This window comes from Cricetulus griseus, chromosome 7 (genome assembly GCF_003668045.3).
Source record: "Cricetulus griseus strain 17A/GY chromosome 7, alternate assembly CriGri-PICRH-1.0, whole genome shotgun sequence".
NCBI lineage: Eukaryota > Metazoa > Chordata > Mammalia > Rodentia > Cricetidae > Cricetulus > Cricetulus griseus.
This window is the reverse complement of record NC_048600.1, coordinates 21,184,699-21,299,480: the sequence shown is the minus strand read 5'-3', so window position 1 is coordinate 21,299,480 and position 114,782 is coordinate 21,184,699. Positions and strand designations below refer to the sequence as shown.

At 38.5% G+C, this 114,782-nt stretch overlaps 2 protein-coding genes across 5 annotated transcripts; one reads left to right on the top strand and one right to left on the bottom strand.

The window, feature by feature from the left end:
* Positions 1–6,903: 6,903 nt before the first annotated feature.
* Positions 6,904–61,448, bottom strand: Smc6 (structural maintenance of chromosomes 6). The gene is made up of 27 exons (XM_035447649.1): positions 61,272–61,448; positions 55,835–55,974; positions 53,726–53,843; positions 51,550–51,655; positions 47,042–47,178; positions 46,389–46,450; positions 44,155–44,235; positions 43,322–43,423; positions 41,040–41,159; positions 40,847–40,945; positions 36,900–37,046; positions 36,410–36,498; positions 36,075–36,239; positions 35,460–35,644; positions 35,040–35,116; positions 34,000–34,149; positions 33,587–33,747; positions 31,166–31,301; positions 29,693–29,773; positions 28,562–28,732; positions 27,164–27,301; positions 23,954–24,099; positions 21,984–22,109; positions 17,509–17,614; positions 10,363–10,515; positions 8,244–8,341; positions 6,904–7,407 (listed from the first exon to the last, which is right to left on the bottom strand). The coding sequence occupies exons 2-27, from the start codon at positions 55,967–55,969 to the stop codon at positions 7,293–7,295; spliced, it is 3,204 nt and encodes a 1,067-aa protein (XP_035303540.1). The 5' UTR covers positions 55,970–55,974; positions 61,272–61,448; the 3' UTR covers positions 6,904–7,292.
* A 295-nt stretch (positions 61,449–61,743) lies between these two features.
* Positions 61,744–89,919, top strand: Gen1 (GEN1 Holliday junction 5' flap endonuclease). Of its 4 annotated transcripts, none has more exons than XM_027424640.2 (14): positions 61,745–61,823; positions 66,336–66,560; positions 67,622–67,808; positions 71,428–71,604; positions 74,514–74,624; positions 75,373–75,446; positions 77,973–78,061; positions 79,181–79,331; positions 80,245–80,281; positions 80,371–80,451; positions 81,236–81,366; positions 83,220–83,281; positions 86,224–86,367; positions 86,964–89,919. In XM_027424640.2, exons 2-14 carry the CDS (start codon positions 66,400–66,402, stop codon positions 88,187–88,189), a joined length of 2,631 nt encoding a protein of 876 aa, XP_027280441.1. In that variant the 5' UTR covers positions 61,745–61,823; positions 66,336–66,399; the 3' UTR covers positions 88,190–89,919. The 4 variants fall into 4 exon arrangements, with proteins under 4 accessions (XP_027280442.1, XP_027280441.1, XP_027280440.1 ...); XM_027424639.2 differs by having other exon boundaries at positions 61,745–61,984; XM_027424641.2 differs by lacking the exon at positions 66,336–66,560 and having other exon boundaries at positions 61,744–61,984.
* Positions 89,920–114,782: the final 24,863 nt, after the last annotated feature.

The following is a 114,782-nucleotide window of genomic DNA, read 5'->3' as shown; positions in this document are numbered from 1 at the left end:
GTTTCCTCTCACTTAGTAAGGATAGCATGGGTGAACTGGGACGCCACCTGGTTACACTAGGCTCTGGCAAACCATTCCAAACAAATCTTCGTTGACTGCCTATTACACACCCAACATCATGCTTATGTATGAGTGTGTGTGTGAAAACAGCCCATACATGCTCATGAATGTCAAACTCCAAGATACAGAAGCAAAACACAGCAAGGTAAGTGCAAGGGAGAGGGGCGGGATATGGCGGTGGCACTTTCCACAAGGGAGGTAACTTTTGAAGTAAGAGCACCCAGAAGGACCACAGTCCCAGGAAATGAGGGAAAGATATCAGTAACTCATGGAAATTGGACCCTTCACCAGGCCGACTAGTTCTTTTTGTAAGTAAAATGTAGAAGCTGGGTGAACAAATAAAAATCTTATTTGCTTGTTTAGTCCTCATTGCTGTGATTAGTGTAGACTGGCATAGTTGACCCTGTAGAAAAGCCATGTGTGCCCTCTGGGTTAGCATTTCTATTCCAGGTCATATTGTAATATTGTCCTTTCCACCCCAACTTATCCCACCCCACCAGAAGACAAAAGGCAAAAAAATAATAAATAAAACACTCATATTAGGACCTATGAGGACATGTCCCAGGACATCTGTGATGGCTGTATGTGGCATAGGTAGTGGAGTGATAGATAGTGAGTCAATCTACTGGCTTATCATTAGAGGATCAGGTAGGTAGACTATGGAAGATGCCTCAGGTTGAGAGGAGACTGGGTATGCACAGCATGGACATCTTAAATGCTGAGTGGCAGAAAAAGAATAAATACTACTACACAGTATAGTATATATACAATGGAAGGGAACCTACAAAAGGACCAGAGTCACATTAGGTGAATAGTGGGTGGTAGTGGAGGTGGTTTTGTTGCTATTACTATTATTCCATAATAACTCAACCCTCGAATCTAGTAACTTGAAACAGAAGCATTTTATCACCTCATGTGTTGAGTGTTCAGCTGGCTGACACTGGCCTGGAGTCTATGATATACTTGCACTTATTTAATAGATGGGATGGAAATGGGCCCCTGGGCCAGGGATGGCTGAACCTAAAGACTTTTCTTCATAGACTGGTTTGTGTTTCTTTATAACATGGTAGCCTGGCAGCAGCTAACATTATTTACAAGGTGATCTCAGCTCCAGCACAACTGACATCTTTTCCATGTCACTTCTACTGGAGTTACTGATTCCAAGAGAGCCACATCCTCTCTTCCTTTAGGTGAAGTAAAGTTTTTGGAGAACATACAGTACAGGGGCTTTTGTCATCATCTTTAGAATATGACATGCCAGTCTTAACCTGTGGCCACAGCTCACATCCCAGATCCCATGTGAAATCTCTCCCAAGATTCTGTAAGAGCTTCATGTCATAATGATTTTCAGATTAGCTTGAGGCCTGGTGTCTCATGACCTAAAGGTCCCTTGGGTGCAGCACACTGAGTACTTACTGTCTTAGTTAGGGTTTCTATTGCTGTGAAGAGACAACATGACCATGGCACCTCTTATAAAGGAAAACATTTAATTGGGATGGCTTACAGTTAGTCCATTATCATGGTGGGGAGCATAGTGGCTTGGAGTATGTCAGCATGCTGGAGAATGAGCTAAGAATTCTACATTTTTTTTTTAAAATTTGGACTTATTTTATGTGTATTGGCATTTTACCTGCCTATATGTCTATGTACCACATGTGTGAGTTATGGACAGTTGTGAGCCACTATGTGGATACTGGGAATTGAACCTGATTTCTCTGGAAGAGCAGTCAGTGCTGTTAACCACTTAGCCACCTCTCCAGCCCCTAGAATTCCACATCTTGATCCAAAGGCAGCAACAGGAAGTGAACTGAAATACTGGGCATGGCTTGAACATATGAGACCTCAAAGTCCACCTCCTGGCACACTTCCTTAAACAAGGCCACACCTTCCAGTGCTGCCACTCCCTGAGTTTATGGTGGCCAATTACATTAAAACTACCACAAGTATCATTCATTTTTTTGTTTTTTTCTTTGTTTTTTTTCTTTTCTTCTGAGACAGGGTTTCTATGTGTGGCCTTGGCCATTTTGAAACTCCCTCTGTAGATCAGGCTGGCCTCAAACTCAGAGATCCACCTGCCTCTGCTTCTCAAGTGCTAGAATTAAGTCTCCTGTACCAACAGGATAATTATCTCCCCTCACACAAAACATGAAATGGTGATCTAGTCTTAGAACCATTGCAATAAACACATCAAGTGGGAAAGAAAAAGCACACAGCTTTTTAAGCCAAGGGTAACTCTAAAGTCCAGCTAGATATATCTTGGCAAGCTTGATAGAGGCTCCAGCCTATTGTCTACATGTAAAATCTTAGTTTTAACAAGACACAATTCTTTTCAAAACTTTTTTTATATTGTCTTTTCTGTGTATGATGTATGTATAGTGTGCCTGGTGCCCACAGAGACCATGTGTTGAGTCGCCTGGAACTGGAGTTACAGGCAATTGTGAGCTGTAATGAGGGTGCCAGGAATTGATCTCCGGCCCTAATTACTGAGCCACCTCTCCTGCCCCAGTGTGTTGATTAACAACTTACAAATCACACTGTCTTGGAAGAGGTTCACTGTGAGACTGGTATGGAATGAAACCGTAATAGTACTAACAGTCCTATCATTCACAGGTAAACACCCAGGAAAGCCTTAGAAGAAAGCTTTCATTTGATGGGGGAATGAATGTATGTGTGTGTGTGTGTGTGTGTGTGTGTGTGTGTGTCTGTCTGTCTGTCTGTCTGTCTGTCTGTCTGTCTGTCTTACTGGTTGATAAATAAAACACTGATTGGCCAATAGGCAGGCAGGAAGCATAGGTGGGGCTACCAGATGAGGAGAATTCTGGGGAGAGGAAGGCAGAGAAGCCACCAGGGAGAGGCCATGTAGCTGCTGAAGGAGTATCATGCCCAATTATGGGTAAGCCACAAATTTGTGGAAATATAGTTTAATAAAAATGAGTTAATAATTAAGAGAGAGCTAGCCAGTAAGAAGCCTAAGCCATTGGCCAAACAGTTTATAAGACTCTGTGTTTATTTGGGACTAAACGGCAGCGGGACCCGGTGGGAAAGAAACTCTGTCTACATTTATTGGGGGGGGGCAGGGTTCAAGACAGGGTTTCTTTGTACAGCTCTGGCTGTCCTGGAACTAGCTCTGTAGACCAGGCTGGCCTCGAACTCACAGGACTTAAAAGCCTGTGCCACCACTGCCAGCCAGAAAGTTTTTTGCCTGCAGAAGCCTTAAACACCCACCTTAAATCTTCCTGACACTGATGCCGTCCGTAGCAAGAGGACTGCATTGTCTGACCTTGGATTTTTTCCTTCTTTTTCCAAGCTGAAAGCAAGGTGCCATTTTATTAATAGCTAACTTTCAGTACAGGGCTTAGGCCTTTATTGGGGGCCCTGAGGCCAGTTTTTGTTCCTTTTGAGGAAGCCTGACAATGTGGGATTGGGTTTTGCACTGAGCCTTTTTCTAAATTTGAAAAGCAGTCAGCATCTGGCATACAGGAATATGATGCAAGTTTGGACTCTTAGATGTCACTGCCTGTCCTTACCTTGTTGCTCTCACATTTTATTACAGGCACTAGGGTGTGGTCCGAAGGTACTTTTCATAGTCTTGACATTCTAGTTTATTGTGTGCCGTTTCCTGTTTCCCAGGTTACCATGCATCACTTTACTTTGCTTCCCAATATGTAAGATGGATCCTAATCTTGGAACCTCTGATTCAGTGTTTCTCACCAAATGCATCCTTAAGACTAGGCTTCCCCAAGGCCATTTAGATTTGTAACATTTTATATCCAGTACTGTATGAATTATATTTACTTTTACTTTATCACATTTACCTTCAAGTATGAAGATTTGTTCCTCAAGCTATAAACAAACCACTCCGTCTTGAAACTGTCTCCTGTCCCTTAATTCCACAACCCATTTGGTTTATTCTGGCTTGGAATCTCTCCTGTTGTTATGAGACACAGTAGGCTTTGAATAGCTGTAGGGTGGAAGGCACAACACCTCCTCCACCACTATCAGGGTTTCTCCACATGAGCAATCTCAGCTTCCTCCCATAGCAACCTTGAGCCAAGAAGCTCACTCCTGTGGAACCTAGGAGATCCATTTAAAAGCCTGTGAATATTCAGAGACCAAGGAGGGAGTTTCACTTTTTTTCATTGTCTATTCAGATCTAGCCTGGGAAACTACATGATTCTACCAGATTCCATTAACTGCAAGTTATAATCCACTCAGAGACAGAAGGGTCTCCACAAAGCAAGGTCTTAGAACATGGGAGGGATTTACTGCCGTGGCCATCTGTTGAAGATACTATCTGCTAGAGCAAATGAAGGGAAATTGAAGAAGCACTGTATATAAGTGCTGAGAGCAAGCCCATGAGCTGCAATTGAGTTTTGGTAAAGCAGTCCCAACCCCCAACCAGGATCATCACTGAATTCTTCCACATCCCTGGTTTACTTCAGAAACGGCCAAGTTGGCAGCTACAAGGATACAACTGCCATCCCCAAACACCTAACTACCTTCCAGTAGGCTCCACCTCCTGATGTTCCACTACTACCCAGTAACACCACAGGCTGGAAACCAAATATTTAACACATGGGACTTCAGGGGACACTGCAGCAATAGCTGTGTAAATGCACTAACAAGTTATGAATTTGACTGGAATACTGCCTTGGAACATTATAAACATGCAATCTTCAGTCCTACATCTAATTTGTATTCAGCAAAAGATATGGTAGGGGGGACAGGGTCTTGTTACATAGCTATTTTTGGAACTCATGATCCTTCTGAACTTCTAGTTAGGCATTCTGGGTCCCTTCCTTTTCATCACAGCACTCCTGGTACAATATATGAGCCAGTGCCCAGTTTCTTACACAGAATTTAAGCATTTCTCTCCGAATACAAATACCCCAAACATCATAAAGGCCAGTCCTCTCATACACAGAAGGGAATGGGAGAAATGAAAACTTGGAAAATATTTAAAATAAGTTGCTTATTAATTTTAGTATCATACTATACTCATACTTTTGCTAAAACTCACTACATTTGTCATTCTGTGAACAATTCTGATCATTTCCTGAGAAACGGAGTGTGTAAATTTTAAAATCCAAAGCTGTCTTGGAACTCCAGATCTATCTGAATGACATGTATAAATAAATCATTGGCCCAAGTTAGTCCATTATTCCTTGCCCGGTTCAAAAAAGCATGACTTTGATACATATAAATTTTAAGTTTTATTTTTGGAAGTTACACATAAAGGAACAATAGCTTTTAAATTTTTCCAACGGATATTATTACTACTTAGAACACTGGATGACTTCCCTTATGATGGAAACTAAAACTTTTGCACTGTCTTCAGCGGGAGAAACTCGGGAACTGAGGGCTGCATTTCCCATAATGCATTATCTTCAGCAGGAGATGCTCAGGATCTGAGGGCTGCATTTCCCACAATGCACTGCCTTCTGCAGGAAATGCTCAATTATCTGAGGGTTGCACTTCTCATTCTGTAGAAGCACATTAACACTACCACAAAACCTCAAAACACTGAAACTATTTAGCTAGTTAAAATTAACATAGTGGTCAATTCCACTTAACTTTTTATTTTATTTTTTGGTTTTTCAAGACAGGGTTTCTTTGTAGCTTTGGAACCTGTGCTGGAACTCATTCTGTAGACTAGGCTGGCCTCAAACTTAAAGATCTGCCTGCCTCTGCCTCCCCAGTGCTGGAGTTAAAGGCATGTGCCACCACTGCCCAACTTTCAATTTTTATTTTATTTTTTAAAAATATGCATGTTAAAATAGTTCTGATACAAATGATTTATACTGCTTATGGTTGGCAGGGAAAGTTTAAAACATTCAGCAGTTTTGTCTTTCTATATTCTTAGACTAGAAATGTTTTGGGATTTTTTGGCAACTACTCTGAGAATATATTCTCTTCCTCACCAAAACAAAAATCAGTTTTTCTCAATAACTATAGAAGCATGCTTGCTTTTAAAAAAAAGCACTTTCTCAAAATACTTTTCAAGTTCATAAATATGTATTCTGACTCTTATTGCTGGTAATATAGGGAGTGCTTCTTGCTGCTATTCAAGGTTTGTTTAAAGGTTACCCCTAACCTTACGGTCGCTAACAGAACATAGGCACTATAGTACGCTCATATTTTCTTAAAAACAAAAAAGTCTTAAGTATCAATTCTTGCAGTAAACAATTGTCTCTAAAATCAGGGTTCATCTCATATCACCTCACCATCAAGTGCAGACTTTGACCCATGCAGCCACTAGTTAACCTGACAAAAGGCACTCACCTCCCGGCCCTCCCAGCCCTGCCCTACCATTAAGCCATATTCCCCAGCCCTCAACTACACTTTTACTTTAAGATAGGCTAAGCGGCCTAGAACTTGTGATCATCTCCCAACCCTCCTTTCTATTGGCTGCACCACCAAAAACCAAGGGCTTGTACATTAGGCTACCATGCTACGGGTCGAAGAGGAAACTCTTATCACACAGTCCTGGCATGTTCTTCCTTAGGTAGAGGACAGTTAAAAGACAAAGGTGAAAATGTTGTCAGGGTTGGCAGCGCTTCAGTGCTGCATCAAATTGACTAATAAAAACCACCTTAAAATTGATGAAATGTAGTGATTAAAAACTGTATCCCAAATCTATAGTTGTACCCTAGGTTTAAAAATCAATGGCAAAGATTTTGCCCAGTATATCAGTCTTAATGTAGGTCTCTAATACTTAAACATCAGTATGTCCAGTCTTGTCCACTGCATCCCCCTATTCCACACTGAGAAATCCCTCTTCCCACAGACATTTGTTAATTTTTAAAACTAGACCATAACAACCTGGAAAAGCAAAACTAAACATCAGGTGCTCAAACTTTTATTTTAATTCTTACAAAATACTATAGAAATGAACCCAAACTGAACAGGTATGTACATGTACATATGTACAAAATTTTACTCCTGAAAAAATTTATAAAAGTAGATGGTAAAAACAAATAAAACACAGAAACTCCAAAGCAAGCAAACTTAAAAAGATTTAAAACCCGGTATTATGAAATTGGTTTTCACAAGGAAAGCAGTAGTAATTTTAACTATTGGCAGCAGCTGGTTTTCTAGGCTTTACACAATCGATGGGTCAGATTAAAGGAGCCTGCCTCTTCCATTTCAGAATGTCTCTAGTCTCGTTCTATTTCATCTGCCAGTCCAAATCCCCTCACAACCTTTCAGCATGAGGGCAAGGCACTACGTTGTCAACTTGTGTTGTCATCCTCCTCTTGAGTCACAGGTCGGAAAGGCAATGTGGTTTGCCCTCTTTCAGGATCAGACATTCGAAGAATTCTAATCAGTTTACTTGAAGGAAGTGAGCTAGAGGAAGCAAAATTAATCACTCAATTTCCCAACAAAGTTTTTACTCATTAAATACTTGCACTCACCCTAGGTTCAATCCCCAACAATATGAGCAATCAACGAATGAAAATTTCCTGCTAGATCCCATATTTTCAATTTGGATGAAAAGAAAAGAAGAAAAATTCCTATCTATGTCAGCGATTTTACACTTTCATTCTTGTCTAGAGTTACCTAGATATTCCAAAATCAAACTGCCACACTTTAGAACTTTAGGACTACTTTAGAACAGAGGATTAATCCTTGATGGCAAAGGATGGGTAGCAGACCAGAGCTTTCTTAATGTTTTAAGTAATGGAAGATAAAGAGGAAGGAATCTTGAATTGTTTCTTTGTCTTACACAGAATTACTAAAATCACTTTGTATTAGTGGTGAAGAAAACCACAAAAGAGCAAAATCAAAACATAAACAAGTAAAAGTTATTTTTGAGTCCATTCATTTTCTTAAAAAGGCAATAGGGCATGAATATAATCAAGCCGGGCCGTGGTGCCACACACCTTTAATCCTAGCACTCAGGAGGCAGAGGCAGGCGAATCTCTGAGGCAAGCATGATGTACACAGAGAAACCCTGTCTTGAAAAAAAAACCCAAAAGTCTATGCATCTAGGAAAGCAGAAGTCATCTTAAGTGTGCTGAGCAAGAAAAGGGACTAATGTCCCCTCACCCTGGTCATTTCTGCATTTAACAACATGCCAGTCCCATGCTGTTTTTACTCAGGACCGCTTTTGGCTGGCTGGGAGACAGTATGTGCGTGTGCATATGCTTGTGTGTGTATTCAAAAAAGTTTTAAGAAATTACCTCATGCTTTGAGGGGTAAGCAAGATAAACTGTCTAAAACGCTGGGAATCTGCCATCTTAAGTATCATGTCCATTGCAATTCTCCTATTGACCATATCCTGAAGAACAAACGATAAAAGTTAGGATTGGTTTTACATCAGCTATTTTTATAAAAGCAACATTCTTTTAACTGAAACAAACTTCTAGAATTTGATCCATTACTTTACATACAATGCCAAGTAGTTCATTTATGGAAAAATAGTATTAGAAACTATAAGAGCAAAGTAACTGAATAATAAATACTCTCTCAGGTCATTTCTATAGTCAGAGTATTTACATTATGGCTTCCTCTCTCAAACACAAGGAACAACTAAAAGAATAAGAAAGTATACCAACAACACAATTACTACAGAATGAATCTGTAAGTACAGTAATAGTTAATTACTCTGGATAAAGATAAAACATGTCTAGTTTCAAATTTATCAAGTTTCTTATACTTTAAAAAGTATGGCAGTCAAAAGGCATCATCATAAAATCATCATCGAAAGATAAGCAGACTTGAATAAATAATGCATGAAAACATTAGACAGGGGCATTGTGCCTGAAAAATTATAAGTTAATACAACTAAAGTTTTTGGCAGATACTATACCATTAAGAGTCTCAATGTTACCTTGCAAAACGAAAACACTTTAGATATAACCACTTAGAGGTTTTAAAAAGGTGACCACAATCAGACCTATTTTTACAAATCACCTGTCCTAAAACATGTGGAGAATGAGCTTCAGAAGCAGCAAGACACAGTCCGAAAGCCTACCAAGAGATTTTCACAGCAGCTGGAGGAAAGGACAAGAGGTAGCAGAGCCACATGCGGAGGAAGAAAAGGGTAGAACCTTCAGAAGAACAAACAAGGCCAGACAGCCTCTAGGTCAAAGGGAAGAGCTAGTCAGATACACATGGGATTTAGAGCTACATGACTAGGGTGGTAATGATAATTTGTCATTAACAAGGTGAAAAATTGAGGAAAGAAAGAAGCTTTGAGAGAAAGACCCACTCAGTCTGAGACATACTGAGCTCAGAATGCTGGCAGTTTACTGGGTGGTGGAATGGGTAGCAGGCGCACAAGTCTATACTGTAAATGAGATATCAGGATGGGAAACATTCATCAGGTAGGTCTATAAGCAAGTAGTGGCCTGGGGGCCTGTAGGGAGGGAGGTCTATTACATCACAACTACACATAAGTAGCCAGAAAAATAACAATACTGTAAAAAACAAACAGAAAACTTCCAACACTCAATGACATCAGAATTGGGAGGCAGAAAGTAAGACTAAAAAGAAGACACGGAAAATGTAAATCCAGATCAATGACATCAGAATTGGGAGGCAAAAAGTCAGACTAAAAAGAGGACACAGAAAATGTAAATCCAGCAAGAGTGTAGAGGCTATAAGGAAACACATCCCAAGGGAGGGAGGACAGGTGCTAAGTACTCCAATAAATACAGCTCAAGCTCATGGATGACATCTAACAGACAAATGCTGCTGTAGAGCCTAAATCCAAATTACGACGCATGAATAGTAAGGATGTCTATTAGACACAGAATCTCATCTGAACCTCACTGTAGCCCAATGAGGTAGCGAATAATAACATCTATTACATGGAGAACTGAGACCCCTAAAGAATATATCTAAGCCATTTGAAAATTGTAGCAGACCAAGGTTTTAATTGTTTTTAACCCTTAAAGACAAATGATCTTGCATCTTTGTTACCTTTTTTGCCTTAATATTACTCTCTTAAAAAGCTTGGCCATAACCAAAGGAACCAGTCTACAAAAGCCCTGTGTTGAGAAGCAAAAGCTTTATGACATCTTTAGGTTGAAGGCAATAAGCTAGGGAAAAGGCTGAAGGAGAAAAGGCTTTCAGGTGAACACTCATGACGTACATGGTAAGAAGACAAAGGCTGGAATATGGCAGGGTCTCTAGAGGACCACATAGTAGCCATGGAGAGAAATGAACTGAAGGGTCTTCCCACCACTAACTTCACAAACTAATGTGGCAAGGCATGACCTTCCCTGTTGTGGGGAAACTCTTCCTTTCAAAACGTTCCAACCAAATAAAATTAGAGAACTTAAAATGCAACAATACCATGTAGACATCAAACTCATCCAGGCATCTGAAAGGTGATTCGGCAATGGACCACAGGGAAAGAATGAAGCACACTGTGGAGAAAGAACGTTCACCGCCGGACAAAGCACGCATGTCATTGAAGGAAGCTTTATTTCCCTCTCCAGGCTGAACCTTTAAGGGTGATCACAAGGAATAGGTTTATAGTTAAAAAAAAAAAAAAAAGAGAGAGAGAGAGAGAGAGAAAGAGAGAAGGGGTAAAGCTAAGATCATTTGGAAGTTTGAAAGAATCTACTCCATTCAAAATATTTTATACTATAACAGTAAGCTATCCAATTTTTGTTTCACTTTAAAGAATTAACTTGAGGGGCTGGAGAGATGGTTCAGAGTCAAGATGCTTTTACAGAGGACCCAGGTTCATGTCCCAGCACCCACAATGCAGCTCATGCCCATCTATGAGTAGTCCAGTTCCAGGTACCTGATGCCTTCTTCTGGCCTCCGTAGGCACCAGACATGCACTTGGTGCACAGACATACATGCAAACCAAAAGTTCATGCACAAAAAATAAATTAAAAAAAAATCAAATTGAGCACCTTTTATCAATGGAACCAAATGTACTAAAATTCCAAAGCTATGACAACAAATCCAATATTTAACTCAAAATTATTTAATAAAATAAACAATTTAAACTAGTTCTTCTAAAACTGTTAACCACATTAAACATTTAAAGTACTGAGATAATTTTTCATTCCTAGAATTATACTGACATCTAGTGGCTACACAGCTTTAGTAATTAAGATTGTCAAAACAAACCCACTTGAAGAGGCTTACCAAAAAATGGGAATGGATTGAAAAACATTTAAAAATTTCTCCGTAGTAACAACAAATCAATTAATGATATAAGAATCATTCCTTTCGCATAATTTTCTGAGACAATAATATAAAGAGGCATTCTATTTTATTTTGACAAAACTACAGACATATCTAACAAAGTGAAAAGACCAGTTTTATATAAGTGTCAGACATAACGCTGCTCTCAAATGAGCATACATTCTGCTTTTGACTTTCTAAAGACAAAGTCTGAATTTAAATGTATATTATGTATCATTTTTGGAAGACACAATGCCCCTCAGGAAAAAATATCTTCTGAGAACACAAGCATTCGTGTTCCTTTTATTTACATCAAACTAATGCCACTTTCTCCCAATAGCAATGCAATAGCTCTGATTCCGTTTCCTTACCAACCAGGTTTCCAATATTGTTCATTTCCATCATCCTCATTAGGGTACTACAGTAGCTAGTGAGGCAAACATTTGTACTTCTCTGATGACTAACAGTTCTGAGCACTGTCCATGTGCTTCATATGCTGTCCATGTGTGCCCTCCATTTGGGTAACCAGATTTTCTCATTTAAGTCTTTGGTGATTTTAAAATGAGCTCAAATCATTTATTATTATTATTATTATTGTTGTTGTTGTTGTTGTTGTTGATGTTATTATTATTCTCAAAAATTTTGTACCAAAATTCTGTACCAAAAATTATCTTTCCCTAGACAATCACCTCCCTTATTGCAGTAACTTTTCAAAATTGCTTTTTGTGTCCTATTTTTTAAATCTTCATGAAAGTACTTTATTTTTTATTGACAGGCAAGGGTGGCACATGTTAATGGAGCATGGTGTGTTTTTATTTCCACACATATGAAGCATACACCGATCAAGTAAGAATAATTAGCATTTCTATCCCCTTAATTGTATCTGGAGCCCTTGAGCATCTCTCTTTGACTCTGTCTTTTCAAGACAGGGTTTCTCTGTGTAGCCCAGAATGTCCTAGAACTCCATCTGTAGACGATGCTGACCTTGAACTCACAGATCCACCTGCCTCTGCCACCGAGTGCTGGGATTAATGGCGTGCAACAACACTGCCCGGAAGCACCTCTCTTCTAGTTTTCCTTGTATATCTAACAGTTCCTGTGAACTGCAGTGGACACACTGCTGGAGCACTGGGACTTACTCCCATCAAATAGTGTTTAAGTACTTGTTATTCAAACTCTCCTTCTCCCCTCCGCAACGTGTAGAGATCATTATTGTGTATTAAGATTAATTTTGAATTTCCCATGAGAATATGTACAATTTGTTATTCTGTGCCTGACTTCTTTTACTTAAGATTACATCCTCTAGATTTATCCATTTTGATGCCAACAACAGAATCCCATTCTTGTTAAAAGGGATATCATTTCATCATGTAACCTACTATATTTTCTTTATCTATTCATCTACTGATAGGTAAAACTGGTTACCTCATCCAGAAGTTTTATTGCTCTACATTTTACATTAAGTTTTATAACTTTTTACACTGAATGTGGAACAAAGGGTCAAAGTCTATTTTGTTGTTTTATCAATCTTAATATAAGTAATTCATGAAATGATCATCTACCCACAGGTTATAGTAGTGTCTGTCTAGAGGAGTGAGCCATGTGCTCGGCCTCCTTTGCATTCTCCACTGTTTTGTTGCCATTGGACATTTGCTTTCTCCTCTCATCTTCTGCTCACAGTTTTATGAGCTCTGTGTCTGAATTCCTAATTGTCTTCTAGCTTCCTGAGATACTCCACTAATGTTGGATCTACCTTTCCTCCTTAAACACCTATAGAACATTTCAAATTCCTTTAAGAAAGTGTTACGATGTCTCCAAGTTTTGCTGTTTTACATTTTTATTGTTGATGAAATTACCTTCTAATTCCCATGTGATGTATTATGATTCCTTAATCATTTAGAAATTTGCTGTGTAATTTTATAAATAGGGGAATCTTTAAGTATTCTTTTATTTGTAAAATTTCACTCAATTTTGAAATATATTCTATGTAACTATAATTCTTTGAAACTTACTGGGATTTTTAACTGAGGACAAGAAAATGGTCTATGCTGATAAATGTTCCATAGGCAGTTCTTAAAAATTATAATCCATCACAGTATTCTATACTTATGCTACTAGGTCAATTTGGTAAATACAATAAGGCCTGTATAACTTTACTTTTAATCTGATTTTCCATTAATTACTGAGAGTTCTAAATTTTCCACCTATATTTAACTCTTATTTTGCCTTTTGGTTCTCTCAATTCCTTCTGTATTTACCGTCTTCTGAATATACAAATTCAAATATTTTTCAAGTTAACTTTCTAATACTATTAAGCACTCCTTTGGTCTCAAGCCTGTGTAAACCTCATTTTGTTGTTAGTAGCAGTGTGTAAGCTTTCTTATCTATCTCATGACATGCCTTTGCTCCATGTTTTTGATTGGGATCCTACTTGTCCTTATGTTAATAATTAAAGTCTCCCTCTAACGACTCAAAGTCTTATACACAAAGGCCTTATGTAATTACCAGTACTAAATTTTATTTCACACTATTTTATGTTTGTTCTCCATGTTCTTTGTTGTTCTCTCTCTTTTGATTATTTTGAGACAGGGTCTCACTCTGTAGCCTAGAGTGGCCTCTTAATTTGTGTTAATCCTCCTCCTTGAGCATTCCAAATGTGATTAAACATACCCAGCTTCTCACTAAGTAGTTTCTTTTTCTGCTTCTTTTATTTGAGCTTTAGTATGCATTTACTTGACAGTCTTTGCAGTGGTTGTTCTACAGACTTCGGTGTAGCTCTGGTGTTTTGGTTTATTATAAATTAAGAGCACTTCCCAAAATGTGAGAGAATCTCAGAACGGGGTTAAATTTGATGCTCTTGACCCAAGGAACTGTGGTTCTGAACTTTTTTCTGCTCTTTGCTCACTCTGTTCTTAGTGGAACTCCAATTAAATTCTCACAAACCCTGCTAAATGTGTCCTTCCTGTCTCTTCAGCTCTGTTCAATGTTTTTGTTTTATTTTTATGTTGCTCACATAAAATATTCTTTCTGACTTACTGAACTCAAATTTATCTTTAGCTAATTTAGCTGGCTATTAAGCCAAGCCAATCAATGAGTTCTTTCTATCAGGTACTACATTTTCAAAGTTTTAGAACCATGTTTTGTATGGATTACAAACTGGATAGTGGTGGCACACACCATTAATCCCAGCACTCAGGAGGCAGAAGCAGGCAGATCTTTGTGAGTTTGAGGCTAGCCTGGTCTACAAAGTGAGTTCCAGGACAGCCAAGGCTACACAGAGTAGCCCTGTCTCAAAAAACTAGGAAAATAAAAAATCTGTATTGAAACTGTACATAGCTATGGCTCTTATTTCATTAAATACATCACTTGTGATAAGACACTAGTCTATCTCCTGTAATTATCATGAGTTTGGTTCTATTCTTGCTTTTCCTTTTAATTACCAAACACATTTCTAAGCCACATTTCTCTGGTAACTTTTATAGCTTTGAGATAAAAAGAGAAAATATAGATAACAGGGCCAACAAGATAGCTTAGCAGGTTAAGGTACTTGGGGCCAAACCTGAGCATCTGAATTTTATTCTTAGGAGTTCACGCAATGGAAAGAATAAACTCCCACAAATTGTCTTTGGGCCTCCATACTCACACAGTGGCACGAAATCTCAAATAACTGTAACAAACCCTTTTTAATTTTAGTATCCAAAAAAACTGCACATATTTAAAACTGTGCAATTTAACTAAGCATTAGCAAATATGTTTATGTATAAAACTGCAATTCAGAATAAAGAACCTACCCATCATTCTGTAAATTCCCTTGTGCTCCTTGTAATCTACACTTGGTTTCCATGTATCTGGATGGCTCTGTATCACAAGGGTTCTCAATCTGTGGGTCACAACTCCTTGGGAGGTCTCAAATGACTCTTTCACAGAAGACTCCCAAGACCATCAGAAAACAGACATTTACATTATGATTCATAACAGTAGCAAAATTACAGTTCTGAAGTAGCAATCAAAGTAATGTTATGGTTGGGATCACCACAACATGAGGAACTGTATTGAAGTATCCAAGCATTAGGAAGGTTGAGAACCACTGACATAACAGAACTTTACTGTCTATAACTTTAACCTTCAGTTGGCAGACTTCAAATAGTGTTCTTCCTTTTCAAAGTTATTATAACTATTTTAGCTCTTTTGCATCTCCATATACATTTTTAGGACCAGCTTATCAATTTCTACAAAAGAGCCTGGGGCTATTTTGATACAAATGGTGTTGAATCTATAGGTCAATTTAAGAACTAAAACTTTGACATGTTGAATTGTGTATGTGTTGTATGTATACATCCCTATATATGCACAAGTGTGTGCATATGTGTGTGTGAGAGAGGAGTTTTCCTCAATCATTGTCACCTTTAATTTTTTGAGACAGGGTCTCTTATTGAACTTGGAGCTCACTGATCCAGCTAGACTTGCTGGCCAGAAACCCTATGAAATGGCTTGTCTTTGCCTATGGAATGGAGTTCTGGGATTAGTGTGTGGTGTTTATTCAATGCTGGAGATACAAACTCAAGTCCTATGCTTGTACAGCAAACACTTTACTAGATGGGACATCTCCCCAGACACTGCTGAGACTTTTGAGCCTTCACAACCATGGATTTCTCATTTAGAGCTTCATTAACTTCTCACTACTTCTTTTGGCTTTTCAGGGTATAGGTCTTAAAAACTTTTATGTCATATCTATGTATTTTAATGCTGTTATAAATGGTATTTTAAAATTTGTTTCTGATCATGTTGCTAATATATAAAAATACAATTCATTTTTGAATGTTGACTTTGTCTGTAACCCTGCTAGATGCATTTAGCTATTTTAGTTGCTTCCTTTATAGATTTCATCAGATTTTCGGCATACATGACCCTGTTAATTACAAATATAAGGGATGTGACTTCCTTTATTGTCCCTTTCTTTTGTTCCTTGATTTTGGCTAGAATTACCGGTACACTAATGAATAAATGGTGAGCATGGACAACCTGCTTAGTTCCTAACTGTATGATGGAGACTCAAATCTTTTTACTTTATGCTTGATGTTTTATGTAAGAACAGATATTCTAGCCAACACAATCACCCACCAAGTTGCAGCAAGTTTCCATTTGACTAGGACATACATGTGCTAAGGCTGACTGACAGTTAATTTAGGAGAAAGCTAGCCTGGGGTGGCTCTACAGCCTTACTAAGACTTAGGCATTGGTGCCTTTGGCTAGCCATACACAACTCCAGCCCTCAAGAATGAACTGAAATACTAGTCATGTACCTAACATTCCACAAGCCTTATTGTCTTATCTCAGAAGCCCTCATCACCACCAAAATTCTGAGATCAGCAAATGCCTCCAGGAAATAAAATATCCAGCAATGTTAGCTTACTTTGGACAGGCTCTCCCACTTCTTGGAATTTCAATTCATCTAGTCGCTGTTGCTTCCACAGCTTTCCAATGTCTTTAAAAATAGAATTTTTGTAATTTCCTTGGATTTCTTGTACTTTTGCAGTAAAAACAATGGGTTATCATTTCATACTACCCCCCAACCACAGGTCTAATCCCTCCCAGTACTTTTAAATCTCTGCCTTTAAATAACTGGATCTCAAAACTAAATGGTGGGTAGAGAGATCGTGAACATAATTTACCAGTGGAAATTTAAACAAAGAAAGGGCAAAACTAACTTCAGTTTTTGTTTAAAATGCAGAGGTTCTAAATGATGAGGGCATTCCAAATATCAAATATTTACTGTGAATATTAGGATAAAATTATGGTAACAAGAGCAGCAGTTACTATTTAAAGTAGTTTTTTTTTTTTTTAAATCTTCCTATATAATTGTCCATATCCCCACACCACACACTCTGTACACATTTTCACAAACACAGGATCTACAATGGTGAATACAGCAGATAAACTATGAAGCAGAAACTTCTTGGTTTCCCACAGTACAACTATAGACAATGGACTTAATGTGTCCTACATGGTGCTGTGCAAAAACTTAAAACAAGAGTGGATAGACAAGATGAATACTTGTGAGACTGAAAATAAAACTGTACTTAGCATCCTAAGAAAACAATGTAACTGGGGAAATAAAAAATCTAAGCTACTAGCTTTATTAAGGGCAACTTAATGTTAAACATACAACCACAAACCATCTTTAACTTAGAAATAAATTCCTGTTTGTTTTCTAAAGCTAACAGGATAAGGTTGATCAAGGTTTCATCAAAAGAAAAGAAACAGCTAATGCTAAAGATGCAGAGTCAAGATACTTACTGATATACTAAGAGTTTCATTCTTGTGGTCGAAATTCATTTTTCCACAATAAGCCCGTTGAGACAATAAGTTGTCAAAGTATAATTTGCAGCGCAATGTCAAACACCTTCAAATAAAATAATTTGGCACATTATAATATAGAACTGTATGTTCAACATGGTATAGGCACAGGCAACTATGCCAATGTTTGGATAACAGCTGTTCATTTTAATAGGTGGATTTAAGACCATTTTCTGTTTTTTTAAGTTCATAATTTTGTTTTATTTTTTTTATTTTTTAAGATTTACTTATTTATTATGTATATAGTGTTCTGCCTGCTGGCCAGAAGAGGGCACCAGACCTCATTACAGATGGTTATGAGCTGCCATGTGGTTGCTGGGAATTGAACTTAGGACCTCTGGAAGAGCAGCTAGTACTCTTAACCTCTGAGCCATCTCCCCAGTCCCAATTTTCCCTGCTTTTAACATTTATTTGTGTTCTAGATTTAAACAAGTTCATTACTTTTATATCAATATTTATAAAATGAATAAATGCATCATTCTACATTTAGTATGCCCCATCATGACTGCCAGTCTATATGAATGTATTAGTTGCCCAAATAATTTATTCAAGGCATGATTACTCTCAAATCTTGTCCTTAAAGAAATTAAGCTTAAAAAATAAAGAAAGAAATTAAGCTTTAGAGACACCAAGGTAAATATTCAATATATTTATCTGCCTGTTTCCCCAATTTCACAATGGAAAAAAGGTTAACGGTAATACTTTACCGCTTGTAAGTACCATGTAAGCAAGCTCCATCATTTCTTCTCTACTGGAAGGAAACTTCTGCTGCCTCAATTCCCTTTTCCCATATGTTTTTTTTGTATGTACATGTGTACATATGCATGTACAAGAGATAACCTCACCTGTTATTCTTTGGTGCTATCCATCTTGGTTTTCTTACGTGCATGCATTTTTTGACTATTATGTTTATGTGTGTTTTGCCTACATGTTTGCCTGTGCATGACATACATGCAATATCCACAGAGGCCAGAAGGCAATGGATCCTGTGACTAGAATTGTAGATGGTTGTAAAACTGCCATGTGGATGTTAGGAATTGAACCACAGAAGATGAACCAGTACTCTCCAGCTCTGTCTAACTTATTTCTTAGACAGTCTCTCATTGCTCTGGGGCTTGCCTATTTAGGTAGCTGTTTTACTAGTGAGCCCTAGAAATCCTCCTATTTCCACTTCCCCAGTAATAAAATTATAACTATGTACTACTACTATGCCTGACTCTTCTGTGACCCGTTTTTTACGTGGGGCACAAAACAGGGGCTCAAATTCATGTGGGCTCTCATGCTTGCATAGCAAGTACTTTAACAGTTGAGTGATCAGGATGAAGTTGTCTCATCAGACTGTCTCAGATTTTTGGCAATGAAAGCCCTTTAAGCTGTCTTCTAAGTCTTTCTGTCATCACTTTGAGAGGGTGGCTAGGGCTGAGGTGTGAGCCATAACAAGAGACTTATCTATGCCTCCCCAACACAGATTTGCTATCAGTTCATTCTTTCCATAAAACCCTGGTTACTTTTAATGAGGGCACCGTATTCAGAGAATAAGGTCCAGGTGGGAGAAAACCGGCAATTTTTCTGATCATCTCTACTCATTAATGAGTTAAAGCCTATTTCCTCAATTTAACTATGACTTTCTTCCATTCACAGAACTTCTATCATCAACTGCCCGAAAATAAGAAGGTTAGAGAGGACAGAGATGATTCTAGTAAGGTAAGACACTATGATGGTTAGTGTTGTCAACATGACAATCTAGAATAGCATGGGAAATGGCCTCAGCATACCTGTAATGGATTATCTTTATTGGGCTAATCAAGGCCAGTCTAAAGCAGGTAGGACCCATTCCTTGGGTACGAATCCTGAACTATGCTAGAAGGGAGCAGAACAGCACACATTCACACTTCACTCTCTGCTTCTTTACAACACAACCAGCTGCTTCAAATTCCTACTGCCTTGACGGACTCTGCCGTGACCTGTGAGCAGGAAAAAAAACCCTTCCTCTCGAAAGTGGCTTTTCTCAGAGTGTCTGTCACAGCAACAGGAAAGTGAACTCAGATCAAGAAAACAGAACTTCCACAGAGCCTATTTAAATGCTACTTTCTATTTAACAACAGAGAAACAAACTACACTACATCTGGAAAACATGTACATAGTAGAAACTTAAACGAATTTATTTTAAATTTAAAATAAATAGAAAAATTTAATACTATTTAATTTTTCTAAATCTCTTCAAAACCCAGATAAAATATATTAAACAAGAGTTTTCAATTTGGATACCAAATTGCAAAAGCAGTTCCAGTCAAAACGATCTCTGAAAAACGGGAAACAATAAGCTGAAGAGCCCTACACTTACATGCAGTCTGGAAAGCCTGGCACTAGCAGGGGGAGAGATACACAGAAGACAAACTGCAGAGCACATACCACAGTTGTGCCAATTACCCTGATCTGATCTTTGCATACTATCTATGCAATGCACTGAGATGTCACACTGTATCCCACAAATTCGCACAATTAAATTGTCTATTATAAACACCTTTAAAAAAAAATTCAACATCTAGTGCTAGGCATTGGTGGCACACGCCTTTAATCCCAGCACTCAGGAGACAAAGGCAGGTGATCTCAATGAGTTTGAGGCCAGCCTGGTCTCTAGAGCCAGTTCCAAAGCAGCCAGAACTGTTACACAGAGAAACCCTGACTCAAAACAACAACAAAAGCCCAAAACAAAGAGAAAAAAGAAAAGTAAACAATTCAACAATCAGAAACATGCATTTCAAAGTTTACTACTGTCCAAGACTATGACAAAACTTTAAAGCCTTATCTACTGGTCAGCAAGACGGGTACAAATGCCTGCCACTAAAGCTAGCTCCTGAGTTCAATTCTGACTAGTGATGAAAGGAATAGACCAATTCTTGCAAATTGTCCTCACCTCTACACGCCAGATCACAGCATATAGTACACACAAATATCCCAAATAATAATAAAATTAAGGTCACCTCTGAATTTCTCCATATATACAATAGCTAGGTATATTTTCATGTATTTTTATTGCCTTAAAGTCACAGAATTTCGGGACTAGGAAGTTCAGTTGTGGAGGTACCCACTAAAGTGTGAAAACCTGAGACTGGATCTCTAAAAACCATATAAAAAGCCCCTATATAGCTTCATGCTCCTGTAACCCCAGCACGGGTGGGGAAGGGGATAGACAGGTGTAGATCCCTTAAAGCTCACTGACCAGGCAGCCTAGCCAAATGGATGAGCTTCAGGTTCAGTGAAAGATGCTGTCTGAAAATTTATAAAAATTGGGGGGTGGGGGGTGGGTGGGTTAGGGAAACATACTTGCTATCAACCTACACACACACACACACTGGTAGAAATTGGGATATAAAGACAAGTAAAAAGCATTACTGAGGGACTGTCTGGAGAAAACAGAGGCAAGCAGAACTACAGCTACTTGGGAATAAGGATGTTAAGAACTATATCCTGTATCATCTGTCTTCCAGCTTTTTTCAGCTTCTTGTGATGTAAGTAGAGGATCTATTCACTCCTGATAGACTGTGCATCTTTGAGTATTATCTTAGTTAGGGTTTCTTTCTGTTGCAGTGAAGAGACACCACAACCACAGCAGCTCTTGTAAGGAAAACATTCAATTGGGATGGCTTACAGTTCAGAGGTTTAGTCCATTATCATCAAGGTGGGAAGCAAGGCAGTATGCAGGCAGACATGGTGCTAGGAAAGGAGCTGAGAGCTCTTACATCTTTGACTCACAGGCAATAGGAGTGGTCTGAGACACGATGTGGCTCAGCATATATGAGACCTCAAAGCCTGCATCAACATACTTCCACAGTGACACACCTCCTCCAACAAAGCCACATCTCCTGATAGTGCCACTCCCTTTGGGGGACACTTCCTTTCAAAGCATCACAGATATGATATTAATAGCTTATTTCCTTAATTACTTATTCAACCAATGTATATCAAGCACCAACTATATTTTAAGCACAGTTATAAATACTGGTAATGCAGTAAATAAAACAAAGGTTTGTAATCATGAAGCTCTACCATTCTAGTAGATTATGGTAAAACAATTGAATCACTGTCTTAAGAGTCTCTTCCAATCTCCCTTAGTGACATAGTAACATACAATGTATAAGAGTAAAATTAGTTGCTTCAGTACCACTTTCTTCCCACTCAAATGACCTACTAGGCATTAACCAGAATCTGAGAGCTATCTAGTAAATGCTACCTAACAGTGGAAAAGCTGGGTCAACCTGCTGTTAAGGTCTTTTCAGATCAGCATTCTGATTCAACTACAGATTCCAAATGTGGATCATGCACCCACAGTATCTCTGGACTGAGGAAAGATCTAATGATTTTATTATTCATACAGAATAACATGAAAACAAAATAGATTAAAATGAACTTACCTTCTAAACTGTTGGTATGTCTTGTACCTATGAGTCATTATTTCTTCTAGTAATTTAATGAACCTTCTTAAAGTCCTTACTTTATTATCCAGATCAAGATAGGTTTCTCTTGCTTCCTGGTACTGCCTATTTTATGAATAAAATATTCATTAAATAAATACAAACATACAAGTAAAGTCTCAAACATATTTTACTGGAGAGAGAAGGGAAAGAAGTAGTGTTGAGAGGGCCCAAGAACAATGAATCCATGAATTTCTAGTCAAAGTATATTCCCACAAGGAATGAACGCTAATGAAGAGAGACAATGCAACTGTGAAGGGGAAAGAACAAAATCCAAGGCTTAGAAAATGAGTGACATGGAAAAGGTATGTGCATAAGTACCCAGGTAGGTTCAGGGGCAGCAGAGCTCAGGAAACACTAGTAAACTGACACTTTCTAAAAATAAAAGAGCCACACCAGAAGATTTTCTTAGTAGCAGATGTCAACAAGGGAACAAAGAGACACAAGGTCAGCATTGGAACCCCTCCATTCTAAACAGGATAGACCAGCAAGGTAAGGAAGGCATGACTACTCAAAAATGCCACAATGGAAGGAAACCAACAGTCTGTTAACTCTCTCACTAAATCTGAAGCTTACCGTATATTTGTCTAGAATGGCTGGCCCATTTCAGACCCACTTGGCCCTGGTGCTGGGTTACAGATAGCCGGTCCCCCACCAAGTTTACAAAAGTACAGGAGATCCAAATTCAGGACACTCTGATTGCACAGCAAGAATGTTACAGTGTCATTCCTCGCCCTCCCCAACTCATTCATACTTACATATATACATACTTGCAGTACTGAGAATCAAACCCTGGGCCTTGGGTATGATAGGCAAGTATTCTATTAAGTGTCATGCACAGTTAAATTATGGAGTTTACAAAATTTTTAAGTGTGATGTACTGCCTCCAGAAACTTCTTAATAGTCTGATTTTCCCCCCAGTGTTTTGCAAATGAAGCTGAGATCACTTGCTTTCTCAAACTTGCTTTTAAAGATTACTTATTTATTGTGTGTATTTGTGCATACACCACGGCACATGTGGAGGCTGGTAGATAATCAATGCTGTCAGTTCCCTCCTTACACAGTATGGGTCCCAGAGATTGAACTCAGGCCACCAGACTTGGCGGCTGGTGCCTTTACTTGCTGAGATACCTTATTGGACCCCTTCTCAGCCTTTTGTAACATAAAGAGGGGTTTTGGAAAAAAGCTGTAATTTTACTATTCTTTAGCCATTTTCCAGAGCTGTGTACTACTGTTAACGTTTCATTAAAAAAAAAAAAAAATACCTACATAAAGGGCTTGGTATGTTTTCTCACTTTAGATTATGTTACAATATAAAAGTGATTCATTTAAAATTGCAATAAATATTCCACAAGCATTTTGATTCATGCTGATAAAGAGTTTTAACAATTATACGCTAGGTTTCCTCTAGATTCTATTTACTACAGATTCTTTCATTTGCTTTTCCCAACAAACCCTAAGTTATCATAATTGTACTCATTATGTAAACGTAGAAGTCTAAAGAAGATTCGATGATTGGCCAGAGTCTTGGTAGTAGATGACAGCAAAACCATAAAGTCCTCTAATATTCTTAAAGCCTTTCTTTTTATCAGTAATATAAGAATAGCCATTTCACTGAGACCACAATGACCTAGGTTCTTAGTGACTAATTATTATGCTGATTGGCAGTTCTTGATCACTTATGAAGCTCAATATTTTCCTGTCCATATGATTTTTTAACATAAACTGCATTTTTATGTTAAATACTGCATTTATGTTAAAATGTCATTCCATAACTTAGTAATAATGCCCATAGTACAATTACATACTGATGGCAACCCTTCATCCAAATTAAATTTACATATAAAATGATTCTGTCTTAATAATGTCCATGGAAAATACACTAATGTAGAAAATTAATGACCACTTACTTCATTATTTCTTCCCGATCTCCATGACTAGCATGCTCTGCCTGTATTTTTTGTCTTAATCGATTAATTTCTTTGTCTAGAATTGATGCAGATTTTTTTACTTCTATCCGTTCTGGGCAGATCTGTCTTGCTTGTGACATTTTCTCCTAGGAAAAGATATTTAGATCTTAAAAACTTCTTGGTTATGATAAGTCATTATACTAATTCTGTCAAAATATGCCAAGTAAAATGATCTTAAATTTAAGACATGCACTTCCTACCAGTGTTTTTTGGGTTTTTTTTTTTTTTTTTTTTTTTTGAGACAGGGTTTCTCTGTAGCTTTAAAGGTTGTCCTGGAACTCTCTGTAGACCAGGCTGACCTTGAACTCAGAGATCCACCTGCCTCTGCCTCCCAAAGTACTGGGATTAAAGGCGTGTGCCACCACTGTCCAGCCAGAGTTTTGTTTTTTTTTTAAAGATCTATTATATTCAATTATATATGTATACGAAAGTATAGATGCCTGTGAAGGCCAGAGATGTTGGATCTCCCTGGGGCTGGAGTTACAAGCAGTTGTGAATACTACACATGGATGTTGAAAAGCACATTCAGGTCCTGCTCTTAGATGCTCAGCCAGCTCTCCAACCCACAATAATGATGTTTTTATCCATATTTTAAAATGAAGAAATACACTTACGTGTCATTAGAAATGTACTGTCTTTAAGACATACTCTGAAGAACAGAGGAATGGAAAACACAAATAGATCATCTTGTTTATAGACAATGAAAAATGCTAAGATTTTCACACAAAATATCTATTTCATACCATAATGTACTGTATTATGTTTGGAACAAATATGGAAACAGATTAAGTGTTCTACTCATTTCCCTTAGGACCTAAAGCAAAGATGGAATCCACCTCTTCAGGCTACAAGAGTGCCTTCAATTTATTCCCTAAAAACACAGTAGTTGCTTAACTGTGAACAGGCACAGCTAGCAGGAGTTAAACCCTGCCAGCACACCCCCCAGTGATGTAGAGACAAAGTCCTGACATTAAGTGGCATGCACTTAAAGAATACTAACGGAGAGAGCCACTTTCTCAACCACTGAGACACAATGGAAGACAATCTGGTCTAGTTGAGTCCTCACATTCTGAGGGACACTAAGTCTCTCCTGTCAACTCACAGAAGCACCTGTTTCTCTCTGTAGGAAACAAAAAATTCAAGACAATTTGTTTTTTTTTCTTTCTAGAGACATGACCCTAAAGAAAAAAGCTCTTAGGAAGGAAGTGTGAAAGACAACACAGCAATGTAGAAGTAGGGATGAAAACAAAAGAGTATGGTGAGTACAGCAGCAGAGACATAAGGGAGCATGGGGATAGAGGGAACTAACCAAAAAGAAACATGTGTGGAAACCTCATATGGAAGCCTATTTTATTACTTTATAGTTAATTTAAAAACTAAAAATCAGATATTGTATGGAAAGCTAATCCAATAGACACTTCATAATATATATACATATATACATACAAATATATGCATATATGAAAAAAAAACTAAATGGAATCACCAAATAACAGAGGAGACAAAGCTCCAATTAGATCCTGCTTGCCACCAAATGAAACCTCCAATTCCAGGAATGGGTCACATCTAATTAAACTGTTGATCGGTCCCTTTGGAAACCTCCAAACCCAGGCTACTGCCAAGGCTACTACTGGCTGCTCTACACAAACTGATGGTAAGAACCTATCGAAGACAACATCTACAGAAAACAAACAACATAAAGAAAGAAAGAAAGAAAGAAAGAAAGAAAGAAAGAAAGAAAGAAAGAAAGAAAGAAAGAGAGAGAGAGAAAGATCACTGAACATGGAGACAACTGGTGTCCATGAAGAATCTTCACCTCAATTAACTAGTGTCCAAGGTACTGGAAGGCACTCTGCACACTACCGGAGAAGAAAGATAAGCACCAATGTAAACACTGCAGACCCTTCAATTTACAATGGTGACCTTCATGCAAGATACATCACTAAAATAGTGGCACAAAAGTGGAAGTTAACTAATCACTATCTGATTAGAATTAAGGCCCACTCCATGAGATGGAATCTACACCCTGCACTGCCCAGTGGCCAAGCACCTGAGACTAGCTAGGACATGGGCCTAGGGGAAACTAGGTCCTTGCTCAGCTATCATCAGAGAAGCTTCCTCCTATAGTAAATGGTAACAAATAGACCCACAACTGGACATTATGCAGAGAGAGGGGCAGGGAAAGACCTTCAAACACTCCATTCTAAATGGGATGTCTTCATCAAACCCCTCCCCTCAGGGTTTAGGAATGCTGCAGAAGAGGAGGCAGAAAAATTCTAAGAGGGGCAGGGAACAGAGAACACCAAAGCAGCAAGGCCTTCCAGATACAACAGGACTGAAACACATAATATGAACTCACAGACTGCAGTAACATGCACAAGCCATGCAAAAGTCTAAGCTAGAAGGGATCCCAGTGCTGAGACATTAGCCCCATCTCTAAACCAAAAGCTATCTCCAAATGATAACCACCCACAAATGAAAATCCCCAATGGACTTTCACTGGCTATACAAACCACACACACATAAGGGCAGGTCTCATGCCCAGCAGCACATGGTCAACATGAACGAACGAAACAGATCTTTTCCATTATGGTTTCTGGTTTTATCCTTATGGGTTTTCTGTGTGTGACAGTATCTATACATATTTCTTGGTTTTTTTTTTTCTTTTCTATTTTTTTTGTTTTTTCCTATTCTAGTTTGCTTGTTTTTGTTTTATTATTAACTTTAGAAGTCTGTTTTTCGACGGGCATTGGTGGCGCACACCTTTAATCCCAGGACTCGGGAGGAAGAGGCAGGTGGATCTCTGTGAGTTCGAGACCGGCCTGCTCTACAAGAGCTAGTTCCAGGACAGCCTCCAAAAGCCACAGAGAAACCCTGTCTCGAAAAACAAAACAAAAATAAAAACAACAAAAAATAAACAAACAAAGTCTGTTAATGATAAAAAGAAAGAAAATGTGTAGATTTTGGTGGGAAGATCTGGGGGACAAGATGGGGGAGAGGAATCCATAATCAGAATATACTGTATAAAAAAATCTATTTTCAGTGAAAAAGTAAAAATAAAAACTTTTTTTAAAAATTGCAAAAAATTTAATGATTAAAGTTGTAGATAAATAATTTGAAAGGAAAGAGCAAGCCAAACCATTGGCTAACCTGTAGCTCCTTTTCCTTCATGTCAAGTTCTCTTCTCTTTTTATTTAAAGTATCCAAATGCTCTTTCTGCTTATCTTCATAATGTTGCTTTCCTCGTTTCTGGCTATCAACTTCAGAGTCAGCAAGATTTAATTCATCCTGTTTCAATAAAGACAACACAATCTATAAAGGAAGGATCATTAACAGTGGGGTGGGTGCTCAAGGGTTTGGGAAAAGGGACAACTTACCTGATAAAGTGCCAACTGCACTTTTTAGAGAAGGAAAAACCCACACGCCAAGACCTCAGTGATCTCATAATCTCCCAACAACACCTCTGACTAACACTGAATACACTCCCAAGTACTTAGGAATTCAATTATTTTGTTCAAAAAATCATCTTGGTTTTACTACTGACAGCTAGTGTGACATTGGGGGGGGGGAGGAAAAACTTCCTGCTAGTACTTGCTTACAAACAGGTTTACCAAAGAACTCAGCTCCTATCTTTCAACAATTTGAAGGTAAGGCAAAGAGCTAAGATAAAAAATTCTTATTGCCCTTTATACTTAAGAACTCCCAAGTTCACAGCTTGCTTGACCTTAGATATTAAGTACAGAGAATTCAAAACAGAATTTAGAACACAAAAGAAAACAACAGAGGCAGAGATGGAAAGCTCAGGGGTACAGTGCTTACATAGCTAGCATATAGGAAAGCCCTGAATTTGTCGCAGCAGCACATACAAAGTAAAACAAGAACAAATAAAATAAGCCCAAAACACAGCTTGCTCTGCCGGGCGGTGGTGGCACATGCCTTTAATCCCAGCACTCAGGAGGCAGAGGCAAGCTGATCTCTGTGAGTTCGAGACCAGCCTGGTCTATAAGAGCTAGTTCAAGGACAACCTCCAAAGCCACAGAGGAACTCTGTCTTGAAAAACCAAAAAAAAAAAAAAAAAAAAACCACACAGCTTGTTCTTCTTTCCTAATTTCAAGTCTCCTGGGTAAATAATTTACTGCTAATTTTTCTTCTTCTGTTTTAGCATGTCACTATTAATATTTTAAGTGGCCCTGTTTTAAAACACACCAAAATCAGCCTCAAATCTAACTGAGATATGCTGATAAACAGGTTTAGTAACATTTTATTTCAAGCTGGCTTTCACAGTGGCTAATCCATTAGTAACTAAAGGAAAGATGGGAAGATTCAGGCAGGGACAGAAACAAACTGCTGCTTCTGATGGGCAAAAAGGTTATGATCCAAGTGTTCATTTTCCTAAAGATAAGAGCAGAATATTTTGTATTAAATGGCCTAATTCAACAATTTATATATTTATATTTACAATTAACTAGTGATGATTTTCAAGGCAAGATTGTACGAGCTTGTTGGGTAATAAGCTATAACATAAAAGAGTAACAACTGTTTAAATACCTTAAGTGGATCTGCCAGCTCTGACAGCTGATTAATTTTCAATTTAATTGTATCATACTTGTTTTCTGCTTCAATTTTTAGACTTTTAAGATTCTCCATGTTTTCTTTTTGTTGCTCCATATTTTTCTCAACCATCTGCATTTTTATTTTATTTTCCTCAGCTTCATCTTCCTGATAACATTTAAAGAACATAGAGTTAAATGCAAGTCATCCAACAAAAATATATAGACATATTATATATAAGCAATTCTGAAGAGGAGAGGACAACAGGAAAAATCAGAGTGAAGATAAAAAAGAAACACACAAACAAAACTGAAATATTTTCATACTTAAATGGGAACTTATAAAGTAGGGCAAAAAGGTTCAAAAAAAGGAATGGTATTAACCAGTCAAGTAAAATAATATTTTGTTTGAAACTATACAAAAGTATAACTTATTCCATCTACTCACTTTCAAAATGTACTTAGTATAAATCAGTATATATTTGTGACAATGTGGTATCTGCTAAGTAAAAAAAAATAATTAAGACATAACCTATGCCTTTATAAAGGTAGTTTATCAATAAAAATTAATAAATAATAAGCAGGAAACAGGACTACTAACAAAACTCAACAATCCTCACTAGCCAAGAGTTCTAGTTGGACTGTTCTGTTTTGTTCACTGCTTACTGCATGTAACATGCTGCCATTCATTACATAGGACATGAGTTAATGAGCTTCTTTGTTGTACTCCAGAAAAAGTTAAATTGGATGTCACAAACAGAGGGCTAGAAAATTTAAATACAGAAAAACATGTTTAAAAAAATGAGATGGAATATGAACCTGGAATAAGGAATCCAAGCTCAACCCTGATTGACTGGAAGGGCAGTCCTGACCTCAGGCCCTGCTTATCAGAGAAGCAGCAGCTCTCGGGCACACTGTTTAGATGCACATGCTTTGCTCACGTTTACCACATGTGGTAGAAGAAAAGTCTCACTCCATGTAGGATCTAATATATTTTATGAGTGGCAATGGTGATCATAAAATAAAGCATAGCTGCAACTAAGGATCTTTTAAAAAGCAAGACTTGCAAACCAATAAGCTGTTATAATTTTATCCTTTAACATTTAATTTGAAAAAAAGTATTTTTTACCAAGGTTGCAATATCTACAGACTGGTGTTCTTCTATATTCTCAAGTTCCCGAATTTCAGAAATATTTTTTCTTATTTTCATCTAAAAAGGAAGTATTTAGAATTTAATAAAAACCAAAGTCCTTGGAAGACTATATTAAACTACAAAGCTCTACTATGCTTATAAAACAGTAGGATGTAATAGCATTAAAGGGGATACATCAGTATTCAATGAACCAAAGGAGGAATTTTTGTGCATGTCACCATGATTACTCTACTAACCTGTGTCCATGCAAAGAAAACATAAGAAATACATTTTAGCATTCTAAATAACCCACTCTTGAGTCAACAAGAGAAAATGCTTCTCTAAAATACCTAAATATTTCAAATTATTTAAAGATTACTATAACAATACAGAGTTTTCCCAAAGACCCAAATAATCCCTGGAAGTCTGGAAGTCCATGTAGTCAAAACTATTTTCAGAAAAGCACTGAAATATTAACCATCATTTTTAATAATGCTTTCTCTCAAATTTACAGGTAGTTTATAAGTGTGCCCACCACAAAACAAAGTTTTATTTTCATTTCTAAAAACTCTATTTCTAGGTAGTGATGGCACATGCCTTTAATCCAAGCACTCAGGTGGCAGAGGCAGGTGGTTATCTACAGAGTTCCCAGACAGCCAGGGCAATACAGAGAAACTGTCTCAAAAAACAAAAAAAGAAAAGAAAAGAAAAAAGAAAAACAAACTTTAAGTACTGATAAGATACAACACACTGGTGTTGTCTAGTTTTATTATGTCAACTAGACACAAGCTAGGATCATCTGGAAGAAATCTTAATTAAGAAAATGCCCCAACTAGACTAGCCTATAATGCAGTTTCTTGATTGGTCACTGATATATATAAAAGGACCCAGCTCACCAAGGGCAGCACTACACTGGGCTGGTGGTCGTGGGTGCCCTAAGAAAGCAGGCTGAGCAAAGTCATGAGGAGAAAGACAGTAAGCAGTATTCCACCAGGGCTTTTGCATCAATCAGCTCCTGCTTCTATGTTCTTGCCTTGTGTTCCTACTCTGACTTCCTTCAACGATGGACTGTGATGTGGAACTTGAAGCTGGAAACAAAACCTTTCCTCCCCAATTTGCTTTTGACCATGATGCTTTATCACAGCAATAGAAACCCTATTTTATATAACACACAAAAGAAAGTTATTCCTAGCCAGGCAGTGGTGGTGCACGCCTTAATCCCAGCACTTGGGAGGCAGATGCAGATGGATCTTTGTGAGTTCGAGGCCAGCCTGGTTTACAGAACGAGTTCCAGGACAGGCTCCAAAGCCTACACAAAGAAACCCTGTCCCCTGTCTTGGGGGAAAAAGTTATTCCTGAATACAAAGGGAGTGAGGCCAAAATCTTTGAGGGCATAAATGACAAAATTATACAATTGACTTTGAAATGGTTAAATTAGGAAAACCAAAGGTTATTAATTATTTTTGTTACCTTTATTTCTTTATAATGTATCTGGCACCTTTTAAGAAGTTCTTCATTTCTTTTAATATCCTTCTCGAGGGCAGACAGATGGTGCTGAAGATTTGTTATGTGGGCCTTTTTATTTTCAATCTCAGTCTCCAAATCACTTGATAGAAAAGAGAAAAAAATAAACTCTTTTATTAGATATCTTGCTCCTTTACAACAAGTTTATTTGAAATAATTTATTTACAAAACTCTATTTCATCAAACCAGTTTTACAATCCTGTCAAATCATTAAGAAGTTACCAAGTTATTACTAAAAACTAGCAGGAATGTGAAAAGATCATCTAAACTTAAATTTTACTTATTTGATTAGCAAATATTACAATATGAATTTTATTCTCCAGGGATTATGCACAGAGGACAGTGGAGGCAGAAACAGGACAAAGATTTTATCCCTCAAAAAGAAGATGGCCAGACTGCATGCAACATTAAATAATAGGACAAAATACCTATGTCCTCACAGCTATAGGAATGCAAATGTGCTTCTGGAAGAACCTTCTTTCCAGCTAGATCAGCTAGGTGAAGCAGGGAGCAGGCATGCACACACAAACACACCCAGTGGTGGCAAAAGACCTAAGAATAGCTTAACAATTCTTGTTTAAGGAAAAAATGCTAAGAATGTGTAGGGAGTGGAGAGAAAAGAGGACAAAGAGACAGAAAACAAGGATGGCAGATGCCAAAACTATCAAGGGTCTCTTTGCAGCAATGTACCAAAAGCTACAATTTCAGTGTTCTGCTTTACTAGTTTACACATGAAAAAGACCATTTGTTACCTAATAAGATATACTAAACATGAGCTAAGCATACAAGTTGCTTATGTGACATGAATATATTCCAGAATAGCAATGAATCTCTAATCCTGCACTGAACTTTGTTGGTTTCCACAAGACTGTTCATGTATAAAATACCCACCCCTCCTTAACACATTTGGCAAGCACTAAGTATTTGCTGTTTGAAGGAACAAATGAAAGCATAAACTCTGAAGTATACTTCAGCAATGTCTATTAAACTGTTTCACCATGCAGTTCAACAACACAGGTACTCACCCTAAGAGCCTGCTCACACATCATGCATTCTTTCCTAATGGGACTCCTTTGGGATGAAAAACTAAACCAAGTGCCACAACATTCATTTGGTCAGGATTTTTCTCCCCAACCTTTTTCTATTGCTAATCAAGAACTTTTATTTAAAATTACCAAAGTCTTGTAGTAATTTCATGCTACTTTAATAATCACATGAAAACTAGTCAACATCTGAAAATGAGAAACTTCAACAACACCTTCATTTCCTTACACGTGCAAGTCACTTAGAATCAATCCATTTACTTTGGCTAAGCTTCTTTCCTTCCTTCCAGTAGTGGTACTAGAGGATGAATATAAGACCTCCCAGGTAGGCAGGACCCTACTAAACCAATGATCCTTCTGCCTCAGTGTCCCAAGCAGCAAAGACAGCACCAGCACTAGATCTTTAAGTTAATTTACTCTAAACATACTCAAGCTGTTAACTCAAGCCCGATCCATCACTTCACCAAAGGAAATTAGTTTAATTAGAAATTCAAGATATCACTGGTACCAGAAACTCTTTTTTGCAAACCAAAAACCTCTCTATGTAATTAAGGATATGACTCTTTTAACTTCTCAATTTTTTGTTTTATTTTATTGGTTGATTGATTGGTTCGTTGGTGATTGATTTTGGATACAGGGTTTCTCTGTTGTAGCCTTGGCTGCCCTGGAACTCATTCTGTAGACCAGGCTGGCCTCTAACTCAGAGTTTCACCTACCTCTGCCTCTGGCCACCAGTTCCTAGATTAACGGCATGTGCTACCACCCCTCAGTGTAACTTTTCAATTTATCTTGTCTACCAGCCCTATTTTCCTAAGCCTATATTTTAATTGTGTCAACTGACCTTCTTTCTTGCTTTTTCAAACAATGTAACTGTATATGTAGCTCAGCATGCTGGAGTCTAGCTAAAGAAAAAAAATCATTGTGTCTCAAGAGTGAGCAGTGATACCACTCTATTTCTTCAACATGGAATGCTGCAACTCTGCAATCCACCCTTTCCCAGGAGCCACACTAGTCTTCTGTGTACTGTTCCAATCTCAGTACACATGCTCCCAAGCAAGCACTAGTTCACACTCTTAGTACAGTGTCCTTACAGCTTGTGGACAGGTAGCACTGTGTACATCAGCTGCTGAGGACATTCTGTGTATTTGGTCCTCAATACTGCGTCAAACTAAATGCTCAATTCCACACCTAGTTAAATAATCTTTTAAGACCAAACACTTAGAAAAATAACAATTCTTTCCTGAAATAACCCCTAAGGGAAGGAAGGCCATGGATTCTAAAGGCAATGGTGGTAATAATATAGTAAAACTAACTCAATTCAAACCTTATTTCAGAATCCACATCTCTGCTTAGAAACTTGGGTCTTGTGCTTTCAGATGAATAGTAACGTCCTGCAAAAACCTGATCACCATCAGCAGTAAAAGCTTCTCTACAATTCTTGGGTGGCTTTTGGGACTGCATGACTGCACGAGCTACAGAATTATTCTAGAATAGAAAAAAGATACATTTTTAAAACAATGTCAAAGTATTTCTGGTATATATATTTTAAAATTTTATCTACTGGTAAGAAAATTCAAGTATTTTTATTTAAACATTGAAATAATTCTCAAAATAACATATTTATGAAATACTTTACAAATAGCCTGAAGTGCCAGGTCCCATCTCTATGTTATCCTATAGATTTTCCAATGAGATAAAGATTTTTGGAACAGCATAGAGTATGAACCCTGGCCTTACTTTGATCAGCAGCACAGTCTCGATGCTCCGCATGTCAATCAGGCTATTTGCAACAACAGCATTGTCTATTTCTAAAGCTGTCAGAACAGTTGGAAACTCTGGATGATAAGCAGCTCTAGGAGACAGAAGGGAAGGGCAACTTAACAAACTTTAAACACAAAAAAACACAAAAAAAACACAAAAAAATATGTAATTTAACAGGTAAGTAAACTTATTTGAAGACTCATTAAAATTTGAACTGTTCTAGGCACATAAAAATACGAGCTAGTTATTAAAAGCCACTGTAAACATACTCTACTTTAAAAATTCTGCTCACTTCTCAGGAGAGCACTAATTCCTAAGGATCTTCAAGGAGATAGCTAGTCAAGCTAGTAAACAGGCAACATCCTAAGGAGTCACATGTCCATCAACTGAACTGTTACACAGTTACAATAACTGTACACAACATCATATATTAAAACACAGAACAATAGCAAGCTGAATAACTATTTAAACAATAACAGCACAAAGACATTCTGTAATGCTTAGTTTAGCAAGCATTATCTGATATTAATTCAGTCCCCAGCAACCTACATAAAGAATTGGAACAGCTGTTAGCCAAATAATTCAAGGAAAACACCTGCATAAGATCACAACACAGCATACCCAATCAAAGGAAGAATTAATACAGTTTCTTAATAGTTGCTCAACAACATTAAATATGGAATAAAATAAATGTTAAGGTATAGGCATACAAGCACAACAGACCTAATACACTGCTCTTTATGCAATTACTAAGGAGGTCTCATTATAAGTTAGCCAAGTTTAAACTCTACTTCTCTGACATATCAAATGCTTTGTTGTTTAGACAGATTCAAACTTGTAATTAAAATCATATTAAAAACTGGCTCTTACAGAACAGCCAATAGTCAGTCACTTTAAAAATACAATTTTATTAAAAGCTGACTTCAATGCTGGCTAAAATCTGAGTAATTAAACAGGTCACCACTGTGCCATGATACCTGATTTTATTAAACTAATTTATTAAGCAAATAATTTACCTTCTCACATTGTTTTCCTCTTAAAGTGAATACTGCAGTTTTTCCTCCTAGAAGAATGTGACTAAAGTTTCTGAAATCTACAGCCTAACAAATGAAAGACACTTTATGAAGACCACAGCTAATTGTTTTTCTCTTCTTGGTTTTAGTTTTCAAAGAAGAAAAGGAAAGGTAGAATTTAAAGTGACTTTCTTATTATGTTTAAAAATGTGAGCCAGGAGTGGTGGCACATACCTATAATCCCAGCACTCAAGAGGCAGAGACGGAAGATCAGGATTACTAGCTCAACACCAGATACATAAGACTGTCTGTCCCACACTAATGCCAAAACCCCTTGATGTAATTAAAGTTTATACATAACTGGATAGCTAAATAGAACACTTCCTAGAACTAAGAATTTGTGTTAATGATATTTTCAAAAACAGTGGCAAATACCTAAAGGGCCAATAGGTTTATGAGTAAATTGTCTCCGTCTATAAGCATCATCTATTGCTTCCAGAAGAGCTGGAACATGAGGACCAAATCTTTTTAGTCGATCAGTTTTACTATCTTTCAGTTCTTTCAATTGTCTCTGATTATAGGTCAGTGTATGCCTCACATCTAAACTCCTAAAATATAAAAGCAAAGAAAGGTATTAACACTAAAAATGTGATTTTTTTAAATTTACAAATAATTGAGTTACCAAAAAAAGCAGTCAGCAGCACTCAAAACTCACGTTATGTGATGCAATACGGATGGAAAATTACCACAGACTGTCAAAATATACAAGTAAAATCTTAGAAAAATAATTTTAATACATTTTTATCAGTTCAGGTTGGTGGCACAGGCCTCTAATCCCAGCATTCAGGAGGCAGTGGATCTCTGAGATGCAGGCCAAGCTGGGCTATGCTGAGCTTCCCAGGCCAATCAGGATTACAACTCTGACTCCAAACAAACCAAGTCAAAAGGCTCTTTACCGCTATCACAAAAAAGCTGTTTTCTCCTCATATTAACAGCAGAACTACATGACACTCAAGTAAGTGAAAGGTGTGAACTTACTTAATTCGGACATGTTCTTGTTTGTCCTTTTCTATAGCTTGCTCAAACTGTGCAGCCTCCTGATTGACGGCACTTTCTTGGTCCTGCAAAGCCTGTACTTTCTCTTTCAACCAACAGATCCTTCTTTGCCTTTCCAAGCGCTCTGGCTCCAAAGACTGATCAGTGCTAAAGAGAGTAATAAATAAAAGGAGAAAAACAGTTAAATAAAACCTGACGTTTAAAAGCTTAAGCCACTGTAGTAAACTTTCATTAACCCAACAGAGACGATGCACCACTTACGGTGCCTCCTCATTACACATCGAAGAAATTATGGAAATGCTGGGTTACTGTAGTACCTTTTCTTTAGCTCTTCGATTCTTTTACAGAGCTGTTCATCATCTTTCTTTAATGCTTTATATTCATTTAGGGAACGGTTATACAAAACCTAACAAAGAATTAAACATATTTTAGTAACATGCAGAAATATATAAACATCCCATCAAAACACACCCATGACCATTTGATACAACATTTTATTTTGTTTTTGTTTTTTGAGACAGGGTTTCTCTGTGTAGCCCTGGCTATCCTGGAACTCTGTAGACCAGGGTGGCCTTGAAATCACAGAGATCTGCCTGCCTCTGCCTCCCAAGTGCTGGGAGTGTGCCAGCCAGCACCACCTAGCTGAAACAACATTTTTTAAATGAGTGAACACAACATATTTTATTTTGATAGAAGTAGAAAAACACTACTTTAAAAAAATATAATTAACAGAAAAGTAAAAGCTAACACTTATATTCTAAGTTAGAATATAAACACTTATATTCTAAGTTAGAAGATTCCTCCCACCTCAGCATCATTAAAAGCTCTTGTCCTTGCAATGACATCTGTTTTCAATGCCATACATTCTGGTGCTCGTGCATTTGTCTCTTCACTGATTTTTTCTAGTTTATCTTGAATATCTTTGTACTTTTTTTCTGCATCATTAAGTCTGACCTTTAAGAAAAAAACATTACTCAAGTTATTTTTTTTCAATAACAAGAAAAACATAAAAAATATGGACCGTCACATTCCAATGAAATTAATTTTACTCACGACATCAGATAAGGGCTAAGTGACGCAACTCAACAGGTAGGGCATCCATGCCAATCCTGACAACGAAAGTTTAACCTGAGAACCAATTTGCTCAAGAGAAATGACTCCCTTAAGCTGTCCTCTGATCTCTTGGCATGACACAAGGCATCAACGGATGCCATAGCTTACATGTGTGTACACATATGTGCATGCATATACACAAAATAGATAAATGAGATGAAACTTTAAAGTTAAAAGATATTAGGCAATCAGTTACATAAAATACTAAAATATAATTTAATCTTGACCCACTTAGTTATCCAATACATGCTATCCTCTGAGTATACAAAGAAATAGTGTCTTTACATGAGAAAGATTTAAGAAAGACACAATGTAACAAAATACACACAAACTGGAGACTAGGTAGAATACACCTATTTATTATAATTATAAAACATAAAAAAAAAAAGAAACCATAGGAAAAGTCAGGATGATCCAAAGAGAAAGAAGCATATGTGTTGGCAACAGAAAGGGTAATTAAAGTGTACCTGGACATAGGCTGAGGGAAAAGTTTTAGGCAAAGACACTAAAGCATGTGTAGTTATCAGTATCTACTTTAGAAACTAAAAATAACAGAAGTTCAACTGACAACATAATGTGAAATGAAATGACAGAAAAACTTTATGTTCCATAATCAACAGCTTATAAATGATTCCTCTAAAGTATATAGATTATGTCCAAATTTGCATCCTTGAACTTGTTGAAGGCAAGGTGTCAGGAAAATTACAGGAAAGGTTTGAGTAATAACAAATATCCAGCCTTAAGGGACCAAAATGAGACAATGACAACAGGAATGAATTAGAAAGGGAAGGAAGGAGGGGAGTGCCATTTAAATCAGAAGCTAGCACATTTCCTCTATAAAAAATCCAACATAGGTCTGTTGCTCTTTTGTTTGTTTGTTTTTCAAGACAGGGTTTCTCTGTGTAGCCCTGGCTGTCCTGGAACTATGTAAACCAGACTGGCCTTGAACTCAAAGATCCACCTGCGTCTGTCTCCCAAGTACTGGAATTAAATGCACGAGCCACCATTGCCTAGCTAAATATGGTTTTAAAGTTAACAAAAATTTAAGGTTAGTATGATATAATATTTCTTCAGAAACCTTCCATTCAAAGGTCAGTCTACAAATAATAATAAAGTCATGTCAAAGTGCTGCATAAAAATGGTAGGAAGGGGACTGGCCAGATGGCTCAGCAGTTGAAGAACACTTGCTGCTCTGACAGAGGGCCCAGGTTCAATTCTCAGCAGCCACACAGCAGCTCAAAACCGTCTGTAACTTCAGTTCAAGGAGACCCAACAACTTCAGGTCTTCATGGACACCAAGGATGCATGTAGGAAAAACATCCATTCAAAGAGATTTAAAGTTAAAAAGATACATGGTAGGAAGGATATAACTACCACTATAGAATAGTCCTTACCCTCCAAAAGTTTCTAATTTCCTACAGAAACACCAAATGCTTACACAGAAGAAAACCCACAGCTTTCTTCACAACTACCAGCTTTTGAAAAAGCAGTGACTATTACTCAACTGGATTTCATTATTAGACTGGGAAAATACCTCTCAAGGAAACTACTTAAGAACTTCCTGTACAACAAGTTGAGAAGTAAGGTTAAAAAGATAAACATATTTGAAGAAAAAAATTTTTACACTATTTTGTCAGAAACAGAATTTGAGGTGAGAGTGGTACCAAGGGTTGAACTTCCATTTATTACCTGAAGAGGGAGTGAGAAACCTTGCCCAGAGATTGCAAAGCAAATACATTATTCCCTGCTACAGAACTCTTAAGGGTAAAGACAGACAACATGTAGTAAGCTGGGGAAGATTGCATCCTAAACTACAACCATGCTTGGGGCAGAAATTCCTAATCAAAGGAGAATAAAATAGTAAGATATAAGTAATTCACAAAGACACACAGGGTAGGATGAGGAAGGCCATCTTATAAAGCACTGCTTCTTAAACTGAACTGTACCCCATGTGACAGCACATAATAGAATGTGGGAGTCTCAAAAACATAACAGTAAATGCTTCCGAATAACCAAAAATGAAAGGAAATTCAAATGCATAATACATTCAGGGTGTTTATTTGGCCATGCTGTATCATGTACCTTTCCACAGTCTTGTTTCTGGATGCAGTATGAGCACTTTGCACTATACACACCATTATGTCACAACAACAACAAACCTGCTTAAAACACACCTCAGCTCAGGTCTGACAGTTTTATGTTATGAACTGCAGTATTTTTATTGAATAGATAAAATTAGAGTAACATATTTTTCTACCATCATTCAGTAGCTTATATCAAATTATTGTATCTCTGGATTATTAGTGTTAGGATTAGGGTTAGGATATTTGCTTTTAAAAACTGCTCTGAGTTTCTGACTCCAGTTTCATTAAAAATGAAAAACCATGAAACACTGCTTCAACCAGGCATGGTGGCACATACCTTTAATCCTAGCACTCGGGAGGTAGAGGAAGGAGGATTTCTGAGTTTGAGGGCAGTCTGAACTACAAGGCGAGTTCCAGGACAGCCAGGGATACACAGAGAAATCCTGTTTCCAAAAGCAAAACATTGCTTTAAAAATTCCTAGTGGTTAGAACAGAATTTCCAACAATTTCTAAAATGAGCCTTTTAAAAAAACCTTCTGCTACTTTGTACTCATATTGTACTCTGTACTATAAAGTGGCATTCTTAGCAATGACTATAAAACTAAGACATCAACTCTGAAAAAAACATTAAAGATGTATGTTGAACAGTATCAAATACTTAGCTAAAGATTTAATTCCTTATGTAAAATGTGCATCCATCTTTAAGGTAAAAATTGTATGTTCACCAAAGAATTGTGTTAAAATAAATGCCTTTGTGAGGCAGAGATGGTGCATGCCTTTAATCCTAGCACTCAGGAGGCAGAGACAGGAGGATCTTTGATTTCAAGGACAGCCTTGTGTAGTTCCAAGATAGCCAGGGCTACAAAGAGAAACCCTGTCTCAAAAATTAAAAAAGAAAATTTCTTTATGATTTATTATCAGTGAATGTTTGATTTACAAACATATTTTATGTACCTTAATACAGGTGATAAAGGGTTGGGAGTGGAAAAGTTTTAAGAAGCTCTACCTATAAAAACCAAGAAGCTACAAGTTCCACTTTGAGCATGACAGTGCAGGAAGCTCTGTGTTGCAGCTGCACAGCCTGTGAATATACCAAAATCCACGGAAATACACTTGAACAAACCTAACAAGTTATCTATTATAAACTCTACCAATAGGAAATCTAGATTCTGGATCATAAATCATAGTATCCTAAAGTTTCTCTTGGCACTATTTTCACTTCTAATTTTTTCAGTTTACTAATATCTAACTTTAATATGAATCTACCTTGACAGTTATTTTGGTACCTCCCTATTTTTCAAGTGTTCGGTTTGAACTCCTTAACAAAGTCCTATTGTCCACACGCATGAGAAGTCAGCAGCCAAGCCTCAGGATTATTACAGACAAATACAGTTCTGTTTTCAAAACAGTTGCAGCTGCTATACAGTCTATGGAAAAGAATAGATCTGGTTCAAGTTTAACAGATGTACTTATATACACAGGTGGCTTGTAGGTCAAAACCAGCACCAGCAATCTCATGACCTAACTAACTATATCCTTGTAAGAGCCTCTAAGTACCTGCTGTTCTTCCATTTTCCTGTCAAGTTTGGCAGCACGTTCTTCACCAATTTTGATATTATCTCGAATAGCATTCAATTGTTTTTCAATTTCATTGACCTGAAATGCAATCATATACAAAATTATTACAAAGAACAGTTTTGTAGTCTGTGAAAGTTACAAATGAATATAGATTAACAAAAGTGAAAATTACCACTGCCCAAGCCATTTCATGTTTCAAATATTCTAAATTAGTCTTCATTGTACTTAAACCAGCAATATTTTGAAAACGTTCCTCTTTCTCCAAACATTGGCGCTTTAGTTCAGTAAGTCGCTTAAAAGAAAAATAGATATTTTTATAAACATCAGAAGGAAATATATTGTGAACATGTTATTTAAAACAAGGCCTAGGGGGCTGGGGAAATGGCTCAGCAGTTAAGAGCACTGGCTATTCCAGAGGACCGGGGCTCAAATTCCAGCACACACATGGCAGCTTACACCTGTCCATAACTCCAAGATCTGACACTCTCACGAAGACATACATGCAGGCAAAAATACGAATGCAAATGAAATAAATGTTTAAATAAATAAATAAATAAATAAATAAATAAATAAAAACAGGCCTAAACTGATACCACACAAAAGCTTGTTAGAAAATGATTTCATTAAAGTAAAAATAAAAGAACTTTAGTCTTTTGGTATACTTGTGTTAACTACAATAATTTTGCTAAGCTCTACACTATTAAAAAATGATCAAATATTACGAGCAAAGGATTACAGGCTCAAGACCACACATGTCCTCAAGCTTCCTTTTCATTTCCCACTTAATGCCCTGTCTAAATATCCCTATCTCTTAATTCCCCCTCTAAAGGCTAAACAAGCCTTCCAAATAAACCACAACAAGTACAAAAAACTATTCAAAATACCAGAAAGAGAAGGAATTTATTCCTCCAATCAAAAAGGTCCTAATTCTAATAAATGAAACAAATACAAAATATCATGTCATTAGAACAGGTTATTAAGTGGCTGCCAGACTTCATGTTCTTCACACCTGGGTGGATGGTCCCCTTCATTCACATTTCCTATATTCAACCAAGCCTCAATACTGTAATCTTGCTTTGATTCCTCATCTAATCCAATTTACCTTCCCTTTGCTGAGATTATTTCAATCTATTACCAAATCCTTCCAAGCTTACTTTCCCTGCCTCCTCGTTCCTTCACTGATACTGCCTGCCTTTGCCTTCAGCGGCTATGCAAGTCAGCAGATGGAGACACTCAACATTTCCAACATTCTTACTTACAAATCTAGAGTAGGTACAAAAGAAAGGAGGTAGCCTGGTTATGTAAGATGTCTTGGACCCTACAGTCTCATTACACCTTTCCCACCCAGTTTCATGAAAACCATCTGTATCTGCTCCATTTCCTAACTCTGCAGACTTGGCTCCTGTTTTTCTCACTACTGAACCTGTCCTTCCACAGACACCTGTGAAGACTCCACAACTTAATAGTGACAAGTTCTGTCAATTTCTACATCTCAGCCAGGACCACTTCCTTCTCAAATTCTCTTGTCTTATATGGCTCCTGTGACCTTTTCTCATAGTTGAGGCTTGCCGGGAAGTGGTAGCACATGCCTTTAATCCCAGTACTGGGGTGGCAGAGGCAGGCAGATCTCTGTTTGAGACCAGCCTGGTCTATAAAAGCTACTTCCAGGACAGGCTCAAAAGCTACACAGAGAAACCCTACCTCAAAAAAACAAAACAAAAAACAAAAACAAAAACATTCATACTTGAGGGTGGGTCTGCTTTTCCTGCTCTCCTAGTGATCTAAATAAAATACATTATATATCTGGACTAAAAACTGTTAGCAAGATCACGTTTTACACCTATGTTTCTAATTCATATAACCAACTTCCTACTTGGTAATCCTGATAACATAAAAACCACTCAAAATTTTATTCAAAACAGAATGAAACAGGGCATGACTGGTAGAAGTTATTTAAAAATTCAAAGCTTCAAACAATATGCCCATTGGCCAAAATGTTAAGATTTGACAGCAGCTGATACGCACTGGCTGCTTAAGGAATGTCACTATCTTGGAATGAGTTATCTACTATAAGCACATACTATGTTTAACATCAGCTTGTCCCTTGTACTCAACAAAATGTTATACATTTTCAAACTACTTATAGTGAGAATCAGAGATGCCTTGTACAACCAAGTTATACAACAGGGGATTTGAAATATAACATAGTTTTATCTTCTAATTTGGTCAAAAAGAAGAAAAAAGACATATGCATATCCATTATCACAAAACAAAATTAAAGCTATTAAATGCCCTAGTTATAAAAATTAAATGTCATAAATTAGTGTGCTAAAAAAATTGGCATTCATTTCAGGAAGATATAAGATTTATTCACAGGAATATAATTTTGAAACTTTTACCTTAAGTAACCTAGGAACTGAGCTCAGCTCAAAAAGATTTATAGTATTTACAAACCTCTTCCCCTTGATTTATCTGTTCCTTTGTTCTTTCTTTTGTTTCCATAATATATGAATAATCTTCCTTCATCTGTTCAAGCTGGGTTGCTTTCATGAAGAACTATATCAACAAGAAGAAACATACACTTAGAACTTTGTAGGCTTTTCTGTGCCCAAAAAAGGGGGTAGAATTTTAGACCCCAAAACTTTTAAACCAGTTATATAGAAAGCATTAAAAACATAAGCATATATACATAAACACGTAGAACAAATCTTATTTCACATTAAAATTACTGAATGTGCTATATCCACATCTACACAGTCAACTGCAAAAACTCCTAATACCCCATGAAGGAAATATCTTCAAGCATGAAAATGATCAACTTGGAAATTTAAAAAATCCCTGCATTTCCACAAATTCTATTTACAAAGCATAATACTTCCAAATTTTCAAGAATAGGAAGTATCAAAATTCATTCAGATGACTATACACTAAGTTTTACTAGTAATCAAATAATTCTTTAGCTTTAAAATTTTAAATGGTTTAAAGTTTGTTAAGTTATTACATTATATGTGGCCAATTGTTCGTTCTACTGTACTTTCTTAAAGGTTATTTGAAAAAATAATCTATTCTTTTAAAATGAAACGTCAAATTTTAGAAAAAAATGAAGATATACCAAAAACATTACACTTGCATCTTACTTGGCCAAGTTTAAATCTATTTTACAATATTACTTTAAATGGGTGATTCTGAAGGGGGGGAAAAAAATCTCAGTATCCATTATCTGGGCAAGTTTCTATGTATCTGAAACCATGATCTTAGTTAGATTTATATTTAATTTATTCTCTTACTTTGTATTTGTCTCCCTCGTTTTTGGACTGTAGAAACTGCTTACTCATCTCTTGTGTTAAAACAGAAACTGGATTGTCCACCTGAAACAAAGTTTTTAAAAAGGGCATTAAGAAATATTTCATTTTAATGCTTTAAACCAAACTATACATTATAAATGACCAGTGGTCAATCAAGAAAGCTAAGCTTTAGTCAAAGTTTATAGCATTAGGAATAAAATACAAAAAGCAATGCTACAATTTTTAATACAAGATAATACTTCAAAATAAACAATACCAAAATGCATTGTAATCATATTCAGCATTCTACTATAGAACATACAAGCTCAAGAAGGCTCTTACATGCCTTTACTGGTGTTTTTCAAGGGCTAGGGAAATGGCTTAGTGGGTAAAACACTTGCTATGCATGCATGAGAACTGAAGTTCAGAACCCCAGAACCCATGTAAAAAGCCAGTCAGGAATGGCAGCTAACTTTAACCCTAGCATTTAGGGGACAGACACTAAGGATCCTCAAAGTGAGCTGGCTAGCCAGACTAGCAGGAATTGGTGAGCTCCAGGTACAGCAAGAGAACCTGATTCAATAAAGTGACCAGGAACTGAGGATACACATTGTCAACTTTGGCCTTCCACACAAACAAGCATTCCCACACATATGTACATGCACACCATAAACACACACATGCAAGCGCATACACACACACACACACACACACACACACACACACACACACACACACACACACAAGCACCAAACAACACATGCAAAGAAAAAAATGTAGGCTTCTCACTTTGATAGATTACCACTTAATGTCACAACCATCAAAGGGAGTATAGCATGTGAGTCAGCTTTTCTGCATTCTTATATGAATTCTGTCCTTATCCCTATTGGTTGCAGCCTTTGGCCAGTCAGTGAACTTTTTCAATACACAAAGAAAGTTTGGCCCAGTTACCTGTGACCAGAACCATGATGGCAAGTACGTACTGTTTCTCTACAGCAGTGCTTAAGATTTCTCATATCTTTCTAACTTTGTGAGGATAATAGAAAAACCAATGGAAAATATCTCATTTAACATTAGGAGCACAAGTCATTTTAAATAAGCCATAGCTTAAACAAAAGTCCAGTTAGCTACCAGAATATGTATGGTGAAAAGGTTTTAAATTCATATTCTGTTTTGAAGATTCAGGGTGCTTATATAATAACAACTATGGTACTATTAACAAAGCAATTTATGACGTTAAAAATAATACTCACAGGTTAATTATACAGGACTAGTATAAGAAAGAAACTGCAACTTTTCATTTTAACATTAAAAATGACAGCTGTTGAATTTGTTGTTTTTTTGTTTTTATGAGACAGGGTTTCTCTGTATTGCTTTGAACCCTGTCCTGGAACTCCCTCTGTAGACCAGACTGGCCTCGAACTCAAAGATCCACCTGCCTCTGCCTCCCGAGTGCTGGGATTAAAGGCATGCACCACCAACGCCGGGCTAATTAAAATAATTTTTAAAAGCAATCCCCTGCCAGGTGGTGGTGGCACACATTTTTAATCCCAACACTCAGGAGGCAGAGGCAGGCCGATCTCTGAGTTTGTGACCAGCCTGGTCTACAAGAGCTAGTTCCAGGACAGCCTCCAAAGCCACAGACAAACCAGGCAGTCCCTTTTATATAAATGCTGGTGCTTTTTACTGCATTAAAAAATGCCTACAGTTCAGTGTGGTGGTACTCATCTTTAACTCCAGCACTTGGGAGGGGAGGCAGACAGGAAGGTATCAGACAGCCTGCTCTACATATCAAGTTTCAGGCCAGCCAGAGCTAGACAGTGAGTCCATATTTCAAAAGAAAGAAGAAAAGGAGGAAGGGAGTAAGAACCATGCTTCGAGATGCTTCCTTAGACCTCAGTTATCTGACTTCTTGGAAAAGACCTGGTGCTATTGCAGAACGCCTGGCCACCAGCCCATGATCAGCAGCACCACCAAAGATCGTGCCGTTCATTAGTCATAAAAAGAACCTGTGAGTCCCTATACTGCACAGAAATTTCATACCATTATTAAATAAATTTTAACAAGATATTCTCCCCTATGTTAACAAAGCCAATGCACTAAAAGTGCAGCACATATATTCTCATCAATTTACCATGAAGCCATCTTATTTACTTATATACATGCCACAAGCAAAAAATCACACCAATAAAATGATAGTTTCATTAATTAATCTGAAAAACAAGTTTAGCAATTACCTGGATGTTAAAATGATCAAGAATTGCAATCAGCTCTTCTTTCCTAGTAGAAACCACGGTGCCTGGTTACAAAAACACAAAGACCAGACTCCTTGTGAAATAGAGGGGAAATGTACAATTGTCTAAAAATACAAATATTGAGCACCTTTTGTCAGACCAACAACAACAACAAAAACACCAGTAAATACATATAGTTTCAGGGGGACATATTAAGTCATTATACAAATAGAGAGTAGGAAAAAGCACACATGCAGTATGTAACAATGCATATGTCTTCCTGTGGGTCCCAGCCAGTATCTTCTTAATAACTGAACCCTCACCTCCCCCTTCATACCCTTTCCAACCTTCTGCTATCTCTAAGCTACAGAAATCAAGGGAAAGAAAGGAAACCTACAGTTGAAAACAAAATGACACAGCCTACTTCTGTTAAACATGGTGTTGACTTTATGTCTTATAGCAACAAAGTGTAATATACACATGTACCTGTGTGTGTGTGTGTGTGTGTGTGTGTGTGTGTGTGTGTGTGTGTCTACTTGTACAACCAAGCAGGTTACAAAAGGAGGTTTCAAGAGACTAGGAAGATATCACAGGGACAATGTAAGAACTTTTAGCTATTTACTAATACTTCATAAGACATAAGAAAACCAACAAACCTTTTTCACTTTTTAGTTTGTAAGATCGACTTCCATCCACACTAATGTGTTGCTGCACAACTATAGAGTCGCCATACACATTTGCCCTGAAGGCATCATCTCCTCTGTTCCGTAACGTTATTGAGATGTCTGCTGAGCTGAAACAATGAGGTTAACCTGAGTTACATGATGGCACAGTGCAACACATTAGATCATAGCAATTTTCAAATCCCCTAAGCAACCTGCTTAACACGTCAGGAGATTAGCTATGCTTAGGTCATTGTCTATCACGTAATGTTAAAGACGCTGTGTCAGACAGAAAATAAAGCTGTGATAAAAGTGAGCAATATTTCCTGATTCATGTGAGCATCTGACAAAATACTAATGTCTTCTCATACAAAACTATTTTAATTAAATGAAATCTTTGATGAACTTCTTATGGATTTGCCAATAAACTTCATCCTTTAACATTTATAGGAAATGCAGGAAAAATATTCAAGATGAACTTCTCTATACACTACAGATGTGACAGGAGATACACATCAGCATTTGCTGTACTTAGCCACCTATCAGTCTATGTCTCCATTCCCCAAAACTGGGCTAAATATACATAAGTCTGCATGGAACAATCAGACTCTTAAAATTCAATATCAGGAAAATAAGCCTACACTTAAGACTCCCTAATGTGGATTACATAGCTTGGTTAGAGACATCTTAGTGACCCCTAAATCAACAGTGGTGAAAAATATAGAAGAAACACCATACCATCTTTGCAACATGTCTGTAAATCTAAAATAAATTTTTCTTAACTCAAATTTCAACATGACCAAACCAAGGAATGATGGTGCATTAGAGCTACAGTTTTGAGGTCTCAACAGTGAAACCAACCTGGTGAGGTAATGAAGCCTGCAGAGGAAAGCAGGAGCTCAAGGGAAATGAACCTAACTGACTGATATAAGAGCCACATACCCCAGTCACTGACTGAATCACACAGATAAAACTCACTTCCTTCACACACATTCCAAATTAAAGTATTAGTCAGTAATGCCTGCACACATGGAGTCTGTGGCCAAGACTAAGATGAGGAAGAAGAATTAGAGCACAAACTCCACAGATCAAAGTCACATACTCAGTCATCACAAAGAGACAGGGAGGGAAGCTAACACACAGTGAAGTAGAACCATCTAGGAAAAGGGACTGGCACATAACATAGGCAGTGGTGTTGCACACCTTTAATACCAGCACTCCAGAGACAGAGGCAGGCATATCTCTGAGTTCAGCTTAAGCCTGGTCTATAGGTAAGAGTTCCAGGACAACTAAGGCTACACAGAGAAACCCTGTCTTAAAAACAAACAAACAAACAAGGACCAGAAAGATAGTGGAGGAGAACCAAAGGAACTACAAAGACACACACACATAAAAAATTAGCCTGAGAAAAAGAAAATTAGGTCTGAAATAACATCTAATACTTTTAAATTACTGGCCCCAACTGTTTTATTTTATTATACTTTGCTATTAACTTCAAGTACTGGTCTACCTGCATGGGTACTGCACCCATCTTTTATAATAAAGGAGTGATTCTCAACTATTCTAATGCTGAGATCCTTTAAAACAGTTCCTCACATTGTGGTGACCTCCAACCATAAAATTACTTTTATTGCTACTCCATATCTGTAATTGCTATTGTCTTGAATTGCAATGTAAACATCTGTGTTTTCCAATGTTCTTAGGTGACCCTTGGGAAAGGGCTGTTCATCCCCCAAAATGGTCTCAACCCACAGGTTAAGAACCAATGTAATAAAAGTTCAATAAAAAATTTTAATGTACCATGATTTTACAGTTTCAGTATCAATTACATTCTAGTCACTTACCTATCACTACAAAAGGAAAAAAAAAAAAAACGTAAAACTAGAAAAAAAAGTAACATTTATGTTTTAACATAGCCATTCTATCTATATAAAAAGTCATAAAATTGTAGCACAAATAACAGAAACCCAGTGACAGATACTGGAGTTCAAGGTGATGATCAGAAAAGCAAAGCATCTAGCCAGTAGCTGTTACCTCTACCAAGGCTGAAATGGAGAGCCTGTCTTCCCTGTGACTAGAAAATGAACCCCACATGTGACCCTTTGCTTCTTTCTTATATACCTCTCTAGTGCTGGTATTAAAGGTATAAGCTCTGTTTCTCTTTTAGACTGAGTCACTCCCATGTAGCCCTGGATGGTCTTGAACTCACAGAAATCCATCTGCCTCTGACTCCTGAGTCCTGGGATTAAAGGTGTGGACCACCACCACCCAACTTCTATGGCTATGGCTAGCTTTGTATACTGATCTCCAGGCAAGGTTTATTAAATCATAAATAATTTATCACCACATAAAACTGTATAGAATTTGTGACTGAATGTTTGGCTGGCTTCCTTAAACTAGTCAAGTGATGTTATTCCACAGGAGATGTTTTGTGTCTCATTAAATCCTTTAACCTCTCCTCCCAATTTGTGAAGTACTGGGAACTCAAGCATAAATTCTGAGACATGTCTTGAATACAGTTTAAAAGCTACTAGCTTACACAACTGATTTTCAAAGGTAATTGCCTTAAGAGGGAACATATATATATATCTTAAAGCACTAAAGAAGAGGTAATAACAGTAAATAATTTGTTTTGGGAGACCAGGTCTTAATACACAGCCCTAGCTGGTTTGGAATCCCTAGAAGTTCAAGCTGACTTGGAAATAGAGCAAACACCAAATCTCTGTCTCCCCAATGCCAGTATTACAGGTATGGACCAAAATGTAGCTTTAGTAACCTTTCTTTAAAAGAGCTAAAAGACTAGCCTCTAAAATTGTGTTGCTAGCCAGAACTGCTAGGAAACATCTTTAATCCTAGCACCTGATCTCTGAGTTTGAAGCTTGCCTGGTGTACACAGCAAGTTCCAGCCAGCCAGGGCTATAGTGAGGCCCTGACTCAAAAACAAACAACCACCTCATTAAGAGTTCTCTTTTTCTCTCCCACCATCCCCACCCTGAAGCATTTAGTATCCACAAAACTCTTTGCTGTTTAATGACTAATTTCTGCAGACTGGGCTGCTCCACTGAGGATCTCGGCCTATCTTACTATGTCTACATCTGAAATCTATACATCTGTCCCTTTGTAGTCTTGTCTGTCTGGTCTTGAAGCTGTCCTAAAGACAACATGTTTAAAGAAGAAGGCTAACAGAAATAGCTGTTGGCACAAAATTCAAAAAGTAAGATATGTAAAAAGAAAACTAAACTAGAACACTGTCTTCACATACTTCTTTTTCAAGCCAAGTATGGAAAATGACTCCTGGTGTGTCTTTTCTTCTCTTGTATCAACTGGGAATCCTGGATCAAGGTTAAGATTCCTAAGTTCCTCAGCAATATATATGTAAGAAACTGGCATTCTTCATTTGTATTGTATTGCTGCTACTCTACTTTTAAGTATTAAAATAATGAGAAAAATGGAGACAACATCAAACAGAAAGAAATTTGTGTCATGTTCTGTCATGTATTACTATCAATTATCAAAGTTTCCATTAGATAAAGGTGACAGGTATACAACTGTAAGAGGATGTAACAAAAGTTGGGCATTATTATGAGAAGCTAAGACACCTCTCGAGGGTATCTTGGGTAGTGTCAAAAAGCAAGAGGAACCAGAAGTGCTGCTCAGTGGCACAGCCCTTGACTAACAGAAGGGAAAGCAAAGGAAGGAAGAGCAGGAAGAAGGACACCACCAGCCTGACTCCCCAGAAAAAGGGCTGGTAGTAGGCAAAAGGCTTCAACAGCAATGATATAAAATTAGACAACTGATTCAGTATATGAAAGCAATGTCTGATCTGACAGAAGTATCAATGCAGCCAGACACAACTGAAGACACTTACAATTCCAGCACAGGGAAGGCAAGAGGTAAAAGGACAGGAAGTTCAAGACCAGCCTTTGCTGCATAACAAGTTAAAGGACAGCCTGTGCTACACAGTCTCCTGTTTCAAAAATAAACAGAAAGAAAGGAATATGAATGTTAAATTGTAAGGCAGTACTATGACTGCTCATCATACAGTAGATTTATGACTGTGATCCTAAAATCACATTCACTGAATAATAGGATACTTTTCTAAAAGTCACAGAAAGCTAAAGAAAGAAATTCTGCACAGAACAAGTTGGAGCATCACTCACTGACTTTGCTCTCATCCCTATCATGTTAACATGATTGCTGATACCAAGTTTAGGCCAAAACCCACAAAGGTATATAATATTTATAAATATTTCTTTAAAAAAATACATAAATTTGCCACTGCCATTTCTTCCATAAAAATAACATAAACTTAAACTAGTGGGCAGTGCATTGTACCAAGTAACACAGGCTATCTGACTAGACAATAACAGTAAGCAGAGGCCATGTTGGCAACAAGGGCAGGACAAAGGACTAAGATAGAAAAGCTCTCCTTGCAGACACCCGCTCTCCAGGGTTCTACAACATGCTTCTTAGGGAATAAAAGGCCAGCAGAGAACACTTACTTCTGTCCAGCTTTCACAAAACCTTTTAAAGAGGATCCTCTATTAGTAGCAACTGCTTTTCCACCAAGGCCAACTATGAGAGCAGTGAGTACAGCACTCTTTCCACCTAAAGAAACAAAATGAAAAATTCATAAAAAGAAAATGCTGACTTTACAACTTAACTCAAAAGGTTAGCTGCATCTGTCTCAATCTGAAGTGTTACAAATTCAATTATAATTTTCTTTAAGTGCTAAGGTGGCAAACAATTAAGAACTACCTCACTATTGCCAGTAGGAAAAATTCGTACATTTCAGTTACCAAATTTGTATCCACAATAAGTACGTAGAAAAATGGTCACTATCTTTGCAACCCAAAACTCGATCTGTCATCTTGGTGCATCAAACTATGGATACATTTACATATGTAATTAATTTACAAAATTTGCTATTACATTCTAATTTAATTATGGCTACTCCTTTCATCATAAATTTTTAGGCACAGAAACTTTAAAATAGCTCTCAAATGTAAGAAACTCCACATGGGAAGGCATGTTGTTCTTTCACTGCACATGTATTCACTGAACACATTACATAGAAAAAAAAAAATAGAAAATCACATTTCTAATTTAATATCTTAAATTTAAACATTGACCCTTAATTTTAATTTCATTTCCTACCCCTTTTATGTTTAATTTTGAAGTGTAATTCTTTTAATTCTAAAAGATATGACACCAAAAACTCCACAGATATAGCAACCATTTTCTAAATTTCATCATCCACCAATCAATTAACAAGTTTGTTATCTTCTACAACATACCACCAAATTAGCCAATAGAAAATAATGATTATCTTAATTTAGTCCCTGGAATGCCTTTCAAGTTCTTACTCTTTTTTTCTCTACTACCAGGTATAATGCTTTAATTAATTATCCTTTATTAAGATTTATTAAAGAAACCATTTAAATTTTAAAAAGACACAACTTGAGAAACCTTAATTCTTTCTTTACTTCTTGTACTTTGCAACCTCCCTGTAATAATGACCCTTTTTCTCCATTCACACTCTCTTGCTAAAATCTCTTCCTTCTTCAATGAATGACAGAGGCAGCAATAATAAAGAAAGGGACTATGGAGCTACAACATACCTAATTTCCTTGCCTAGTAATGTCATTAAGTGGTAGACTATCTCAGTCACCCCTACACCTGCCACAATGTAGCTAGTCTGTCACAATCTTGCCCATGTCAACCCATCACTCAAAAGGTTTTAACTGACTACCCACTGTCCACTGAATAAAACTCTAAAATCTTTATCAAGCCGTTAAGACCCTCAACAATCCTGTGTACAATTCTGTCATATTCTGCCCTTTCCCTCCATGTACCATATGATACAAAATAAAGTTAAGACCTATTCTCCATATACACCTTCTATAGTCTGAACATTTGAGGATGAGCCATCTGTGCCTAGAACATCTCAGCTTCTTGCCAAATGAGTCTTAAGGAATCTTTAAGTTTCATTCAAGTACCAGCAAAAACACAATATCCTCATAAAAACCACTGATGATGACAATGGATTGTCACTTCCATTTTTTGGATTTCTAAGGCACTTCATCTGTGCCTCATCTACTGTTTACACTAGGATGCTGTGGTGTCTTATACTAAGAAGATAGGAGGCTCCTTGGGCACAGTAGTTTGAGTTGAGCCTAAGCAAAACAACTGAGATTCTATCTTAAGAAAACGGAAAGGAAAAAAAGAGGGAGGGAGGGAGGGACTATGAATGTATGGAATGAACAGATGGCATAGTGGTTAAGAGCACTTGCTGCTCCTGGATAGGACTCAGGTTCAGTTCCCAACACCTAGCTCACAACCATCTGTAATTTCAGTTCCAGGGGATTCAAACCCATCATCTGACCTCTGAAGGCAATGCATGCATATAGTCCACATACATGAATGCAAGCAAACATTCATACACATAAAAATAAATAAATCTAAAAGACAACCGAAAAGGGAGGGAAAGTGTATACCTACTACTTAAATAACATATCTAACATTAATTTAGTATTTTCTTAGAGTGTAAACTGAATTAAATACTGGGAAGCTACTAAGTTTAGATCCAAATATTTATGAGCATTAACAGTCACCAATTTCACAAAGTTCATGCAATGTCATCACAAAGTAGTGTATTAAGAAGGCAAAGGTACTTACTTCCATTGTTGCCAACAACGAAGTTGACATTAGAACCAAACTTAAAAGGTCCAAGCATTGAGTGGCACATGAAATTTCTCAGCTGAATACTCTCGATGATTCCAACTTCTGCTGCAGTCTATTAACAACAAAAAGATTGGGAGAGAAATCAATCTCTCTAATGCACTCACTGCTCATACCCAAGCATCTGACAGATCAGCAGTATTTATCAATGAACAGTTATATCATGAGCAACAATAACTTTAATGACCATCATTAAATAAAATGCAAATTTTATTTAGGTTACCACTAATTCTACAAACTACCTGCCCAAGGTTTGACCATGGAATTCATTCTCTGACATGGCATTCCAGTTTCATAACAGAGAATTCAAAGAGCATTGTACAGATGCTTTTATTCTGACATTCTGTTTCAGGCACTAACAAGAGCTGAGTGACTTTTAACAGTGTATAAAGAACATAGGTATTGGTCTTTTTATATAAATTATTGGTCTTTTTATATAAATATAAATATATATAAGAAAATGTAATTAATACAATGCTATACTAAATATGTATCCATATATATAACTCTCAAAATGGAATATCTATGCATTAATCTAATAAAATAATACTACACATTAAAAAAAAAAGAACATAGGATTTGCCCAGCCGTGGTGGTGCATGCCTTTAATCCCAGCACTTGGGAGGCAGAGGAAGGCAGATCTCTGAGTTCGAGGCCAGCCTGTTCTACGTAACAAGTTACAGGACAGCATGGCTACACAGAGAAACTCTGTCTACAGAGTACCCAAGAAAAAGTACCCAAATCTGTAAAGCAGAAAAGGCTCCCATATTATAAATAAATGCCAAGATTAATATTATTAAATTTTTTAATCAGTACTTGACAAATAGTACTCAACTGTACTCTACAGATATTAAATATCAGAATAAACCAACCAGACTTTGTCAGTCCTAACACTTCAGAGACCATTTTAATGTGATCAGCAATTTTAATGGGTTCTTCTGAAACTCCATCTCAATTCTAGCCTATACTTCATTAAAAAGCAGAAAATATTTACATCATTGCATGATGTAAAAATATCAGATTATCAGGTATTTCTGACTGACGAATTTCTAAAAATATTTTTACTTTATGATAAAGAGTCACATGCAATTACTATGAAACGAGACCCTATGTGCTCTCACACAACTTCTGCCAATGGAAACAGCTTAATAAAGCACGGTTATCTCAGGCAAGACACTGACAAACTAGATACACTGTTGTTTCCCTCACAAGCAATCCTTTAATGTGTAGGGATCATAACCACAATCACATGCCTTTCAACGCACACCAACCACTTACCCACTAGTCTCTTCTTTATTTCTGTGAATGTTATTCCAAGAATGCCAAGTAAATGTACTTACGCAAAACATAATCTTTGGGAACTGGCTTTTTCCACTCTGTTTAACTGTCTGCTGTTGACTCTGTCACTGCTAAGCAGTTATTTCATGGAATGGACTACCACAGGATAGTCACCAAATCACATGTGGACTTATTTTCAATTTAACTTTCTGTGAATAAAGCTACTAAAATTATAGCACGTTTTGTACTAAATTAAATCTTCATTTCTTGGGAACAAATGCAAGATTATATTGCAATTTTCTATTGTTTATCACAGAAACAAACTTTCCATAGTGGTGGTAACAAGTTACATCCCAATGTATGAATGATTCAATGCATTCTTGCCACCTGGTGATATCACTATTTTACACTATATAATTATGATGGACAATTATATTTCCTTACTCTTGTAAAGCTCAAAGCTCGTAGTGGGTCAAGTCAGTAATCACGGCCTCTATTCTATTCATAACATTGGCAATTTATGTCTTCTCATTTTCCTACTGGTCTTACTTCAGCTTTGCCAATTTTATTTAAAGATTTAGTTATTTGTCCCATTATTTTCCTTAAAATTCCTAATTAGTAACATAATCTTCAAATTTTGAGCTAATTTTACCCACCTCTTTAAAACTCTTATGCTTTCTCCAGACTACAAATTATGAAATATCATATATAAAATGACCATGAGAAACAAACCAATTGAAAGGCATTATTTTGTAATTCTGTGCTTACCAAAGTAGAGGTACCGTTAGTGAAAGAAATTGTACATTCATCTTCATCTCCGTCTTTATCAAAATCTTCCAGTTCTTGTCTTGGCCTTTTAGCATTTTCAGGAGAGCAGAAATTTTCTTCCTTTCTTTTGGCCATCAGATCTGAACAAATATTTATAGTAACAACATAAGCCAAGGACAGCATATAAAGACTATTCAATAAACACTTTATAAATCACACAAAGCTCCTTCAATTTTAAGGAAAAAGATTTCCCCTTGAATCTCCAAAAAGAAATGCAACCCGCTGATGCTGTTCATCCCTCAAGACCTGAGCTCCACCTCTAATTTCCACAAGGTCAGAAAGTAATGTTACAGTGTCTGAAAAGAAACAACAACACCTGGATCATACACATCGGCTGATTTTACCTTACAGTTATTCGTTGCTATAAATTGATAAGAGCCTAGCTGACTATTTTCTTCCCAACCCCACTAAAGGGAAAAATACTTTATTGGTAAAACACTGTCTTCTAGTTTCCTATTAGTAGAGAGGCCACAGTCCTCCTGAAGTTATTACAACATTGAACTGTTATAACTTATAAAGCAGTATTAATCAAATAAAACTTGATTTATTCCTTCAAAGGGAACACATTTTGAAGCAGCGATATCTCACATGAGCACTTTCCCTGTTCCTTCAATAGTCCATTCCAATTGTCATAAACCAAGTACTTAAAAAATACAATAGACACTGCCCTTGCTAAAATCATGAACTATAAAGAAGAAAGTTAGAGCAGTGGGGACATAAGGACCATAAAATGATGTGTAAACTTGATGTTCCAAAGACCCCGGGAGCTGCAGATATCCCCAGTCCCAGGCTCCAGATCAGAGCACATGAGTAGACAGACCCTTAGGAAGACTTCGGGTGATGCAAAAGCAGTTCTATACAATTTGAGAACTGGTAAATCATTCTTCTAAAACAATTGGACCCTGTATATTAGCATCTAAAGGACATTTAACCTAAACCAATACGTTTCCAGGGAATATTACCATTAATCACAACTGTATCATATTAGCAACTTTCTCTGAAAAAAGATCTTGGTTTATCTCAAATCTCTTATAGTAGTCAAAACTTCAAAACCAAGAATCTTTTTTTCAAATTACTTCATCACAAAATTCAGTGTATGTTAGTTTTAGCTTGTGGCTAATTTAAATTCCCCAAATATCACCAGGTCATTATTTCCCAGCAACACTTTCTGTTTCATCCATTCTATTCCTTTACCAGTTACATAGCAATAACATAAATTACAAAACAAAGAGAGGCATTGTTTTTATTGACTAACAGACAATCTGACAGAAAGTACTCAGGAATAGCCTGGCTGACTTGAGTTCTTCATCACTAGAAAGCAGTTTGGCAAGTAAAACTGGGGTGAGGTAGGTATACTAGGCTAAATGTGGTGAATTTACAATGTACACGAGTACACTACACAAGAGATGCTACTACACTCAAACACCTCATAATGAGGCTGCTTTTTATTTGCTGGGATTAGCAGTCTGCTAGGTTTCCAAGGTAACTTGCATCTGAGAAGGATCCTCCTAACTTTTTAATAGGAATCATTTTGAGATTTAAAGATGAGACTTTCAAAAGCTATGTATGAATGTCCTGAGTATGAGACATAGGCAATAAATAGTAAATCATTATTACTAACAAGATAAAATACACAACATATAAAAAAGGGAAAAGGTTCCTCTGAGTCCTTGGGTATACTGAAAGAGTAATGTAGTTTATTTTACTTACTTATCTACAGTTTTTAAATTTCAGTTGTTTTGTTTTGTTTTGTGTGTGTTTGTTTAAGACAAGTCCTAGCTATACAGCCCAGGCTGTCCTGAAACTTGAGTGCTGGGATTACAGGTGTGTGCCACAGCCCTAGAAAAGTATCACCTTTCTCTTCTAAGAAGTAAACTTTAAAGCAGGGACAGTGAAGAACATCCAAAAAAGTAAGTTAAGAAGAAAAATCAGTAATTAAGCCTTCAATGAAGCATTTAGATACACATGAAATTTTAATGACATCCTACAAGTTTTAGCAGGATCACAAAATTTTGATTCTTGAGTTGTAATTTTATATGTAACTCATACTTCCCATTAATGACAAAGTGGAGATTAACAAGTGTCCAGCATAACAGAATTAGATTTAATTCTGTAACTAAAAAAAGGTTTTTTTTTTTTTGGGGGGGGGTTCGAGACAGGGTTTCTCTGTGTAGCTTTGGAGCCTATCCTGGCACTCACTCTGTAGACCTGGCCGGCCTTGAACTCAAGAGATCCGCTTGCCTCTGCCTCCCGAGTGTTGGGATTAAAGGCATCCGGCACCAACACCCGGCTAGAACTAAATATTTTAAAGTGAATGTAACTACCACTACTCTAAGGCAGAAGTGACAGATTCAGATACTGCTCTAAACTGTGTTTACCACATCCCTAATTGTACGCTTCTGACCTACAAAGCACATTCATTCTATATTAAACAACCTTAATGTACTGAATTAATTTAACAGTGTTTTGAATATATTACAAAATCAAATGAGGTTAACTAGATTAACTAGGTTAACAGTAACACATTTTGAAGTCCAAACACCAAGAAATCCAAGACCAGCAGAAACTGGGCAGCCCTCTACTTTCAGTCTTTCAGGTAATTGATTTGAACACTCAAATTTGAGTTGAAAGCATATTGTAATATGGGATATACTAAGAATAATGCCAAAGTAGATGGCTTCTAATAAACTTCTAAACAAAAACCAGAGCAATATCAGAGATGAAGCAGTGGTGATGATACCACACAGTTAAAAAGACTAGGTCAAAGTCTGAGTGAGTAGAATTAACATTTGTTGAGTAGCCTATGGACTAAACCACATCTTGTGATCTCCTTATGATAATAGATCATGTCCTCATTCTACAACATGGGAAACTGAGACTCAACTGTAAGATTTCCACCCATGTAGCGCCTACTTAGTAACCCGATGCAGACAGAGGCTGGCAAAGCCGACTCACATCCAAGGTTCTCCCACAAAGTCAAACGGCTTATGTCCACAAACAAGTGAGTTTAGCCAACACTTGATTCACACTCTGTGACTGACGATCTATTATCTTCTTGTGTGCCTCTTGAAAAATTAGAAAGAAAGAAGAATTCTATCCTAAAGTGTTACTCTCCATGTTCCTCCTGGCTTGCTTCATAAAGTGTCATTTTCTCACTTAATTCTATCAACCATTATTAACTGACAGTATATTTGTGAAGAGGAAAAGATAATAAATTTGTTTTGTTTGCAAACACTGGAGTTTGAAGGGTTCCGAGGATAGACCCTGGGATACTCGTCAATAGAAATCATTCTAGAAGTGGAGGAAAGAAAATTACATTAAGTGGTTTGAATTTGGTGACCAAGGAAAGCATGAAGAGGGGGAAAGGAGATAACCCACTTAACTCATCATTTAAAGAAACACAGACACAGGCACATGCAGAGTACAATTGACCACACTGAACCCTCAGGTTCCTAGACTTACTGGTGGCATTTAAGTGTATAAACAGGTGGGAAAGGTGGCTCAGAGGTGAAGAGCACTGACTGTTCTTCCTAAGAACTCAAGTCTGACTCCCAGCACCCACATGGAAGCTTACAGCTGTCGGTAACCACAGTCCTAGGGCGCTAACACCTCAGTGGGCACCAAGCATGTTATGTGGTACACAGACATACATACAGGCAAAACACCCATACACATAAATATAATGCATATACTATTCCAATAAACTTTTTAGTTATCTATTATTTCTTGAAAGTAAGTCAACTTTTTTTTTGGGGGGGGGGGGTCCCTATATGTTACAGTAGCAATATACGACTGAACAATACTGCCTACTACATCTTGATTGACTGTCCTAACAATTAAAATGGTAGTCAAGGTTCAGGCAAGTTTTACATAAAATTCTAGTTTTGGCACTTAGTAAAATAAACATTTTTGGCAATAACACTTGCTTTCCACTAACACTCAACATGCTTTTTGTTGAGCTCAATATTGAACGATTTATACTGAATTAATCTCTCAGGAATCCTGTGACTTAGAGGTAAAGAGGTGGAATTACTCTTCAGAAAGTCTTATTACCTGCCTCATGTGGAACAAAAAAAAACGTGTTTTTAAACAATTACAAGAGGTCTCTAAACTTACTACACATACTCAGAAAATAATTTTTGTTTAAGGACAGTCTTCGATCTCACTACATAACCCAAACTTTCCTGTCTCACCCCAGCTCCTTCTAAGAACTGATATTACAGGTCTGAGCCACACCATCCCCAGCTCAGAAAAATCTTTTTTCTTTCAGACCGGGCTCGTGTAACCCAAGCTGCCTTCAAGCTTGCTATGTAGTGGAGGACCTTGATGATGCTAAGGCCTCCACCTCCTGGATTACAGGCCTGCACCACCACCGAGTTTTAATGTGGTGCTGGGGACTGAAGCTGGGGTTTTGTGCTTGCTAGGCATGCAAGCTACCATCAGCACTGCATTCCCCAGCTCCCAGGAAAAAAACTATGAACATAGATTTCAACATTAAGAAAAACATCAGTTTCACAGACTCACTAACTGTATGAGTCTAAGGGGAAGTTCTAACACTTCATCACCCACTCCTCCCTTAAAACAAGCTGCTGGCCACAGCAGATTCTATTATACATGTTCAAAGACTCCAGCCTCCTTCTCAAAGTCAGGGAACATGGGCTTTTCTAACTCTCAACAGACATCTCAGAAGAGCTTGCCTTTAAAATGCAAGGTTGGTCTTCTGTGTACTCATTAACTACAAACTGCAGTTAAGTGCTCACACTTAAGTGCTCACACAACTTGTCTTCGGGCTTTAAATGTCAATTAGCTGCTCTTTCTAGGAATCCAGAGCCTTACCTCAAGCCCTAGCCTCCTAGAGTCCTTTCTCCACCCCCAGATGCTGTTTTCTAGATTTGCCAATCGGGATTTCCCTCCAATTCCACAGTAATGAAGGGCAAGAAATGTCACCCAAACCTTTCAAACACGACGGTTTACTCTCGCCTGATCAACCCGAATGGTGTTTAGGGGAAACTGGATTTAACGGCAAACTCAGATTTCAGCCGCATTTCCAGTCGTGTCCCCTCCACCCCCCACCCCTACACGGTGCCTGCGCATGGAGTACCCAGCTCCGACGCCGGCCTCAGCCCCGGCCCGACCTCTGCGGCTGCCCGCCAACGCCCGGGCCGCCTGGGGACGCGCGAGGGCGGGCCGGCGCCCACGGCCAAGTTTCCCAATACCGAGAGCGGCGTCCCCGCCGAGAGCGCGAAGGTCCCCGCGGCCCGCGCGCAGGCCCGACCCTCGGCACCCGCAGCCCGCAGCTTCCAGGAGGGCCGAGGGCGGCCCGCCAAGGCACGGGGCTGCCGGGCATGGGCAGAGGGAGAACGCGCCCTCACTCTACCTCCAACAAGTCGCGGTCGCCCTGGGGAAGGGAGTCGGCGCGGCTGTCACAACGCGAAGGCCACCCTGAGGGCGTCCGACCTCGGCCACAGCTCGCCCGCCAAGCAGGGCGCACCCGCCCGGAAAGCAGGCGGGAGCCCCGCAGACAGGCGCCCGCCGCGGGACGGTCCGCGCCTGCGCCCCCGCCCCTCCCGCCCCCCGGACTCCGCCCGCGCCTGCGCGCTCCCGGCCTCTCGCGCCGCTTGGGTCGGCGAGAGGGAACCGGAAGTGCGCTCAGCGGGCGGGAGGCGGGGGGCGGAGGAGGAAGCGGAGAGGCACGCGCCCCTCAGCGGCGGATCTAGACGGTGGGGGAGGCGGGCGGGAAGATAGCCGGGAGCCCTGGCAACAGGTCTACGCATGCGTCCGTGGGGCCGATTCCAAGAGGGGAAAGCAAAACCGTGAGGGAGCGAGAGGCGGGGTCTGGGAGAAAAGCGGACCGTTTCCCGGAAGGGGCGGGACTAGTGGCAAGGGCGCTGGATTCGAAATTGCGGCCCAGTGCTTAGTGCTTGAGAAGGTAGTTTGGGAAGGGCTTTTTGTTTTATTTTGTTTTGTATTCGTTTTAACTTTGGTTTGAGGGGATCGGGAACTTGAGGGAGGCGATAGTTATTAGACTCCAGGCCAGACTGGTAGATGACAGACGTGTTCCTTCCACAGCCGCGAGGAGGGGCTGTCTGGGTAAGTTCCGCGGAACAGGCTGGGGCCGGCGGCCCGTGCTTGCACAGGCTTCTAGAACAGAGGCGGGAGGGCGAGCTCGCCCACAGCCGCCCTGCGGGGACCCCACGCCCCATCCCTGAGGACACTCCCGCGCTATCTGGGTGACCTTCCTCGATGCCCACCCACACGCGCCGCTCTGCGTTATGGTGGCAACTGGGGAAACAGTTTTCTTACAGCTGTCACCACTTAGGCGTGCCTCTGGGATGGTGTGTGGTCCTTTCTCCCCTACCCGCTCCACCCTCGGGTGGCCGTCGCTTTAAATAAATAGCAGTTAAAGTTGTTCTTGGGCCTTCTCCATTCGCTTCCTGACTCGATGCTAGCCATTCATTCCGTCTTTACACACCCTCATCCATTTGCCTACCTACCCGAGCAGCCTCACTGTTTGAGCTTTCCCTCCTATGTCGGGGGAAGTAGCATTCACCATTACCCCAGCCTCGGTGTACAACCTTAGGTACGTCTCCGGTACTGAAGTCAGTTCCCTCATTCAAAGCCACCATTCACTTCAAAAAGTAATATATTTTGTCCTTTATCGTGGATTACTGAAAAGTATGACATAGTCAAAGTAGACTAAACATGGGACGGAACCATCCTGGTAACTAACGGCAAACACAGCCTCTGGCAGTACTGTCATCCTATTAAAAGGCTGATTTGCCCCTCCTTAGCTTCACTCTGCCAAGATATTTAACTCCGGAACCTGATCGTTACTTTATCTCCTATTTAGGCACATTCCTAATAAATACTGATAGGTAAATTTAATATGAGCCTCAAAGTTGAAATTAAATTAATATGACAAAATAACTGGAAGAAATTTAAAACAGCATGACTTGGTGAAATTAAGTGGTAAATCCCATACAGTTACAGTCCTACACTATGGAATTTTATAATGTGAAAATATAGTTGACTAATGCGAATTTGGAAATTTAACTATTTCCTGTCCCTTAGTTAAACTTTGACAGAGCAGAAAAATTTACCTTAATAAAATGTGTTTTTGCATAAATCAAGCTATTGACTCCTTTCTTATGTTCTTTACATTTGATTCATTAGTGGAATTAGCAAGGGTCTGTGCTTTTCTCACCTCGTTCAGTTTTATAATTAACCAATAGAAACTTAATAGCTTTTAAGGAAGCTTTAGGAGCATAAATGGATTTATGGGCGCCATATGGTTACTTCAAAGGATCTGTTTTTGTTTTAACTTGAAGTAGGTTCTTTGACCCTTTGTTAATGTGGAAACATACCTTCTATCAAGCCATAATCCGGGTATTCCTGCTACCTAAACTGATCTTGGGAGTCAAAGGATGTTATAATCTCATCATATATCTGATTTAATATGCCTCCTTTCCTAGAAAGGCTCTTAGTCTCTAAGGTTGATCAGTATTATATCCAAAACCCAAGTCCTCAGAGTATGAACTCCAAACTCAGTGCTCTTTTCACCAATCACCAATTGAGATACATTGAAGGTATTCATAAATTATAAAACTATTTGCTGCATATTACAACTTTGTTGACTCCTTTCTTTTACACAACTAATTCTTAAAAATTAGAAATATCTTAGGAGATACATTTATGCTGACTGCATCATCAGAGTGATAGTAGTAGTTATAAGAGGCTTGAATAGAAACTCACCAATTTACATAGTTTTGGGGAATTTAATAGCTGTAGTATTTCTAAGTTTTACTTAATACTAATCTTTCTTCAAGTATGGAATGGAATATGGCCTAATCAAGAACTGTCTACTGTCTGAGTGCAGTTATACATCTTAAGCACTGTTCCATTTGGTCTCCTCTTGGAGTCTCACAAGCTTTTAAAATCTTTAACTATTGCTATGCAATATTACTGCAGAGAAATGACTGGTACTAAGAGCACTTAGAGAGAAATAGCAATAGCAGTGAATGGTGGCTTAATTTAAAGATTTTAGATTAACTGCATTTTTAAAACAGGTTGTATATATTTTTTAATACACTGTAATGGGTGTTCTTCATAGACAACATGGATTTTTTAAACTTAGATTGTAGAATTGGAAAAAGTCCTAAAATAATATTTTTTTAAATGGGCAGACATGAACATGCCTTTAATCCCAGCACTCTGTAGGCAGAGGCAAGCAGATCTCTGAGTTCAAGGCCAGCCTGGTCAACATAGTGAGTTCAAGACAGCTAGAACCATATAGTGAGACCCTGTGTCAAATTGTGTGTGTGTGTATGTGTGTGTGTGTGTGTGTGTGTGTGTGTGTGTGTGTGTTATATAAACATGTAATTATATATATATATATATATGTTACACTTTCAGTACATAATTTTCTAAAAACTTAATGTTTATATATCCTTATAAAATAGCCACCATAAATGGGTAAAAACAGTATTTTAATGATTTTTTAAACATTACTCAGGCTTTTATGGAGAGAAAAATTGTACACAAATGGGAAGAAGTAAAACGAAGCTGGGACTCTTATTACAGACTTAAAACTGTATGTAGCAGAATTAGTGAAGTGTTAGAAATGGGGGATTAAGAATGCATTTTGTAGACAACAGAATGTACTGCCCATTTGGCTGTTGGGAACAAAGCTTAAGCAAGCATACTTGGGAAATACTAAGACAGAAACAGTTTTGTAAGGAAAGGTGATGGGGATTAAAAAGTTAGTTAAAAACCAAACAATTCCAGTACATGGGCAATGAGATGAGAACACACCATTCTATCCATCGAGATCCTGTCTCAAAAACAGAGAAGACGGGATATCCTGAAACCTGCAAGAAGGAAATAAGTAGGCTGAGTTGGAGTTTGTCACTTCAGAGACTATAGTTAATGAAAGGATTAATAAGTTTAGAGGCCAGGCTAGCACATAAAAGTTCTAATTCTTGTGGCTACCTCTAGTTCTTTTAATATTATCCCTTAGTGTAGTTCTAACCTATACCTTTTGTAGTTTTGTTTATTTGTTTTGTTTTATCTAGTAAATGCTTGATGGCTTTTTAGGAAATTGAAGAAGCTCTAATAGAAATTCTATATAAGTTTCTAAGAGGCACTATATTGTTTTGGGGACCTCTTGGATTCTCCTGACCAATAAGGCCTAGCATTAGGATTTTTGTGAGCCTGTTTTATAAAGGGACACTCACCCCAATTTGTGTGACTTCAATTAATACATATATATGTAAACATATGCATTGCATTACATTACATATATAATTTTAAGTAGCCCAAAATGGTTCCTTACCACTATTTAAGACACCTTGGTTGTTTTTTTGTTTTGTTTTTTTAATTCCTCCTTTTATTTTTTTAAATATAATTCATATGTATATTTAAAATCAAACACAATTAATTCCACCTTTTAAAATGAGTCTTTTCATGTATCAAGTGTGAGTCACAAATAAAAGCAAAACTATAGGGAATTTTACTCTCAAATTATTATCTGGCGTTAATGTCTTTTAATGGCTAATACTTTACAAATCTCATTTACCTTCATAATAATGTATTAAGAAATACACATGCTCCTACTCTTTCCAGAATTAGCTACAACTTCTCACATAAACTCAATTTATTGCCACGGTGTTATAGCCAGCAGAATATGTTGAGGTAGAGTAAAATTAGCACTGGCCTACTATTAACTACTTAATGCTTTGTGTTTACTGTTTTTCTTTGTAAAGTAATATAACCAGGTGTATATGTGCACTTCACAAAAATGAGTACATAAAACAACACTCGTGGCAAGCCTGGCCACATTATAAAATCAAGATTCAGAAAACTGAGAAAAATATCTACAACAGCCTTTCAAGCAATGGTTTTCTTTGCATCTGTGTGCAATGTGATAGAGTAGGCTTTTGGAAGAAAAGACTAATTTTTATTGAGAAGGTTTCTACATATAAATAATGGCTTTTGCTTTGGGTTTTTAGGCTGCATTAAGGATAATAATCTGGGTAGAATTTATGTAGTCAGATTTAATATTCATTGTAAACATATCGTTATAAGTTAAAAACAAAGGGAAATAAGAACAAGTGTGGGTGTTTAATAAAGAAAAGCCAACAAAATACACAGACAGGACAGTGGAGTTCAAAATGGTTTGTTCCTATGTCCTGTACCATATAAGGAAGGAAACATTAATTCCTTTGAACAGTACAACCACCGGTGACTTAAAGTATATTGCATTAAATTTCAGTTTCCCCGCAATGAACTTATGTGGCCATACAATTAAAACAATACCTTTTATAATAGTATAACTCCATATTGCTCCAGTATTACCTACTTCATTTCTCCCCTCCTTAATTTTCCATCAGAGTTTTTATGAACTAACCTTGGATTGGGGATTGTTTTTGTTTTGTTTCTTTAGCCATTTGCCTGCTTCTATGTTCCTTGCTTAAGTGTACCTCAGATAACAGCAGATAATCACCAGGATGGGAGTGAATGACTTGTGGCAAATTTTGGAGCCTGTAAAACAACATATCCACCTGCAGAATCTTAGTGGGAAAACTATTGCTGTTGATTTGAGCCTCTGGGTATGTGAGGCACAGACAGTGAAGAAAATGATTGGAACTGTCGTGAAACCCCACCTCAGGTATAGTAAAGGCTCTAAGAATACAGATGGCATGATTGTATAGCCAGTCTTTATTTCAACTTTTTTTTAATTGTCATATATTTGAGATTTTAAAATAAATTTAACATATCTCGATCTGCCGTTTTTATACCAGTGACTTAAATATGTTTCTCCTACTCCTAGCTTCAAGCTCACATATATCTATCTGCACTATCATGTTTCAGTTACTATAAGCCAGAAGCTGAGTGGCCATTATCTTCATCTTTTATTTCTCATCTCCAGCCCATCGGTAATTCTTACCCATTCAGTTTCCAAAATACCTGTCTGTGTTCACAAGTTTCTCTCCATGTCTAGAAACCACCAGACTGTGCTAACTTCATGTCTTACCCATATCTGCTGCTGGAGAGGCATTTGCATTCCCTCCACCTGCTCTTAGCCTCTCTCTCCAAATCAGCTGGCAGTATGTATAGTCAAAAATCACCCTTGCACTCTGGGTGTCGGTGGCACACACCTTTAATCCCAGCATTGGGGAGGCAGAGGCAGGTGGATCTCTGTGAGTTTGAAGCCAGCCTGATCTACAGAGCAAGTGCCAGGATAGGCTCCAAAGCAATACAGAGAAATCCTGTCTCGAAAAACCAAAAAAAAAAAAAAAAAAAAAAGAAGAAGAAGAAGAAAGAAAGAAAAAAGAAATCACCCTTGCTTAAAAATGTCAAGTATTTGCCCATTCTCCTTAAAATAAGATCTTAATAAATAAAATACAGGCCAGTGAGCTGGTTCAGTAGGTAAATGCACTTGCCACCAGACCTGACAGCCTGAGCATGAGCCTTAGAACCCACATGGAAGAGCAGTAGAACCAATTACTGCAAGGTGTGCTTTGACCTCCATACAAGTACAGTGGCATGCATGTGCCCACACAAATACACTGCTCAGACACATATGTATATACACACACTTAAATGTTTAAAAAATGTTATTGCATGTAACATTTTTTGTATTAACCTAGGTTCTTAAACCTTTTCATACTGCTATTTGAACTTGTTATTAACATGACAATTTATACATTACTCATTTGTATATTTCAGGAACCTATTTTTTCGTATTTCGTACTTAATTCAAATGAATGTAAAACTGGTGTTTGTAATGGAAGGAGAGCCACCAAAGCTGAAAGCTGATGTCATAAGCAAGAGGACTCAGACGCGTTATGGGCCTTCTGGAAAACCATGCTCTCAGAAGACAGGGAGATCACATTTTAAGTCAGTCTTACGAGAGGTGAGCATTTGGGTTCAGTAGTAGTTCTTATTTGAATTAAAGAGTCATTTTATAAACTTAAACCATTAACCACAGTGTGAATACAAGAGCAGAGAGTTTGTGTTAGAGCCAGGTTCTAGCTCCAGCATTTAGAAATTGTGAGACACTGGACAGGATTTTTAACTTTCCTGCATTTTAATTCTTAATGAAATGGGGATAGTAATACTCTGCAGTGATTTTTATAAACGCTTGAGAAATGTGTCTACAGTAACTAATCCATGATCAGAACTTAGCTGTCTTTCCTTTTAACTCCAGCAGTTCCAGAGTGCATGAGAGCCATAAGTCATTTGCCTCTTTGATCAAGGTTAAGGGCACTACTGGTTTATGGGTATATACATAAATATTTAGGAGGCAGTGTGATAACATGTCCATTTAACTAAGCAATAGTAGTAGGCTTTATGCCAGTGACCTCTCCAGTTTTAGGCCTCTATGGGGTCTACAGCACCAGAATCTTCTATGGAAGGGGCCTCAGATTCATCAGAAATAGTTGTCCCCTTAGCAGTCACAATACTATTGTACCAGTAAGTACCTCTTGCCTAGCAAGTTGGTATCATATAGTGCAAAGTCTAAGGAAGACTGTAGGTGGATTTTATCCCCCAGCTATATGCATAGCAGCTTCTGGCACATTGAAGGCTACCCAGCAGGATTTAGGGGCTTTCCTTTGTTATAGAAACTTGTTATATAGCCCAGGCTGCTCTGGAACTGGCTATATAACTTAGAGTGGTCCTAAATTCATGATCCTCCCTGACCCTCCTTCATCAAATTAGTTATTTTTACTTTAATTAAAATATAATTACATCACTTTCTCCCTTTTCTTCCTCCAAGTCCTCATTCTCCAACTCCTTCCATATACCTTCCTCAAATTGATAGCCTCTTTTTCATGTGTGTGTGTGTGTAGTTTTAGGGCTACTTTGTATGAGATAGCTAGTTAGACAAATTATCTCTGGAAGAGGCTAGTTCTCCCTCTCTCAGCAGTTATTAATTGCCTGGAATTGTCTAGGTATGGGACCCCATGAGAGTCACCCTCTCTTTAATTAGCATGTCTGTTGATTGTGTCAATGTTACAGTCTTGCTTATGGTGCCATTTCTAGGAGAGACTGTTTCACAGCCAACTTCCTGGTTTATTTTTAAGTTGTTGTAGTATATGAACAGTTTTTATTGGCTTTTCACTTAGTGCATCATAGACATAGTTCCCTGTTGTTGCTTTCTATTCAAAATTATAACAATGTTTATATAGCATGTATGGGGCTATGAATTATTCTTATTGAGTATATATCATTTATATTTTAACATTTCTCCATTATACATGAAATAATGAACTTCTTCTCTGTGTAACTTATTCTTATCATTGGAGATTTTAAGTAAAATTATTCAAAAATAGAATTGACACGCAAGGAGGTAGTAGTGCATGCCTTTAATCTCAGCACTTTGGGGGGCAGAGACAAGTGGATCTCTGTGAGGTCAAGACCAGCCTGATCTACTGAGTGGGTTCCAAGACAGCTCCAAACCTACACAGAGAAATCCTGTCTCGAAAAACAAACAAAACCAAAACAATAGAGCTAACAAATTGAAGTTCTAGAATAATTTTTTTTCTTTTGTTCTTAGAAAGACTTTCCTACCAACACAAGTGTGAGGGCAATTTTGATGTTCACAAAAGAACTCTGGATGTTTGATTTATCTTACACAGAAGCAAAGATGTTCTATAAGTTTAAGGCCAGCCAGGGCTGCATAGTGAGACACTGTCTTTAAAAGACATGAAGATGGGGCATGTAATATGAGGTATTTTAGAAGACATTGCATAAAATAATGATTCTTGAACTGCTATTTTCTAATCTTAGTGTTTTAAATATTTTAATTACTGAGTAGACAAATTTAATGACTTAGTAGTTGAGGTAAACACCTGTACTAGGGTCTAACAATTTCCTATAAAATATTTCCAAAAGTCCTGTAAAATATTTTCCAGAATTAACTGTGAATCATCCTTAGAACATTAAATATGCTGTATGTTTATATGTGTTTTCTTAGGGGAATTGCTCCGTTCCTGATTCTCTAATACATTCATTATGGTCCCCTTAGGCACTTTGTGTCCATTCAGTATTGCTTACCTATCACTCATTTTCATATTTCTGCGCTCTCATTGGGTTAAAAAATACAAATCAATTCTCCTTCATCACCAAACCCATCCTATAGAATAAGTAGAAGAACATTGCAACCAGCCATATCATAACTTGTGTGCGGCTGCTATAAAAGAGGTTGTGAATATAAATGGCATGAAAAGCTGAAATAACTTTGCTCAGTGTGATCAGATAATCCCTAGCTAGGGGAGAGAGAAGACATGCTTGTTGCAAAAATGTTTCTGCAGAGTCACTGCACCAGTCCTGAGACTGTGGGCCTTGGGCCACATCTGGCAGCTTTTTTTGTTATGTGTCATACAAAAGATTAAACAGTCTAAGTGACAGATTAAATCTGTCAGTCTGTTGAAAGTACATTGCATAGCCTCTTTTTTCCATATTCAGTATTCTTCAGTTCCGAAAGGACCGTGAATGGCAAGGAAAGTGAGCTACTATATTCTCTATGGCTGTACTACAGGCTGCTCAGCAACATCAAAGCCAGAACCCAAAGAAAGCTCACAGTGGATTATTTATGTGTCATGAAAGGATAAAATCACCTTGCACAGGTATCTGATTTCCTAGGAGGAACCAACAACTTAGCCTTGTGAGAATCGTCATACTGTTGTATGACACAATTCCTTGGGAAATGCTACCAGGTAGGGAACTGATGATAGACTAAGGATACCACCAGAATCCAACTTGGTGAACCAGTGAATTTTATTGGGGTTACTTACAGGAACTGGGATACGAGGTCACTTAGAGGAGTAACAACAACTGTGTCTCCAAAAGTCAATCCACATAGGCAATAGCTCATAAAAGCTGAAAACCCAGAGTGCGCTGCACAACCTGCTGTAGTTCAGGAGATTGGAGAGTATGTTCCAGATGGCTCAGTTTCTCTGAGTATCTTTGAGGTGGTTCAGCAAAGTCTGCTTCTTCCAGGTAACTTGGCTAGGCAGCCCAGTTCTCTGTCTGTGTGTCTGTGTGTGACTCTCTCTATTAAGTGGCTTGACTAATCTAAGAAGGTTTCTCAATAGTCTTTACAACTTATATATGCTTGGGAAGGGAGAGGCCTAGTGTCAGATCAGGGACTTCCTGAATCCTTAGAGTTGTTTATTCCTGATCGGAGCTTGTTGAGTTTCCCTGTAGGACAGACTGTTTTCACTCCCTCTTAGAACATACTTTGTAAATCCCAACCACAATATTGTAGAATTCTCAGTATTTCAGTGTTGCTTTCTGTAAGACAACACTTTAAAAATTACATAAGCATAACCAAATTGTTATTTTAATTATCTTACCTAGAAGGTTAGCAATCTTTTCTTAATGCCATCAGATTACTCAGTGTCCAAATTTCCAAGTGTCTCTTGAATACCATATTTTTTTTAAATACCCCAAGACAACTACTAATACTTTTAATGTAGAAGTAATTTAAAACCGAAAAACTGAATGTCTTGCACCTACTCTTGTTTCAGTGCCTTGAGATGCTAGAGTGCCTAGGCATCCCCTGGGTCCAGGCTGCTGGGGAAGCCGAAGCCATGTGTGCTTACCTTAATGCCAGTGGCCATGTGGATGGCTGCCTCACCAATGATGGTGATGCCTTCCTTTATGGAGCCCAGATGGTCTATAGGAATTTCACTATGAACACAAAGGTATTTCTTTTCTTTCTCTCTTGGTATTTGTTTATATGTTACATTTTTAAAGAACAAGACTGAGATAATATGTGTAAAATGCTTCTATGATGCCTGGTAAATGGTTATTGCTAAATATAAATGTTTATTGATTAAAAATATCATTGCTATACATTTAAATAAGCTAGAAAACATTTTCAAAGTTTTTGCCATATGTGCACTCGTGTGCACATGTGTTTAGATTTAAGTTTTTTAACGGTTTGTATGTATGAGGTGGGAAGTGTACATTTACGAGTGCAGGCAACTGAGCCATCTGACATGGATGCTTTTCAAGAATATTGTGAGGAACCACAAAGCCATCCCTCCAACCTTGTAAATAAGGATTCTGAGGTGATGGAGGTAATGAAACTGATTATTAAAAAGCAATTCTTAAAGGCATTGTGGCCCAGCAAGATGGCTCAATGAATAAAAGCACTTAACCGGAGTTTGAATCCCAGAGCCCACATGGTAGAAGAAAAGAACTGACTTAGCTGTTCTTTACATTCCACTCATACACCATGGTGATTAATTAATTGATTATTTTTAATTAAAGCATTGCCAAGTAGCTTATTCTCTTCAAAGTGTGTATTTCTTACTAATATAACACGGAATTATGTGTGAAATGCATTGCTTTGTCGCAGAACTTAGTTTCAGTATTTAATCCTCAAAACACCTCCTGTGTACAAGGAAAGGCAGGAAATTTTTTGTTGCAGTATTAATAACTATAAAAAATTAGCAAATCAAATGCTTGTTGGTAGGAATGTTGAAATGTTTCCCAGTTATGATTCCTAGCTAGGGATTCTTGCCAATTAGCATTTTTATTGCAGTAATTCAGGGGAAAAGAGATTAGGCGGTTTCCACCTCAGCATTTGGTGTATTAGGGCCAGCAAGGCTAAGCGTCATGCCATCTCTCAAAACACTAGTAGGTCCCCACAAGAAGTGCTATCAGAGTCAGTGTGATCCAATACTAAGCAGTCATGTATTGGTATGTCTTAGAACAGATGGTGCATGTCTTTTAATCCCTGCATGGTGGATACAGGGCAGGAGCGTTAATAACAAGGTACTGATGGCATATGCTTTTAATCCCGGCAGAGGCCAGGACTCTGTGGTGGATCTCTGTGAGTTCAAGGCCAGTCTGGTCTAAAGAGCAAGTTCCAGGACAGCCAGGGCTGTTACACCGAGAAACCCTGTCTCAAAAAACAAAAACAAACAAAAAGAGCTAATAGTAAATATTAATAATGAATGTCAGAGAAAGGTTTTTGGGAGGGGCAGGGGAATGTGTACCAAGTTAATAGGAATTAGCTTTAGGTAATACAATTATAGCGAATGTTTATTTTCTACATTATATACCATACATTGTACTTTTTAGATACCAAAAGCAATAGAAAAAGAAATTGCCCACTACGAAGGATTTTTCTTATTTAAATGTAATATTTTTAGTAATTAGAGAATTTTATACATGAAGTCAATGTATTTTGATGATATTTACTACTCATTCCTCCCAGATCTAATTCCCACCCCCACTTTCTCTGTCCTAGTTTGCTTTCTTTTGCTATGATAAGCTCCACAAGCAAAAGCAACTTGGGGAGGAAAGGGTTTATTTAACTTATACTTCCAGGTCATTGTTATCATTGAAGGACGTCAATATGGGAATCTGGAGGCAAGAACTGATGCAGAGGTCGTGGAAGAGTGCTATTTCCCTGCTTGCTGTCCAAGGCTTGCTCAGCTTGCTTTTTTATACAACCCAGAAAAACTTAACCAGGGATGGCACTGCCCACATTGGACTGGGCCCTCCAACATCAATCATTAATCAAGAAAGTGCCCCCAGTGACTTGTCTATATGCCAGTCTTATGGAAATATTTTCTCAATTGAGATTCCCTCTTTCAAGATGACTCTAGCTTGTGTCATTGACAAAAAACAAAAACAAAACAACAACAAAAAACCAGCACACCCTCCCAAATTCATGTTCTTTATTTTTTATTATATATTTTTTATAGTCTATGGTTCCAGTTTGTAATGCCCATATACTATTGGGTATGAGGCCAGCGTGGACAACCTGCTAGAGTTAACACCCTTAAAGAAAATTGACTCCTACCCACAAAAGCCAACAACTGTCAATAGTTCCTCAGCTAGGGGTGAGGGTTCCTAAACCCCTTCCTGCTCAGTGCTGAGATGTTGCTGCCTTGATCTTTGGCAGGCACACACAGCTGCTCTGAGTTCATGGATCTCATGATGAGTAGTTCTCTCATGCCCAGAAGTCATTCTTTCACTCTAGCTTTACAATCTTTCTGCCCACTCTTCCACCATATCCCTGAGCCTTGGAGAAGGAAGTATGATATGCATATCTGAACACTGTACATATTCTTATTCCCTGCACATAAAGCCCACTGCTTCTCTAATGAGTTTGACAACTGAAATAATCTATAGGTATATAGATGCAAATTTAGAGGACAGTTTGATACTATATCCATTAAGCAAAATAGTAGTAGTAGGTTCACCCCTGGGGCCTATGAGCTCCCCAGCCATGGGTTCTTGGTCCAAAATACAGTACCAAGCATGTGTTGCCTCTTGTAGAGTGGTTCTTAAATCCAATCATAAAGCAGTTACACTCATACATCTATTCCACTACTGAACCCATGGTCACTATTGTAGCTCACAGGGTTCACAGCTGAGTTAAATTGATGTGCACTTTCTGGTACTTTGAAAGACAGCCAGTAAGGAGGAACTTTTAGTTACACTTGATTCATTTTCTGAAACATCACATTCTATAGATGTTGTTGTGATCAGGGTCATTTTCTTGCTTAAAATTTTAGAAAAAGACTTTAAATGACAGCTTATTCTTTCTATAAAGAACATAAAACACTGAAGATGAAACCTCTTCTCTCTTTAGGATCCACATGTTGACTGTTACACGGCATCATCTATCAAGAGTAAGCTAGGCTTGGATCGGGATGCCCTGGTTGGTCTGGCAGTACTTCTTGGCTGTGATTATCTTCCAAAGGCAAGCTAAGCTCATCACTTCTTTCTCAATATCTTTAGTACTTTACATGGTGTGTGTGTGTGTGTATACATAGTATGGTTATATAATTATGAGTTCATTTAAGTATAAGATATTCACTAACAAAAATAATCAGAAGGACTGATAATATGATTCACAGGTGAAAATACTACTTTGCAAGTGTGACAGCCTGAGTTCCATGCCTGAGATATACATAAAAGTGAAAGGAAAAAAAAACAAGTCCACAAAATTGTCCTCTGACCTTCCACAAGTGCCATGGCACATATGCTCACACATATCATGGGCACACACACAAAATAATAAGTAAATAAATCCAAAAACAACTAACATCTCACATAATGCTAAAAAGCTACCTTATGACAGTAAACACTACAAAGGGAAGTTCAGTAAATGGACCCACAGCTTCAGCCTCAAAAGAGATTGACATGTGTGCTTGACCAACCTATCAGAGAAGTTTAAGGAGTCCTCTTGTTTTATAGCAGTGCTAGTTTCTAGTATGGCTTTACCTGTTTGCTGTCCTCACTGCTGCTAAGCAGTGTCATTACAGAGGTAAGCCACTCATACCTCCCAGCACTGTATTAGATTTTCTTCATAGAGGATGAGAATTAGGAGGACAACCTTTTCTTAAATACCCTATGCAAAAAATGCAGATAGTCACTATTAAACCTCTTTAAATGTGTCCCCATCATTCCAGATTAACATTTAAGTTTGTTTTTCCACTTTATAAAAGGGAGTGCCTGGAGTTGGAAAAGAACAAGCATTAAAACTGCTGCGGATTTTGAAAGGTCAAAGTTTGCTTCAGAGGTAACTCAGTGTTGCTTTTTACTCCACACTGGACACTTTTTCTTGTTGTACTCAGTAGTGAGTTTACAGAAACTATTACTTTTGAACTAGTCTGTGTGTTTCATTTTCAGTGATTAATTCTTACTTATCTTGAAATCTTCCAAAGGGAGGAGTGAATATATGTTTGAAGCATGCTATTAAGTATGTATTTTTGCTTCACTACACTTAGTACAAATATAGTAACCTGTAGCCATGGGCGTTTTTTCCACAGGCTATCTTAGACCATTAGCATCAAGTAAAGATGACCATAACATTAAAATAATTTTGTATTTGATGCTTTGATATTATATTTAGTTTCTATAAATGAAGCATTATATAACATGTTGAAAATACTTAATAGGTAACATTGGATAAAGAACATTTAGTTTTGACCAGCAATGTGATTCAGCACGTTGTAGGACACCCAGCACAAGCATGACCACCTGAGTTCATTTGATTGCTAGAATCCATGATGGAAGGAGAGAACTGGCACCTACAAGTTGTCATCTCACTTGCATTATGTACATTACAGCATAATATATGCCTTGCAGCATGCATGTGTACACCAGAGCACACACACTGTATAGGCATGCATACACACAATACTGCAATAGTAAAACTTAATATCAAAAACTTTGACTTTGTTCTTTGTCTTGCTGCTATACATTTAGTAATGTGTTAATTCTAATTTGAACTGTACAAGTTGAGGATCCAAATAAGATATAGATTATATTGAAATTTATAAACTATTTATTCTCTTAAAAGTTTGTGAATCATATGTACTAGATGAAAGTGATGGTTTATAAAAATTGAGATGAATGACAAGCTATAAAATAAGAAAGAAAAGAGACCTGGGAGGCTGAACATAGTCTTGACCAATCCTCAGTAGGTCTGAGGTAGTATATTTCTCAAAAGAAACTCTAAGGTGTCAGAAGTAAAGAAATGACTGAAAAATCTTTCAAATCACTGTACCCTTTCTTATAGTGCTTCTCTTTTAGCTGTAAAGCTGTTGGTCGACCAAAGTCTTCAGTAAGTTCCTGATTAACCTCTGTGGCTATTGTTCCAAAACAGGGAAGAAATTGGATTTTGTCATGGGAATGAATAAAGGAACTATCTCAGAAATGTCTTTACAGTAAAATAAAGAATTCAACACAAGGGGCTGGAAAGATGGCTCAGGGGTTAAGAGCACTGACTGCTCTTCCGGAGGTCCTAAGTTCAATTCCCAGCAACCACATGGTGGCTCACAACCATCTGTAATGAGATCCGGCGCCCTCTTCTGTTGTGCAGGCAGACATGCAGGTAGAACACTGTATACATAATCAATAAATAAAATCTTAAAAAAAAAAAGAATTCAACACAAGTAAATATGGTACTAATCTAACTCTGAGCTACTCTTACTAAGATAGTGTCAGCAAATATGTACTTTTTGGCAACATTTAAAGAGGGTCTTTACACTTGGAAATGATCAGACTTTTTATAATTATCCATTCTTTTAATTTTAATAATTTATATTATTTTCCCTATTTCTTAATCTTCGAAGCTCTGTCATTTATCCAGAAGCTATTAATACAGATTTTTAGTATGCTTACAGTTATTCTTGACAGTAAATGAGTCAAGATTTCCAGCAGTTAGTTAATTACCTCAGTACTACGCATCACCCTGTGAAATCAATGTCCTATGACTGGCATCTAGGTATCCTTGATAGTATTATGTTAACATGAAACTTTGAGCAAAAACAAATTTTATTACTCAAAATCTTAGCAGTTACATACATGTTTCTTAAAACCTTGCATTATACAATAACTGTTTTGCCATTTGTATACAACAGATTAAGAAAAAGGAAAGTAATTAACATTTTAAATTGTCCAGTTTTTAAAGTTTTATCAAAAAACTTAATGTCTTATTTGGATCTACACATTACTCTTTACCCTTATTTCTGATTAAAAAATATGATCGAGCAAATAATTCTGCTTATTTTGTGCTCTGGCACGCAATTAAAAAGATGGGAAAAGACAAATACAAATTATTCTCCCCATTTTTTGTTACCTAACAAACTCATCGAAAAGAAAAAAAGGCTGAATGACTGTGATTAGATATACATCTGTACAGACATACACATATGCACACTCTGCCCCCCTTTGCAATTCTTCTCTACCTGGGACCACATGTAAAGCTTATAGAAAACAACATTTATTTTTCCAGGCAAGTGGGTTTGTAACCAGCAAAGAAAAAATAATTTGACAGATTAAAGGGAATAGGATAACCTGATATTTGAGGTTTTTTTTTTTTTTTTTTTTTTTTTTGGTTTTCGAGACAGGGTTTCTCTGTGTAGCTTTGGAGCCTATCCTGGCACTTGCTCTGGAGACCAGGCTGGCCTCGAACTCACAGAGATCCTCCTGCCTCTGCCTCCTGAGTGCCGGGATTAAAGGTGTGCGCCACCAACGCCCAGCGAGAATGTATTATTACCTCAATTTTTTCTGCTTTTTTAAAAACCATTTTCTAATAAAGGTTTAACCAGTGGATTGAAGAACCTTGCTCCTCTATTCCACAACCAGCAGCTAAAAATGTGGCTCACTGCTCTGTGTGTTCCCATCCAGGTAAGCAGGCATAGGAAACTCCTCAGAGTACTGGAGTCTGAGTGCTCCTCATACTTTCTTACCCCTTTATCAAGACACTGCTTGGAAATGTCTTAAAGTCAGAAGACATGGTGAGCATGCAATAAATGTTTAATAAATGAGATAATGTGGTAGCAGTGGTAAATATAGAATGAGTGGAATTTTACACTGTTACCAAATTATTTAGATTTTAGAATTATGTTTTGATATATGAATCTATTTTTATGATGAAATAAGTATTAAGGGAAAATGAAACTAAAACCATTTATTTTTATCAATGTTTTATGTTTATATTCTTAATTAAATGTATTTAATTCTATAGTACATTTTTACTGGCTCTATAGATAAGGACTTAATACTAGTTTCCAATACAAGTTCATTGTTGTTGAAAATAGGTTGGCTCTTTACTCGTCTTAGTTGAAAAGATAATATTGAACATGAGTTGAGTGTGATACACACTTGTAATTCAGTACTTTGGAGGTAGAGACAGTAGGATCAAGAGTTCAAGTCCATCTTCAATTATATAAGGAGTTTGAGGCCACTCTGGGCTACATGAAACCCTGACTCAAAAACAAAACAACAAAAACACAACAAAAAGGTATCCCTGAGTGTGATTCCTTTCAAAGGAAATGAGGGCCCCACCCACACCTGTACTGTAGTGATATTCTTCCTTTTCCAAGCATAGTTTAAAACAGCTGAGACATACACACTAGCAAAGGACACGGAAGTAGGTAGGTAGTCTTTTGAAATACTCAGTAAGAAACCATTTCTTGGATTATTATGTTAAGGAAATAATCTTTCTTATTAGTAATTACATTCTACTCATCTACCTTGTAGCTACTACATAAACCACAAAGTTTTCCATTATTGGCTATAAATTAATTAATACTTCCAATAAATGAGTACATTGTGAGCAGTGTCAGTGAGTTGTAATTTGTCTAGGAACCACTCTGGTGTACACTATTCTTTCAACCTAAATATATTGAAACCAACCATGTGAGACAATATTAATTTTGAAATTTGAGATAATGAGAAAAAGGTGCATGTTGAACCTAATTCTTCACAGCAGTAAAAATCACACATATTTGTGTCTCCAAAAAGGTTCGCCTAAGGATCATGAACGTAATGGATGCACATTTTGTAAAAGTGACAGATACTGTGAACCACATGATTATGAATACCTCTGTCCTTGTGAATGGCACCAGACAAAACATAATAGGCAACTAAATGAAATAGAAAACAATATTAAAAAGTAAGTTGTTTTTAGCCACTAAATGTTTTTTATGACCTGTGTGGATAACTGAGGTTGATTTACTTCCCCAATGCTAAACTTCCCCCATGTGTCTAGATTAATCATGCCTCACCACTGTGTTGTTGATTCTGCAAAAACAAACCTCATCCATCTCAGCCAGTCACAGTGGCACACACTTGGGAGGCAGAAAAACTGCCTGGTCTCCATAGCAAGCGTCAGGCCAGCAAGAGTTACATAGTGAAAAAATCATCCATCTAAGAAGCTTTTGGGGGAGGGGGGCGGGCATTGAGACAGGGTTTCTCTGTGGCTTTGGAGTCTGTCCTGGAACTAGCTCTTGTAGACCAGGCTTGTCTCGAACTCACAGAGATCCATCTGCCTCTGCTGGGATTAAAGGCGTGTGCCACCACCGCCCAGAAGTTTAAGAAGTTTAGCAGGCAAAGGTGCTTGAGACCAAGCCTAATGACCTGCGTTTAGTCATCAGAACACACATAGGAGGGAGGGGAGAACCTGCTTCCGCAAGCTATCCTCTGGCATGTGTGCCCACACAAATTCACACATACATAAATGAATATTACAGAAAAAGTAAAAATAAAATTCCATCGAGAGCCGGGCGTTGGTGGCGCACGCCTTTAATCCCAGCACTCCGGAGGCAGAGGCAGGCCGATCTCTGTGAGTTCGAGACCAGCTTGGTCTACAAGAGCTAGTTCCAGGACAGCCTCCAAAGCCACAGAAAAACCCTTTCTCGAAAAAAAAAAAAAAAAAAAAAAAAAAAAAAAATCCATCTGAGAAAGTAGCAGTTTAGTAGTTTTTCAGAGAAAGATACTGTATGTGGATATTTGTTATAAAATGAGATTGAATGAGATTTCAGTCTGTCTAATATCTGATTGTATTGGTAATTATAATTTATCTCTAGGAAAGCTTGCAGTTGCAAGGGATTTCCATTCCATGAGGTAATAATAATCCAATTATATGTATATATATATTTTAATTGTTAAAAGTTTTAGAGTCCTAAATCCTGTTTTTGGTTTTTTATACTTAGGTCATTCAAGAATTCCTTTTGAATAAGGATAAAATGTTGAAACCTATCAGGTACCAAAGACCTGATTTATTATTGTTTCAGGTATCTGAAAGTTAATTCTTACTTACTATGTACAATTCAATATGAGGAAGATCGGAAGGATATTAGCTTTAGTGTATGAGAGGAGACTACAAAACTCAGACAGATAACTATTGACTATCCCCATATTCTTCAGCATTCATTTATAACTTTTACCCCTCAACTATGCAAGATCCGTACTTCCCAGACCATAAGGCAAACACAGGCTGCTTCTCAGAAGATTCTCAGTCACCATGTGTAGACACAATGAATCCAAGAATATGTCTGAGGAAGAAGGGCTCAGGAAAAGGGGTGCATGGTCAAATATACTATATGATCCTGAATATGGAATAGCCATAAAATAGAAATAATATTACCACCTTATCAAGTCACCATGAGGGTTAAATGAGATTATTTTAACCCCTGATGTTGTAGTTAGGGTGAAAGGATGGCTGAGTAAATCTAGTTGCTCTCTACCTTGTTGACAACTATTATATGTAATGTATTAAATGTCTTCCCACTTAATCTACATAACCTGTCAACAGGGTTACATTCTCATTTAAAGATGGAAAAAAATGGCTTAAGAGAGGTCAAGGCTTTTAGCCCACCATCTGGTACGTAAGCTGGCATTCTGAGTAGAGAACCCCTCAACCACATTGTCCTTTGACACTTTATCCTTAGGGAGCTCATTGTTGTTTCAGGGAATAGTCTCATTAATATTACTTTAGTATTACCCTTAAAAGAAAATGTTGTCTGAGAGTATTTCTTGTCTAAAAAGTTTTAATATTTATTTTTACTGTGTTTATAGAGGTTTACTGTTCAAAAAATGGAGTGGCCTAGTCACTATGCATGTGAGAAGTTGTTGGTGCTTTTGACTCGCTATGACATGACAGAAAGAAAACTTGGGAGAAAGAACTCTGGTCAACTACAGCCAATTAGGTAATGTAGTTTAAGGAATTGCATGGTTGGGGCTAGAGAGATGGCTCAGCAGTTAAGAGCAATTGGTGCTCTGCCAGGGGACCTGGGTTCACTTCCCAACACCCATCTGGCAGCTCACAACTATCTATAACTTAAGTTCCAGGGGATCTGATGTCCTCTTCTGACTTCTGTAGGCACAGTGCATCATTATGGTACACAAACATACATGCGGGCAAAGCATTCATACGTGTAAATTAAATAAATCTAAAAAATTATTTTTAAACTATTAGAAAAAATAAGTTTGTGATGAAAACTGTTTCTATTTGAAAATTTGCTGACCAGAAGGGTTAGTATTTCTCCCTTTTATATAATAGCTGTTTTCCAAAGATAGAGGAAAGCCTGGAAATAAAAGTATATTCAGGCCTCACACACATGATAACATAGTAAAATCAGGTATTGACATACTTCTCATGCATGCTACTTAAAAAGTAAAAAATGAACAGATATATATAAAAAGAACCATTAAAAGCAATACTACTAACCTCAAGCACAGAGCATACCCCTTTGATGCCAGCACTGAAGGCAAAAGCAAGCAGATCTCTGTTAGTTAAGGATTACCAGGGCTGCATAATGAGACCTTGTCTCAAAACAAGCAAACACACATACCCACAGAGAACTATAAAAAGTGTACATCAAAAGACAAAGTGAAGCCGGGTGATGGTGGTGCATGCCTTTAATCCCAGCATTCAAGAGGCAGAGGCAGGCGGATCTCTGTGAGTTTGAGGCCAGCCTGGTCTTCAGAGCGAGTGCCAGGATAGGCTCCAAAACTACACAGAGAAACCCTGTCTCAAAAAAACAAAAAAGACAAAGTGAAGCAAGAGGAAGATATGGACAGGAACACTGGTCAACAATTTAATGAACTGGGTGAAATTACTCACCTGCATAATTATATTCACATAATTTTAATGACTAATAAATGATAAACTAAAGCTCTATTGTATTCCAAGTGTTAGTCTTAAATCTTTAAATACAGTGTTTTGAGAGTATTTTTTATATCTGTGGTGTATCGATATGTTTTATTCTACTAGAAACACAATATCTGACATTCAAACAATTACAGTTCAAATAAGAAATAAAACTATCAAACCAAGAGTATATAGGAAGGAGGAAGTGAGTAGAAAAAATTGCCAACAGAAAACATAAAATTTATGAATGAGTCCAACTCTCACTAGTCAGAATGAATGTAAGTGGGTTAAACTCATCTATTAAAGTGCATATTGCATTGAATAACTAAAGATAAAAATTTCATAAGAAAATACAAAGTAAGTATACAGAGTTCAAAAACAAAGATTTAATAGACAAATAACAAAGTAGTGTAACAAAGTAGACTTTACAAGAGAAATCATGGAAAAACCAGTATAATGAAAAAATATGGAGGGGCTGGAGAGATGGCTTAGAGGTTAAGGAGCACTTGTTACTCTTGCTAAGGACCTGAATTCAGTTCCCAGAATTCACATGGTGGTTCATAGCCATCTGACAGTCCAGTTCCAGGGCATCTTAATCCCTCTTCTGACCTCTGTGGGCACCAGGCATGCAGCTACTGCACTTACATTCATGCAGATAAAATACTCACAAATAAAATAAAATAAAATTAGTAAATATAATGAAAATATATGTGTGTGTGTGTATTGAGTAAATCAAACAATTTTCAACTGTCTCACAATGAAATTATTTAACTAAGTCCAAAGAATATCTGGGTAGTAATTCCTTATATCTTTACTTAGAATAAATGTTAATAGAAATTGAAGTGCATAAATTAAAATTTTGTAAATAGCATGTACAGTTAGACTTCAGTATATGAATTTATCTTTCAGAATTGTTAGGCCACGAATCAGAAATAGAGTTCGTTGTCTTGAAATAGAATGGGAAAAGCCTGGTATGTATTCATTCATTCATTATACACAGAATGTTTAATTTACAGCATTTGATCCAATTGTGAAATAGATAGTGAATATTTAGAAAGCTTACATGCTTGTGGAAGTCACGAAAACAATCACATGCACTATGAATTTTATTTTTATTTTACCTGTTGTATTTTAAGTAGATATGACTAATAAAGGTTATAAACTTCAAGTGCTTTTATTTTTAACATCTTTGACATTTATTTAATGTTTGGAAATAATGCCAAAATAGTTGTGAATCATTTCTTTAAAAAAATTGCTTCCCAAGTGCTCTATCTTTGAGGTCTCATGTTTAGCTGTTTCTAAAGCAGTTGAGGTGAGTGAATAGTAACTAAAGAATTTTTCTTCCCTTTCCTTTATTCTATCTAGTTTCCATGTAAATTTGTACTTTTGCTATAACATAAAAATAGTGTAAACTCTGAATAAGCTTCCAGACTAGAGGCCAGAAAAATGGGTGATTTAAAATGGATGTGACTCAAGATTTGTGGGCTTTTATTGCATTTTGTGTGTAGGGACCTGTGTGGGGGTGTGGGTCCACACATAGATGCCTATGCTATGGTGCACATGTGGAGGTCAGAGGACAATTTGCAGGATTCAGTTTTCTCCTATCATTTAAATATCAAACTATAACATGCATTCCAAGCTTAAAAATCCAATCTTTACCATTTCAAGTACTTTAAAAGTTCCCTCTCTTTAAAAATAAATCCAACTTTTCTTTTAAAACTCCAAGTCTCTGGGAAACTACAGAAGCTCTTTAAAAGTCTGAAATGTCAACTGTGGGCTCCTGTAAATCAAAGTAAGTTAAATACTTCCTTATTCTGTCAGGGAAGATTCAGGGACAGTTATGGTTAGAGCAAAGCAAAACCAAAGTCCAGCAGTGCAGAGCTTAGTAACTCACTGTGGGATCCACTCACAATCTTTTGGGCTTCTCCAAAGTGTTCACCACAGCACACAACACACACAGCTTGTCTCCTAGGCTCTAGCTGGCCACACATCACAGCTGCTGCTGTCCTTGGCAATCATCTCCATAGTTCTGTGGTTTCCTGCTACCACTGGGCTGCACCAATAGCCTTTCCTGGACTCCCTTCATGGTATCAAGTCTCAACTTCTCCGAATGATTCACTTCAGTCCTGGGCCTTCAGCTGCTACTGAGGCTACACCTATGGCTTCTTCTGACTTCTCAAAGTGCCACGCCTCAGCATCTCTCCATGACCCCTTCATGATTTCAAAACTACCTGGGGACTCAGCGCGTGGCGCACATGTGTCTGTGTATGTGTGTGTGTATATATGTGTGTGTATTAACCCTAAGGAAACATTTCAATGATTCACTCTTCTTTTTCACCACTAATTTCACCACTAATTTCTCATCCCCTCCTAACCAACATGAATTGTCCCAGTAATGCAAAGGTTTCACTTCAGGGGTACTGGTCTCTTGTTAATCACAGCTGTTTCTTTGGCCCCAGCTCGTCAGAACCACGGATTCTTGATTCAAAATAGCACATGGCCCCCAGAGAATCTTTAAGGAACTCTCAGATATCCCTTTGAAACTTAAGGAGAAACCAGGCTTCCATCCTCTGCGGCAATCTCAACAGTCTTATCTTCCAAGCTCTCATAGAACAGCCCACAGAGCTTAGTCCAGAGTTCCAAAGCCCTTCCACAGTCATCACCACAACAATATGGTCAGATCTATCAAAGCAATACCCCATTTCCTCCTTATATGTCTTTTTTTTTTCTTTTAACTAACATAAATTAATGTTTCCCTATGACATTTTCATACATACTTTGTTTTCTGGTTCACACAGACACACATACAGGGATATTCTCCAACTCCCCATTTATACCCTTCCCCTCCAGTATTACCTTTTGCTTTCATATCACATGTTCAATTGTTCTTCCAACCCCACTTGCTTAAAGCCTTTCCCCCTCTGCCATAGGCCCCTTTACATTACATATTAAGACCACTTAAAGAATCCTTGTAATCCCAGTCAGAAGGCTTACCATCAAGCAAACAAATAACAACAAATGCTGGTGAGAATGTGGGAAAAGACTAAATGTCTATAAGTAAGTAAACAGATAATGAAACATTTAGTACATATACTCTATAGCATTTTACTCAGCCTTAAGAAAAATAAAGTGAAATTTGCAGGAAAATGCAACCCAGGCTTAGAAAGACAAAGAGCACATGTTCTCTCATATGCAAATTTTCTGTATATATTTTATTGTGACTTCCATATAAACACTCTCATTTCATCTGTTTGTGCATCCTCTGATGCTGGGAGTGTCTTAAGAAATTGATAACTAGCCGGGCGGTGGTGGCACACAACTTTAATCCCAGCACTCAGGAGACAGAGGTAGGTGGATCTCTGTAAATTTGAGACCAGCCTTGTCTACAAGAGCTAGTTAGTGCCAGGACAGTCTCCAAAGCCACAGAGAAACCCTGTCTCGAAAAACTCCCAAAAAGAAAAAGAAATTGATAACCAGGGCTAAGAATATGGAGATAGAGCTTGCCTGGTATACAGGAAGCCCTTTGTCTTGTGAAATGGTTTCTTTCCTTCCTTATCTCTAATTTTAACATTTTATCTAAAGTTTTCTGTTCTCTAGACTGATGCTACTATTTCTGAAACAAGAGAAAATAGTCAGTTTTAAGACCACAACAACAAAATACATGAGGGTAAGAGGGAGAAAAGAACCGGCTAGCAAGAGTGATAAGGTGGTAATAGTAAGTGATCAGGATGTATTCTATGCTTGTGTGTGATTATCAGAAATAAATAATAGAGAAATGACAACATTGTAGATCAAGACTTGTGGTGAGTTTTCTGCCCATTTTTGGACAGTGTGGTTTTCCTGGTAATTACTTGAAAAACTGAGTTTTTAAACCTTTAGTTGTCTGCTTTTTCTGTGATTTTTAATCTTCTAGAACATTATGCTATGGAAGACACAGAGGCTGGAGAACTGGATCTCCTTACTGTTGAAGAAGCATCACTATTTGAAGCAGCCTATCCTGAGGTCGTTGCTATCTACCAGAAACAACAGTCAGAAACTCAAGGGAAGAAACAGAAGAGTAAGTGTTGTGCTGGCTGTGCTAGGCACCAGCATTGTGTAAACCAAGAGTAAGAGCAGTGCTGTTGCTTCTGTGTCTCCATAAGCTTTATCTCCCAATGCTGCAGTGCTAGCAACCACACCCTAGGACCTCCCAAATCCTCCCTAGGTGTGCTCCCACTGTATTTTGTACCAAGCCCCACACACTTCCTTTAAAACTGGAATGCTGGGAATCCACCATTATGCTCTGTTTACTAACTTGAGTATGTTAAGTACAGTACAGAGTAGTGTGTAATGCTGTAATGCTAACACTAGCCAGCTTTAGAGCAGCTACTGCAAAGATAGCCTGTGTTATAAGTGCATTTTTCCTTTATTCCTCAGAATTCAGTGAGGAAAGTAACTCATTATTGACATTTCCCAAAGAAAACTAATAGTGTTTCCAGGAATGTCCTGGGTAGTGGGTGGAGTTGGGCTCAAAAAAAAAAAAAAAAAACCTTACAGAAATTACTGGTTTAACTATTTGTTTCGTTTTTATTTTTGCTTGAGGTTTTTTTTGTGTGTTTGTTTTTCCCAAGTTAAGCAAAGGAGTACTTATTATATGTTTTTCTTTCTTTTCAGGTAAGAAAGTTAAGCCTAAAGGAAACAGTTTACTAGAATTGGATAATGTAGTCAGTTCTCAGTCACTTATGACTTTAAAACCAGATCCTGTTTTACCACAGGAATCTACTTTTCCCTCACTGAGTAGTTTAGTTTTCCCTGAAAGTGCTCCCTGTTTGAATTTGCAAGAACATTTACTGCCTTCTCCAAGACATTTGACTGGAAAGCAAACTAAAGATGTCAGTAGTTTTCTAGTTGCAGAATGCAGTCAGCCCAGATCTTCATCCCACAATATTTCTGAGATTGCTAATCTAGAGTTGAGTACCATTGACTGGGAAGGTACTTCTTTTAGTAATTCTCCAGCTGTTCAAAGAAACTCTTTGTCCCAAGTTTTACAATCAGAACTTGAGTCATCATCCATCCTTCCTGGCTTTGAAAATACCCCAGAACAATGCACCACAAACAATGAAGTGCTGGGTAGAGATCTTCAAAAGATTAGTCCTGAAGAACATCTTCTTTCTGGCATCACTGGTTTATATCTTCAAGATTTGCCTCTAAAAGAACGAATACATCTAAAGTCCTCATGCCCTCAGTATAATGTGCAAACAGACACTAACCTGGAAAGTTTGCCCCTAAAAGTGAAAAGCTCTTGTATTACTGACTGTAGCTCTGGTTGCTTATCAAATTTCTCAAAGAAATTTCCAGGAATATATCTGCACAAAGAGTCCAAAAACTTGAAAGTATTAGACAACCAATTCCTGCAAGAAAATTCTACAGTGAATACTTCCATACCCTACTCTTTTAATGACAAAGCAGTAGAGACCTCCAGTCTTCAAGTTGGGCACCCAAATACTGCTGCACCTTATAATCCAAAAGTTGATGAGAAAACTACAAAGAACCTTGTGAAGAAGAGTGTTTGCCTCAAGAGAGATTCTTCCGATGAAGAAAGTTCTCCAGTGTCCTGGAAAACTAAGTATACTGCTCCAAAAATGAAACACAGTTCTCAGAAGCATAGCCTAGCCCAGGTCAGAGATAAACCCAGAAATCCGAAAGTAGATACTAAAGAAACCAAACCATGCACAAAGTCTTATACAACAGCAGAAGATGAAGAAAACTCATTCTCAGATCCAGCGAAAAGAACTCAGAGTTTTCTCCAATATCATAAGAAAGATGAGGACTCTGCTGCCTGCTTGGAAAGTCCTCTTCCTTTATGCCAGAGGTTAAAACTCAGGTTCCAGAACACTTGAAGTGGATTTTATAATACTTAATGTATTTGAATGTTGTCAGCATTAGCAGAAGCCAAGCAATGCTGTCAGGTTTATGTTTGGTAGGAAATTTACATGATTATGTGCCATTTTAAACAAAATGTCCTTTAAAATGTTAGCAGCCATGCCTATGATCACAGCACTTAGGAGGTGGATGGAGTCTAGAAGAACAGGAGTTCAACATCATCCTCTGGTCTATGGAGAGTTTTAGGCCAATCTTAGTTATCTAAGGAAGAAAAAATTAAAACTTTGATTACAAAGTTGCTTTTTTATGACAAAATATGGTGATTTTGATTACAAAATATGATGACAGCTTCAAATAATGTATTTTTAGGACATATTTTACCATTCTTGAAATGTGTTTACTGATTATTGTCTAACTTTAACATATTAGTGTATTCTTTGATAGAGTAAATGCACTATCATTTTTAGTTTTTCTTATGTAAGCCTCTAAAGCATTGTTACAGTCTAGCTTATTCCCAAGAGGGTAACACTTTGTAATTGTATTGCAGTGTCTTCATGGCCTTTCCTAATGGCTATATTTTCTCTTCATGTTGAAGTACCATTAGCATGCTCTTCCACTTTTGGTAATGTTATGTTTGAGAAGTGAAAATGGAAGAAGACAATGATGTGGAGTAAAGTATGTTTGTAAAGTGTGGAGAAGAAAAGTTATTCCTTATAGACATCAGGTCAGGCACTGCAAGTGGAAAATGTTTTTAAAATCATGTATAAAATCACATGAAGCTTATTCAGATCACATAGTTAATAATAGTAACTGTGTGAGTCCCACCTTTGCTTTCTAATTTGGATCTTATATTGTTTATTTTTCTGTCTTGTTTTTAATCTGTAAAACTGTTCCCTTTTGCTTTAAAAATTAGTTTGTATGTTATATTGACTTTAATCTCTACAAATACTAAGTCTTACATAAATTGTTCTCAAAAATTCTAGAAGCAGCTGGACTTTAAAAGAGATGTACAATTTCTTGTAAATGACTGGAGCCTGAAAGTAGATCTTAATGGATCCATAAAAAAGTGCTTTAATCCCAGCACTTGGAAGGCAGAGGTAGGTGCATCACTGAATTCGGGGCTGGCCTGGTAAGCAGAGCTAGTTCCAGAGTAGCCAAATGCTACACAGAAACCCTGTTACCAGGAAAAATAAAAATAAAAAACCAACCTATTAAAAATGGTCAGTTGCTCTTTAGCCAGTATAAAGACAATTCAATGGGAAGAAAGTCTCAATAAATGCAGGAACTTTTGGCTGTTCAAATTAAGAACATGAGTTCATCCAGGTTGTAAAATCCACAATTAGTTTACTCTTGTGTACTAACTATACACTGTATGAACATGAAATTTCACCAAATGAAGATTAAAATTATTCCGTTTACAAAAGCAAGAACACAACAAAGTGAACACAACAAAGATGGCAAAACTTCGAGTTAACAGTGAAAAGAAGTGGATGAAAGGAAAGAAAATAGACATGAAAAGAGACATCTCAGAATCATGGGTCAGAAGAAAGCATGGCCATCTGTTTAAACTGTTCACTTTTGCCAAGTGATGCTGGTATACACCTCTAATCCCAGCACTCCTTCAGCAGGGACAGCGAATCTATGAGTTCCAGGACAGCCAAGCACAGAGAAAACCTAAACAGAGAAACCCTTTCTGAAATAACTAAATACATAAATAAATAAGCTGTTCTGTTTCACTCTAATCCCATCAATTTTATGTTTGCTTGCTTCCCCCTCCCCAGAACATGGCAATCAGATTTCATTATTCATATAGAAATTTAACGAAATAACACATCTTGGGAAAATCGGAGAATTCATCCTTTGTGATATCATGATCTACTACAAAGCTGTATAAATGAAATATGTTGTGCTGATATAAGGGTATATGTGTGGATAAACGTTAAATCAGTTGGATAGAATCAAGAGTCTAGAAATGTGCCCTCACATTTATGGTCAATTGCTCTTTAGACAGATAATTCAGTGGGAAGAAAGTCTCAATAAATGCAGGAACTTTTGGCTGTTCAAATTAAGAATGATGTTTAATCCCTGCCCCCGCCCCTTTCTTAAGTTCACTTAGTAGCAAGAATGTTCATAGTAGATATGTTCGTGAAATGTCCACTGACCTATTGGTAACCAGCAACATTTCAGATCTAGGGCTTGATGCATACATGCATGGATTACCAGTTGCGGGCAGGGGGCAACAGTGATTCTTGTAATCCTCTAGATACTAATATATACAAGTAGACTTGCAATATCCTTGAGTCACTAACCAGATCATTACAAATAGCCATGCGATGGGTGGACCAAAGAGGTAAGAATAGAGTTGTCCCCTTTCTTGGTTCATTCAGTCTGCCCCATTTTTGTTCTCATAACAAACAAGGGTACAGAAACTGGTATTTAGAATAGGTGGACCCTTGAGCAATAGATGTCTACGATAGAGAAGTGGTTGTAAGATATTACATAAGAATGATATTTGCATGTTTGTAATGCAAGGTAACAAGAGAACATGCAGGCTAGATTTTCTTCCCTGTCCATTACTACCTCTGCTCAAAAAAAGACTCTCTATATGTTGTTCTAAGGAAACAAATGATCCCTTTTTTAGCAGAGTGGGTATGAAAGACCCCCAGAGGCTCAGACCCCCCAGGATCTCTGTCCAGGACGGTGACGACCCCAATCACCAGGCGGAGGTGGAAACTTGATGCAAACCGCATGAGGCTTTATTGTAGTTGTTTAACAAGCTAACCCCATGTTAGCTCGGGCCTTTCATCCATCCACCATGGCGGATGGCTAGGAAAGATGGCGAGAAGCCACTGCATAGAGATCTTATAGGGCAGCATAAGGGGAGTGTCTAGGGGTATGCACAGGCTCAGGATTGGTGTGCCTCCAGGCTTGGAGGGTCTGCCCTATGTTGATTGGTCAACTGGTGGTTATGGACAATAGGCCCTACCAGGGTGATCGCTATGCTCTGTGCGTCATTGCTGTGTACTTGTCCGTAAAGCATAGCACCACCAGCTAACTTCTGATTGGTTCCTTGATACGAGGCAGGCATCTGACCTCCTAGTAACCAAGGCAAGGTCAGGCAAGCACATGCTAGGCTGTTATGGCTGCTGAAATGTGGAGCTGGTCCCTTCATGTAGAGTAGGTGATTCTAGAAATTAGGTTTGCAGAGACATTCTAGATGGATACTACAAAGGTCTGGGTCAGAAGTACAATGGGAGCAAACTCAGGATTTCAAGAGAAAAGAAAGTTATGAAAAACTTATAATTAGTTGAAGGACGCAGGTGCTCTAGAGATGGAATCCTATCAACCATTACTCTGCAGGAAGACAACCTGCCTCCACTCAGGACAATTCGCCTCTGTCCCAAGGAGAGAAGACTTGAACACTTGGTGGGTCTTCTAAGTAGTGCTGGCCTTATCTTGCCTGCAAATGCGCCAGATCTGACAGACTCCAGTGAATACAAGTCAACCAAGAAGAGCAAGGCAAGCTCTTGATGGCTTGTGTTAGAACAATTCTTCCGAGTCATGGGAACTTCCATAAGACACACTTGGCCTTAAGATCACTGTGGATTCCTTCCCTCTACTTGTAGGATATCATAGTCTGCTGGGCAGTGAGGCCTGTGTCAAAGGGACCTAAAAGGTAGTTATTACACTGGCAAGTGCATACTGAATAACATGATTGTGCTTGAGGTAGATAACGCAAGAGTGAAGTATCCTGGGACTAGGGCCTTTTGAGGCATGATTGTCCACATACCATATTTTTTAAATGCAAAATGGATCAATGACTTGAGATCTAAAACTGTAGGAGTAAATGGGCTGGAGGCTAGTGAGATGGCTCAGCAGGTAAGAAAGAGCACTTAATAATGCTCTCAGAAAGGACTGGAATCCATGTGTTGTGACTCACAAGCAACCATGACTCCAGACCTAGGGGATGTAAAACCTAACATCCTCAAGTACCTACACACATGTGCATGTACCCATATACACATAATAAAATTCTAAAAAGAAGCTAAAACCTTTGTTTCATTAGGCAAAGGCTTCTTAGGACGTTAAGGTGTTAGACCCCTGAAAACTCAAGTATCCGGAGTCCCAGGCCACGTTCGAGGTCACCCCAATCACCAGGCAGATTCGAGAGCTTGCTGCAAACTGCACGAGGCTTTATTGTAATTTAACGAGCTAACCCCATGTTAGCTCGGGTCTTTCACCCACCCGCCATGGTGGATGGCTAGAAAAGACGGCTCCTAGGGTCTCCCAAGAGATCTTATAGGACAGCGTAAGGGGAGTGTCTAGGGGTACGCACAGGCTCACGATTGGTGTGCCTCCAGGCTTGGAGGGCTTGCCCTGTGTTGATTGGTCAACTGGTTGTTATGGCCCATAGGCCCTCCCAGGGTGGTTGCTATGCTCTCTACATCATTGCTGTGCGCTTGTCCGTAAAGCATACCCAGGGTCATAAAGCATAGCGCCACCAGCTAACTTCCGATTGGTTCCTTGTCACGAGACAGGCATCTGACTTTCTAGTGACTAACTTCTGATTGTTTCCTTGTCACGAGGCAGGCATCTGACTTTCTAGTGTCTGGGACAAGGTCATAGAAGCACGTGTTCGGCGGTTATGGCTGCCAAAAGGGAAGCTGGTCCCTTCAAAGGCATAAGCATAAAATAACTGGATTTTATCTAAACTTGTTTCAAATGACAATAAAAGTAATGAGGCAGTGTAATGAGAGAAAACATTCAAAATCATAGCTGTAAAGGACCTGTACAAAGCTGGGTGGTAGTGGTGCAGCCTTTAATCCCATCACTTAGGAGGCCGAGCAGGCAGATCTCTGAGTTTGAGGCCAACCTGGTCTACAGAACAAGTTACAGGACAGGCTCCAAAGCTACACAGAGAAACCATGTCCCAAAACACGAAAAATAAAAAAAAAAGGAACTGTACAAAGAGCTGTTATGACTCAATAGTAAAATAGTAATTTTAAAAGTAAGCAAAATACCTAAATAGGCATTGTGCCTAAGAAGACATAAAAATGACCAATAAGCATATGAAATTTTTCTCAATCATTACATCTACTGGGAAAATATGAACCAAGCCATAGGCAGTTTCCACTTCACAGTCACTAGGATGGTTAAACTTAAGAAAGTAGTACCCAGACCAGGAGAGATGGCTCAGGAATTAAGAGCACTGACTGTTCTTCCAGAGATTCTGAGTTCAATTCCCAGCAACCACATGGTGGCTCACAACCATCTGTAATGTGATCTGGTGCCCTCTTCTGGAACACACTGTATACATGATAAATAAATAAATCTTTTTTAAAAAGAAAGAGAGAAAGAAAGAAAGTACTAAGAACATGAATTGGAACTTTATAACCCACTATGGTGGAAGTGTAAGGTAAGAAAGCACTTTGGAAAAATCTCATGGTTCTTCAAATGATTACAGTTACTGAGTAATTCTGATCCTAGAAATATATTCAAGGGAAATGAAAACACAGCCACATTAAAAAAAAAAAAAAGAGGAAAGAAATCAGTGTCCAAATGTTCCTAACATTACTATTACTATTAATAATAGTCACAAAGTAGAAACCACCCAAGTTGCCAAGGGAGAGGGGAAAACTAACATGCGTTGGGTGCCAACTGTGTGGTAAATTGTCAGGGTCCATAAAAATGGCTTAGCTTCATCTTGAGTTAAGGTCAGAGAATTGAAAACTATCTTAATTCTTCCAAAGTTAAAGTCAAAAGACATAAAGGTCTAAGGTATGGCTACTGTAGGATGTTTGGTCTTAGTGGTGGATATCCTATCTAAATAACAGGAGACTTGGTCTAAGGTGTGGTTACTCTTAACTCTCAAGGTCAGATAAAGAGAGATTTAGTCTACTGTTTGAAAAATTAAGGAAATAAGCCTATTTGTTCCTTGTATATTGATAAAGAAGTCTCTTGCCTTTTCCCCCATTTTGGTTTGGGTATACTCGAATATTGAAGAATAAACTTGGGGCATTCAGTATTCACTGGATTGCCCTTCTGACACTATTCTGTGTCTCTATCTTTTCCTTAGTATCTTTACCTGCCATTTCTCAATCCACACTCCCTCTCTCAAATACGAACCAGGCAAGTGGGCTGGATCTGACTGAATCCTCCCAAAGACAGGTTCCTAAAGAAAGTACTCAACTAGATTCTGTACAAAGTTTCTACCAACTCTCTTAACTGTGTTGCCAAGTTTTGAATATTTAAGAAAATATCCTGTTAAGAGCACATCGACCCCAGACTGCTGTCTGGGAGGCCAGCACCGGGCTGATCCAGACCCCTGAACATGGATGTCAATGAGGAGGCCTCTGCACTCTAGGGGGGCCCTGGTGGTGGATTAGTATTTTTCCCTGGTATAAGAAGGGACTTTGAGAGCCCATCCCACGTCTCGGCCTGGACACATGGGGGAGGGCCTAGGCCTGGCCCAGGATAATGTGGTGGACTTTGGGGAGCCCCCGTTGAGGGCCCTACCCAGCTGGAGAGTGGAGGGTGGATGCGGTGGGGAGCAGGTGGGAAGCTGGGGGGAAGGGCTGGGGGGGAGGGGAGGAAGAGGCAGGAGGGATTGACATGTGAAGCAAGCTTGTTCCTAATTTGAACTAATAAAAAAATTACAAAAAAAGAAAATATGCCATTAAAAATTTCCAAGTGTTAGGCGGGCGTTGGTGGGGCACGCCTTTAATCCCAGCACTCGGGAGGCAGAGGCAGGCAGATCGCTGTGAGTTCGAGGCCAGCCTGGTCTCCAGAGCGAGTGCCAGGATAGGCTACAAAGCTACACAGAGAAACCCTGTCTCAAAAAACATTAAAAAAAAAAATTCCAAGTGTTGCTGAGGCAAGGTGACTCACACCTTTAGTCCCAGCACTTGGGAGGCAGAGGTAGGTAGATCTCTAGTTTGAGTCCAGCCTGGTCTACAGAGTGAGTTCCAGGACAAACAGGGCTACACAAAGAAACCCTGTCTTGAAAAAACAAAAAATAAAATAAAATTTCCAAGTGTCTTTTTTTTTCTTTTTTTAAAATCTTCATTTGTCCATGTTCTGGACTGATAACTTAGGACCTTGCATTCCAGGCAAGTACTTAATAGCTATAGATGTTCTTGAGATTTTATGAAATGAAGGCAATAAAATGGGTTAGGAATGGTTCGTCTGGATTACTTACAAATCTTCTGTAGACATCAGTCTATGCAATCTGATACCAACTTTCACTTCCTCTTCATGGTGTCTTCTGTTGTCCAGGGTATTACTCAAATCCTTGTATGTTGCAGTTCCTTGATGACAGGCTTGTGGTACTTGTGTATAGACTTTCCTGAAGGTGAAGATCTATAATGAGTTTGCCAAATCAAGATGAATGATAAATAGGTGTTTATTGGGGATGAACTTACACAGATGACAATAAGTAACAGTTGCAGCGTTTCTGCTCCAAGGATATAGACCCTACCTCCTGGATGCTCTCTGAGACCTGAAGGGAACTTCTGTCCCCTACTCCTCTCCACTGTTGCAGGTTCACAGGCAAATGTGGCTACACTTCCCTCATGAATTATTGTTTATATCTGCATCCATCTCTTCATTTTGTTGTCTTTCAGTTACTCTACTAAAAATCTGCCTCTAGCTACTTGGACCCTGGAAACTGGTTTTCCCTTTTTCCTCCATATCAAGCCCTGCTCTGTCTGACCTATCTTCTACAGGCTTTGTGAGGTCCGTCTGAAAGCCTTGGGGTTTTCATTGCACAGTTCACATTAAGGCAGACTTCTTTATTTGAGGTAACAATAGTAAATACTTTTTTGTCAGATATGTCTAGTTTCAAGGGCTTTTCTGCTACAGATTTCCCCAGACATTTCCTCAGCTTTCTGAGACTCATTGAAATATTTATGTCACCTCTATTATGTGACAGACATTGCTGGGCCCCAGAGATAGAGTGATGAATGGATCCTGTAAGGCTGTTTTAATTTCTATAAATTAACTGCCACTATTGGCACATTGGGGCACTTAAAGGATAAATACCAGGTACTATCATTTGGAAGAGCATTTCAGATTTAATTTCAAGCTAAATTAAATAGAGCCCAAACATTGCCTTTGAGTAATCCTCTATTAGGTAGTATGAGGTAGAGATACCTGAAAAAAGGAAATTCACTGGGTTAGCACCCTAAAAACACGACCCTAAAGAATGTAAGATTTAAGCTATGGTTATAATTCTGGAAAGTGAACAATGTGCTTACCGAAATACCATTGGTAATTAATGTTAATCCAGTCACCCGACATATTTACTAACCCCAACTTCCTACAAAGCGCTTGGACTTTGAGTGGCAACTGGTGGTGTGTCTGTGACTTTAAGAGGAATTCCCAGGGGCTGGAGAGGTGGATCAGTGGTTAGAGCACTGGCTGCTCTTCCAGAGTACCTGGGTTCCACTCCCAGCCCCCACATGGGAGCTCACACCTGGCTGTTGCTCTAGTTCCAAGGGGATCTGACACCCTCACACAGACATACATGTAAGCAAAACACCAGTGTATATAAAATAAAAATAAATAAAAAAATTAAAAAAGGAATTCCTTTAGGCCATTCAGTTAGAAAATGCTAAAGCTGGACTGGAGAGATGACTCAGTAGTAAGGGGTACTGGCTGCTGCTTCAGAGGACTTAGGTCCAACTCCCAGACCCCATACAACAGCTCACAACCATCTGTCTATACCTCGGTTCCAGATGATCAAATGCCCCTCTCTGGCCTCCAGGGGCACCAGGAATATACACATTACATAGACATACATGCAGACTAAATACCCACACACATATTTTGTTTCAATTTAGAAAAACACTAAAGATAAAGCTAGAACTGAGATTTCGTACTAGTGAAGGAAGTTCCTATATCTGTAAATATGTTTCTATGCTCAGCTCTTGCCTCAGATATAGCATGGACATCTTTCCTGGCTTTTTAGTGTCATTCTACCTCTATCTTCAGCCCTACATCATTCTTTGCACTTAATAGTGCCTGGCATAAATGTGCAGTTTTGCTTGTGGTTTTTTTATTGTCCATTTCCCAAACTAGAAGGGAAGAACTTGAAGTTTTGTGTTCACAGAATACTAGGAAATTGCTTGGCACAGTAATAACTGTGTGCATGGCCTCCCCTATTCCACTGGAGCTTGCACCAGTGACATGCATTCTTTGTAGAATGTAGCCTACAAACTCCAACATAGCTCAAAAGGCTATGACAGTATCTAGTTTCAGCATGAGGCGTATGCTGCTGTAAATGTCTGCTTTAGGCACCCAAGAACACTTGTTATTTACTGAGCAGAGATCAGTGTCTTTGCTCTTGTAATGCTTCCCTAATAGCTTGTTAGATTCTATCCTTTGAGGGTCAGCTCACATGGAATAATTTTTCATTCCAAGCAGATTTTGCTCTTTGTGTCCCCAAGATAATTAATTACCCACACCTCCATGAAATACAGTCTTTTGTCTTTTAAAAATGTGTCCATTTTCCCTCTCAGATGCTGGACTCAAGCCTGGTGTTTGCATCCCTCAGAACCCTTTGCAGGACTTGATACCTTATGCCGTTTCTACTTCACCAACTGGCTGACTCCTGGAAGACTTGGTGTAAACACCATCTACTCTAACACATCACTTTTCTGGGTCCTTGCTATTCCTTATAGACTTTTGAGTGTTACCTGCCAATGGTTTGGGGTTTGCTTTCATTTTTCTTTCCCACACTACACCAAGCAGTCTGGTATTTCTAAATCCTTAGCATCTACAGAGGAGCTAGCAGAGAAAGCATTCAGTCAGTGGATGCTGGGTTACTGACTAGAAGAGAATTCGTGTCTTAGTGCTTCTGAGGAAAGGACCAGACCCAGCTGGATGCTGCCGCCCTTGGCTTGATCACTAGTCACCTTCAACCCTTTCAAGGTGTTCCTGGGCGATGCTTCCTGGGGGAGCTAAATCAATCTCTACTCCTATTGCTCTGTAGCACATGGGGGTAAAAGAGTCAAATAAGACATCCCTAGGGCAGCTTCCTTTCATCTGCAGATTAACATGGTAGTGTTTAATCCCCTTTATCAGCTAACAGCTTGCCTTGGAGTCATTCAAAGAACTTGCCAGATTGCCTTAAAAGGAGTTGCCACAGAATCAATAAGTAAGACAAGGCACTATAGCAGTCCAGAATGTGATTCCTTTCTTTCTTTTTCTTCTTCTTTTTTTTTGGAGGGGGTATTTTTTTGTCAATGGATAGAGTATTTTATCTCCATGAAAGATAAACTTTGCTTACTTGGTAGTGGAGAGTCACCAGCAATTGGATGGCATTTCTGTAGCCATGATATTTACAATATTTGGAAGCCTTTACAAACAGCAAAGCAGAACCTTCCTGTAGGGATTCAGGATATGATTTTTGGGGGGCACAATTATGTGCCAAGATGTGATGTATCTTCACCACCACTACCTTAGCAGTGCCACGCCCCTCACTGCCACCCCAAAATGGCAAAAAAAAACTATATATTTCCAAGATCTAGCAAGAGAGTTAAGTTTTCCATTATTATAACTCAAAGTTTCATATACCACTGAATAGATTCCCACGTTTCCCACAGGGGAAAGGTCAGGAAGGGATGCCCTAGACACTTTGAATCCAAATGTAACTACAAGTGGTTTAAAAAACACCTCTGTGAAGATAGACTGCAAGTCCTTCACATTATCTGTTAAACTGAACCTGGGGACCAACTGTCTGAGGGCAGGCAGCTGATTTTTACAAGGTGGTTCAAACCCAGACATCCCTGGTCTAAGCCTTGTATGGGCCCCACCACTCACAGCTGCGGTAGTTCCAGAAGTGTCAAAAGACTTGGCACAGGCAGGTCTACATCCTGTGAAACAGACCAAAGGACATTTTCTTACGCCCATGAGGCAGTGGTCTGAATAATTAATTACCCTAGAATTGCTACAGAAGAGCGTTCCCTAGACAGGTCTCCAGAGGCTCCTCCAGCTTCTCTTCCTCTGTTTGCTAACAGTCAGATCTCAACACTCTCAATTACATGTTAATTTTCACTTGTCATATCCACGAATTAGGAAAAAAATTCTCTTGAACATGTGCCTCATTATAATGTGTAGCATTTTCTGGGACAGCAATCACTTCTACACAGAACCTAGGCAAAATGAGTATATGCAGTATTTGGATGTTGGGAAAATATTATCCAAGAGTGAAGGAAGGCAGGCATTAAATGTTTGTTATGTTATGCCCTGCAACAACTCTGAAAGGACAGGCACTCTGTCCCTATTTACATATTTTTGAGTATGAGGGATTAATTCAAACTATATATCTGGCAAACAGCATGGGTCAGGATTTGAACCCAGAGCAACTCCAAGTCCACAGCTCACTCTTTCTCCCCACTTGTGGCTTCTTAGCTAAGAATTGGTTCTCTCCACAGTCTACATAGGGTAAACTGATGGCACTATTGGTAGCATCTACAATCTGACTCATGGCAAACTGACTAACAGAGTAGTTCAGAATCTCAGAAACCCAGTCCTAACGAACAAGAAATCACTGTAAGATCATTTAAATTCTCAGAATTAAACAAAATAATGATCATAGTGGGGTGGGGTGGGGTGAGGTAAAGGGGAAACAGAATGAGAGTGGCAGGCCATGCATCAGATCCCAGATCTCCTAGGCTCACCTTCCTCTGCCACATCTCTGCCCAACCTGTGCCATTTGTCACGTGTCAGTTCCTAATGATGCAATGACTAAAACTATCTCCTTTTCCACCTGCATGTCCTTTGCATGGTACTTGCAATGAGAGAGGCCCTTTGCTCATTTCTTTTAACTAATCTTAAAAGCAACTCAGGGAGTAAAAGGATACGCCTGTGTCATGTATGAGAGAATAAGTAAATAAGATAAAAGAAAATATTGTTGGAGCACAAAAAATAATTTTGAAAAAATAAAAAATACCTATATCGGCAACAAAAAAGAAGCCTGGGGCAAAATAAATAGGTAATCTCCCGGTTGTACATCTGCTTCTGAAGAGCAAATGTCATCTTCTCTTGTAGGAACATTTAAAATAGCTTTCAAGCCTGATCTTCCAGGTTCAAGGAAGCACTTTTTTAGCAGATGGACAGACCAGATAATCTACCACAAATAAGTCTCCCTCTTAACGTCTTTTTGTGTGAGAGCTTCCATGGCTCCTCCCACACTCAGTATCAATCCCAGGCTCTTTTTGTCCTGTTTCGGGTTTTGTGGTAGGGTTTCCTGGCTCCTCTACCTCCAGAGTGCTGGGATTTCAGGCATGCATCACCACTCCTAATTCACCTGGTGTTCCACATAGACTGCATTCTGGGCAAGCACTGTACCAACGAAGCAGCATCCTCAGCCCCAAACCCCAGCCTCCCTTACGGGAAACTGTAAAGTCCTAGGTCCTGCATGAATGCTTTTCTCCCTCTGCTCATCTTCTGCTTTGCCCTGCCCACCTTGCTCCAGCAGCACCAGTTTGTCCACTACATGGGGCAGTTCTTTTTTTTTTTCCATTCATTTATTTAGCTCATAAATAAAGTCATGCACAATTATGATACACAATACAGTATGTCCACAATGGCATGGCTAAATTAAACCAATTAACATGTTATATCACACATATTCATCATTTTTGTTTTGAGAACACTTAAAGTATACTATCTCACAACTTTTAAAATATAGCATATTGTTATCAACCATATTTATCATGGTTAACCTCAAGACATCACAGAGTCCATGCCTCTTGTCCAACTGCAGGTTTATATCCTTAAACCAATCATTTCGCCATTGTTAAAAGACCCACACTGAAGTCTAATAGCCACAATTCTGCTCTCTGTTCCATGGTGCAGTTCTTAACTTCCTGTTTTCTCACCCAAGATGTCTCAAAGCCACATTAAACTATGCTCATCCCAGCTTTTAACCTGGCACCTCTCTGAGCTGACCAACCACATATACTGCAGCCTCTCCTCCTCCAAGTTTGCCTCTTGTTCATTTCGTTCATTTTTACACTTGCCTCCATCACTGTAGTAACTAGACTAGCCAGTAAACTTTGAACTGTCTTTTGTTACATTCCTGGAACTTCAACAGTACCTAACAGGTAACATCCAATTCATATGTACTTGTTGGATAGATGAGTGCATTGACCTTTGAACTCAGATCTATCTGAAGCAAAATCTTTAATCACCAATGCACTGCAATCTTAAGATGGATTGAGTCTTGAGCTAGGTGCATAGAGTATGAGGGAATAATATCTGGTGTCTCTCTTTGAGCCACTTATAAATGGTTGTGGTGCCAGACTCGTTTGTTGTTAAGAATAACAAGTATACAAGCCAGAGGGATGGCTCAGTGGTTGAGAGCTCTATCTGTTCTTCTGGAGGGCCTCGGTTCAATTCCCAAAAACTACACAGTGGCTCACAATCATCTGTAACTCTGGCCTCCAGTGCCTTCTCTAGCCTCCGTGGGTACTGCACACATACCCATGGTACACATACATTCACATACATATACATATAATACACCAACATGTATATGGGCAAAATATCCATATACACTAGAAAATAAATTAAGAAAAAATAACAAGCATAATAAATGCTGGTGGAAAGAATGGCATTAGATGGCCTCAGAGTGCTGCTGGAAGAGGTTGTTGCTTCCTGGAGATGAGTGACAGGTGTCATTTAGATAGGGAGAAAAGAAGGCTCTGATTTTTGGATGCAACTTGGTTGAGGAAACAGATCCAAGGAAGAATCTAATAAATAGTGCACATTTTAAGGAATCCCAGCCTGGTGCATTTGTTAGATTCTTTTCTGTGAAAAAGATTAGATATATTTTCACAAGAAAATGAAGCTAACAGGAAAAGAGAACAGGGGAGTTGGGAAAACAAGGAAGTAGTTTCATTGCTTCTGACTTACAGTGATGGTTATGGTGGAGGCAAGGCACCGAGATCCAGCTCAAAACAAATGTGGTGTGTTAACTGACCGTTTTATTCTCAGGGGTATCCCCTGTGGGCTCTACCTAAAGCTCTTCACTTCCTATAGAAATCAGTCACCAACAGTGTGACTCATAGAGAAGAACAACTGTTTTGGGGAAGCTACTAGGCCAAAGCTTCCCTAAAGTGTCACTCATTCCCAGGCTGTGAAACTGATCAGAACTCTGGCCACTGGAGAGAAGATTATGCTCACCCTAGAGTTCCTCAGAGGGCTGTAGCTGTTCTTCTTGAGGGTCACTGCTGACATGTTTTCAATGAAGCCTAGTGGCGGGATCCTTGAGTGCTAGGTCACCAACTAGTGAAAATGCCTTAAGGTTAACATTGATATATTTGCCCATACATCAATCTATCCATCCATTAAGCATGCCTCTTCATCTATCCATCCATTCATCATCGAGGCACCCACCATCTATTCATTCATTTACCATTCATCATCTATCCATTATTTATCCTTTAACCATGCCTCCTTCTAGCCATCCATTCATCATCCTTCCACCATCTATGCATTCATTCACCATTTCTCCATCCATCCATCCATCCATCCTTCCATCCATTCACCAGCCACCTAGCATGTACACTACACCAAGAAATGTGCATATTGTAAGAGTTTTATGATAAAATCCAGGCATAGTGATATATGCCTTTAATCCCAACTCTTAGGAGGTAGAGGAGGATCTAAGTGAGTTCAAGTCCAGCTTGGTCTACATAGCAAGTCCCAGGACAGCCAGGGCTATATAAAGAGATCCTGTCTCAACCCTCTTTACCCTGCCCCAAAATAGTTATAATAACGATTACACAGTCTCTTCTGCTTGAAGGAATCACAATCTATTTGCAAAGCAAGTCATGTGCAATTAGCTTCTTAACTGTCCATACTTCTATGTCTAATTTGGATGAAATATTTATCACATACCCACATATGGTCACATAAGGATGGTAATACCCAACCAAAATGTTCCAAGTAGGGAAAGACTATGGTTACCTTCCTCCTTACTCCCCCCAGCCTCCTCCCTCTGCAGTTCTTCCCAGAAAGGTGATAATGAAAGATTGGGTCCCAACTGGGCCACAGGCAGGGAATTTGCATTTTAAAGTTTGACAGATATTTATAGACCTTTTGATCTTTCTCCTCTCTAGCCACTCTCCCTGATCTTGCTGCCGTTTCCTCCCCCACCTCCATTTAGGAAATGATGGTTCCAGGTCCAGAGGTTCCTGGAATCTCCATCCAGCTCCAAATATGGCAAATGCCATCTATTTATCAAGACCTTTTCTCACTTCCTAACACCTACAATCACTATGTATGGTTCTTATTATAGCCTCTTTTTTTTTTTTTGTGGAGAAAATAAGGCTCCAGTTAAATAATTCATCCCAAATCTCTTGTAAATGGGAAGAGAGACAGAATTAGCCCCGGGGTTTGTATGCCTTCAAACCTGTGACTTTCCCATTAAACCAATCTTATCCCAATAGGCCAGACTGGTTATTCTGACCTCCTTAGCTAAAATCCTTCCTAGAAAAGGTAAGCCTGCATTCCAGTTTGCTTGCTGGTGTTATTCTGGAAATAGCCCAATAAACGTCACTTGGACTGATTTATTTAGGGACAAACTTGCAGCTGTCTTTTTCCTTTGCAACTCTTCTTGGGCTCTGACTGCTTTTCTTTCACACAAATTCCTGCACCCAACAGCTGCACGTTTTAAATGTATTATCCACAAACTCTACAATCTACAGGAGGAGTCTGTCTTAAGACAGCCTGCCAAAAGCAAGTGGAGCCTGGGACCCTTGGGTTTCTTTACCTGAGGGGGGTCATGAATGCCATGGAGACAACTAAGGGTCACATTTATTATTCTATAGATCTGAAACATTAAAGTTGAAAGCAAAAGAACAAGGTGTGTCAAAGAATGTCTAGGTGGACTCAGGGCATTGCCTCACTCCTCAGTGCAAACCAGTGAGGAACAAATCAGTTATCTTGTGGTCTAGCTAGCTCTGACTGAGAGAAGTAAGAGATTCAGGGTTTAGCAGTGAAGCCAGAATTGGAACTCAGGTGACTACATCAAAGCCATGCAGGTGCTGTGTGACTTATGAAATATGACTCTCTGCTGAGAGCAAAGAGCCAACTCAATGACAAGATTCATCCAGTGATTCCATGGACCTGGGAGGCCAAATCTGTAACCCAAACTCCTGCATTCATAAGCACCCAAGCCATATTTTGACCCATGTGGGCTCCCATAAAGAACAGGAAAAACTCACTAGCCCACAAACCTCTCCTAACACTCTAACACTCTTTTAGATGCTGATGACAAGTCAGAGCATTCTGTAAGTTCCTTAGAAAATGCCTAGCACCCAAACCCCACCCCCACCCACTCCCAAAGAGAAAGGCTTAGAAGTGCCAAGTCAGGAGCCATAAGAGTCATTGTGATAGCGAGTGTTCCTGTTGAGCTTGAGAGATCAGGTTCAAAGCTTCCGAGGGCAGCACCCTCCTCCTTTCTCATCTCCAAAACCAAGAGATGCTAGGCTCCCTTCCCCCAGTATAGCTTCAGGTTAATTTCTTTGGTTTATGCTAAGCTTGGGGTGGGGGAAGGCAAGGGCAACTGGGCAACCCAGGCATTCTTTCTGCTCTCTCTCTGTGGACTCCAGCCCCATGGAAAAAGGCCCTGGGAGAGCTACCTTCCAGGGAAATAAAGGACAAAAACAAGAGCTGTTTGTCCTTCGTGTGTGTGTGTGTGTGTGTGTGTGTGTGTGTGTGTGTGTGTGCGCGCACACGCGCGTGCGCGACACTTCACAAACCTTCCCTTCTTGGTGATTCCCTGTCAACTTTGATTCTGTGATACAGCACTCAGACAATAGATGATGGTGGTCCAATGGCTTCCAGTCTGACTCATGATGTCAGCCCTGGTCTAATCCCAATCACTCCTTCAAAACCCATAGCCAAGGTATTTTTCTTAACTATTTATACATACCTAACTTCATTGTGTTGAAAAATGTTACACCCTCATCTTAGCTGTCATTGTAGGGTTTATCAATCATGAGACTGCTTTTGGGCTATGTCTTAGGAGACATCTTTGACCTGTCTACTTCTAGAAACATCTCTGTATCTTGTTCTCACCCACTCCTGAACGACTGGTTGACCTGCTTTCAACAAAGTTTCTAATCAACCCTAGGTAGATCATTGTGCTTGTTTGCAACCCACCAATATTCTCTTATTTGAAAACACCCAACATTGGTGTCAGTTCATGGAATATCTCTTAGCCTTTTTTGAGTTGCACAAAACTTTTAGTACCTTAGTGTGGCTATACTTATCCTCATTAGTGAGATATACATGATTTTTGTTGCATGACTGAAGCTTGTCTAACATACTGAGGACATCTGCTCTAGACATCGAGCTCCCTGCCCTGGGAAAAACTACATCTAGTTTCCCTGTGTGACCCAAGCACATAGTGGGTTCTGATACAGTTAGAGTTAGTTTGTGGGGAATGAGTGCCATATGTTGACTGAATTGATACTACCTTGTGAAGGAAGTAGATGCTCATCTGTTCCAAAGGAGTGGCACTGAATAACATTATGCACAGCTCATATGGGCCCCAAGGCTGCACTTAATAGAGAAGAAATCAGAATTGGTGAGATAATGTGGAGGACCAGTCTAGAAGAGTGAAACACCTTGGGAGGGTATATCCTGGAACTGATGCCAAGTTCATAATTCTGAAGACTATGCCCCTCAAGCTGTGGACTCTCAATGTTGGCCTACCCAAACCTCATCTTAGTATGTTATAAAAACAGATTAAGGATGCTGAGATGGCTCAGCCAGTTAAGGTACTCATCACCAATTCTGACTACCTGAGTTTAACCTATTCCCATTAGTTGTCCTCTTGCTTCTATGAACATGGACACACACACACACACACACACACACACACACACACACACACACAAGCTCACATGCAATTATTATAACATTATTACCTCATGTAATCTTTAAAATGTAAATGGGATATTTTGGCCCACAGACTGATTCAAGTAGTATTTGTTTTGTTTTGTTTGAGACAAGGTCTCAGTATGTAGGCCTTGGCTGGCCTAGAATTCATAGAGATCCTCCTGCTTATGCTTCTCAAGTCAGCACTCAAGATTTAAAGTGTAAATTATAATGCCTGGCAATTCAAAAACCTAGAAAAACATGGAGAGATACAAGGATACTGAAGAAGAAAAAGAGAAAAGAAAAATAATAGATTTTTGATTCTGTTTCACTTACCAAGTGTAACAGAGTAAAGAATCTCTCTCTCCTCCCTCGTTCAAGCGATTATACTTCTTTCTGAAAGTATGAAGAATTTTTTTTATTACTGTATCATTGTCCAGAGAAATCACACATTAATTAGCAGAGAGCTCTCACTCTGGAATTGGCAGAGTAGAGTCACTGAGTACATAGTATAGGTAAAGGCTACATAACCATACCCAGGAACTTTGGTAGTAACTGAGCAAAGTCAGGCCAACAAGAGGACACTTGCAGACCCTCCAGGCAACTGGAGAACTCTGTTCTGCTGTCAATTCTCCCTCATTGCTTCTTCCCAAAGAAAAGAAAGGACGAAGGCATCATGGGAGATGGAAAGCTCATGGTCACTCTGTCCTGAACAGAGAAGATACAGAATATCCAAACTCCATGAAGCAGGGGTGTCAGGGCCTCCCACCCACAATCCTGGCGCATGAAACTTGAGGCAAGTCCAGGAGATATGTACTAGGCCATTATTATGGACAGTCAGGTTTGGAAACTCACAAGGTAATTCAGTCACTGTTGTCCTGGTTCTCTGACTGACTGAGATCAAAATCTCTACCAGGATCTGGGTGAAACTGACTCTAGTCTTTTGTCCCACAATCCTGCCTCAAAACTCATTTCTAAGGCCACTGCTTCCATGGAGTAAGTCTCCCTGGTTCCTCAACTGAGCTGCAGCTCCCTCTTTCCCCCCAAGGCACATTTTTAGTGTCTTTACACTATGCTCTATCCTTTATTCATTTGAAATTTATCCACACCAGTGTGTAATGGAAAACCATGTGAGTCACATTTAGGTAAAACCCTCATAGATTCTGTTTAAAGTGGGTTAAGTAACATCCTCAGTTTTACTCAATATACTCAAAACTTCATCATTTCAAATGGGTAGTGAATGCAAAAATCATTAGTGAGATATTTCACACTGTCCATATTCTGTGTACATTTTACATTTAGACCACTTGTGTAGTTAGTGAATGAATGCCATTCAAGATAGCACAGTGCTAGCTGTTTAAAAACAGTTCTCAACCCCCTTGTGGATCCAACGACCCTTTCACAGGGGTCACCGAAGATCACCTGAAAACACAGATATTTACATTACAATTCATAACAGCAGCCAAATTACAGTTATAAATAGCAACGAAAATAATTTTATTGTTGGGAATCCCCACAACATGAGGAACTGTATTAAAGGGTCACAATGTTAGGAAGGTGAAGACCCACTGTCTTTAAGGCTTCTGTGGCTTTTGCCTCTGGGAAGGGACAGGGTGCCTGGGGTGCAGGGTAGGTAGTCAGAAAGTTTCTGAGCCAAACACAAGTCCAAGCTTATGTCCCTTGGCACATCTTATTTGGTCAGATATTATAAGATACAGTAACTTCAGGTAACGGATACATTGTTTCAAAACAAAACAAACAAACAAACAAAAAAACCACAAAAACTGCCAAGGCAGGTTTTTTTTTCAGAGAGAATACTGGTGGGAAGAAGCCTGGGGCGCTGCAAGAAACAGAGCCAAACAGGCAAATGTCTGTGATCTTCTGCTCTTGTCCTGTGAGGTAACCTAGTGTAGATAAAAAGAGATGGGGGCTCTCAGCCATGCACACAGCTTCCCACACATATACAGGTTACTTCAGGCCACCCAGAACTGCTACAGTGGTTGGCCAAGGATTTGAATTGTTTCTAATGTGACCAAAAACACAGCTGTAGCAGAAACATGTTCTCTGAAAAGATCTCTTCCAAAAGCAAGTTGAGCCAGCTCATGGTCATAGGCTTCCCAAGGGAGTTCATTGGCTTGCTTTGTAACTAAACTGTCATTAGTTCAATGGAAAAACTATCACTTTTGTCAATAAAATACTGCCTCCAAGGCAGTGCCTATGGCTATGAGGTTGCAGCCTCCCAGTCAACAGACAGCTGAGGAAATCGGACTCCTCAAGGGCACAGTGCCTGCTACATGAGACAAGGTTAAGATCCAAGAAACAGGACAGCCTGCCTGTGGAGGAAGGAGGGGAAGATAGAAGCAATCTCTTGTCCTATTACCAGTCCCTCAGCAGAGACACTGCCGGGGCTCCCCAGCTCTGCCAAGGACAAGGACACTCATCTGCAGTGCCCACTGCAAACGCTGTATCACAAGTGACTGAAGGCTCATGCAATCCCTGCAAACACCTTCCTTTCTCATCTTAACAATATCACACAAAATTGTGGCTATTAGGCTTCAATGTGGGTTTTTAACAATGGGGAAACGATTGGTTTAAGGATATAAAACTGCAGTTGGACAAGAGGCATGGACTCTGTAAAGTCTTGAGGTCTACTGAGAGCATGATAAATATGGTTGATAACAATATGCTATATTTTAAAAGTTGTGAGATAGTATACTTTAAGTGTTCTCAAAACAAAAATGAATATGTGTCATATAACATGTTAATTGGTTTAATTTAGCCATGCCATTGTGAACATACTGTATTGTGTATCATAATTGTGCATGACTTTATTTATGAGCTAATTAAATGAATAAAAAAAGAGAAGGGACTTTGAGAGCCCATCCCACGTGAAGGGATGCTCTCATCCAGGACACATGGGGGAGGGCCTAGGCCTGGCCCAGAATGATGTTGTGGAATTTGGGAAGCCCCTGCGGAGGGCTCTACCCTCTATGAGGAGTGGAGGGGGGAAGGGGATGGTGGGGGATTGGAGGGAGGGGGAGAGGGAGAAGGGATTGACATGTGAAATTATAATTTGTAAAAATTAAATAAAAAATTTAAAAAAAGAACATAGGAAAATCAAAAAAAACAAAAAAACAATATCACACAAAGGCCAGTTGAAGGCAGCCTTTCTTCTCTGTGTCTGGCTTTCTTCCTTATACTCCTCAAGCGTGGCCTTCCTGGGAAGTAATTAGATTATATCTGTAGAACGCTTTGAGCTACAGGACCGAGAACATCGTGCACACACATACAGGCACGGTCATTATTGCAAACTCTGTTTCCTTTGTTCTGTTTGAATCCATCTCCTGGCAACAGCTGTCTGGCTTCCAAAGGCAGCAACAGCTGCAATAATGAGCCCACTATTGGAGTGATGACAGTCACTCCATCCCACCATGCAGCTGTTCTTCAAAGTGAGAGCTTGCCCCTCCCTTGGGGCTGGATAACACTAAGAACTATTTGTGTTTTAGGTTTGCCTATAGGAGAGTTCCATGTTCCTTTCCTCGTGATACATTCTAAATTCTGTCACAGACCAATAGCTTTGCTTTAGATGTGACAAGTCTGTCTGTCTTTGGTTTCTTACTCTCCAGCTGAAATAATCTGACCTACCGCTTGAGGTTGATGTGATATCCCAAAGATGTAATAAAAATCTTTCACAAACTCTAAGGCGGTATTTCTGAACTAGAAATCAAGAAGGCGTCTTTAATAAGTGAAACAACAATAACTGGAAATCTAAACTAACCCTGTAAACTTCTGAGTTGGCCCGTGAAGATAAATGGTCTCTGAGAACTGGCAGGAAGGGATTCTGGACAAGATCCAGGCTTGGACTGGAAGACCTGAGCAATCAAGGGAGAACTGAGTGAAACGCACAACCCAGCCACAGGCTGATAAAAAGAAATGCAGACCGGGGCTGGAGAGATGACTCAGTGGTTAAGAACACTTGTTGTTCATTCAGAGGACCTGGGTTTGATTTCCAGCACCACATGACAGTTCACTATGCTGTAAATCCAGTTCTGGGGGATGTTTGTTGTCTGCTGGCCCTTTGGGAGTACTTCATGCACTCAGTGAGCAGACATATGTGCAGGCAGAGCACCCATACACAGAAAATAAATAAAACAATCAAAATCAATCAATCAATCTATCTATCTATCTATCTATCTATCAATCAATCAATCAACCAAACCTAGAGTGTGTCTAAGGAAGAGGGACACACAGGTTGGAAGGGTCAACAGGGCCCAGATGATGGATAGTCTCCAGTGACAGGCAGAGAACTAAGATTTTGATTCTGTATGTGTTTTTTACAAAAACAAATAAATATCCAACTTAAAAAATGGATTAATTTAGGTCATAGTACCCTGTCTAGAAAAATATAAAGTATATTTTTAATGTCTTGATACTAGTCTTATATAATTGTGTCATTTACCCCTTCCTCTCTTCTCCCTGACCCCTCCATTCATTCCCCTCCCTTTCAAATTCATGGCCATATAGTTTTTAATTATCACTGTTACATATATGCAAATAAATAAAGACCTCCAACCCTCTGAGTTCATTTAGTGCTTTTTGCATATATATTGTTTAAATTATGTGCATGTGAGTGAAGTACCCACAAAGGACAGAAGTTCCCAGTTATCAACTTCCTTGCTTAATAAAAACAGAGCCTATCAGGCCCCAGCTCAGGCTTAGAGACCCACATTTCCAAGAGAGGTAAGTGAATTTTCATTAATGAAAATTCCCCATGACACTATTGTTCTTCTGAAAGTGGATTCTGCTGGAATATGAACTCCAGGCCTGCATATGAGCAGCAGGTCCACTGTGCACTTTAAGTCTGCTGGAGGTGGAGGAAGGCCACTTGGCCTACAAGGGACTAGGGACAGAACTCAGTGGCTAAGTACTCTAATAGTGGGAAGGAAAGATCTCTAGTCTTTTCTGTTTCCATGGGAACAAATTTTTCCTTTATCTTTTTGCTATCTTCTCTAGATTATCTTTAAGAAGAAAAATAAGATGACTCAAAAACAAAACAAACAAAAAAAACCTCTTCTCACTTCCTGTTCCCAAGAATACTCTACTCTCAACAGTGAATTATTTTTCTATTAAAATATTAAAGTGGGTCTGAAAAGATGGCTCAGTATTTATCAGCACTGACTACTCTTCCAAGGGCCTAGGTTCTGTTCCCAGAACTCACACAGCTGTTCATAACTATTCAAAACTAGTTCTAGAAGATCCACCACCTTCTTCTGGACTCTGTGGGCACCAAGAACACATGTGGTGCACAGACATACATGCAGGCAAAATGCTCATACACATAAAACAATAAAAGTAAAATTAAAAAAAAAGTCTAAGTGAGTCAAAGCATTAATTTTACATAACCTGCTTAAAACACCATATTATTAGGTTATATTTTTATATTAAGTGTTCTTCATAAACGTGATTCCCCTGTTTTTTCATGTACAATATTCTACCCCATGACTCAAGAGCACATGATTTACATAATCACCTCTTACATCCACATATTTGATTGAATACAATCATAACTATGGGATTATTCTTGTTTACAATCATTTAATTGCATATTTGTTTACTTCTATAGAATAAATCCTAAGGTTCAGTCTAAAATATTATCTTAAGTGGAATGCTCCCTCCCCCCTTCAGAACATGCCAATGGGAGGTGAAAAATGGCCTTGCCTCATTGATTCCATTTACATGTCTTTGATTACTAATGAGGTAAATATTTTTTTCTGTTTATTAGCCACTTGCACTTCTTTTGTGAGCTGTTCATTTCCCAGTAGCAAGCTGGCGTTTTTTTTTTTTTTTTTATCTGTATGAGATTCTCATAGCAGTAACCTTTTGACTATCGTATTTGACTAGTTCATATCAAAATATTGAGAAATGTGTTTTCCAATTTGTTCTCTGCTTTGTCATTTGCTTTGTAGATGTCAGTTCATTTGAAAATACAGAAATCCAGATTAAACATGGGCAAAAGCAGAGACAAAGCTCTGTGCAGATGTCCTACTGAAAACACTTTTTGCATTCGTTTTAGCAATAGGAGTTGGAGCATTATTGGAGACAAACGAATTGAAGAAGTAACTTTGCACTTTTCTTTTTGTTCTTCGGTCTGGCTAAAACAGAGGGTGATCCTAGAAGAACAACATCACTACAAACTGCTTTCAACTTTTTGACATGGGTATTAAAATGCCACCCCCAATACCAGTGGTAATAAAGAATGGGACTTGAAAGGAGAAGAGGTGTAAATGTAACACTGGGAACCCTTTTTTGACTCTTGCTGCCCAGTTGCTGAGGAATCACCGGTGGGGGACTCGGGCCTCCCAGTCGTCTCAGTCTCAGGTGGTAGAAAACCTTGGTCATTTGAGGCTGCTTGTTGAGGCTAAATGTTTTGAACCAAGACAAGCTGTTCACAAAATAATGATAATCAAAGCATCCTGGGTGCCGGCTTTCTTTGGAGAACTAGCTTCCTCTTCCTCTTTTTATTGCCTTTTCCTTCATCTGATGTCCCTTGTACCTTCTCCACTCTGCCACCCTCCATTCTGTGCCTGCTCACAACTCCTCATTTTGTGCAAAAGTGATGACTTTGTTTTCTCTTTTCCCAAATGAATGTCTCTAGTGATATTGATATTTTCTTCCTTCCTTCCTTCCTTCCTTCCTTCCTTCCTTCCTTCCTTCCTTCCTTTCTTTCTTTCTTTCTTTCTTTCTTTTCTTTTTGTCTGAGACAGGGTTTCTCTGTGTAGCTTTGGAGCCTGTCCTGGCACTCGCTGTGTAGACATGGCTGGCCTCGAACTCACAGAGATCCCCCCCCCCTGCATCCCATGTGTTGCGATTTAAGGTGTGTGCCACCACTGTCCAGCATCTGATGATATTTTCAAGGGCACAGGGCTACTTTGGTATAGGCCTGCTTTGGGATGAAGTCTTTTTGGAGAAAGTCACATTGCTCTTGCTTCTGTCTGTGTTCACTAGGTAAAAAGCCTCTCAGCACTTGACTTGACAGAGGGTGTCTCTGTACTTGAGGAAGGGGGTCTCTTCCATGTTCCAGGAACACAGCTTCCCAGGTTCAAGACTTTGCTGACTGAAAGGGACAGAATGATGAGTGTCACTTTTGACCAGCAAGTCCTCAGCAGGGGCTTAGGAAATCACAGTATTTCCTCTGGCTAAACGTTTTTGGAAGTGTTAGCATATTTCTTTCCTAACTTTTAAAAGTAATCTTTTATTCTTTTGCCCCCATGCATGTGTATAAACAAGTGAAGTCCTTTCACCCCGATTGCCTCTTTCAACATCATTCTTCTCTCTGAAAACTTGCTCCTTTCCAATCAAGCTCCATTCCCACTCTCTCACATTGTGTGTGTCTGTGCCTGTGTGTGCATGTCTGTGTGTGCAAGTGTGTGTGCACAAGAGTGTGTGCATGTATGCATTCGTGTGTGTGTGTGTGTGTGTGTGTGTGTGTGTGTGTGTGTGTGAGTGACACTGATGCTTACATGCGCATGCATGAAGGAGCAGGTATTCACAGGAACCTGGTTGAGTTAACAGTGACTTCTCTGTAGCAGAAAACAACATTCCTCCCCCCAGCCTCCCTTAATGGCCAACAGTCCTTAGGGAGAAATGGGGACCTTATAATTCCCTTCCTTACCCATGAAGAAATGTTGATGGGACAAATCACTTCTGCCTTTTGTGTCTTCTATGAAGTAGTCCTAGCTATTTACTTCTTATTGTTCTCTGCTACTTTTTACTGCCAGCAGGACTGACACACAGCCTATGAAAATCATTTATTCTCTCCCACTTGATGTTCTCCAAGCAGTTTATTTTTAAGGAGGTCAAAAACAAGCATCACTCTGACTATACACTCCAATAAGAAGAGCTAAATACTTTTATTTTATTTTATTTTGTTGTTTTGTTTTGTTTTTTGAGGCAGCATTTCTCTATGTAGCTCTCTCATTCTGTAGACCAGGCTGGCCTGGAACTCACAGAGATCCTGCCTTTGTGTTCAAAGCCCTGGGAATAAAGGCATGCACCACAATGCCTGGTGGTCTTTCTTTCTTGGTTTGTTTCTTTGTTTCTAATGATGATGGTGGCATAAAAGATGTTCTCTGTAGACTCTCCGCTGAGTTCTACTGAGTCTCTTACAGACTTGACAACATGGGGGCCTGAGAACAGTAATCAAGTCGATCAACTCATGGCTGACTTTAATTCTATGTAATAGTTCAAGGATATTGGCTGTTTTCGACCATCCCACACGCTACTCCCTTTCTTCCATAAGTATTATCTATATCTTTTGTTGAATTTAATGCCAATAATGTGTGCTGGAATCAAAGAGTCTAAAATTTTTATTTATTCCGTAATAAACACCAGGAGCCCGAGGTGGTGGTGCATGCCTTTAATCCCAGCACTCAGAAGGCAGAGGCAGGTGGATCTCTGAGTTCTAAGCCAGCTGGGTCTACACAGCCAATTCAACAGTCAGGGCAACACAGAGAAACACTGAGTCAAAAAGTAAATATTCTGGGGATGATGGCATAGGCTTTTAATCCCAGCACTCAGGAGGCAGATGCAGGCGAATCTCTGTGAATTTGGGGCCAGCTTGATGTACAGAATGAGTTCCAGGACAGCTAGGGCCGTTGCACAGAGAAATCCTGTCTGGAAAAAAAATGAAATAAGTAAATGATTAAATGAATAAAT

Excerpts from the sequence above, each read along its gene's own strand:
- Smc6 (XM_035447649.1), bottom strand. The coding sequence starts at position 55,969 with ATGGCCAAAAGAAAGGAAGAAAATTTCTGCTCTCCTGAAAATGCTAAA. Across the intron at positions 40,946-41,039 it reads ATGAAATGGCTTGGGCAGTG|GTCAATGAAATTGAAAAACA; the intron begins GTAATTTTCACT and ends ATTGCATTTCAG. Across the intron at positions 36,499-36,899 it reads GAGCTTTTAATGATGCTGAG|GTTTTGTATAACCGTTCCCT; the intron begins GTGGGAGGAATC and ends ATTCTTTGTTAG.
- Gen1 (XM_027424640.2), top strand. The coding sequence starts at position 66,400 with ATGGGAGTGAATGACTTGTGGCAAATTTTGGAGCCTGTAAAACAACAT. Across the intron at positions 74,625-75,372 it reads GCTGTGATTATCTTCCAAAG|GGAGTGCCTGGAGTTGGAAA; the intron begins GCAAGCTAAGCT and ends ACTTTATAAAAG. Across the intron at positions 83,282-86,223 it reads AATAGAATGGGAAAAGCCTG|AACATTATGCTATGGAAGAC; the intron begins GTATGTATTCAT and ends TTAATCTTCTAG.